General features: G+C 28.8%; 6 protein-coding genes across 8 annotated transcripts; 3 read left to right on the top strand and 3 right to left on the bottom strand.

Moving 5' to 3' along the window:
• Positions 1-1208: 1208 nt before the first annotated feature.
• On the bottom strand, positions 1209-7344 carry LOC105258463 (uncharacterized protein MAL13P1.304). The gene is made up of 6 exons (XM_025413243.1): positions 7257-7344; positions 3755-6637; positions 3569-3682; positions 2970-3120; positions 2588-2788; positions 1209-1360 (listed from the first exon to the last, which is right to left on the bottom strand). Exons 2-6 carry the CDS (start codon positions 6620-6622, stop codon positions 1311-1313), a joined length of 3384 nt encoding a protein of 1127 aa, XP_025269028.1. The 5' UTR covers positions 6623-6637; positions 7257-7344; the 3' UTR covers positions 1209-1310.
• A 5204-nt stretch (positions 7345-12548) lies between these two features.
• On the top strand, positions 12549-13630 carry LOC112639411 (trichohyalin-like). Its single transcript, XM_025413239.1, has one exon. It carries the CDS (start codon positions 12628-12630, stop codon positions 13615-13617), a length of 990 nt encoding a protein of 329 aa, XP_025269024.1. The 5' UTR covers positions 12549-12627; the 3' UTR covers positions 13618-13630.
• A 167-nt stretch (positions 13631-13797) lies between these two features.
• Positions 13798-15258, top strand: LOC112639420. Its single transcript, XM_025413251.1, has 3 exons — positions 13798-14292; positions 14505-14669; positions 14827-15258. The coding sequence occupies exons 1-3, from the start codon at positions 13798-13800 to the stop codon at positions 15256-15258; spliced, it is 1092 nt and encodes a 363-aa protein (XP_025269036.1).
• Positions 15259-25220: 9962 nt separating this feature from the next.
• Positions 25221-27141, top strand: LOC105254383 (dnaJ homolog subfamily C member 17). Its single transcript, XM_011263024.3, has 7 exons — positions 25221-25531; positions 25712-25840; positions 25963-26130; positions 26213-26419; positions 26495-26575; positions 26655-26846; positions 26937-27141. Exons 1-7 carry the CDS (start codon positions 25466-25468, stop codon positions 27051-27053), a joined length of 960 nt encoding a protein of 319 aa, XP_011261326.1. The 5' UTR covers positions 25221-25465; the 3' UTR covers positions 27054-27141.
• A 2488-nt stretch (positions 27142-29629) lies between these two features.
• On the bottom strand, positions 29630-34421 carry LOC105254384. The gene is made up of 4 exons (XM_025413250.1): positions 33837-34421; positions 30321-30767; positions 29969-30235; positions 29630-29839 (listed from the first exon to the last, which is right to left on the bottom strand). Exons 1-4 carry the CDS (start codon positions 34280-34282, stop codon positions 29677-29679), a joined length of 1323 nt encoding a protein of 440 aa, XP_025269035.1. The 5' UTR covers positions 34283-34421; the 3' UTR covers positions 29630-29676.
• A 7174-nt stretch (positions 34422-41595) lies between these two features.
• On the bottom strand, positions 41596-75748 carry LOC105254985 (transcriptional regulator ATRX). Of its 3 annotated transcripts, none has more exons than XM_020028676.2 (16): positions 75597-75748; positions 74392-74580; positions 72922-73209; positions 65865-67358; positions 62891-63808; positions 52713-52985; positions 52361-52576; positions 50564-50928; positions 48233-48632; positions 47178-47234; positions 45999-46321; positions 44645-44885; positions 43911-44110; positions 43198-43373; positions 42955-43119; positions 41596-42639 (listed from the first exon to the last, which is right to left on the bottom strand). In XM_020028676.2, the coding sequence occupies exons 1-16, from the start codon at positions 75645-75647 to the stop codon at positions 42617-42619; spliced, it is 5379 nt and encodes a 1792-aa protein (XP_019884235.2). In that variant the 5' UTR covers positions 75648-75748; the 3' UTR covers positions 41596-42616. The 3 variants fall into 3 exon arrangements, with proteins under 3 accessions (XP_019884235.2, XP_025269026.1, XP_025269027.1); XM_025413241.1 differs by having other exon boundaries at positions 50564-50925; XM_025413242.1 differs by lacking the exon at positions 62891-63808.
• Between the last annotated feature and the right edge of the window lie 33259 nt (positions 75749-109007).

The following is a 109007-nucleotide window of genomic DNA, read 5'->3' as shown; positions in this document are numbered from 1 at the left end:
GAAAATTTTTTATTACAAAACTTAATATACCTATTTGAGGATTGTAGATTATCATTTTTAATGAAATCAAAATAAAATAAATATTAAAAAATGTTCAGATTATAAATTGTCATTTTTAGTGAAATCAAAATAAAATATATTTAAAAATTTCCTTCTTTAATACATGTGATTTTTTATTTACTCTAGCTAAAATATTAAAATTTTGAAAATTATTAAACGCAGTAACAAATTAAAAAATTTTAAAATACCCTGATAAAACTTTCAGTTTTGTGAAAGAGAAGTTTTCAAAGATTCAGATTTTTGGTCCAAAAATTCAATATTTATCATAAAAAATTATTAATTAGACTTGTAAAATTGGCTATTTTACAAAATTCATAAATATGCATAATATTGATAATTATCAATTTAATATAAAAATGAGTGCAAATTTAATATAAAATATTTATTTCTTCTGAAGACTTATATTCTTTAATAGAGAAGATATATGTATATCAGGTAATAAATCATTTAAAAAATATTTAAACAAATATAAAGAAAGCTTATAGCATACATATTGACTTGAAGGTGCATTTGTAAATTCATACAAATTATTAAGTAGCTGTAATCGTAAAAAATTCATCATCCGATGCTTAAATATTCGACAAAAACGATTAAGTGTAAAATCAAATCATTTATTTAAAATTTGGAATTATTAACTGTATATGTGTGTGTGTGTGTGTATGTGAGTGTGTGTGTGTACGCGCGCGTTTGTGTGTATATTACTAACTTTGAATCCCATATATATATATATATATATATATATATATATATATATATATATATATATATATATTTATTCTATCAAACTTATAAGCATTTAAAACTTAAAGAATGTATTGAAATTAAATTAAATTAAAAATTTTATATTTTTGTTCTTTTACGTTATTAAATGTTCGAACTGATGTCCATTAACATATCTAAACACTTATTAATTCTTCCTTTTTTTACAAACTTCTCCTTTTTGAAATATTCGCGTTAAAATGGTTCACCCTGTGTGCGTGTGTGTGTAAAATTAGTAAACAATATACAAGAGATGTACAGTATTATAACTCGGTTATTGCAGTAAATTATGCATTTTAATAATGTACAATAAACAGTAATATTATCAATATTTTATTATATTATCAGTATATTATAAAAATATCAGTATATTATAAAAATCTTTTCTTTCCTGACTTTAATATTCAAATATTCAATATATTTTTTTCTATTATAATAAAAATCATTTTTTAATCCTTTTTGTTAAAAATAAATAATCTTAATTTTTAGTCTTAATCTTTTAATTTTGCTTGTCTCTTTTTAGTCGTACATTGTTCAGTTTCTGTAAAAATAAACAAATACCATTTATATTAACTCAATAAAAAAAAGTTATTAATTTAATTAATATAAGTTTATTATTTATATATATATATATATATATATATATATATATTTATTTATTTATATACAGGGTGTCCCGAATTTAAATGTCATAACTTTGGGAGCGTGTAGGGGATCGATAAACTAAAAAAAAAGTGGTATAGAGATATACTCGTTTTTGCTTCGTTTTGGAGAAAATCGCAAAAAACATAAAACGTAGTTTTTATTTCTGTACTTATTTATTACTTTTTAATTCATATTTATTTAAAAAATAAATAAATAAATAAATAAAAATGAATAAATATGAATTAAAAAGTAATAAATAAGTACAGAAATAAAAACTACGTTTTATGTTTTTTGCGATTTTCTCCAAAACGAAGCAAAAACGAGCATATCTCTATACCACTTTTTCTTTTAGTTTAGCGATCCCCTACACGCTCCCGAAGTTGACATTTAAATTCGGGACACTTTGTATGTGTATATATACCGGGTGTTTCAGACCACCCGTACACCCCATTTTAAAGCAAAGGAAGTGGTTATTTTGAAAAATGTTTCAGACAAAAGTTGTTGAAGATAAAGTAATGCATTACATGGGTAAATTTGATTGACCTTGGGTGGCGTCGTGAAGGTCATGTCAAGGTCGACTTGAATTTTTTAAATGGGAACCCCTATTTTTCATTGCATATTCTTGTAGCTTATCTCGAGAGCTTTCCAAAACACTATAATTAAGTACCTTTTTATTAAGTACTTTTTGAGTTATAAGGCTTGAAATAATTTCTTAATTTTATATAAACCATAAAATATCTAGTAAACCATTCATTTTTCGATTATCTTACCTTCATACTTTTATGTACAAAATAATGAGAGGAATCAATTGGTGTAAAGAAAACACATAGTTGTTTCTAAGAAAAAATATGGAATTGTTAATTGCAAATTACATCAAAATAACCAATTCCTTTGCTTTAAAATGGGGTGTACGGGTGGTCTGAAACACCCGGTATATATATAAAATAGAAAAGATAATTTTAAATATGAGAGCAATCTCTCTCTCTCTCTCTCTCTCTCTATATATATATATATATATATATATATATATATATATATATATATAGTTTATGTACTTCACTATATATATTGATACTTGTGTATCGATTAAAACATTATCTGTGTCTAATAATAACTGATTTACCTGTATTTGCACTTCGTTTGCGCTTGTTGCATTCAACTTTCAGCATTTTTAAATTTGTTTCATTTGTTTGTTGATCATTTATTTTTGAGGTTTCTAATTCGGGAGAAATAATAGTATCGTACAAATTTGACACATTCGATTTCCCCGAATAACATGGCAATCTTTCTTGTACAGTAATAGTGCTGATGTCTTTAATATTCACTAAAAAATAAAATCAATTATAGGAGTTTCTTAAATAATTCAATAAAAATGTTATACCCAAAAATGATTCAATTTTTCAATAGATTTCATTTTTCTATATATTAAAAAAAACTTATAATTTTGTTTGATGAAGTAAATAACATAAATGTTTTTCATCGATAAAATGAGAAGATCGATTTACCTGTCTTATAAGGTCTCCATTGTTTTCCAGTAGCAAAGATGCAAGATACAGTACCCACATGGCTACTCACAATTCTGTATTTATTTCCTCCGAATTTTATTGTTTTTTCTTTTAATGATAGCAGTTGATCCTGCAGATTGCATTGTAAGGCCTGTAGGTAATTTACGAAATTAACTTTGATTAAAGAAATATTTACTTTATAACTTAATGTTTCCATTGGGCCGGGTCTACTATAGATGTAGTAAGCTTTTAAATCGTAAGAAATCGATCCATCACATTCAATTATTCTTTTTATATTTAAAAATTGATTGGCCAATATTTTATGGTTTCAAAGTCACATCTACTGTAGATCCGATCTTATCAGAAAAATTCAGATTTATTGCTCAATTAGAGACTAATTAATAAGGAATTTCTTCTTCTAATTATTCAAGTTTGCTTTTTCTATATTGACAGGAAGTTAATAATAAAATCAAAGTGTGTAGCAAATTGTACAAGTATTCCTATCACTGCAATATATTAATTGCATACATTAATTTGCTACAACACTAATATTTCCTTTATCTCTTAGGACACATTGGTTTCAAAAAATAATTATTTACCTTATTTGGAACATTCAAAATAAAAGCTTCGTCATCTTCAGAAAGATCTGCCAGCGTAAAACCAGCTGGTATCGTTTCGACAAGTAACTTTTCGTCCTTTACTAGTTGTTGTAACTGAAAAGGTAATAATCAAATGATACTTATTCAAAAGAGAGAATTAAGAAAGAAAGAAAGAAAGTTATTTACATTATATGGTCTATAATGGCAGGAGATGTCAAGATGCACATTTGAACATTTTGTCGATTCTTTGTTTTGTTCATGCCTAGGTTTACATCTAATTCCAAGTTCGCTCATTCTGTCCTTGTTTTGATTACTTTTATCGCAAAAGTTCTCTTTATCTAATAAACCAATTTTATTTCTTGAAGAAATTTCATTTCTAGATTCTTCAATGCATGAAGCATTATCTTCAGAAGCTTTCAACTGAAAACTTTCATCATCCTCTATACTTTCACTCTGATTATCGTCATTGTTATGTACATTTTCAGAATATTGTATTTCTTTTAATGAATTTTTGCTTGCAGCAGATTTAGATGAATTATTATTTTCATTTGTACAGCTTGTTAGTGATGCAGTTTCATCAGCTGGCTTTTTCATTTCTTTTTTTACATGTGGTGAATCTTCTTTTTCTTTTGTGGGAATTATCGCGACTTCTTTGCTGCATGAAATATCTGTATTGATCTTTTCACAATTAATTACATCATTCTCAAATGTATCTTTATTACAACAGCTTATATCCAAATCATCATTATGGTTTTTCGATGTTTCAATGACTATATGTTCGTCTTCGCTCTGACTAGAATCACTGCTCATAACTAAGTTTAATCTTTTTTGCTGCTGGAGTCGTTTATTTTCAGGTGACATATCATTCGCATTATCCTCCTCATTGTCAGTATCCGATGTTATCGGTATATTATTCTCAATTTCTTTTGGTTTCGATATTTCTTCTTGGGAATTGATATCATTTTTTTCAATACTGATATTATTATCTTGCTTATTTATTATCGTATACTTTTTGTCGATAATTTCACTACAAGTAATTTTAACTAACGATTGCTGCTTTTGAATATTGCAGGAATCTTGTAGCTTCGCAGAACGTGTTTTATCTTGATTAATTGAATAAATTTCTGTATTCTTATCTATCTGGTTTGATTGAAGGACACCTGCTATTTCTTTTTCAAAAGGCTCGTCTTGTTCTTTTGAATTATTATCGCAAGATTTTAAATGTACATTCTTTGCATGATCCTTCTTAGAAAATAACAATTGTTGCTTTTGAATATTACACGAATCTTTTGATTCTGTAGAATGTTCCTTTTTATCAGAATGAAGAAATTCATTTAATAAATCATTCCTATCTCCATGTTTTGTCAGATTAATTTCTATATCTTTATCAACCTCATTTAATTGAAGGGTATTTATTACTTTTCCTTTAGAAATTTTTTTTTCCCTATTCTGCTTTTCTAAAATTTTATAAGATTTTGAGTGTACATTCTTTGTATTATTTTCTTTTGGAGACGATTGCTGCTTTTCAATATTTTCCACTGCTTTCACTTCATTTTTTTGATCTGTTAATAAAACCTCTTGATTAATGTCCTTAATTGGGTTCAATTGGGAACAATTTTTCTCTTGTTTAGAAAATTTCTCTTTTTGTGTCTCTAAAATGTTATTTATATCTTCCTTTGAATTCTTCGAAGCTATTGTTTCAATATTAGCAATCTTTTCAATATTAGCAATCTTTTCAAATTGTTGAGGGAAAATTATCTCTGTATTATCCGAATTTGTTGAATTTTTTATATCGCTTTGTTCAATTTTGTCAAATTTATCTTGCAAATTTTTATCAAATTCAGAACCGTTTACTGATGTTTTCTTTGGAGTACTGTGCCAAGTAGAACTTGCAATAGGTACAAGTAATTGATCATCATTTAAATTATCCTCTTTATTTTTATCCTTTTTAATATCTTTATCATTGTTCATCAAATCATTTTCTAGCACAGGCATCAAGTTTCTTCTAACATTTTTTAATAATTTAGATTTCTGACTTTCATATGTGTTGCTATAATTTTTTGAGTTTATCAGATTTTTATTATCTGCTTCTGCTAATTTTATTTCGCTATGGTTCCTCGTATTTCCTAATTTAATAACAGTACTTATTTCATTATCAGTGTTTTTGATATTTTCTAAATTAATTGATTTCAATGAAGAAGCCTGATATTTTGATGAAGAATCTGGTGCATTTTGTGAATCTAATTCAGTATTTGATTTACTTGTCACTGCATTTTGCTCTTTATAATTCTCTATCTCACTTTCATCTGATGTTATTTTGAATATTGCACTGTATTGAGAACTTGAAAATTCACTTATCATCATACTGGAATCTATGCAACTTTCATTCATATTTTTACTTATAGATTTTGTTATACTAGATGTACTATTTTGAGAATCAAATTCTTGAGAAAAAGATTGATTATTAGCTTGAACCTTTAAATAATCATTATTATTCTTGAAAGTGTCTTCTTCATTATTTATGCATGATTGATTATTAGACAAGTGTGATATATCTTTATTTTTCTTTGTGACTTTCTGCCAGCTTATATTAATACGTTTTTTAGATACACTAGTGTCACACTTTGCTTGTGATAATTTTTTCTTTGGAATGCTTCCTTTTGTATTTGTATTCTTGGAATTGATCTTTCCCTTAGACTTGGTGTTTGTTTGCTTCTTAAGATCTTCATCAGTGGAAATATATGTTTTAGAATCATCGACTGAGTCTTTGTTCTCTATCAACGATCTACATATAACACTATAGTCAGTGTCGGATAAAATGTCAGAAATATCATTGTCAGTATCCTCAACCAAGCTCCGTATGATATTAGTCTTTAATTGTATATAATGCTTGTAATCTTTCACACCATATTTTTTTATTTTGACATTGAGTGTCTTTGTTCTTTTTAATATTTTTGACGATAATGCAAATTTATGCATCAATGAATTGTCGATCATCCTATCTTTGACAAAATTGTCAGTAGTATACCAACCAATAGATTCCTTAGAAAACATGATTTTATTTGGTATCTATAAAATAAATATGAATATTAAATAAAAGATACAAATAAATTATACAAATATTACAATTTACTTATATCTAATATAAGTAAAAATGATAAATGAGAATATAAAATATAGAATGTTTACTAATGTGGGATAAAATGCTCAAAATGCATGTATTAATGTCTAATGTCATTACATGAGAAATTCAAGCATATGAAATTTCTTGCAACCACAATAATAAACAAACAAAGATCATCCATAAAGAAATGCTAATAAGCTTGTTTTTAGAAAATATAAGTTTTATAAAAATAATGAATTAATTATAATTTTTAAATAAGAGCATTTTCTCCCAAAAAACAAAAAATCAAAAGGAACATGCTTTGTTATTGTTAATCTTAAACCGATATTACATTTGTCGATGACAAATTTTTTATATTGACTGGCCTCAAAATAGAAAATTTTTTAAGACTCAAAATTTCTATCCTGCAGTCAATCAATATACTTAAAAAATTTATCAAATGTAAAATATCACAACTTTACAATAAACTAACTTAACCATTCGTTACTCTTTTGATAATATCAAATTTTAACGACTTTCAATATCATATTCCTATTCTGCATTATATACATTTAACGTACATACCCAGATAAAACTCCATCAAAATATAACGAGAAAGTTTAAATTTTGTACTAAATAATCGGATTTGAAGCTTCAACATATTACACATTTTCCACAGAAAAGGTAAGGGAATAATGTTGGTATTAATAAAAATTTCTAGCCAACGTAATTTTAATTTTTGCAGCACTGAAAATCTATAGTCAATTAGTGCGTTCGAAAATATGTTTGGTTGGTGTTTGGAAAAAAAATAAAGTTGGCAGTATTGAAAACTCCCAGTGCTGCGTTTCGTTTGTCCCACTGGAATCACTAGGATTAAAAAAAATTTGCTACTTGAGATATTAAAAGAGGTAAATAAGTAGTTAAATATATTTATTTAAATATATTTTATAATAATATGTTTAATAACATTACATATATTATTATTAATACGAACGTGTGTTTTATATTAATAATAATGCTATAATTATAATAAAGTGACATAATTTACCTAAAATATGATTTAAATTCAATATTTGTATATCTGGTAACAATATTTTCCAAATAATCTGTTATTTTTGGTACTATTTTTCTTTTACCTCTATTGTTATTACCTCTATTTTCGATTAAAATATTTTGTAATTCTTCATTATTATCATCACTAACTGAAGAAGAATTACTCGAAGATTCAAAAATGATGTTTTCGAGTAAAATATATTGTTCCATAATAATGATTAGTGTAATTGCAACACTTTCATATATTGTACACTGCGCGACAACGATTCGTTCCGTGGCCCCTCTCTCGCGGGACAAGGGGAGCGTAGAAGTGACCAATCAGCTGGCAGCGTGGCAATGGCTGATTGGTTAGAAGCTACGCTCCCCTTGCCTCGCGAGAGGGACCACGGAACGAATCGTTGTCGCGCAGTGTACATACATACGATACAAACAATCCTAATGACCCTAATGATCAGTGGGAAAAACGAAACGCAGCACTGGGAGTTTTCAATACTACCAACTTTATCTTTTTTCCCAATATCGACCAAACATATTTTCGAACGCACTAAATATCCAATAGGCCGAGTCTACAATAGGTAATTTAAGTCCTAAGCCTTAAAAAATTGACCAATCACAGTCGAGTATTCTCTGCATTATTGTCAATGCCCAAATTTAATTATAAAGAACTCTGATTGGTTGAATCCTTTATGCCGCATGCGTAACGCAAAATGCATTATTTTCAATACATAAATTTATTTAAATTACAAAAAAGCAACTTTCCCAAATAAAAGTATCAATGAATATATTGCATAATATTTTTATCAATGAATATTTGCATAATATTTTTATGCAAACTTAATACTTTATACAGGGTGTCCGTCGATTTTCGACCAAAATGAAATAAATAAGTAGATTGGCTCGAATTAAGAAGGAATGACCTGTATTGTTTTGGGATTGTCGCAATAATTAACGAAATATTAAATAAAAAAGATCGGCCAATCTGCGTGAGTAAAAGCGCGCGGCGACAAGAGTCGTCCCACCGTAATCCGATATTACGAACGCGGCGAAGCGGTGGGCGGGTCGCTCTCCGAGACATGATGGTGGTATGCGATATATCGCAATACCGCGCCGAAAAATGACACGTCCCCCCTTTTCATGGCGAGAAAATGATGCGCTATCATTTCCACACCACCTTGCGGTAGATAGCATGGTGCGCTTTTTTTATAGTGGTTTCTCCCATAGGCCTATTCCACTCTCAATTTAAAAATTATTCAAAATGCCATTTACTATACGCTGAATATATCGTAAATGTAAAAAATTTATGGACAGTACCTTTACAAAAATTGATTCGTGGTTGAAAATCCCTCGATAAAATGTATTGCACACGTTGATAATGTGATACGATGATAAAATTCTTCAAGAATCCTTTCTTCATCTCGTACACGAAGACGCATTGCTGGACCGGTTATCCCGATATTATGCACGACACTCAGTTTCATATAATTATTGCACAACACGTAAAATTGTACGGCCACTTGGTTTTCGTGCACGCCCGAGAAATGATTCCATGTAAATTGCGGCCGCACGATAAGTATTTTCTCCCGCTAGTCCGTATGTCACAATCATATCCGTATATTCCTGCAGAGTACACTTCATTTTCTCTGTTAATTTACTACGCAAACACAAGATTTTTATTAAAACGTCTTAGCTCTCGCACGCTGTTACCAGACTGCGTACGCAACTACAGCTGACAGCTGAGCGGACATGTGAGTGTAAGCGTACGTGTGAGTTCGACGCCTGCGCACTATGATTACACTCACATGTCCGCTCAGTTGTCAGCTGTAGTTGCGTGCTGCTGGCATACGCAGTCTGGTAACAGCGTGCGAGAGCTAAGACGTTTTAATAAAAATCTTGTGTTTGCGTAGTAAATTAACAGAGAAAATGAAGTGTATTAGTGGAGTTATTAGTGGACGCAACTGAACGTCATGATGCGAAATCAGTAAGCAATGTCAATGTGCATATAAATTGTTTGTATCACAATTGTTTCGTAACTGGGAGTGTTTTTAAGGGAATGGGGCTCATATGCAGTGTTTTGTAAACGTTTCGACATCAGCTACAAGAATCTGTAACAAAAACTGATGAGTTCCATTTGAAATTTTTTACGTTATTTGTATGCAGCTCGTAAGGGTCATTTCAAGCTCATGCCGTCTATGCCACATAATACATCTTTTCATACCATAAAAATTATATCTAAGACATTTTGTCGAAAAATGAATAGTTTCGGAAATAATTGTTTGCTTCCATATTTTTTCCCCACCCTGTATATATATATATATATATATATATATATATATATATATATAATAAACAATATAGCTATATATATATATATATATATATATATATATATATATATAATAAACAATATAGCTATATATATATATATATATAAATATATTTTTTTTTTTGAAAATAATACATATATAAATAATAATAATAAATAAATAATTTTTATAAATTACTCACTAATAATAATAATAATAAATAATTTTTAGAAATTACTCACCGCATATCTCTCTGACTGCTTCAGACTCTTTCACTACTCTCTAAGTGTCCGGTACTTTTCCAGATGTCCTTCTTTTTTCTTCTTTATCCTTTGCTGTTTTCTCATAGCACTCATATTCACTCGCGAACAAACAATTAATTATATTTAGTCATATACTATAGAAACAATCGCGAGACTTTTGCACGGCACTCCCGATCGCGGAATAATTACGGGAAACGCACATTAATATATGCGTTTTGTATCACTACTTTGCCGTTGAAATGTCGTGTGAATAATACAAGGTCGTCTATGTATTTATAATTTTTGCCTCTTTTGTTTCAATTTTTATTTGGAATAATGAAGGATCGCGTTTCGATGGATGTATCATCGCCATATAGTTTCATGTTATTTATTAAGAGTTAATGAATTGTTAATTTTAATAGTCGTAGCGAATTATATTTCGATATTAATCGCGATCGCACTGTTAGAAAAAGAATTCAATAATACGAAGTGTTCCGTATCACTACTTTACTACTGGAATGTCGCCGTGCGAATGATACAAGGTCTTCGCCTATGAAAACAATACAGCGCTATGTCATCAAGATCGAACGTCGTGTTATTGACTTCGCTGCCGAAATATTTTACGCGTACTATGATGTACATAATGTATACGAAAATTGAATTTATATACAAGTATATTTTTAAAGTCACATACACATGTACACACAGATTAATTATTTATTAAACGATTAATATACATCACAAGGCTTTCCATTACGTTAATTATTCGATTTTGCCATTCGATCGTTTTACTACGCGTTCTCGAATTATATATATTTAAATCATCACATAGTTATATGATAAAGCATCGGACGAAATATTCTTAATTATAAATATTAAAAGAAGAATAATTATTGTTCCTAAGGATTGCAACAAAATGATAATTTATAATTTTGATTCCGGTCACACACATCGATTCTTAATTGCGTTCGATTCTTTTTAATTGCTTAATTAAATGAACGCATCACGCGAAATACGTGTTTCGAAATTATATTCTAATTATATTCCAATCGTATAATCGAGTATTTCGAATAATGAAAAGAGCAATGGTCAAATCAACTATTTATTAATAATAAAATTGTAACTACGATTGTATTCCGTTTATTCCGTTAACATCGCGGCAACAATGAATAAACTTTTAAAATAAATAATCAGTATATCGAAATAGTTTTACCGATTTAATTACTGATATAAAAACCGATCAATTGACCAGTTGGTGAAACTGTTTCAATATATTGGTTATTTCCTTAAAAAAATTGTTATATGACGAATTGTTATATTATGTTTACTCGAGTCACGCGTTCGAACTCAATTCTGACCTTTCGCGGAAATACTCGAATCGTTCGTCGAGAATCGATCCTTCAAAACGCAATTGTTCTGTATAATTTTTGCAATTAGTGATTATTAATTTGTACGATTTTTATTTACATAGCGAGTGGCGCGTTTTGATTTTGATTTTAATTAATGTTGAGTGAGTCATAACTTTTTGAGATATATTGCATTATTATCACAAAAATAGCAAAATGACAAAAGGCATGGTGTAACGTCGCGAGTATTGTACAAAGCGTAAATTGCTGTATGATCGATTGCTATATGCTGATTAGTGCGTAATTACTTTTTTTGAATATCAAGTGAATATTATAAAGCAGAAAAAAATAAACGAAAGAAACGAAAAAAATAACTCATTAAACGCATCGTGCGATGGCGAAACAATCGTGAGTAATTTATAATTTATTTTATTTTATTATATTTATTATTTGTGGAATTAATTATTTGCTTTTATCTTTAATAATAATTTATTTCACGAGAGCCAAATAGGCTGTCGTGGCGTGTGGACGTGTGTCAGGTCGCTCCGCCTTGAGTGCTTATTGGGGAGTGTAAAGTAAATTCTTTATGTCTAAAACTGAGTGCTAACGGTGTGAATAGTTACGGCGAATACTGTGGCATATAAATTGGATGCGTTAAACTCCGTTGAAACGAGAATCATCGAAATATATTATACGTGCTCAAGGACGTAGAAATATGACGCAGCCTTTTACAATCTACTTATAATTGTACAAGTGAGAATCGCTCGATAACAAAATAACGGAATAAACCCAAAATAAGGACCGGGACGTGATATGCAAATTAACACCGGCGAAAGAGGTAACGTTTGACGTTGAACGAAATCGTGAGTAATGAAAACGTCGCCTCAACATTGACTTTCATGGAAAGAGAGAAGGTGTAAATAACGACAATATTGAGTGTCAATAATAGAAGCCGATGTTTCAAAAATAAACGGTTAATTGTCGTTTACGCGATTTTGAGAAATTCAAATTAATGAATAAAACAGGAGAAGGCCCGGAAAGACAAAAGGAGCCAAAACGAAAAGGGAGGCCGACCCACGAGGAGCACCTTGGAAGACAAAGGGCCAATAGTTTCGAGTCAATAGTCGACTCGTTTAAGAGGAAGAGGGAAGAAAAGGAAGATAGGATAAGAACAGAGAAGGAACTACTTGAGAAATTCCAAAAAACAAGAGCAGCGAGCAGGTCACCCCCAACGAAAAGAATAGAAAAAGCAGCAGAAGGGACGCAAGAGGAGAAGAATACAGGAAACAAAGAAGAGCTAGACATGGATAAAATAGATAAATTGACAGAGATTATACTAACAATCAAGAATGATACAGAGGAGATAAAGAAGGAAAACAAGGTAATAAGACAAGAAATACAAGACTTAAAAGAAGAATGGAAAAAGAAACAAGAGGAATGGAAGAAGGAAAAGGAGATAATAGTAAATAGGTTGAAGGAACTGGAGACCAAAGAAGAACAACTGGAGAAGAAAATGGCAAGAATGATACAACTGGAAGAGAAAGAAGAGACAAGAGAGAGAAGAGAAAGAAGGAACAATATCACTTTGAAAGGAGAGGATTTATCGAGAGAAGGCCCACCTAAGAGAATAATAGAACAGATAATGAGACAAGAACTGCAGGTAGAGGCGGACGTGGAGGAGGCATACTGGATAAGAAGAGAGCAACGAGGAGGAATGTTGATAGCGAAACTAAAAAGCTGGCAACAGAAAAGAGAAATTTTGGCAAAGAAAAGTAAATTGAAAGGTAAGAAACTGTACATTGACAACGACTTAACAAAAAAGAAAAGAGATGTACAAAAAGAAATAGCAGAAATCGCGAAATTGGAGAGAGAACGAGGAAATCAAGTGAAGATAGGATACAAGAAAATAATGGTCAATGAAAGGACTTTCAAATGGAAGGAAGGGGAAGGACTGAAAGAAGTTTTTTCAGAACAGGCAAGCCATGCAATCCAAGTAAAATAACAACGGCCCAGTATAATATGAACAAAGGCAGTCAGCAAGGAAGTACAGAAAGAGATAAAGGCAATATTCTGGAACACGGCAGGAATTGCAAGGAAAGACGAGGAGTTTTGGGAGTACATACAGGATTTTGATATAATTAACTTTACGGAGACGTGGATAGAGGAGAAGCAATGGAAAAAAATGGAAGCCCTGATGCCAAAGGAATACAACTGGGTAACACAGTACGCAGCAAGAGATAAGAAAAGGGGCAGAGGAGTGAGAGGCATGATAACAGGAGTGAAGAAAAACATCAGGATGGAGGAAGTACAAAAAGAAACACAAGGAATAATTAGTTATGGTGTAGAAATCAACGGAGGAAAATGGAAAATTATCTCAATTTACAATAGAGAAGGAAAGAAGAAATCACTAGAAGAACTGGAAGAGATAATCGAAGGCGATGGATGGAAAAAAATGATAGTAGGAGGAGATTTCAACGCTAGAACAGCAGAGAAAGGAGAAATAATTTGGGATGGAGAGGAGGAAGGAAGTAGGAGGTACTCGAAGGACAAAATAATGAACAAACAAGGAATTGATCTACTGGAAAAAATAGAGAAGCTAGGACTAGGTTTACTGAATGGAAATAAGGAAGGCGACGAACAGGGAGAATGGACATTCACAGGAGCAAGAGGAAATTCAGTAATAGATTATGCAATTTGTAACGCGGAAACATGGGAAGAAATAAAAAGTTTCAGGATAGGAGAAAGGACTGAATCAGACCATCAACCTTTAGAGATAGAACTGAAAGCGACAACAGAGGAGATAAGAGAGAGAGAGAAGAAGTAAAAGAGAAAGAGATAGAAGATTGGACAGAGGAGGGAATAAAAATATACCAAGAAAATCTCAAGAAGAGGAAAGCAGAAAAGGAAGAAATCCAAGAGGAATGGGAAGAACTAGTAGAAGAAATCAAGAAAGCAATAAGCAAAAAAGAAGTCAAGAACAAAATGCAAAAGGTAGGAAAGAAACCTTGGTGGGACAAAGACTGCAGAAACAGTAAAACGAAACTGAACCCTCAGGCAAATGAGAAAAGGAAACATAGAGAGGACAGAATTTATAGAAGAAAAACAAAGACACAGCAAGCTCTGCGAAACAAAGAAGAAAGAGGGGAGAGAAAGAGAGTAGACCAAAATCGCAGAGATACAAAATGAAACAGAAATATGGAGATATATAAAGAAGGAGAGAGGCCGACGAGAAAAGCCAGAGGACAACATTGAGGAGCAACAATGGAAAAGATACTTCATGGAACTACTGGAGGGAGGTGAGACGAGAGGAAATAACGATGCACGAAACGTGCGAGAAGCAGGAGATAATCAAGAAATGCCACGAGAGGAAGAAACAAAGGAGGAGGAAGAGGGATTCACAGAGGAAGAGATGGAAAACGCAATAAGAAGACTCAAGAAGAAAAAAGCAACAGGTGAAGACAGGCTCAAAAACGAAGTGTGGATAAACGCAGATAGGGAAACAAAAGAAAAATTGAGGAAAATAATGGAAAAAATATGGAACGGAGAGAAATTGCCAAGAGGATGGAAAGTAGGCATGATATACCCAATACATAAAAAAGGAGACAAGAAAGAAGTGAAAAACTACTTTGAACTAGAGGGATAACATTACTAGACACGGCATACAAAATATATGCAATGATTCTGGAAAAAAAACTGAGGAAGGAAGTTGAGAGACTAAAGCTGCTTCCAGAAACGCAAGCAGGTTTCAGAAAAAGGAGAAGTTGCATAGATAATATATTTGCACTGAAAATAATAGCGGAAAAAACGATAACAAAAAAGAAAGGAAAACTCTACGTCTTCTTTGCGGACCTGAAAGCAGCGTTCGATAAGGTGAACAGAAAGAAGCTATGGAAGGTTCTGGAAGAACGCGGCATAAATCGGAAACTGATCAACAGAATAAAAGATATCTATGAAGAAACGATCAACAGGGTAATTGTAGGAGATAAATGTACAGAGGAATTCTGGACAGAAGGAGGTCTGAGGCAAGGATGCCCATTGAGCCCACTCCTATTCATAACATTCATTGCGGATGTGGAGGACTTTATGAAGAAAAGACAGAACGGAGGCGCAAGACTGGGAAGGAGGAGAACTTGGCGTACGCGGACGACCTAGCGATGATGGCGGAGACGGAAAGGGAAATGAAGAAAATGCTAAAAACTCTAGAAAGATATTTAGAAGAAAAAGAACTGACTCTAAACGCAGATAAATCTAAAATGTTGGTCTTTTGTAGGAAAGAAAGAATTAAGCAAGAAAGGAACTGGAAATGGAAGGACAGCAAGATAGAAGAAGTGAAGGAATTCAAATATCTGGGATTCACATTTAAAAAATGCAACACCGATGAAGCACATGTAAAAGACATAGTGAGGAAAGCAACAGCAGCCATGGCACAGGTTTGGGGGATAGGCGAAAGAAAAATTGGAGGAGACTTCGACAGGAGAATGATGATGTTCAATGTCATGGTTAAAAGTATACTCTTATACGGAGTCGAAATATGGGGATGGAAAGAATGGAAGGAGATTGAAGCACTTCAAGAGAAATATATAAGATGGATACTGGGCTTAGACAGATGCACGCCAAGCTACATAATTAGAGAAGAAACAAAGATAGAACAAATCAGCATAGAAGCCGGAGGAAGAGCGATAAAATACCAGGAAAAAATAAAAGGAATGATTGATAACGAAATACTGAGAGAATGCAGAAGGGAAATTAGCGATAGAAAATGGGAAGACACACAATGGGGAAGAAGGATGCAAACGTTTTACAAGGAGGGCGGATCAAACCAGTGGACAAGAGAAGCAAGAGAGGAACAGGGAAAAGACACGATTGAAGAATGGACAACCAACTACAAAAAGAAAAAATTGGAGGAGAGAGAAAGGAAGATGGAGAGATCGAAGTCAACGAAAGAATACAACAGATGGAAAACAAGGGAAAGAGCGAAATATTTAGAGCGGAAAGGAAAGGGCACAAAGCTGAAGACAATCGCAAGATTCAGATGCGGAAATGAATGGAGAGGCAATAGATATTGGGAGAAGGAAGAAAAAAAAATGTGCAGACTGTGCGAGGAAGGAGAGGAATCATGGCACCATATATTTAGAGAATGCCCGGAATCAAGAGCAGACAACCTGAGCGAAGAATTTATTATGGCAGAAGACGGTAAAGGAATAGACTGGATGCGGAAGTTGTGTAAAAGAAAAGAAAGAGAAAAACTGAGCCAAGTAATAAGTGGATAAATAAGTGTATGAATTAATGAATGAATTAATGTATAAATGTATAAAATAAGTGTATAAAGTAATACAGAAAAGGTGTAAATGTAAAACACAGAACATGTATTCCGAGAAGGGAATCATTATCTTTAATAAAAAAAAAAAAAAAAAAAAAATTTATTTCACCAATGTGATATATTGAAATATTCTATATGTATATATATTATAAATATATTCTATATATATATGTATAAACTTCAAATTATATAAAATATTAATATTAATATTAATATTAAATATTAATATAAAATATATATAAATATATATAAAATATTAATATAAAATCTTAATATTAAATGATATTAATATACATAAATATAAATAAATATATACATGTATATATGTATACATGTATATATATATATATATATATATATATATACAGGGTCTACCAAAAGTGTGGAAACCCCTAAATATCTCGGAAAATATACGTTTTACAGAAAAGTGTTTCCAATAAAAGTTGTAGGGTTTAAGAAGATCTATATACTGATTCTATCAGTTTGACCTTGGATGGCGTCGTCAAGGTCAGGTCAAGGTCACATTGACTTTTTTAAATGACACCCCCTACATTTGATTGCATATTCTTATAGCTTAATTCAAGAGCTTTCCAAAACACTATAATAATGTTCATTTTTATTAAGTACTTTGCGAGTTATGAGGGTTGAAATAATTTCTTAATTTTACATAAACCATAAAATATCTAGTAAACCATTCATTTTTCGATTATCTTACCTTCATACTTTTATGTACAAATTAATGAGAGGAATCAATTGGTGTAAAGAAAACACATAGTTGTTTCTAAGAAAAAATATGTAATTTGCAATTAACAATTCCATATTTTTTCTTAAAAACAACTGTATGTTTTCTTTACACCAATTGATTCCTTTCATTATTTTGTACATAAAAGTATGAAGGTAAGATAATCGAAAAATGAATGGTTTACTAGATATTTTATGGTTTATGTAAAATTAAGAAATTATTTCAACCCTCATAACTCGCAAAGTACTTAATAAAAATGAACATTATTATAGTGTTTTGGAAAGCTCTTGAATTAAGCTATAAGAATATGCAATCAAATGTAGGGGGTGTCATTTAAAAAAGTCAATGTGACCTTGACCTGACCTTGACGACGCCATCCAAGGTCAAACTGATAGAATCAGTATATAGATCTTCTTAAACCTTACAACTTTTGTTGGAAACACTTTTCTGTAAAACGTATATTTTCCGAGATATTTAGGGGTTTCCACACTTTTGGTAGACCCTGTATATATATATATATATATACAGGGTGAGTCATTTTAATCAATACACTCGAATATCTCGAAAACAGCACTCTTCAGAAAGAAATGTTTCAAACAAAAATTGTAGGATGTGAAGGGGGACATAAGATGGTAGCATTGGTTTGACCTTGGAAAGTCATTTGAAGGTCACATAAAAGTCACCTTCAATTTCTTAAATTGAACCCACTATTTTTCATTACATATTCTTGTAGCTTATCTCGAGAGCTTTCCAAAACACTACAGACAAATGTTTTTTCATTAAGTACTTTTTGAGTTATAAGGCTTCAAAGTTTGCAGTACTTCGATATAAAATGCAAAATATCTCGTAAAATATTTAGTTTTCGGTAGTCTTATCCTAATACTTTTATGCACAGGATAATGAGACAAAACTATTGGTGCAAAGAAAACGCATGATTCTTTATAACAAAAAGTGCATTGCAAATTACACATTTTTTATTATAAATAATCATACGTTTTCTTTGCACCAATAGTTTTGTCTCATTATCCTGTGCATAAAAGTATTAGGATAAGACTACCGAAAACTAAATATTTTACGAGATATTTTGCATTTTATATCGAAGTACTGCAAACTTTGAAGCCTTATAACTCAAAAAGTACTTAATGAAAAAACATTTGTCTGTAGTGTTTTGGAAAGCTCTCGAGATAAGCTACAAGAATATGTAATGAAAAATAGTGGGTTCAATTTAAGAAATTGAAGGTGACTTTTATGTGACCTTCAAATGACTTTCCAAGGTCAAACCAATGCTACCATCTTATGTCCCCCTTCACACCCTACAATTTTTGTTTGAAATATTTCTTTCTGAAGAGTGCTGTTTTCGAGATATTCGAGTGTATTGATTAAAATGACTCACCCTGTATATATATATTTTTTTTTTTTTTAATATTATGTAAAATTAATAATGATTAAAATAAAAAAATAGATTTTTGTTTATAGTATTCCATGAAAGTACATATATTTAAAAAAGAATTTAATTGCATGCAATAATTTTCCTAAATCTTAATTATTTGCTTTATTACCATTTAATTATTGCTTATTACCATTTGTGTATGACTTGAATTTATTTCTATTTAATTATATTTACTGAATACTATAATTCTGTTGTTCCGTATTGTATTGATGAGAATTAATTTATTTTTATTTCATAAAAAATTTAAGTATCTTATCGTATTTTTATCGTTTATATATACATGTAATCATTTCTGCATAAATCCGTTTAGTATCTCAGAATAGTATCTCATTTAGTATCTCTAAATTAAAAATTTGTTCTCCTGTTTAATAATAAATCTCCATTCTACGTGAATTGTGATTCGCGTCTCCATCAATTTATCTGCTGTATTGATATTGGTTATATCAAATATAACACGAAAAATTCGTTTAGCTCTCATGTTCAACAATTTCATATGTATACGATAAAAAATATAATTACTGACTATCACGAAATATTTCTAAATATCTAATTATAATTATATTTATTTCTAATTATGATTATACTTTTTGTTTTTCTTTTTGTCTTTAATCACTTTAATTTAAAAAAGAATAGATTTTTTAAATATATTTTTTTTATATATTTTATATATATTTTTATATATCTTTATATATATTTAAAACCATATTTTTTTTTTCGCGTAGCTTTTTCATTCACGAAAATTATTGCGTGATTAAACAAAGTTATATTTCTATCTTTTACGTGAGGTAAACAAATTGGGTTCCACAAATATACTAACTTATCTATTTCCCAACCACTCGTTTAACAGTCGAAGAAACTAAGAATTACGAACATTTACGTTTGCTTGTGAAAAAAGAAAATAATTAACATATATAAATTTTTTTCATATATAAATTTTTTCTATAAATAATTTTATAATGTTTATATATGATGTATATAAACTTTTTCCATCATTTTTAAGAGAGTCTATCGCGTTTTTCTAAATTTATTTTTAAATCTAAAATAAAAAATTAATATTCAAATCTATAAATTTAATTCGACTTTTGATGTCTCGGTTATTCTTTATTTATCTAGTTTGGATAATTGCCAATTATATAAATCTACTATCGAGAAAATGAAAAAATGATAAGCAATATATCTATTTTGAAAATAATATAGATAAATAATAAATAATTTTTATAAATTACTCACCACATATCTCTCTGGCTGCTTCAGACTCTGTCACTGCTCTCCAGCTGTCCAATACTTTTCCAGATGTCCTTCTCCTTTCTTTTTCATTCTTTGCTGTTTCCTCATAACACTGATATTCACTCGCGAACAAATAATTAATTATATTTAACCATGTATAGAAACGATTGCGAGACACATTGCATAGCACTCCCGATCGCGGAATAATTACGAGAAACGCACTTTAATATATCGTATAAGGGATAGAGAAGTACGATTCGCTCGACATTTTTATGAGATCAAATTAAATACTAATTCATTATAAATGTTGTTTTCATTATTGAAATATATATGCAGTACATGTATATTAATACGAATTACACAGGCCTGCGAGGTTTTTTTTTTTAAAATGCAATAGTGATTTCCAACGTAATTTTGTGCGCTGAATCTGAATCTGGCCGCCGAATTTGCGTAGTACGTCAAGTTTTTGAGTTATTTGTAGTTGAATAGCCCAAAAATCGCTATTTTGGCCAATTTCATGAATTTATTGTGAGTAAACCAAATTTTTTTAAATATTTCTGTCAATGGCATCGTATAATACTCACTTTCGCCTTTCAAATCCACTTTCGATTACCGCCGTATGATTTTTCTTCGCTGAGATATATAAGTATGAAGTTGTAAGAAAATTTACATTAAAGAAAATTTATATAGACATCAATATGGATCCATAACCTTGAAATTTAGAAAGACTGACATATGGCAGGTTCGGTTGGCCAAAAAAGTATTGTAAAGAAATGTCTAATACAGTTGTTACACATTTTGATAAATTTTTCTAAATTTTATGCCTTTTTATTGTGATTCTATTCGCTATATTGGATGCGCCATTTTTAATTTCAAAAGGTGACAGAAGGTATTTAAAAATATATATTTTTATTCTAATTTTGATTCGTAATGAGATAGAGAGGTGGCACGGTTGATTTAGAATGGCTTATTGGATCCCTATGCATTCCGTCTTATAACTTGTATATCTGAGCGAAAAAAAATCGTGCGGCGGTAATCGATGTAGATTCGATCAACATTTCTCACTGGGTTGTTTACATTGTCAAGGCCGAACACCGTGTTATTGTCCGTTCGTCATATCGAAGTATATTATATTTTATTGTATTATATTATATTATATTTTATATTATAATGTAATATAATAATAAGCATGTTAAAGTACGTAAAATATGTCGATGACGAACAGACAATAATACCGACCTTGGCGTAAACAATACATATTTATATTATATTATATCATATTATATTATATTATATTATATTTTACATATTTTAATACAGCAAATAATTTTTCGATATTGATCGCGATCGCGTCTAGAAAAGGATTTAACGGAGTGTCTTGTACCACTACTTTACTCTTTGAGTGTCGTCGCGCGAATAATAACAGAGCCGAACAAATTGGTCCAAAAGACTGTTATTATTATTTTTTCACCGAAACATTTTTCAAGACTATGGCATATAAACATTAGCGCGCTATTGTTTACGCCGCCAAGGTCGGTGTTACTGTCTGTTCGTCATCGAAATATTTTACGTATTTTAACATATGTATACATATATACATGAAATATATTAAAGTATATAGAAGTATTTTAGATTATATAGATTTTTTAATTATATGATTATTTATTAAAAGATTGATCATGGAGTCATGGATCATGGAGTCTTTTATTATGTTAAAATTGTTTAGATACACGATTCAATTGTTTTATTGCGCGTTCTCACAATTCAAATTATATTTCAATGATTGAAAAATAAAGCGATAAAACGTCGCAGACATTGTATTCAACTCTATAAATATTTATAAATATTAAAGAAATAATTTCTGTTCGTAAAAATCGATTTTATATCGAAATAATAATTTATTTTTTCAGATTTCTATTACTATGATTCTTAATTGATTAAATGAAATTATGAAATATATTCGATTCGAGAATTTTCCTCGCAATATATATAGATATGAATTATGTGTTATTTATAAAAATTAATTAATCATATTGTTATAATAAATAATTTTCCGATGTTGATCGTGATTGTATCTATAGAAAAGAAATTTAACGGCATATCATTATATTACATATTAGAAAATATTAGACAATAGAATATGAAATTATTACGATTGTTTTATCGCGCTCTTCCAAAGTCAAATTTTATAATATTTAGTTTTGCATTTTAAAAGGCTAACTTAGAGCGAACTAAATAAATAAATAAATGATGTGAAAAAGAAAAAGAAGACACATAAATAAATAAATATATAATACCCAATAAGCAAAATGTAAGCAGTATGTCGACAGACTGGCAACAGATTTGATCAAACCATGTCAGCAGAATGACATCTACTGCGTCCTCATTCTGCTTCTAATCTGCTAGCAGAACCTGCTCACAGAATCGGATATCAGATTGTCGACAGAAATCGAGCAGGATCTGCGCATGCAATTTGATGTTAGATTGTCAGCAGAAACCGAGCAGAATCTGCGCATGATAACAAATTGACAGCAGAAACTTCACAAGATTTGCGCTTACTTTTATTAATGTTATATAAATGCAACACAATTGATTATTACAGGTGCTAAATAACAATATTATCGGCAAGTTAATTAGAATTTTCTTAGAAAATGACATATATGTAATATGTTATATCGTAGATATATCTCATATAGCGAAGAACTAATTCAATTTAATTAAATTAATAATAAAGTAAATGATAAAAGTAAATGTAACTTGTAAAACTTGAGATGAATTGACTTGAGACTAATTTATTATATTTAGAATTAAATTCTTGCTTCATGCCTCAAATAGGCAGTACATGAATAATTTTTCATTTATCATATTGATTTCAATCAGTTTAATATTCTGACTCTCATTTGCTTGTATCAGATATCAGAAATTAAAGTGATAGAAATTAAAATAATTACTACATTTTTAATCTTTTATTCGTATTCGCGACTTTATATATATTTCTGACAGAAATTCAATTACGAGAAAGTACAGCTCGCGTAGCGGTAAGTGAAGGAATTATCGAATCATGCAAACCCTGTTCCGTTTCTACCATCAATCTGCTATCAGAGATTGTATGCGCAGATCCTGTTCGATTTTTGCCGACAATCTGTTGTCAAATTGCATCGCACAGATCCTGTTCAATTTCTGCCACCAATCTGCCACTAAGTTATGCCGACAGAATCTGTTCAATTTTTGCTGCCAATCTGGTAACTGATTATGTTAACAAGCTTTGTTATATTTCTGTTGACATTCTGCTGACATCACATGATATATCAGAACCTGCATCGATTCTGTAATCTTTCTGTCGACAACAATTTGTAACAGATTCCCTGACAAGATCTGCTTTAGCAGACTTGGCTATTGGGGATATAAATATATAATATAAATATATAATATAAATATATAACATAAATAATAGCGTCAAAAGAGAGACATACTAATATTTTTATATAATAAATTATTATTAATTAAATTATTTATATTTTTATTTATATTATTTACATATACTATCAGAGAGACATATATGTTACCCTCTGAGAACATTCGTGGACATTTGTTTTGTAGTTCATGTCCACGTTTTTAATGTCCATAGAGGGAGTATCACTTCCAGGGACCATCTAAAAGCGAGTCATGGAAAAAGCGCGCATTTTCGGGCGTCATTGGTAGTCGTCGTAAATCGTCGTGCGCGCACTCATATACAGGGCAAACCAAAAAAGTCTGGATACAGTCGAATATCTCGTATAGAATGCATTTTAGAAATAAAATGCTTTAGACAAAAATTCTAAGGATTAACTTTTTAAACATCTTAAAAAGATGTATTTAACCATTTATTTATGTAATATCCATTTGATATTGAATGGCGTCGCCAAGGTCAGGGCAAGATCAACTTAAATTTTTTAAATAAAACCTCCTATTTTTCATTGCATATTCTTGTAGCTTACCTTGAGAGCTTACCAAAACACTATAATAAAGTATTTTTCTATTGAGTGCTTTTCGAGTTATGAGTCTTGATATCATTTCTTAATTTTACATAAACCGTAAAATATCTTGTAAACAATGTTTGCTGGTATCTAGATAAAATTATCTAGATAATCATCTATCAAAGAAATGAATCATCTTTATCTTTAACTAGATGAAGAAATACAAAGTATCTTTATCTTTATCTTAGAAAAATATATGTCATCTTATCTAAAAATTGTCTAAGATGACGTTTTCATTATGCAAAAAAAGTTTTCAGGCAAGCTTCTAAAAATCTATCTAAAATATCTAAAATATATTTTTTATATTATTATTATTAATATAAATATATTATAAATATATTATAAATATAAATTAATAAATAAATATTTATCATATTATTTATATACCTTTTTGCTATTATTTTTTTATAATATTAAATATTCTTTAGAAAAAGAGAAAGAATATGTGTTTATGATTTTAATATTCCATTTATAATCTGCGTCACATTTTTTACAAATATTTATAGTCTTCTAAAATAAAAAAAATATCTAGATAAAGCAAAATCATCTTTATCTCATCTAAGATAAATTTACAGATTTTTATCTTTATCTTTATCTAGATAATTTTGAAATTATCTACAGCAAACACTGCTTGTAAAATATTCATTTTTCGATTATCTTACCTTAATACTTTTATGTACAAAATAATGAGAGGAATCAATTGGTGTAGAAAACACAGTTATTTTTACAAAAAAATATGTAATTGTTAATTGCAAATTACATATTTTTTTTCTTCGAAACAATTATATGACCCTATATATGACTGCGCGCACGACGATTTACGACGACTACCGATGACGCCCGAAAATGACACGCTTTATCCAATATGGCGCTATTCATATGCACACAAAAAATTTGCGCTAGAAGTAGGGCATTCACTATCCAGTTATAATATTAAGTTAAAATATAAAAGTTCAATTAAAATATAAAAAAGTTATAATATAAAGTTAAAATATAAAAGTCCAGTTAAAATATAAAAAAAAAAATCAGTGATTTATATGTCCATGTCGAGGACAAAAAGCGGGACACCTCCACATATATTCTAATTTATCAATAATGGATACAATTACGATGGATCTTTACGAAATGCTTGGTGTGGAGCATCAAGCTCCACTTGCAGAGGTGATTTATAATTGTTTAGAAATATATTTATACACGTTATATAGCGAAATAAAATACTTTACGTTTGTGAATAATATATTAAATAATTAGAGTAATGTTAGGCATATTTATACTAAGTAGTTTTATCTTGTATTTATCAATAGAGAAGATATATAAAATTTATATGCAATTAATTTTCAGATTAAAAGAGCGTATCGTAAGAAAGCCTTAACTTGTCATCCTGACAAAAATCCTGATAATCCAAGAGCAGTGGAATTATTTCGCGAACTCTCAAAAGCATTAGAAATATTAACGGATACAAAAGCTAGAGTAAGTATCATTTCTTTAAAGTTTATATTACTATTATTATCATTATTAAATGTATCCCTTCTTAGATTTAAAAAAATCTTATAATTAATTTAATTTATTAAAATGCATTATCATGAAACAAGGCTGCATATGATAAAGTTATTACTGCCAGAAAACAAGCGGCAGAACGCGTTAAAGAATTTGATGTGAAGAGAAAAAAATTAAAGGAAGATTTGGAGGCACGCGAAGAGGCTTACAAGAGATCATTGGATCCTACATATAACACCAAATCCGATGAGGAACGATTGAAAGTATGCAATCAATTTAATATTATTAGAGAATATGTTTATATAGATTGTTAGCATTCCAAGTATAAAATATATAATTATTTAGGCTGAAATAGAAAGATTGCAAAAAGAAGGATCCAAACAAGTAGAGGAGGAGATAGCCTTTGTACAAAGGCAAATTTGGAAACAATTTCATTCCTCAGAAGATTCTAACATAGAAGATTTTAGAATAAAAATTAGATGGAAGGCACAAAAAGACGATCCAACAAATGGTGGATACAACCATGATAATCTACATAGAATATTTTCAAAAGTAAGTAATCATTAATCCTTCAGTTTTGAAGTTATACTAGCTTTCAAGTATTCTACACTTTCTATTTTTCTACAGTATGGAGACATAGCAGCTCTTGTTGTGTCATCTACAAAAAAAGGCAGAGCAATGGTTGAATTTGGAAATAAAAGTGCAGCAGTAAGTAAAATGCTTTAGTGGAACAATCGTGTTATATTATTTTATATGACAAAATTCTTTAATAAAATATTTATTCCAGGAAACAGCTCTTTTAATAGAGATTGGATTAGTCGAGAACCCCCTAATACTTCGTGGTTTATGGGATACAACGAAACATTCAACTACTACAAAAAGTACAAATTCTAGTATTGGACAACCGTTTTCTGTAAATACACCTTTGAAAAGTAAAATAAGTTCATCTCTGAGTTTTGCTTCTGCACCTGATATATTCGTATGTATTACTTAAATACATGTAACAAAATTAAAATTACTGTTTAATACTGTTATGATAATAATTTTATGTAATATTTTCATTATATAGACGCAGCAGGCAACAATGTCAGATGCAGAATTTGAAAGTTCTGTATTATCTAATTTAAGAAGAGCAGAGAAACGCAAACAGTTATTAGAAGAATTAAAGGCACAGGAAGGAACTTAATTTCATCTTCAATTATATTCAATTATATCATATTTGGATATCTTCGCTATATTTATTTTTTCTATGAGAGATTATATATTGATAGTAAAAATATTTCTAATATTAATGTTAACTTTACTAACAATAAGTATGGTACGGTATGCTGTATAGTTTTACCTAAAGTTGTTATAAAATTTCAACGACAAAAAGACAAATAAGATATATCTCTATTCTAAGAGATTAGAGAAATATTTATTTATATTCAGCTGCTTATGTCATAAAATCTTTAAAAAATGGAAAAATAGAAAAAAATATGGACATATATGTAATTAAATTACTTAACCAGAATTAGAAAGAAAAGAACACAAATTTTTACTCCATTAAATAATATTTTAAAACAATAAACAAATATAAAATAATTAAAATATTAAAGAATGACTACATGGTTTGAATATTCATTATAAACGAATGTATACTATTGTGATCAAAAAATATCGGAACTGGTCCAATAAAAAGTAAATGTTTATGAATTTATTCATTTAAATTTTCGTCCCTTTCAGTAATTAATTCCCTCCCGATCAATCTGACCGCAGCCTCAGATATAATCTGCGTAGTGTGTATATATTCTTTTTTATCGACTCAAAACGATGTGCAAAAAACGGTAATTTCATCCAAGAGAATAGGAAAAAGTCACATGATACCATATTAGACAAATAGGAAACTTGTATAATGATATTCGTTAAATTTTTGATCAAAGTGACGAATATATAATATTTCATAAATACATATATATTATCTTATTATAGAAAGTAAAATTTTTATACTTTACATTTTATTTGATTGAAAATAATTTTAATGAATTAATGGAAATTTTGCGTTTAAAATGACATTAAACACAATAATCGAATAATATTTTATCAAGTAAAAAAATTCTTATCAATCTAATAAAAAATTATGTCGTGTTTGATATCATTTTATAATCCCAAATTTTCATTAATTCATTAATTTATTAAAATTACTTTTAAACATAAAATAAAAAATAAAAGTTTTAATTTTTATAAAATGTTTACATTTTTTTCGTGAATTGCTATGCTTCAAAATAACTTATTATCTAATATAATCTAATCTAATTATTATCTAATATCAACTATTTTTATACTGGAAAATATTTATACATGATGTCTTATAAATTATCAAACCAATAAAAAGATTAATTGTAAGAGTATTTATCTTTTGAAATTCACGTGTATATTGAAGCGAACGAATACAATGAATTTTAACCAATGAATTTTAACATTACATTGGATAATTAATCTGTGTTTTAATAAATATTATTCACTTATAACTAATATAAGTTATTTATTCTGTATATAATAAGTGATGAGGTTAAATATGACATGTTTAAATTTAAAAATGTATCGATAACGATTAGTAATATCTCTTAATAAGGCATGCAAAAAATTAGTTAACTCGGTGAGATATTTTATCATGTGTTTTATTCTGCTACATCATTAAGTATACTTTGTTAAGTAACCTGTGTTGCTAGTACCTATTGTATATTATCTTAGAGTGTCCCTCTTCACAAGTTTCTTCAATAAAAATTAAATTATAAAAGTAGGATTGCTTTAATGTAAAGCTATTTTTTTAAATGATCTTTATATATAAAAATGCTCTAAAAAAATTTAAATATTTATTGAATAAGAGATATCAATGAACAAATGATCAGTGTCATTGTTAGCAAAGTCATTTTATTAAACGGAATTATTATTGACGCACAAAAATGTAAAAAATCTTCAACGTATGATTGGCTACTTTATTCAATGTCCTTCAATATGTGCTTACTTCATTTAGCTTCATTTCAATTTAGCTTTTGACCTCCTATTATCTAATCTAACCTAACCTACACAATCTTTTTTATTGATCTTGTCATTTTTTATATTATTCCTGCATATTATACATTGGCGATATTATTTGCACAGCAGAAATGAATAAACACATTTCGTAGAAGTCCATATTTTGCATATATATATTTTTATTATTTATCATGAAATGTATTTTTTCTTTTTTTTTACATACGATGTTATTATAAAATTTTATTTTATTACTTTTAAAAATGACGTTTTAGGGAACAAATATTTTAAGGTCATCTTCAATGTATTAAGTGGAAACTCCCATTTTTTTATCATTGCATACTCTTATAACTTATCTCGAAAGCTTTTTAAAATACTATAGTAAAGTATTTTTTCATTAAAAGAAAAAAAATTGTAAGACTTGAAGTAATTTCTTAATTTTATATGTGTGTCGTGAAATATTTACTTTTCAATGATTTTATCTCAATACTTTTATATCTCATTGTCAGTATTTTGTATAAAATAATGAAGGAATCAATTGGTGTAAAAAAACACATAGTTGTTTTTTTTTAATATGTAATTTTTTGCAATTTACAGTTACATTATTTTCGAAAATAAAAAAAATATATATATATATTAATTTTTTTAGTAATATTAGTAATTAATTAATTTTATTAGTAATATTATAAATTAATTAATAGTTAATTTTATTAGTAATATTATTAATAGTTAATTTTATTAGTAATATTATAAATTTATTCCATAAAATTATGTGCGCCTTTAATACTGAACTATTAATATATACCAGAAAAATTCGATAATTGTTTTTTCGATTTTTCTTGGAGTTCTATTTGCTTTTCTGGACCAAAATTCATCGCTATGTCAAGTAATTTGTATGCCACTTTATTAAAAATTGATTTTACAATGGAGAATTGCAAACCATATCGAAATATGAATCTGAAATGATTGAAATGGTAGAAATATATATTTTACAATATATAATTGTTTGTGAGATGAAATTTATATTTAATATTTAGAGAACTAATATACTGTGACAGATTAAGTATTGCTATAAATATCACTCACGTCCAGACTTTGTGAGCAATCCACTCTGAATAACTGAGTGATTTGTATAAATTCGACATATTTAGATTTAGTATGTCTGTAGAGATTAATGTCATTACTTTATAAGGCATATATATCAAAGGAATGTTATTCACAGATTCGACGAGACATCTCGTCATATGCTCCCATTCAGGTGTAATATCTTTAAAATTAGGCAATAGCCAGTATTGATACAAATCTCGCGTACGCTGTTTTATTTCCTCGAGACTTCCACGACAAAAATTGTATCTGACGAATTGTACAAAGTCACGAATTATAGGATATCTAAAATAAAGAAAAATATTTTGCAATACATTTTACAAATATTACATACTCGTCTTCCATTCCGAGACAATATCCATAGCATCTCCACAAGTAACAGAAAGCTTCTATATCTTCATCAGTCGCATTGTGTACTCCGATACTTTGCGGACAGAGTAAAAATAACGCTACGAAGCTGCACTGCATGCCTGCCATGTCCGAGTTGTTTATACCTTTGGGTCTATATGGCGATTTTTCTAATAGAATATAAGGACGTTGTTCGGATTTCTCAAATATACACGCCGCGGCAAAATCTTTTACAAGTATTTCGTGATCTGGACACCACAATTCTGGAATTTTGGATGCATTGTCGATTTGCTCATTATCGAGCTTGTCCAATTTTGCCCTCATCATCGAATGCATTTTACATGCATATTGCATGTTGTTATAAGCCAGTGTTCCTTTAAGCCAAGGTTCTCCACAGTACCAAGTAAAAAAATGCCGTATAGTTTCCAAATATCTTGCAAATTAAAAGAATGATTTAAAAGAACATAATAATCGAAGTATTTCTTATATAGAATGAACATTAATAAACATTATTAAGGTTTTATATAATTATTTGCTTTTTTTAATCAATGATCTAATCTTGATTCATTTAAGCTAATGTTGACTTCGTTTTAGAAATTTTATTTTTTCACTGAAAAGAAATTCTGAGTAAACTTGTGAAGTGCATTTAATAAATAATGCATTTTTTTAAATATTTAGTTTTTATCATCAATTATAATCAAATAATAATAAATAAATAACACGTAATAATTGTAAACATAAATAATAATAAATAAATAAAACGTAATAATTGTAAATATTTTAAAAAAGCAAATACCACGTTTAATTGACTCAACTAAATTATGTAATACTTATTATTAGTTTCGTAATAATTAAAAAATTTGATAATTAATATTAAATTATTTTAAAAGCATTATTTGATGGATTTGCTGATATTACTAAATTATTTACAATAAGATGCACGGAAGTGCCCCCCTCCAGGTTTGATGAGTTTTTAATATGTTATCTGCATGTCTAGAGGGTAAAACATTTTCCTTTGAAAATAATCGGTTTTTTTCTTTCGAGACGAATATCTTCAAAACTATAAGAGATTATTGTTATTGTTATTGTTATAATTGTTGTTGTTATTATTGTTGTTGTTGTTGTTATTTTTATTTTTATTATTTCATCTTATGCCGTCTTAAAGTAAACAAGTTTAGCCACGCTTCATTTCGTTCATACATAATGAACTTATTTATATTTAACGTAGTATTGATATCTTATATAAACTGTCTATCCTATTATATAAACTGTTACATCAATATTATTCTAGCTATGCACGAAAGAAACGTGATTGATGACATAGTCAAATGTATTTGTGTCATTTATCTTCTATATCAAAAAAACAGAACATATTACGTGAAAAATCGTGCGGATGGACAGGCGCGAATAACATATTTAAACAGAGAGGTTTATTCTTTAACTAATTCTTGAAAATAATTTTTCGAAATATAACTTAATTATATATGATTGTATTCGTGAAAATATAACATTTCATTTGGTGATAAAGAAATTTCAGAATTGAAAAAAGTAATATTTAGTGATGAGGATGTTTTGAAAAATTAAAAAAATAAAAATTCCTTTTATCACTGTTGCAAAATATACTTGAAGTCATTTAACTTTTAATTTAAAATTTTTTTTCTATCTCTTATAATTTCGAAGATATTTGTCTCAAAATAAAAAACGTTCAAAGGAGCGTTTTATTTCTTAGACATATATGTATAAAAAAATATGTGTTCTTTATTTTTGTCTCGAAGACAACATATTAAAAACTTATTAAAATTAAGGGAGAGGGGACATTTCCATGCATCCTTGCTAGCAAATATTGTTACGTAAAAAAAATATAATAATTTATTATATTATTTTATATAATACATATATATTACTTTTTATTATATTATTTTGTACCTTATGTATAATATTATAAATAAAGATATATTCTATGTTAATATACATACATATATATATATATATATATATATATATATATATATATTTATATTAACTGTTTGCTACTAGACCGACATAGACGGTACTGCTTTTCGCGTCAGATTATTCTTTATAAATTTTATCAATTTATTCCTCTTGTTCTTTTATCTTATGCATAACTTCCTATTGCGCCGCATTTGTCCGAAGTTACTTACATCTGCTTGATCTCAATCTAAGCTCGCGAGATTGCGTCATAAAACTTGATTTCTTTATCGGCATTTGCGAAGTAATTTATTCGTTCGTCAGTGAATAATTTGATATAATTTTTCATAATAAATGAGTTGGAAAATGTTTTTTCGAAACTTAAAGATCTAATTGATATACTAAAAAATATGTATAGTTTATTATTTTTTTTCTCTTGTCGTTATATATTTGCATATTTACGTTCTGACGCAAGATATTACAATATCTGTTTATATTGTGTCCTTATTGTCATGATGCGATAATACGGCAGAGAATAGATAAGAAAGTTTGTATTCATTTTGAATAAATACGTGGGTATTTTAAACTTTAGCCATATACATATATACAGAGTGTCCCAAAAGTCCCGGACCAGTCGAATATTTCATAAACTATGCACTTTAGAAAGAAATGTTTCAGACAAAAGTTGTATGGCTTGAAGGGGGCCATCAGATAGTAGCAATGATTTGATATGGGAGAGTCATTTGAAAGTCACTTGAACTCACCGTCAATTTCTTAAATGGAACTCCCTATTTTTGATTACATATTCGTGTAGCTTATCTCGAGAGCTTTCCAAAACACTATAATAAAGTATTTCTTCATTGAGTACTTTTCGAGTTATGAGGCTTGAAATCATTTCTTAATTTTGCATAAACCATAAAATATCTTGTGAAATATTCATTTTTCGATTATCTTACCTTAATACTGTTATGTGCAAAATAATGAGAGGAATCAATTGGTGTAAAGAAAATACAGTTGTTTTTAAAAAAAATATGTAATTGTTAATTGCAAATTATATAATTTTTTCGGGACTTTTGGGACTCCCTGTATACATATATATGGCTAAAATTTAAAATATCCTGATATAAATCGAATCCAAGCAATTGATTGAACCTATTAAGAATTTGATCGATTCAACGGTTATTGAGAACCGATAATATGCATTATCGCAACTTAGCCATTCGTGTAAAGATACACGGTGTCTTGCGCCTGATTGATGACTCGACTTAAAGATACTACCGTGTCTCTTGATTTAAGTAGCTCTGAACAAATGCGGCGCAATTGTCGGTCTTGGCAAGCCTCCAAGGCCTCAAATGCAATTTTGTTAGAATTACTTATTAATGTTGACCGAATTATTTCATTATAATTTCCTTTTGAAAAATATATTTGGTTGAAACTATTTTATCACAGAGAGAGCTAGATAATTTTTATCAAGTTTGAATTATTATATACCTAATCCTTTTCAGTGTATACTATTCAAAACTATCTTTTCATCAAAGTTTCATTAAAATTAATAATAATTAAAGAAATATACCTTTTGAATCCCAAATATGGCGTATGAGTTTTTCTAGATATGATAATCGGTTTTAAAGCATCGTTGAAAGAATAAATATGCATAAGGCCTAGTATTGTGGAGATTACAACAGAAAACCAATGGTCGCGCACAAATTTTTGTCCTCGACGATATTTATCCATATTCAACCATTCAGGCTTCTTTCCGTCTGATCGATCGATCATTCCTCGAAACCAAGCTGGCATGAGGTTTAATAACGATTCTGGCGTGTTTGGAAAGAATTTGGCGATATTTTTGGTTATCCAAATAGATTGTTCTTGTACAGGCCAGATATCAAAATCATTCGGAAATAATTTTTTATCAAATATGGTTTTCAACGCTGCTACGTATTCATATTCACTCGAATGTTGCGAAATGCAATTGGAATTTTTATTACTATCCTTAAACGTAACATTATTGATCGTCATATTTTACAAAAAACTTTTTCGTGATATAAACTAACAAAATTTTTATACACGTATACTGTGAAAACTACGTTATTTTATACACTTATACTGTGAAAACTACGTTAAGTTAAATCAAGACAATGTTTATGTCTTGATTGAAATGATATTACTAAAAGTGTGTATTAGAAAATGAGTATATATATGCTCGTTATTTTTCTCTTTTGACCTTTACTAAGTGATCCCCACTATATCCCCACTATATCCCCACTATATCTTAATTTTATCTCCGCTGTATCCTCATTAAATTAACAAATTGGAGTCATTATTCGATAACTTACAATAATAATCTGCAATGTCGAGAACTAAATATTTGGTATTTAATAAACTATAATGAATAATGATTTGTGCTATAATAATACGATATCAGTAAAGATAAGAAAAAAGAGAGATAGCGATCATAGCGGTAAACGAACGAACTAGTGATTATTGGTTTTACAGCGAATTTTACTTTAACGATTGTTAAAGTCTGATCGCGAAAGTCATGTTATATAAAAAATTTTAAAAGATTTTTTATGGGATCGTACTAATTAATGAATATATATTTTACTTTAATACTTTTATGTACAAAATAATGAGAGGAATCAATTGGTGTAAAGAAAATACATAGTTATTTTTAAGAAAAAATATGTAATTGTTAATTGCAAATTACATTTTTTTAAACAACTACATTTCTTCTTTACACCAATTGATTCCTCTCATTATTTTGTACATAAAAGAATTAAGATAAGATAATCGAAAAATGAATATTTTACTAGATATTTTATGGTTTATGTAAAATTAAGAAATTATTTCAAGCCTCGAAAAGTACTCAATGAAGAAATACTTTATTAGAGCGTTTTGGAGCTTTCCAGATAAGCTACAAGAATAAGTAATAAAAAATAGGGGGTTCCATTTAAGAAAGTGAAGGTGACCTTCAAACGACTTTTCAAGGTAAAACCAATGACACCATCTTATGGTCCTCTTAAAACCATACAACTTTTATTTAAAACATTTTCACCGAAACCACCATGGTTTCGAGATATTCAGTTGCATTACCTAAAATGACACACCCTGTATATACACACAAAACATACGTTTACACAAGATATGGAAATGTTTATCTCTAATACGCAAACGATTATTAATGTGTAATATACACAATAATTACTAAAAGTAAGATCAAACTGGTTTATTAATGAAACAAGTTATGTAAGATGATAAAAGGTAGAAGAAATGAATCAGATGAAATAAAAACAAGGAAAGAAGTCAAATAAAATTGCCAATCATGTTGAAGATTAAAGGTCTTCTGCATTATTGCGTTAATCTAACTTTTATCATTGATTCATTAATTTCCTACTAATATTTAACTAATATTCAATTAATATTATTCTAATATTTAAATGTTTTCTTAGTGTACTAAATGCTTCAATATATACATAAGAAGTCGTAAAGATTAGAAGGAAATAGTTTTATGCTTAAACAATCCTATTTTTGTAATTTAATTCTTATTATATTCTTAAGAAAGTTGCAAAAAAGAGTATATCATAGAATAAGATAATACACAGTACTAGCGACAACATACTTGACGATATCACAGAATGAAACACATGATAAAATATTTCGAGTCAATTAATTTTGCAATTCCTTCAAGACTGACAGATTGTCGGCAGAAACCGAGCAGAATCTACGCATGCAGTTTTATAGCAAATTGAGCAGAAACCGAACAAGATTTGCACTTACTTATATTAATGTTGTAGAAATACAATAAAATTGATTATTATAGATGCTAAAACTATTATCGAGTTATCGGTTTTTTAATTATATTTTTCTTCTAATATGACATATAATGTAATATATGTTATGTCGATCATAGTTATATCTCACATAGAAAATGACTAATTCAATTAGAATAATAATAAAGTAAATGATAAAAGTAAATGATAATTAAATTTAATTTATAAAACTTGAGGTGTAATTTATTTAGAATTAAATTCTTGCTTTTTGTTTCAAATAGTATAAATGAATAATTTTCTATTTATTCTATTGAATAATTTTCTATTTATTCCAATCAGTTTAATATTCTGAATCGCATCGGCTTCTGATATCTGATATCAGAAGATTAAAATAATAGAAATAATTACTATATTTTTGAAATAATTATTATATTATATTATCTTTTAGTAATAATCATGACTTTATATATACAGGGTGTAACTGAAAAAGTGCCCACGGAGCAAATAGCGTTATTCCTGATTAAAAATCGAGTAGAAAAGAATCATTTTTTTCTATAATGCTTAATAAAGCGGTAATTATTTAATAAAGTTGCGTTAATAAGCACCGGCCTTTAATCTTTAACATACGATCACATTGTAATATAACTCTCATTGCCCGATTTTGCGCTACTTGCATTTTATCCAGCTATGTTTCTCCCATATCCATTAACAACATTGCACAATATTCGAAGTGAGGTGCTATGATTACCTTATATACAATACATCTATATACCGATATACAATTTCCTATTTTATTTAAAAAACTTGTCTTTTTTCCTATCTTTTTTAACATATAGTCACAATGATCTTCAAATCGAAGTTTATCCTCAATAATTATTCCCAGGTATTTCATTATCTTTACTCGCTCTATCTCGGTTCCATTCAAGCATTTCAATACAATACTTCCTTTCAATTCTTTTCTTACTCCTAACTATCATATATTTCATTTTTCCTGCATTCATTTTCAATTTATTTATATTTATTCGTTTTTCTACTATATTAAATGCCATATTCATTTTTAACTCTAACTGCTCGCTTTTTTCACCAGCTACATATATTAATGTACCATTCATAAACATTTTTATATTACATCCATCAGGGCAAATTTTATATCATTAATATATACAATAAATAACAAGGTACAAATCGCAGTACAAATCCTTGTGGCACTCCATATTTAGTAGCAATTAATTTAGACCATTTATCGATGAAACGAACTTGCTGCGTTCTATTATTTAAGTATGATTTTAATCATTCTAAAAGCATCCCTTTAATTCCATATTAATATAATTTTTCTATTAATCTTTCTCTATCTATTGTTTCGAAAACTTGTTTAAGATCCATAAATATTACTCCAACCATTTTTCCTTTACTAACTATTAATTTCCATTCGTCAACAACAGTTTGAATTCCCAACAACAGTTTGAATTTATTTTATGCGAATACTGTTTTCTAAAACCTGATTGATATATTCTGTTATAATAATCTAATAAGATTCCAGATACATTTCAATTTACTTCTTTACCACTAATTCTAACATTTCCTCATATATTGATAACATATTAATAGGTCTATATTCACTTGCTTTTTTAGTATTTTCTATTTTTGGAATCGGTATTATTGTTGATGTTTTCCAACTCTCTGGACAGCAACCTTCCCTCAAAAAATTATCTATTACTTCAACAAACTCTTCTTTTATTGCATTAAATGTTGACTTCAATACATCGTTAGTTATTCTTTCTTCAGTCCCTTCCTTTTTTGACAATTAATAAACCAGATCGATTTTTTGTTTCAGACAAGAAATGGAGGCTGCATTTTTCCCGCAAATTCGCAACTTCGGTCACGAGGCACATAATCATTAAAAAACTCAATATAAATATCATTATTTTTTTAATAAAAAATATTTTTTGTATTGTTCAAACATATAATAAATTGTTCTTAAAGTTTTGAAAAGATCGATTTTATTGTTAGTTCTTAAAAAATTCTCAAAGTTCACTTTATTTTCAGGTTCTAAACCAGGTTCCCCCTTTAAGGGAACACAAAGAGATTACTACTGTGATTATATAAGACAAAATTACGCAAACACAAAATTTTCATAAATATATGTTTCGTTAAAGTATGCATTCGCTTTATACGAAAAAATAAATAAAGAAATGGAAAATATATGTCTAGATATACGTAAGAAAATTTCAGTCGACAGTACGTAAACCAGTGTATTTTACTTCACGGTATTTCTTTGTAATAGAAGATAGGGATAAAGAGCGATATAGCAGTTCTTTTTCTAAATTGAGCATATCGTTTGTATCATATAACATATGATACTTCGCTGACAAGATAGCTGTAAAAAGAAGAATATACTTTCGAAGATAGAGACAGATCGTTGGAGAATTGAACACATCAGATACAATCTATCTGCATAACTCGATGGAAAAGTAATTTTTTTGATGAATGTTGTTTCGTGATTTCATAATTTACAATTATAAATCTTTTTATCTTATTTTTCTTATCTTATTTACAACTTACAATGTCAAATTTCTAGAATAGAGGAAGATAGAGGAAATTATTTTTCTGGGGATTGAAAATGTGTGTTAATTTATCTATATTTTACCGAGCATCAAAAGAAGAAAAAATGAAAAATTTATTTAAAGTTTGTAAAGCTTTCAATCAGTTGAGAAATAAATAAATAAATAAAATAAATAAATAAATAAAAATAATTTTCAAGAATTGAGTGTTCAAGAATTATGAGTGAATTATGAGTGATTTTCATATCATCTTCAAAAAACTGAATGTAAATTACATATTATTCATGCGAAAGGAAGAAAACAAAACTGTATTGTTCAGATAAAAAAACTTCAAGTAAAAGATGACAAATTATTATTATATTACCTGTTCTAATGAATCTATATTGCATGTCGATGATTGTTTCAAGCGTTACTATACATTAGAAAAATATAAAACATTGATTTTTTGTTCATAAAAAAATAATTTCTATAAGATTAAATAACAAATGTCATTCGAATAAAATAATAGGTTCCAAATAAGCTGTATTATTTTTAATTTGAAACGATACGTTTTCCATTATTTTATAAAAAAATGCGGTCGAGTTGCTGGTAGATGATCCGAGAAATGTCTTAAATTATGTTAAATTTATGATATATTTAATTTCATTATAATATTACTTATGTTAATTTTATTAGTAATAATTTAATTAATTTAATTAATATTATTAATGTTATTTAATATTATAAAATTATTAATATTATAAATTTAATTATAATATCAAATATATATTAGAATATAGGTATATTACATTAAATTTTTTATATCTTTGAATATTATTATAATTAGTATTCTTTTAAATGTTCTACTGGGTGTAGTTCCGAAAACCGGTTACCTCCAATTTTGATGAAACTTTGTGAAAAGCTTCCTTTCAACTTAAAGTAGAAGCCTGTAAAAAGAATTTTGACAAAACTGAATTAATTTGCTTCTAAGAAGTCAAATCAACATTACTTAGGAATTCGTACATATGTATGTATATGTCACTTTCACATATATGTTACTTAGGAATTCATACATATGTACATATGTCAAGGTCAAGATCATTGGTGAGGTCCCAGGTAGAAGATGAAACTCACAATGGCATCATTATGACATCATCATGATTTTATTTATCACTCAAAAGTTATCTAAACAAAAAATGATTAAAAAATTAGTTAAAGATGACAAAAAGAATATAAATTTTTAAATTCACTAATCGCATATTATATAATTTTAAGAAGATTATTCTGCTTAAATATAATTAAAATATACATAATATACATAATAAATATACAAATATAATTAAATAAAGAAGTAATTGCGTAACATATATAAAAAATGATATTATTATGATTGATTCTTAAAATTTCATACGCGAAGTATATATATTCTCCAACAGAATTCGCTAGAATTATTTAATATCAAAAATAAGTCACCAAAACATTGCCAAAAGTATATCAAATGAGATCATTATGATTTTTCTAAAATGACTTTTAGGTGACGTCATAATAATATCATTATGAGTTTCATGTTCTATCTGGAGTTACCGTTTTTCTAGATATTTATCGTTTCGAACAAGTTGTCCAAAGGTATACTCTTACGAAAAAGAGCTTAAAAAGTGCCTTAATTTTCGAGTCGCCAAAAATCCTTCTCGTATACTTCTTTTGTACCTAAAAGGAACCTATTTACAAAATTTGACTCAAATCGGAGGTGACCGGAACTTTATCCGCTTTACTTAAAGTAAAGAAAAGATGAAGAAAATAGAAAAAGAAAGAATTAAATAAATCTTGTTTTGATTTTACTTAATATTTAGAAAGATAAATATCGTAACGCGCGCAATGTTAGTTATTTAAATAATATATTTTTGTAAATATTATTTAATATTCATATTTTTGTATTTTTATATCTTTGTATTATTATTTAATATTTATATATGTTAAGAAAGTACTATATTTTATCATTAATATGTAGTTGAATAATAAATGTTAATTTTTTGATAATAATCTTCCTCACTGCAACCATAATTCTTAGTAATTTTATATATTTTATAATAAGATAAGCCGAGAAAAAGGTATAATTACATATACTTATATACATATGTATATACATATGCACACTTATATGAACATGATAAATATGAAAATTATCATCTATAAAACAGTTAATTCTTATTAATTTTGATATAAGAAAAATGGATATAAAAATTTGAAACTCTTAACTCTCATATTTAATATTTAACTCTCATATTTAATATTTAAGATATAGCTTTTTTAGAGAAATATTTAATTTTATATCAATATTTTTGTTGATTGATATTATTACAGTAACAAAAAAGACCTCAGAAATAGAATGCAAACGAAAAGGAAAAACAAACGCTGAAGAATAGGTCAAAATATTTATATACTGGTTTTGACAAAAAACAATTTCACAAACTTATCCTATTTATAATATTTTCAATATATTAATATAATACAATACGATAAATAAAGACATATTAATACAATAAACAAAGATTTTGTATTATATTAAATTCTCTCGCAAAGCTTACGAAATTAAATATTTTGTTTTATTATAGGAATGAACTATTATTTTTCGAAAAATCTAAAGATAAAAAAATATATCATATTTTTTCTTGTACGATTTGTTCTTTTACAATCGATTTTTTTCGAAAACTGCTGAGCATTGGCCTCTAATATTTTATCAGAGTACTCTTTAGGTAGAGTACTATATTGCATTAAAGTATTATATGATTTAATTCGACGTTCCAAAAGTCGCGCCCTCCCCTTGTTAGTTTTAGTTACAATTAATTAGTTTTCATGCTTTTATGAAGAAAAAAAATTTATTTGTTTTGTATCAGTGTTATCATGAATACCTCTTCAAACGTCGAATGCACTCATTTTAATACATTAGATGTCGCATATAATTGATGATAAAAAAACATTTAAATAAAACAGGTAAGAAACATGTCGCTGACAGAGGGAAATATAATTTTACCTGTGCTTCATTTATTTTTTTCAATAATATAAAATTGCGTTAATACGAGATGCATATGTTACAATATTTCACAATGCAATGTTCGGCATGATTATGATAAACGATTGAGTTTGAGTTGCGTTACTTTCATTTAAAAAATACGCAATTTCGCATCGAAAATTAATCGTTTCGGAAGTATCTGTACGAATCGTGCTTTGGTTTCTAAACAGTAGCGGATTTTACAGAAAACTTTAAAAGAAATTTATTTTATAAATATATAAAAAATATTTATTATGATATTATATATATTAGTGATATTTATGCAAGAAAAAAATATTTGTGTAAAAAACTACGTTATATGAAAAATTTAGTAAAAATGAATTATTATTTTCGATATTCGCAATAGTAAGCTTGAATTGTAATGTATTATAAATGGATCCGCATACGCCACTGTTTGCATTTATCGACTGTTAAATGCGTAGAATCATTTAGATTTTTATTACCTCAGAAACTCATTTTCGTATCATTCGCTTCTGATTGAGATAATAATCGTGTACGTTTTGTTATTCGAATATACGATGTAAATTATCTGATATAAATAGAGAATAGAAGAATTATATATTACAAAAATATACAGCGTTGCTAAATGAACGCCAATTACAGTGAATCGTCTTAATAAACTACGATTTCTTACTTCTACACTAATTACATAAATACATCTTATATACATTCTTCATGTATGATTCATGTTAGTTGAAACGGTTGCATACATGTGTGAAAAGTCATTATCTTGAAATAAAAACACAAAAGATAATATATATATATGTATCGCTCTCGGCAGACATAATGATATATTCTCCTATCTCAATTATCAAAAAATTACATTTATGCACATTTATTTATATATAGGTCGTTTGTATCCAGTGATGTTTTTAAATAGGTTAACTAAATGGTTGAAAAATTATACGGTTTAATCGAAAAGTATCATAATATCATTGAATTAATCAGCATAATTTCGTTAACCACCAGGCTTCTATACACAACTGAACTTGACACCTGAAAATTTAACAGCGATATAAATTGTGAAGTGAAGATATTCCTTCCGAGACGCTTTCACAATCGTGTTATAATAGCTTTTACATTTTTTTTTATCACAATTTATCTTCATTTTTTTTTTATCACAATTTATCTTCATATTGATAAATATATATCTGGAATAATTAAAAATATAAGAATATCTTTGAAACGTACTTGAATTACTTTTAAACCAAGAAAAAAGTATGCATTTTTCGTATCGTTCTCGGAATCAATATGCGCTCAATTGGATGATTACAAGTAATACAATGTGTAAATAGAGTTAAATGTATGTACCGTCGTCACTGGAGTAGCAATTATGGCAGTGGAGTTTGTGATTTCGGACACGCACGTCTGTGCCCATCAATCCATCGCCGAGACGCACATGGCATACGCAACATTTGAAGCACTCCATATGATAAAACAGTCGTAGACTCTCGATTATCATTGCTGCACCACGACCTACGGATCCATAAGGATATTAAGTTAATAAGTGTCTAATAATGACGAAGGAACGTTTAAGAGAATTCATTTGATTACCTAATTCTTCTCCACAATGAGAACACTTTTTCTTCCCGCTCACGCTCAGCATTTTTTCTTGATTTCCATTGTTGCTCGTGATTGAGGGATGTTGTGTCTTTTGAGACTGTAACGTATACTGTGGCGATTGATGCTGTACAGTCGTCAAATGTTCTTGAGTGTGAACTTGCTCTGATCTGAAATCATGAACAAATATTTTTTAAAAATTCTAACAGGTAAATATACAATATAAAAATATAAAAATATAAAATATAAAAATATAAAAATATAAAATATAAAAATATAAAAATATAAAAATATAAAATATAAAAGTGTACAATGTGTATCATTTATAGAAACACAAATCGTCGTTATTTTAATGAACAAAGAAACATATTAATATTACTAAAATTATGTTTTATTGTTATTTTAATAATTTTATGAATATGAGTAAAATTAGAAGAAAAAAGATAATAAATTTTTACATTTACTTGTGTTTTCTGTATTTTTTGGAAGTGTTGCTTAATACTTAAAATACTTTTGATCAGTAATGTAAATCATAAATAAGGGAATGTCGTTATAATTAAAAAAATATTTAAATAATAAAGAATGGCATTTTTATATAAAATTAAGTAAATTTTTATAACTAAACTGAATCCTTTTGTAAATTGTTAAATATTAAATACAATAAATATACCCTTATAATTATTAATACTTAATTATAATAAATATACCTTTTTCTTGTTGAAAGAGGTTTTTCTTGTGTTTTATTCTGCACTCTTTGCGTTAAAGTTTGTATGATAGAATCGGGTAGTGGTTTGCTATCTGTTCGAATTGGAGCATTATACGGTACGGAGGTGCCAGTTACATGCGGTTGAGATTTCCGCGCCGGCGATCGTTGATTTCTCTCATTAATCCTCCTTTGTTCTGCCTCCTGAGAGAAAATATGCACACAGTTAGAATAGCAAATAACTCTAATCACTTATATTTATTTGTATCTCATTATATACTCTACACGCTATTAAATATGTATTTAATTTTCCCGGAAATTTAATGTAGAAAAAAATTTGCTAATCAAATTTAGAAAAAAATTGAAATTAAAAGAAAAAAAAATTAGATCTTCAAAAAAAAAAAAATAAATTATTTCTTAATTTTCTTTGCGTTTGAAAATTAAGAATTATTGGAATAACATTAAAAAATTGAAGCTTATCTGCTTGCCAGTAAATTAATATAATTTTTAATCATTAATTTAATATAATTAATATAATTTTTATTTTAATATAATTAATATAATTTTAATATATTTAATATAATTTATTAATATTATTATTATAATTTTAATATAATTTAATATAATTATTATAATTTATAATTAATTTTTATTTTAATATAATTAATATAATTTTTATTTTATTTTAATTTAATATAATTAATATAATTTTATAATATAATTTTTTTTCATACGCACTTGAATGAGCCAATGTTGATAGTTTACATCGTGAGCGCCTCTCGGCACATCACTTTTCCTCCGTTGAACCCATTGATCACCTTGGACAATTCGTGGTCGTGGTACTGCACTTAATGCCTGTAAGGTTTGCCTGGACATTTGCTGACCAGCATGACTCGCAAGCGTCGTTGCCGATGCATTTTCTCGAATAGAAGCATCTACTTGTTGGGGAATCGAGTCCGCGGATGGTATACGGCTATTCCTGCATTCGCGAATAAAATGAAAAAAATTCAGTAATTTCAATTATATTATTCCACAATGCGCACTGCAACAAATTAGCGATTTGAGGAGAAATAATTCTTATTATATTAGATAAATGTTTAATTAATATGTACTTTTATAGCTAATAATTGTTATTAAATATACAATTATTAGTTTTATAGCTAATATAATTGTTATTAAGTGTATAATTATCTAGAGCTTCTATATTCTAATAAATGTATCTTAATATACAGATTAATTTCTCTATTAATCGTAAATTAATAATCGTAAATAATAATAATATTCTATTCTACATAACATAATCAACACATCTATAGACACAATTTTATTAAATCAATAACACTGTTGAAGTCTTGTTTAACACTTTAATGTAATTATTATAAATAATTTTTTGACTTCTAATATATAATTTTATCCATATATCATAATCATAAATATATATTGAATAATATATTTATTAATATATTTTATTTATTAATAATAAAATAGTAAATATACATATATTGAATAATATATTTATTAATAATATATTGAATAATATATATTGAATAATATATTGAATTTATAAAATGGAAAAGCTATCTGAAAGTACATTATAATTTGTAAAATTGTAAAAAATGTATTACATAACATTACTTAACATTACACATGCATATTTATTTTGCAAATTTTTTTGCATAATACATCAATTTTAATATGAGATAAAAAGAAATGTTATTCCACTGCTATGTATTTTACAATTATTATCCTTTATAATCTATTATTCTTATTTGCAAAGCTAGATTGCTTTTATTTTACACTTCTTAATTCTAATTCACACAATAAAGTCTCGTGCGATTGATTTCTTAAAAAAGATACGTGCGGTATCTCCAAAAAAATTATTTATTATTTATTATAATATAAGAACTTAATTTAATTATTTAATCGAAGTAATCAGTTGTACTATTAAATAATAGTTAAAATTAAAATTAAATTAAATTAAAAATTTATCTAATAAAATAAGAATTATCTTTCTTCGGATCACTTACTTGTCACCATGCGATGTGATAAATCATAGAATAGTATGAAATATCTATACATTATTCATATTTACCTGATGGTAACATCTCTCTGTCTTTGATCTAATATACGTGGTTTAGTAAGCGGAATCGGTGGCGGTGGTGGTGGTCTCCTTCTTGGTAGGTCTTGAAACTGCAAATTCGGCATTGAAGATCTATAATTCACTGTAGGCGTATTATACTTGTATTGTGCATTCTTAATAGAATTCTGCGCAACATCTTGCAAGGATTTCCACTGTTCCTGTAATTGCTCCGCCAATCTAAGTTGCTTTTGCTCACGATAAGCCAGATTATTGCGTTGCCTCTTTAATTCTTCTTGCTCTAATTGCAGAAGTTCTCTTTCCACTCGCAGCACTTCCTAAAGGGTAACAAATATTTTTCTATAAATTATACTTCCGTCTTTACTTATCTATTTAATAGAATATTAGATACAAGAATTTTGAACTTTGTCACAATTTTAATTCTTTTTTATTTTTTTTTTAAATTGAAGCAATTGTTATTAAAAATACTAAAAATTTAAGCAAATATAAATATTTTTAAATTCGTAAATAAATACATATTTTGTTTATTCTCGCTTACTTTCAATTCTGTAGAAGTTTATAGAATACATACGTAACTCAATAAATATAATAGAAATAAAATCTATCTTGACATACAGAGTGTCCCAAAAGTCCCGGACCGAATATTCGAATAGTCGAATATTTCATAAACTATGCACTTTAGAAAGAAATGTTTCAGACAAAAGTTGTATGGCTTGAAGAGGGCCAACAGATAGTGGCAATGATTTGACCTTGGAGAGTCATTTGAAGGTGACGTAAAGGTCCCGTAGATGACGTAAAGGTAATTGACGGTGATCTTCACCTGACTTTCAAATGACTCTCCCATGTCAAATCATTGCCTATTTGATGGCCCCCTTCAAGCCATATAACTTTTGTCTGAAATATTTCTTTCTAAAGTGCATAGTTTATGAAATATTCGACCGGTCCGACTTTTGGGACACTCTGTATATGATTAATCCATTTAATACAATATGTAATGTAAATAAAGAAATCGAATTAAGCTAGATTCAGATTAGTCAAGATGCCCTAGAGATACTTAGAAGAGATAGCGATAAGAGATAAAGAGAATTTTGATACGGATATTTATATAAAAATTCAATGCGAACAAGAACGGGAAAGAAAGAGCGATTAAAAAAATTACAATTATTGCCTTACCCCGGAAGGGAATTCATCTTCGTTGTTGCGCAACCCAGCACCGACCAATGCTTTGTTCTGCGAATAATTAGCAACAATCCCTCCATCAATATTTACACTACGCTATATACTTAATTTGCATTGTCTACTATTCAACAATCGAATCTTTCGAGCAATGTTGAATAAAAAACTCTGTGCTGGATTTATTTCACAAGTAAAAGTGTTGATTAGAATCAAGATAACATTGTTCGAAGGATATGTGATAATAACATTTTTCAAGCTATCGGTTAAAAATGCGTGCCACATACTAAAAGAAATATAGGTGCAAAGTATCAAGTTTCTTGCAAACGAAAAAATTGACAGAAAAATGTCACAGAAAGAACATACAGTACCAGATCAAAAATATTGTATCATTTATAGAAATAGAGAAGTCGTTACTTTAATGAATAAGATATACATATTAATATTATCAAATTATATTTTCTTATATTGTGCTTTGATATCATAAAAATTAAAAATTATAACAAATAATAACAAAAATATTAAAATATTAAATTTCTGAAAGTCTTCAAAATAGTTTCCCTTTACTTCCAATACTGCCACACATACTCTTGGCAATCTTGTTGACAATAGGTTTTTTTTTTTTTTTTAAGTTAACTGATATTTAATTCCAGTATGTTTGCAAATGTATTTTATTTTTGATTAATAAATCTCATGTTCCAAAAACAAATAAAATTATTCCATTGGAGTTCCTCTATTGGATTAAGATTCTGTAATTGAGAAAAGCCAGAGAGGCTATTTTGAAAAGTTAAAAATTTAATACTTGCCATAATTTTAAATTTTCTCATTATAAAGCATAAAATAACAATAATAAAATATAAGTTAATTATATTTCTATATATTTTCGCTCATTAAAGCAACGATTTCCATGTGTCTACAAATGATGCGATGCTTTTGACCAATACTCGGAGGAGTAGGGACCTCATTCGAAATTCACTATCTACTTTTTAACATCGTACTTTTTATCTCTTCGTCAACTCGTCGCTCGAAAAAAATCCCAAAGCGATTAGCCTTACCTCTTGCTCGCGAATTTGACTTTCCATCGTTCGGATACGCAATTCTTCCTTGCGACACGCATCAGCGACCCTTCGTTCTTTCTCTTCAATCTCGTTCTGCATTCTCAGCTGTTCCGACTGCATCTTGAGCTCCCCGTCCTTTCGCTTGTCCCCGACGTACTTCGCTTCCTTCTCCTCCTCTTCTTCCTCCTTCGTTCGCGCTTGGGTCTCCTGCTGTTTCGCTGTCTCATCATGTTGCTGTTGCTGTTGCTCATACGAGGAAGCATCTTCCTGCTTGCGTGCGTTGTCGTCCTTCTTGCGAAATGCGTCCTCGTTGCAACGCAGTATCGCCTCTCTCTCCAACTGCATCTTCTCCTCCTCGAGTTCGCGCAATTTGTGAGCCAGCCTTTCCCCTAAGTCACTGTAAGAATGTGATGATTTGATGATATATTCCTTTTCAATTCGTATTAAGCTAGGGTTGCACAAGACCCAAAATAAGACAATATTCGTAAAAATATTGTATTGGTATTGAAAATTTTCAAAAATTTAAATCTTATCTTGGTCTTGAGTGAATATTGGTAGCAAAAATCTCGTCTTGTATTGTCTTGTCTCGATTTTATTAATAATTTTTTATCTAATATTAAAACATTATTTAAATAATATTTAACATAATTTTTGTAATATAATTTGAAATAATTATTACTATTGTATTATATTTTAATTATAATTATTACTTTGTAATCGATATAAATGCCGTTTATTTACTTAAAAAAACATTTACTGTTTCATGGAAAACAGAAATTAATAACTATTTACAGGCTCCAAGGGAATGTGCAGATATAAATATTTTGGAGTAGTAAAAAAATTAGGTTCATTTATTCCACATTGTCAAAAATGGCTCGAGACATTTTAAGTTCAACTGCCTCATTCGTGCCAGTAGAAAGACTTTTCTCAATAGAAACTCTGACTATGTCAAAAAATAGAACTAGATTACAAAGTAAATCTTTAAAAGCATTAATGTGCATCAATTCCTGGGTGAAATGCTCTTTAATGTCTAAAATTTGCGAATTTGATTTCTAATTTATAAAAATGTTATATTGTATTAATATTAAATGTTTTTAAATTTATCAATATAAATGTTTTTATTGAATAAAATTTTTTTAAATTCGTATATACAGGGTGTCCCATTTTAATGCCCCACCCCAAATAACTTTCTTATTTTTAATTTTAGAAAGAGATGTTTCGGACAAAAGTTGTATGGTTTCAAGGGGGACATAAGATGGTGTCATTAATTTGATCTTGAAGAGTGACATGAAGATTACGTGAAGGTCATTTTGAATTTCTTAAATGGAACACCCTATATATTTTTGCATATTCTTGTAGCTTATCTCGAGAGCTTTCCAAAACACTATAAATAAACATTTTTTCAAGTACTTTATGAGGCTTGAAATCATTTCTTAATTTTACATAAACCGTAAAATATCTTGTAAAATATTCATTTTTCGATTATCTTATCATAATACTTTTATGTATAAAATAATGAGAGGAATCAATTGGTGTAAAGAAAACATACAGTTGTTTTTAAGAAAAAATATGGAATTGTTAATTGCAAATTACATATTTTTTCTTAAAAACAACTGTATGTTTTCTTTACACCAATTGATTCCTCTCATTATTTTATACATAAAAGTATTATGATAAGATAATCGAAAAATGAATATTTTACAAGATATTTTACGGTTTATGTAAAATTAAGAAATGATTTCAAGCCTCATAAAGTACTTGAAAAAATGTTTATTTATAGTGTTTTGGAAAGCTCTCGAGATAAGCTACAAGAATATGCAAAAATATATAGGGTGTTCCATTTAAGAAATTCAAAATGACCTTCACGTAATCTTCATGTCACTCTTCAAGATCAAATTAATGACACCATCTTATGTCCTCCTTGAAACCATACAACTTTTGTCCGAAACATCTCTTTCTAAAATTAAAAATAAGAAAGTTATTTGGGGTGGGGCATTAAAATGGGACACCCTGTATAGTGATTCTTTTACAAATATAAATATTTTAATTTTTTTGAGAACCAATAATCTTGACAAGACTAATAATCTTGACACTCTTAGTCTTGGTATTGTCTTGATAACTAATTAAAAATCTTGTCTTGATCTTGTCTTGAAACTCAAGACAAGACAAGACAATATCAAGACTAATCTTGGTATCTCGTGCAACCCTATATTAAGCGGTTCTTTTTAACGAACGAAAGTCAGAAAACGAATTCGAGAAAGCTCAATGTTCTTCTGATTAACATTTTCCTGACTCTCGAAGAATAAAAAATCAAAAAATTATTTGTACCTATTGTACTCGCGATTATCGCCATATCGCCACTGTTCCTCCTTCTCGAGAACCTCCATGATTTCCCGCTCTTTTTTCGTGATCTCGTCCTCTTCGGAGGAGGTCACACTGGCGCCGAAAGGCTCGCTGCTCTGTCTGCTGTGCTGCGACATATCGGGGCTGACGGGTTGCTTCGCCCAGTCCTCGACGTGGCCCAACTCGACTCCAGAGTCTCTCTCGTGACTCGAATCTTGCTCGTAGTTACTGTCAGTATCGTAAGAGCGACGATGAAGTTGCTCGATGCGCCTCTCCTCAGCGAGGATTGCTGCCATGTCAGGTGGTTTGGTCAACGTCAACTCAGATTCGAGATCATCGTCGTTGACCTGCTATTAACAAAACATACGATATACAGGGTGAGCCATTTTAAGTTACCTATCCCAATAACTTTTTTATTTTTGAATGTACAATAAAATGTTTCAAATAAAAGTTGCTTGACTTCAAGGGGGACAGAAGATGGTGACTAAAATTTGACCTTGGATAGTCATTTGAAGGTCACATAAAGGTCACCTTCAATTTCTTAAATGGAACCTACTATTTTTCATTACACATTCTTATAGCTTGTCTCGAGAGCTTTCCAAAACACTATAATTAAGTACATTTTCGTTAAGTACTTTTCGAGTTATGAGGCTTAAAGTCATTTCTTAATTTTACATAAACCATAAAATATCTTGTAAATTATTCATTTTTCGATTATCTTACCTTAATACTTTTATATACAAAATAATAAGAGGAATCAATTGGTGTAAAAAAAAAACATAGTTGTTTTTAAGAAAAAATATGTAATTTGCAATTAACAATTACATATTTTTTTTTTAAAAGCAATACGTTTTCTTATACTAATTGATTCCTCTCATTATTTTGTACATAAAAGTATTAAGGTAAGATAATTGAAAAATAAATATTTTATTAGATATTTTATGGTTTATGTAAAATTAAGAAATTATTTCAAGCCTTATAACTCAAAAAGTACTTAACGAAAAGGTACTTAATTATAGTGTTTTGGAAAGCTCTCAAGATAAGCTACAAGAATATGCAATGAAAAATAGTAGATTCTATTTAAGAAATTGAAAGTGACCTTTATGTGACCTTCAAATGACTATCCAAGGTCAAATTTTTGCCACCAAAATTGATCTTGAAGGTAACTGTGATGAAATAATGAAGGTCAATTTTAAGGTAGACAGAGGCACTTTTAGAAAAAACGTTTGATACAAAAGTTTCTTATTTTTTCACGTACAATTCGAATCTGTAATAAAAAGTAGCATGGTCCCCTAAAAAAATTCAACTTCCGATCCGGATGGTGTATTTCCGGTCGGAATCAAAAGTTGAAAATATCACCATTTAATAGAGCATACCTGATTTACTTAAAAATTGTTCGCGATTTTTGATAAAAGCCATTTATTTTCATTTTAGAGGGGGTATAAGGATGGTCTGGGATACCCTACATACCTTAAAATAACATATACCTTCTATCAAAAGATATATGTTATTAAGATATATGTTATATAAGATATATGTTATAACATATATCAAAAGATATATGTTATAAAGATATATGTTATTATATGTATATAAAGATATATGTTATACACATAAGATTTATAAAAATTTTAAAACAAACTTTAAAAACACAAAGATAAAAAAAAAGAGAAAAAATATATGATATTTTAGAAAAAAATGGAAGATTTTAAAAATCCTTATTGAAGAAATTAAAAATTTTCAAGATAATAAAAATAGCAAATTTTTTATTATCGCATTTACCCCTTCAATACCGAGGAAATCCGAGCGTCTTGTACGCAACTCTTTCTTTATTCTGCGAGTAGAGTTTAATCTTTTGAGCGGCTCCGGCGAAGGGTTGTCATCCACCGGAGGTGGTGGTGGTTTTTCCTTTGGTGGCTCGACACTCGTCGGTGGATTCAGAAGGAAAGATTGATCGGCAATTATTTCCTCATCATTAGATAGAGTAAGTGGCAGAATCTACAAATGATATCGAAGATCAATTAAGAAGAATTCAAAAATCGATATAATCGACATATAATTTTCCTTTCTCGATTTCTTTCTTCCTTATCAAAAACATTCAATGATTAAGAAATTTGCTCAACAATCTACTAACTTGTTTGGAGATCGGCGAGGCCGGGATCAGACCAACTTCTTGTTTCATCAAACCCAGATTAGCCGGACGATCAGCTGTCGACGTGACAGGTGTAGCAGTAGATGATGTATCGTGCACATCACTTTCGACGATGCGCTTTTTCGTGGTGTTGGCGGTGACTGGCATCTCGACATTCGTCTCCGTCGTTTCGTGCTGCTCGTGTTCGACTGCTAAAGCAACTAGGCGGTTCGCAGTTGCCTCCTCTTGGTCGGTTTTCTCGATAACGATCCGTTCCTGAGGAGAGGAAACGCAATGTACTCTGAGAAGAGCTGTACATAAGACGCGGACCGGGTCTCGCACGCAATTTTGCAACGCTACATTCTATGTAAATCGACGGATCAGTTTAAAACAGTGTTTCTGGAAAAATCCACAAAAATTGTAGGCGAATAAATTTCGATCAAAAAACAGATTTTATCTGTCACAACATATATTCTGATAATAAAAAAAAAACTAATGTCTCTCAGGAATATATTTTTTACATTAAATTTTTTACATTAAATTACATTAAATCATGATACGGAGAAGTGTGATATTCAAGTGACGAGTAAATTATGTCAATGAAAAATATTGCATTTTAGTTTCACACAATTATCCTAATTATCTAAGAAATGTCAAAATTTTTTAAAAATACTTTAAAAAAAATATATAAAAAAAATTCTTTAAAATTCTTGAAGATTATGCATCCATAATCTAAGTAATGAAGAAATCGACATTATATAAATTACATAATATAATGCATCTACAATATTTAAACGTCACATCATTAATGTTTCAGGAATATATGTTATACAAATTAAAATCATGACATGGAATTTGAATGACAATTAAATTATGTCATTGAAAAATATTGCATCTTAGTTTCACACAATTATCCTAATTAATCCAAATATTTAAGAAACGTCAAAATATGTGTAAAAAAATATTTTAAAAAATATTAAAATAAATATGTTAAATAAAAATATTTAAAAAAATTCTTTAAGATTCTTGAAGAATTTTTTTGAAGACACCCATAATCCGCGGATTTAATTAAATAATCGTTAAATGACATAATATAACGCATTTACTTGAATGTCACGACATATGTATTGTCGCAAGCGTCTTTTCTCAGAAGCAGAAGTTGCATGAAAAATGTTGGGAAAAGGTTTCGCGTGCACTAGATGTGCAATTCTTGCCGTGAGAATATGTGCATTTTACCAGGTCGATGCGCGTTGCGTAATATTGCACGTCCGATGGATCTTGCAAATCCCTGCAATTATATGTGCTTTTCTCCGCGATTTGACACGCCTTTACAAAGGAGATATGCATACGAGCACGATGCGATATTAAACATCGATAAATGCGGACTCGAGAAGCACTGATTTTCAATAATGATCCGAGCAATAATAGTTTACGATCCTTACATTTGTTGGAGTCATCATATTACGCAATTTTTCCACGTCACAGATTCTTTGAATTTTGTCGAAAAAAGTTTTAGCTACATAATTTCTTAACTATTAAATGCAATTTAAATGCAATACATCGTTGCAAAATATGCGAACATCAGATAGTGATAATTTTTTTTGCAAAATATGTTAGTATAAATACTACAAATTAATGTACACATGGTAATAGGTGATTAGTGAGATATTATTGGATAAAAGCCTTCTCAAAATTGTATTGCATGCACTCTGTAAGATTTTTTACAATAAAACTTATAAAGCATCAACAAGATTCTAAAATTATAAGCGACTGAAAGAAATGAATTTTTGCTAATAAAGCTTTAGAAATGCAAGTAAATACTAAAGAAATAAATTTAATTTCGTTATAAAAAAATCAAATGTATCTAAAATAAATAATGAAATTATTTAATCAGTTGTTAAAATGCATTAATAAATATAATTAATAAATCAATTTAAAACTGATATATTCTAAAGAAAACTTTTCAATGCTCTATAATTCTTGTCTCATTTCCACTCTATTTTTCAAGGCCTTTTCTTTAAAAAAAAGAAAAAATGCATTTCATGTAGAAATTTTTCTACGTCACAAATTCTTTGAATTTTTGTCGAAAAAAGTCTTAGGCATATAATTTCTTAACTATTAAATGCAATTTAAATGCAATACATCGTTGCAAAATATGTGAACATCAGATATTGATAATTTTTTTTGCAAAATATGTTAATATAAATACTACAAATTAATGTACACATGATAATAGGTGATTAGTGAGATATTATTGGATAAAAGCCTTCTCAAAATTGTCTTGCATGCATTCTGTAATATTTTTTACAATAAAACTTATAAAACATCAACAAGATTCTAAAATTATAAGCGACTGAAAGAAATGAATTTTTGCTACTAAAGCTTCAAAAATGCAAGTAAATACTAAAGAAATAAATTTAATTTCGTTATAAGAAAATCAAATGTATCTAAAATAAATAATAGAATTATTTAATCAGCTATTGAAATGCATTAAATATAATTAATAAATCAATTTAAAACTGATATATTGTATATTCTAAAGAGAACTTTTCAATGCTCTATAATTCTTGTCTCATTTCCACTCTATTTTTCAAGGTCTTTTTTTTCTTTAAAAAAAAAGAAAAAAATGCATTTCACGTAGAAATAATATATCATTAAGCTAATAACTTACTTCGAAAATTTTTTTCTAAAGACGAATACACATAAGTAACGCCTCAAGAAAGGACTACAGGTATATATTAATCAAAGCAACTAGATCACGTGATTCGCGTGACTTCAAATATTACAAATTTAAAAAAATCGCACTTCATTATAACACACCCCGTTTTCAGTTTAGTACCCCTTACCTCATACTCGCGACTCATACTCGCAAATTGCATGCAGGGACGAGGAACACACGCGGAGGAAGAAGAAACTACGTTTACTTTCTCAAGTTGCAAGCGATTTATCGTGCAGACGCCTCGAAAATCGTACAGCCACTAGATCACCGTGATCTCAGGTGTTGTCGGACTGATTAAAAGGTATTGCGAGCACATGACGCGATAAGGTCTTTCGACGATCGAGATAAGAGAGATACTTAGTCTACGCTATCGCGAGGCTCGAATTGTCCAATCAAGTGTGGATGTGACGCGATACGTAATTTGTCAATCAAATATAGTAATTTAATTCTAAATAAGGTTGATAAAGAAGCAATTCGACCAGGGTCTATCTCACGTTTATGGCGACAAATTAAGCGCGCGCTTAGAGCGATAAATGATACGAATATGATGAATATACACAGAAAAAAAGAACATTCTTGTTTTTGAAAATATATTTAGTTTTAACATGAAAATCTTGAAATTAGATTATATTGCGTTAATTAAAGAAAAATATAATTGCTTGAATAATTGCTTACTTGAATGAAGCCATTTTATATAGTTCAATCGAGAAAAATATATTCTTATGATTTAAGATTTAATTTTCTTGAATGGAAAAGAAACGATGTTAGATAAAAAATAACATTTTTAAATCAAAGATTATAATTTTTTTAAAGTAGAATTAAATAATTGTATATTCTTGAGGTGACAATTACAATATTAAAATAAGACTATAATATTGTTGAAATTTAAAATTATTAAATTCTTCTAAGAATATTATAAATTGTTGTGTATATAAATAATGAACGCGTTAGTTTAAGTATATAAGTTTTGATTTGACACTTATTTTTTTTCTGTGTACAAATATGTAAAACAAGCACGTATCACCAGGGTGTCTACTCCGTGAAAAGAAATGGGGATAAACCTAGAATTTTTTATCTGAAAAACTCAGAATTCTCATGAAACTTTGAGAATTTAGAAAAATTCTTTCCTTAATAATTTTATCTTATGGAAAATAATTAGCAAGCCATGTTAGGCTTGTTCGATTTCTAATATAATATACAGGGTGACCCAGACACCCGTACACCCTTTTTAAAATAAAAATAAATGGCTTTTATAAAAAATCGCGAACAATTTTTAAGTAAATCAGGTACGCTCTATCAAATGGTGATATTTTCAACTTTTGATTCCGACCGGAAATACGCCATCCGGATCAGAAGTTGAATTTTTTTAGGGGAACATGCTACTTTTTATTACAGAATTGTACGTGAAAAAGTAAGAAACTTTTGTATCAAACGTTTTTTCTAAAAGTGCCTCTGTCTACCTTAAAATTGACCTTCATTATTTCATCACAGTTACTTTCAAGATCAATTTTAAGATTGACAGAGGCACTTTCAGAAAAAACATTTCATACAAAAGCTTCTTATTTTTTCACGTACAATTCAAATCTGTAATAAAAAGTAGCATGTTCCCCTAAAAAAATTCAACTTCCGATCCGGATGGCGTATTTCCGGTCGGAATCAAAAATTGAAAATATCATCATATGATAGAGCGTACCCGATGATTTTTACTTAAAAATTGTTCGCAATTTTTGATAAAAGCCATTTATTTTCATTTTAAAAGGTGTACGGGTGGTCTGGGATACCCTGTATATCTCTGTCTTTGTGTTTATATATTCAATGTCTCTCTTAAAAAAATATTAAATATGCAATATATATTCTTCATTGTAATTTTTAGTCATAAAAAAAATTAAATTTTTATGCAAGTGAAAAATGCTTATCTTACAAAGGTATTCAATTTTTTTTTATACATTTACAAGTCCAGCATAAAACTTAAGAGGTTCTTCTGTTTTTTCTTCAAATAAATCACATATAATAAAAAAACTTATTTTATATAAAATTATATTAAAAATCTTTTCTTCATCTATAATTTTGAACAAAAAATATTTGTAAGATTAGGAAATTTTTAGAGAATCTTTTTAAGATTAGGATAGACACCCCAAGTGATCCTGACGCGTTATTTTGTATATCTTTATTTTAGATTATCAAATAAAATTATTTTTTATATATAATTTTAATAATGATATTTTTATTTATTAATAAAATAGGAAAAAATATAAAATGCAGTATTTCTCCGAAGATAGACCCTGAACTCGAAGAAGCTATCCGTACAGCCATGCGTGTCTCGTGAAATTTGTGCGATTCGTTTTGGGATCTACTAAAAAATAAAGCCGTTCGCCGAGACGGTAATCTTCGGGGCTAACACACAGCTCAGGCAAATCGCTGCTTGCGCGATGCAATCAAAAATATATGACGTCTTACCTCTTCAATGTATCGAGAAGGACGAGAGATGTGGAAAGAAAGCGATCGCGAGGCTCGCGCGCCGACAAACGAATAATAATCGTTGATGGAAATGTCGTTGACGGTGACATGGATGCTTTTATCATCGGCACGTCAGCACGAACTCTTTATTAATAATGAAATGTCATTGTGATTGACCTCCGACTTGACTTACGCGTCACGAGAATCATGTATCCATCGTACTTTGAACGCAAATGTTATTAAAAGCGTATATTTGTGTGTCCTATTAACTTGAAGATAAACCATCCTAAGCGTTTTTCGCATTGATAAATTCTAATCTCTGGACAAATGTCACGCTAATAATTCAATTCGCAATTCTGTATATTAGAAAATAAAAATTGAAATTAGCAGACATCTTTGGCAAAAAATTAGATTTTCTCTAGTGATTAATATATCGAAAAAAAAATACATTAATGTAAATCTTTTTAAAATAAAAATTATATAAATTGGCAAAAAGCGAAATAAAATCTTTTAGAGTCAATTAAAATCAGGATTGGCAAAAAACTTGTTTTTTTATATTTTAAACAAAAAACATTGTTTTCTTGTTTAGAACAAGTTTTTTGTTTTATTTGTGTTTTTAAGTAAAGTAAAAAAAAACATGTTTTAAACAAAAAAAGCATGTTTTAAACAAGCAAAAAACACTTAGCTTTGATCTGTGTAAATATTTAAATTTTTCGCTAGCGTTAAACTGTAAATAACGTTGCCAAAATTGACAACGCTATTAAAAATATAAATAATAAAATAAAAATGATAAGATGGGTATTATTTTAGCAGAATATTTATTTTTGGAGTTATTTATTTTTGGAGAAAAAAAGTTCTAATTAATAATATTTAATATATATAATACTTTGGTTCCTTTCCTATTCTTATTAAATAACCTCATGCTTAACTCTCAACATAAATTATAAATAAAAGAAAAATAAAAAACCTCAATTTTTCTTTTTAAAAAAAGAACTTTTTTTTTAGAACTACTGACCTGCTATGAGTTATGTACTATTAATTTAAAATGCTAAAATGTAACATCAGTCAACATCTTCTAAGTAATCTTTATTATACTGATTGTTATTTAATATCTAAAAATAAATATTCTGCTAAAATAATACCCATCTTATCATTTTTATTTTATTATTTATATTTTTATATCTATGTGTTACATAAATATAGATAAAAAACTAAAAACACTAAAACAAAAACTTTTTTGCAATATACACATCTGTTAGTTTTTGTTTGTTTTTGATTTTTTTTACAATTTCTTTTCCAAATAATCATATATTTTATTTGCGATATTTTAAATTAACGGTTCTAAATAGTAGTTTAAAACAGTTTGAAACAAAAATATTTAAAACAGTGGGCACCGTTTTAAGCAAGTTTTAATCAAACAGTTTTAAACACATTGTTTAAAACATGCCAACCCTGATTAAAATCCACATGAATGTGTGAGAAGAGAATACAACACGACGAAATTCGTTGGCAAGTACTTTGTATCTCATGTATTTCATCGTTGTTTGTTTTTTTTTCGCGGTACCGACCGCTACAATCCATGACAATTAATTATAATCGCGCATCAAATATTCGGCGAATTGTTTTAAAATCGCTACAAGACCGTTACAAGTAAAGCAAGTCTTACATTCGCGGTGTTTGCACCGCGATATCGCCTGTACAGGTTCTCGCGCGATTGATAATTCTAATCGCATGTACTCGACTAAATACGATTGATCGCATTCGGTAATTAAGATTGGAGGAGCGATTGAATGTTATCACAATGGCTTATTTCCTCGTACGATCGATTTCAGCAATCAATCTTTAATCTTAATTTAAAAGCAGAGTTAGGCATTTATCTCTAAACTATAATAGTCCACGTGTAAACAATGTAAACTATGTTTAACGTATCATCTATGTCAATAATTACACAGGCCTGCGAGGTCAGTTACAAAAAAGGAGGTGAATCTGATGAATCTTTTAACGCTGAAAACGAATCTGACCGCAAGATTTCCCCAACACATCGGGTTTTTGAGTAATCTATAGTTAAATAGTCGAAAAATAATCGGCTATTTCGGTTAATTTCATAAATTTATTATGGGAGAAATTTATGTAAAATTTAAGGAAATTTACGTAGGCATTAATATGGCAGAGCCATTAATATGTCAGATCCGTCATCTTGAAATTTGAAGAGGTACATCAGTTATCGAAAAATATATCCAATACAGTTGTTACACATTTTGATGAATTTTTAAAAATTTTATATCTTTTTATTGTGATTCTGTCCGCTAAATTGGATCCGCCATTTTTAATTTTAAAAAATGATAGGCAACGTTCAAAAATTTATGTGTTTACCAAATTTTGATTCGTGCTGAGACAGAGAAGTAGCACGGGATTGATTTGCTCATTGGATTCCTATGCATGACCAGTTTTATTATATTATAAGACATAATAATATTTATATTTATAATATATATTATTATAAGATTCATTTTTTGTGAAAGAGATATTTTTTGAATCGATTTAAAAATGTGATAAGTTATTTTTTCAATGGATTGCTTCAAAAAAACAAATCGTTCTATCGTCGCGGAATCCAATTTTTGTAAAAAAAGACGGGAAAAAGTCATAGAAAACAATGGATTATATTTTGATTAATATATTAATTCATTTTCTTATTGAATAAATGCATTTTTTAAATAAAAAAATGGCGGGAACTTAGTTATACACCTAATACTATATGATGCGATTGGCAGAAATATTTCAAAAAATTAGGTTCTCTCATAATAAATTCATGAAATTGCTCAAAATAGTTATTTTTAAACTATTTAACTGCAAATTACTCAAAAACCTGATGTGCTGGAGAAATTCTGCCGGAGAGATTCGTTTTGAACATCAAAAAATCTATCAGATTCACCTACTTTGCTCTTTGTAACTAACAAAAACTAAATTTTCGCAGACCTGTATTATTAATCTACGAAATTAAACCATATACATAAACGAAACATCTTTGATAACAATAATGACAAGAACAATCAACAAAGATTCAACGAACTAAATTTTATATTGATAAAAAAAATAGATATAATGCATTATTGTATATTCTATATAAATATTGTATATTACATTAATATTAATATTAGCACTATTTTATAATATAATTACTATTTTTTGTATTCATTTTTCATTTAATTTATAATAATTTACATAGTTTACATGTTTACATACAAAAAGTTTGCGTAAACATTGTGTAGACAATACATAAACAATTCGTGTAAACATAATTTTGACATCTACCGCAACTCTCTGTTCGAGAGTGCTCGTTTTTTCAATTGTATTTGAACTTTCTCAAATTATATGGTTTGCGCGCTGTAATCTGAGAAAGTTACAGTTAAACTACGATCGATCTACGTTGCCGAAATCGGTCGTCGATATTTTCTTTAAACGGCATATGCAATATCTGACAGCACTTACAAACGCCTGCTGTTACGTCGCAGACATACCGCAAACATAAACTTGATTGCAAATTGTTATGCCGTTATAATGTATTATATAGAGTAACCGTTACAATGTACAAGCGCTTCTGTATACTGGGTGGTTTAAAAGTCTGGAAACGGTCAATTATCTCCGAAAATAGTGATCCTGTGGGAAAATGTTTTAGACAAAAGTTGTAGGATTTTAAGTGACACATTACACGGTAATATTACTATGACCTTGAAGAGTGTTGTTAAGGTCACGTCAGGATCACCTTCAATTTCTTAAACAAAACCCCTTATTTTTTATTACATATTCTTATAGCTTATCCCGAGAGCTTTCCAAAACACTATAATTAAATTAGTTTTCATTAAATACTTTCCGAATTATGAGGCTTAAAGTCATTTCTTAATTTTACATAAACCATAAAATATCTTGTAAAATATTCATTTTTTGATTATCTTACCTTAATACTTTTATGTAGAAAATAATGAGAGGAATCAATTGGTGTAAAAAAAACACATAGTTATTTTTAAGAAAAAATATGTAATTGTTAATTGCAAATTACATATTTTTTTCTTCGAAACAACTATGTATTTTCTTTACACCAATTGATTCCCCTCATTATTTTGTACATAAAAGTATTAAGGTAAGATAATCGAAAAATGAATATTTTTCTAGATATTTTATGGTTTATGTAAATTAAGAAATGATTTCAAGTCTCATAACTTGGAAAGTACTCAATGAAAAAATACTTCATTATAGTGTTTTGAAGAGCTCTCGAGGTAAGTTACAAGAATATGTAATTAAAAATAGGGAGTTCCATTTAAGAAATTTAAAATGACCTTCACGTGACCTTAACAACATTGTTCAAGGTCATAGTAAGATTACTGTGTAATGCGTCACTTAAAATCTTACAACTTTCGTCTGAAACATTTTCCCACAGGACCACTATTTTCGGAGATAAATGACCGTTTCCAGACTTTTAAACCACCCTGTATATAACTCAATTTAATTCTATAGATTATCTCGTACTCTCGGCACCTGCCTCGCGCCTATTTACACGACTAACTGATAGTTTAAGTTTAATTTTGCGTAGTAAGACAGACGTGGTAATGACCTGTGCGTTATGCTATACCTTAGCAAGTGATAATAATAATAGCAATAATCCACGAAAGATTCCAAGAACTAGCGGCAGAACTCGCGAGATCGGGTGACCTCTATAAAAATGTAAACGATTTTCATTCATTTCGGTAGACACGATTTAGCGAGTTACACTGTCCTCATTCGCTCAACAAGTCGCATGTTGAAAACTCCAAGTTTCTCGCACCCCAAATCCGCATAGCATCCCCCTCCCTCTCCCCCAAAATATAATCTATGTACAAGATCTAGCACGGCTTGTCTAGAGGCTGATCGAAAGCGGAGGACAGTACTGGTTTGCGAAACGAAAAGAAAGGATCCTCGCACTTTAAGACTTTTTCGAGGCGTTGCTGGTTTGCTGCTGATCGTTTCTAACCTCGGTCACAGAACCACCCTTGTCCGCGTTTGTCAGGCGGTTCACCGTGATGAACGGCGTCACTGGCGGCGTCGTAGGAGTCTTGCCCTGAGGTACCACCACCTTTTCGCACACTTCCACCACGGTTCGACGACGTTCCGCAGGTAGTAGGGTCTCCTCGTCTCGCGCGTTTCCTGAGATGAGTCTCGATGAAGGAGAGGAGGGTGGTACAAATTGTTCCGCTGGGCTGGGAGAAGAGGACTCGATGGTGGCACAAGTAGGAAGAGCCGTTTCGGACGTTCTCCGAATTGGGCTGGAAGTCTGACAAGTCGGGGGCTTGTTAGGAAGGCTGGACGCCTTCGAGGGCGAAGCTTTGAGAGCGGACGAGGTCAAGGCAGAGTCGGGAGGTGAGGTCTTGGCAGTTTTACGAGAAAGGGGAGTGGGAATCTTGGATATCGTTCGGGAAGACGTAGATTTGGGAAGCGAAGGATTGGCTTCCAGGGAGGGACCAGTTGGTGCCGACGTTGTTCTCACGGAGGGAAAAGATAATTGGTAAGTTTCCGCGCTAACAATGACATCCGAGGCTGGCGGAGAGGGAGGAGTGTTAGTAGAGGAGTGTTCCTTGACGAGGTTCTGTCGCTTCGGTTGGCCAATGAATTTTGGTCTCGCTTGCTCGATGGAGAGTTTCAAACTGGCCGATACTATAGACTCGTTGAGACTCGGTTCGGGATCTGTCTTGAGCTCGGCCGCGTCTTTGTCGAATGTTCGCGATTTCGAGAAGTTTTCGGAAGTTATTTCTTGCGGAGGTACCTTGGGACTCGGATGAGTGGCCACGTGAGACACCGAGGTATACGAGCGAGGTGTATTAGAATTAGTAATAGTTTCTACGTGCGGCTGTGATTTGTTAGTCGATAGTTTTCCAGAGCTGTCAGCAGTACCCTACAGAATCAGAGAGTTACAACCCGATTTATAGTCGTTAAACCCGTAACCAGAAAAAAAGAGACGTAAAAAGAAAGACAGATAAAAGGGCTATATGATAAAAGCAATGATTGAATTTAAGATGTGAAAGTACACAGAAGATATAAAAGGACTCAGTTAGTAATAGAATTGTATGCAGTGTTTGCTGATGTCTAGATAAAATTATCTAGATAATTATCTAGATAAAGAAATGGATCATCTTTATCTTTAATTAGATGAAGAAATATAAAGTATCTTTATCTTTATCTTAGATGAAAAATATATGTCATCTTATCTAAAAATTGTCTAAGATGACGTTTTCATTATGTCAAAGAGTTCCAGGCAAGCTTCTAAAAATCTATCTAAAGTATCTAAAATTTTTGAGGAACTTAAAACTTAATAACTTAAAATGAGAAAAGAACGCCGTCGAGTTTTTCCATTCTGTGTTCATTTATTTAAATTTACTTAAATTTACTTGTACTTGTTTTACTTAAATTTGTGCAATGCATTAATGTATATTTTATAAAAATGATATATGTATTGTTACACATTGATTATTATATTCTTAATATATTATAAATATATTATAAATATAAATTAATAAATAAATATTTATCATATCATTTATATATCTTTTTGTTATTATTTAAATATTCTTTAGGAAAAGAGAAAGAATATGTGTTTATGATTTTAATATCTTATTATAATCTGCATCACATTTTTTATAAACATTTATAGTCTTATAAAATAAAAATATCTAGATAATTATCTAGATTATCGCAATAATCATCTCATCTTTCACCGATTAAGTAAAATCGAATCATTTTTATCTCATCTAAGATAAATTTACGGATTTTTATCTTTATCTTTAGCTAGATAATTTTGAAATTATCTACAGTAAACACTGATTGTATGTATGCTCTTTTATTCGAGCCGATATAAAAAAAAGTTATATTTTGCGTTTACTTTAATTTAAAAAATCTAACGATGAAAATGGCTACGAAATAATACATGATCATTTCTACAAAACTTTCAGATAGGATTGCACAAGACTCAAGACAAGACAATATTCGTAAAAATATTGTATTAGTATTGAAAATTTTCAAAAATTTAAATTTTGTCTTGGTCTTGAGTGAATATTGTTAGCAAAAATTTCGTCTTGTATTGTCTTGTCTCGATTTTATTAACAATTTTTTATCTAATATTAAAAAATTATTTAAATAATATTTAACATAATTTTTGTAATATAATTTGAAATAATTATTACTATTGTATTATATTTTAATTATAATTATTATTATGTAATCGATATAAATGCCGTCTATTTACTTAAAAAAACATTTACTGTTTCATGGAAAACAGAAATTAATAACTATTTACAGGCTCCAAGAGAATGTGCAGATATAAATATTTTGGAGTGATAAAAAAATCAGGTTCATATTTATCCCACATTGTCAAAAATGACTCGAGATATTTTAAGTTCAACTGCCTCGTTCGTGTCAGTAGAAAGACTTTTTTCAATAAGAATTCTGACTATGTCAAAAAATAGAACCAGATTACAAAAAAATCTTTAAAAGCACTAATGGGCATCAATTCCTGGGTGAAATGCTCTTTAATGTCTAAAATTTGCGAGTTTGATTTCTAATTTATAAAAATGTTATATTGTATTAATATTAAATGTTTTTAAATTTATCAATATAAATGTTTTTATCGAATAAAATTTTTTGAAATTCGTATATAGTGATTTTCTTTCATTTACAAATATAAACATTTTAGTTTCTTTGAGAATAATCTTGACAAGACTAATAATCTTGACAGTCTTAGTCTTGGTATTGTCTTGATAATTAATTAAAAATCTTGTCTCGAAATCTTGTCTTGAAATCTTGTCTCGAAATCTTGTCTTGAAATCTTGTCTCGAAATCTTGTCTTGAAATTCAAGACAAGACAAGACAATATCAAGACTAAGACTTGGTATCTCGTGCAACCCTACTTTCGGCTTTATTTCCTGTATTTTCGTAAACACTAATATTTCACTCACCTTGTTCACTGCTACTGCCTCCCGAGGACTGGTAAACTGCGAAGGAGAGGCCGTCGTGGTATCGTTCGGTACCGACACCTCCTCCTGAATGATGGAAGTGATAGATGGAAGTAGCTTGACTCTTTCTTCGGCGATAACTTCTCGTCTCGACTCGATGATTGCGCCACCGGTATGATGCACGACCTCTTCATCGATCGGCTCATCCGCCTGGCTGACCGAGCAGCTCACATCCGCGGTATGGATACCTGAATCTTCACGATCTGTATCGTTCAGGAGTTCCGCGGATGACGATGAGGCGGGATATCGTCGTCCATAGTCGAGCTCCTCAAGGCTCTGCACGCGCTCGAAGGTATCAGGTCCGCTGGAAGCGTCGGCGTCTAGGGAATCCAGGCTTCTATGGAAGACGGCACGAGGTACCCGGTATTCCGAATCGGGTGACGAGCTCCTTTCACTGGGCGTTGACGTGTCAACCCTGTTTTCCTGATCTCGAAAGCAGAGCGGATGTTTGCCGACATGTGCGGGTCCCCGCTTATCCATCGCGTCCTTGTTCTTTCCAACGTCATTGAATGTGCTGAAGCGATCCTTGATCCTGGCGGTTAGCTCGCCATTGCGCGAGCGAGACTCGTTCGTCGTGGTCGGTACCGAGGACTCATCGCTGCTGCTGTATTTTTCTAGAGTAGACAGTCTTTCCCTAAGAGGCCTCACCGTCTCTAGATCTTCCGTGCTGAGCTTGCGATGAACGGAACTCTTGTTCTCTCGCTCCGAAGCTTGCTTCTCCAAATGGGTGAGCCTCTCCCGGATCGAGCTCATATCGCCGGATAATCGATTGAGCGTCTTGTTGGTAGCCTTGTCGCCGTTCTCGGCCTCGTGCTTTTGCCTCTCGAGACTCGACAGCCTCTCCTTGATCGATTTCGTGCCGGTAAAGTCACCCGATAGCCTATTGTTTGTCTTGTTATCACTACTCTTCTGCGACGCCTTTTCGAACACCTCGCGTCTTTTAAGTATGTCAACCTTTACCACGGACAGAGGCGACTTATCGTCGTTCAGGCTCGTCTTAGAACCGTTCATCGAAGACTTGGTTGCCTCCAGCTTGGAATCGATCCCGGTTAAAGACCTTCTCGGTATATTTTGCGACACCCTCGAGACGTAACTGCGAATGGCGCCCTCGTAAGTGTATTCTTCCGGTTCGGGTGAGCTCATTGTCGCGGTAGTAGCCGAATCGTACTCCTGATTATGATTGTGAAAACCACTGCCGAATACTTTCCTCGGGGTGGACGTTGTCACTGACGTAATTGTTGACATCGCCGAATTGGTGGCTTCTGCTGCTGTCATCGCTGTTGTTGTCGTCGATGCGATCGTTGCCATTCCTGATGCGGCCGCGACTGTTGTCGCTGTCGTCGGCAGCGTTGTGTTGATCGTCATCGTGGATGAAATCACGTCGGTGACATTGTCCACGTCCGAGTGACTCTTCTCGATCTCACTGTCTCTGTCGCTCTAAAATTTCACAAACGAAAATAATATCATCCAGTGGACTGGTAATAAATTTAAAATTAATAATCTTCCACTAGCTTAATCTCGAACTCGCAATGTTATCTTTTTTATTTCTTTTTTTTTTGTCATTCTATATTTTTTGTATACAGGGTGTCCCATTTTAATGTCCCACCCCAAATAACTTTCTTATTTTTAATTTTAGAAAAAGATGTTTCAGACAAAAGTTGTATGGTTTCTAGGAAGACATAAGATGGTGTCATTAATTTGATCTTGAAGAGTCACATGAAGGTTAACGTGAAGATTATTTTGAATTTCTTAAATGGAACACCCTATTTTTGCATATTCTTGTAACTTATCTCGCGAGCTTTCCAAAACACTATAAATAAAAATTTTTTCATGAAGTACTTTTCGAGTTATGAAGCTTGAAATCATTTCTTAATTTAGAAAAAATATGTAATTTGCAATTCCATATTTTTTCTTAGAAACAACTATGTGTTTTCTTTACACCAATTGATTCCTCTCATTATTTTGTATATAAAAGTATGAAGGTAAGATAATCGAAAAATAAATATTTTACAAGATATATTTTATGGTTTATGTAAAATTAAGAAATAATTTCAAGCCTCATAACTCGAAAAGTACTTCATGGAAAAATAATTTATTATAGTGTTTTGGAAAGCTTTCGAGATAAGCTACAAGAATATGAAATAAAAATAGGGGATTCCATTTAAAAAAATGCACTTCCGGTCCGAATCGTCTATTTCCGGCCGGATCCAGAAGTTGAAAATATCACCATTCGATAGAGTACACCCGATTATAAAGAAAATGTTTTTACTTTTTTTAAATAACCACTTCTCTAGTTTTTAAATGGACGGTATCGGTGGTCTGAAACACCTTGTATATAAAATACAAGAACAAGTGTTCTTTGAGCAAGCGACAATTAAAACTAAATCAGAACAATATAACATGTATGATATAAACAAATAAATAGTGGTCATAGGCATATAACGGATAAAAAACAAAATTTTTAAGAAAATTTTGATGATAATTTTGACAATTTTTTATAAATTTACTATATACTTTTACGCAGACATAAATTTGTTAAAAAAATGAAGCTTTTTTTATATAAATTCATAAATAATTTGCGAAGGAAAAATTGGAAAATCTTATCCATAAATCCATGTGTCGATAGATTAAAAGGTTGCAGAGTTAGCCGAAAATATCCAATCCTATCTTAAAATAAATAGAAAAAATAAATTCTCGTTTTCATCCTGAACTTATTTACTTTATTCAATGCAATAAATTGATAACAATGATAAAAATAACTAATATGTAACACTATAATTATGTACGTAATAATTATGCAATAAAATTATGTATATTTATGTAATATAATTTTATGCAAAATAAAATTAATCTGATAATAAGTCCGTTTTAATTCAAATTAATATAAGAAATTTTTAAAACAAAATTTTTAGAGATGTAAATATTACTAAATTTTATATTAATTTTTAATTTAATAAAAAAAATATAATAAAATAACAAATTTTTAATATACATAGATCTGATTACTTCGACGTCCTCTAATGAAAAATTTATTTGCATCAATTCTGAATTTATTATCATCTTTTTCTTTTAATTTTATTCTTTTTTCGAATTTTTTAGAATCTTAGATAAAGCTTAAATTAGAAAACACTCTCAATTAACGAATATCAATAAATAGGTTTCATATTAATCTCAGTATTTTAGCATTTTACTAGAAAAAAATCAAAGTTTTTATCGATCTTTTTTACCGACTTTTTTTATGGATTTTATCAAAAAAAAAAACAGAGAATTTTACTAACAAGGAAAGGGTCGGAAGTGTCCCCCTCCGATTTTAATGAGCTTTGAATATGTTGTAGTCTAGATCAAAATAGGAGACACGTATTTTTTTATAAGTGCTGAGTCGGCCGTTAAGGGGGTGAAACACCTTCTTGAAAAAAATCGATTTTTTCATTTCTCAGCGGATACCGTCGAAGCGATAAGAGATATAAACAAAAGTTTCAAATAAAAGTTTTATGGTCTTTAATGTACTTCAAAATCATGTAATCAGATTTGTCGAAAATGTCATATTTTTCGAAATCCCCCCCCCTCCCTTTTAATGTTTGAAAATTTTTAAATTTGTCTCATAACAAAACTTATAGCTCATTTAACGACAAATTCAATCATATATAATAAAGTTGTATTCCGAAGTCATTATATATATGTATATGGAAATATTACATAAAATACCGTACATAATTATTGCATACAAGAATAACAAATATTCATGGTTGATATCGGTTACAAAGATGATGATCATGAAAGAAATGATTTATACAAAGGGATTTTTTACACCATGCGCAAGAAATTACAGCAATTTCACCGCAAATATCACATGTTGGTTTTAAATTAGTTTTGAAACAAAAATCTACTGGTGTATCAAATTCTTCTGGTTTCTTTTCTAAATAACCACTTTTATACCATGCATATTTGAATAAATTTTTAAACCTTGGTGATGAAAATTGATTATGTGTTAATGATTGTAATTTTAAAATATTGTTTCTTGAATGAAGCTTGACGTCAAGATCTAAAAGCATGATGGTATCTGAAAAATGTCTAACAAAATTTTTCCATAAACGAAAACCGAATACATCTAAAGGTTGTATTTTTCCCGTTGCTCCAGCTGGTATAGTTAACAAATTAATATTGTCTATAAAATCTGGTTTGTTTCTTTGAATTATATCAGGACAATGACCAGTCCAAGAATCTAATAATAACACTGATTTTGGTCCAACATTTGGAAAAAACACTTCTTTTATCCAGATCTCAAAATGATGCGATGTTAATTTTCCAGATTTTGATGCCATGACAAAGATATTATTATCTTTAAACATTGTTTCTTTTACTATTGGACCAAATGTTCCAGTAGGTTCTTTTAAAACAATAAACAGAGGCGATAATAATCTACCATCAGCTGAAACAATAGGTTGTATAGTATAACTATGTGTAGTTGCTGATATGGATTGTACTATGCGCTCTACTTTTTTAATACCAATAGGTGATAGTGAACGACCGGAATGAAATTCTAATTGAAATCCACTTTGGTCCGAATTATATACATTTTCAATTCCATATTGTATAATAGAAGATTTAACATTTTCGATAAATGACTTGCTTCGTGCTTCTAAATCTTTGTCTGACGCTAAATTTTTTTTGTTATAAATTTTGTAATTTTTCTAGATACGATATTATGTGCAAGCTTAAACCTTTTTACCCATGATAATGATGCTGTAAACCCAAGTAGATTTACTTCCTTCTGTGCGCGAAGAGCCCATCGAGCAATATCAATGTCATGAATAATTATTCCCTTTTCAATACCTTCATGGAATTTATTTAACGTATATGTTGAAATTTCTTTCAGTTTATCAAATCTGTTGCCACCTTGATTTACTTGCTGCTCCCATCTTCTTAATTGACGTAATGACGTGACTTTCCGAAATCTATTTCTTATAGATGCAAGAGTTCTTGACTTTTTTGTTCCACTTCTCCATAACTCTACTGCATTTCTTTTATATTCTATTGGTACAGAATCCGCAACACATTCAATTTCTTTTACAAAATATGTGTCTTCTTCTCTTTCTTCATCAATTACAGGTTCTACTTCAGGTATATCAAATTCGTTTTGAAAATCTAATGATGATTCTTCATAAACTTCAAACGCTTCTTCATACATTGATCGAAGCATATTTTCCATCATGTCTTTTGTTTCATTTTCATCTGTTGTAACAGGACTTTCTGGGAATTCCCCAGTCATATACAGTGCAGTGTATAGCAGTACTGCTACATTTCTTGGATTAAACATTATCTAAAAAAATTATTAACATTATGTATATTTGTTTTATAAATATTAGCAAAAAAATACTTATTAGCAACAAAAATATTTTATTATTTAATGCGTATTAATAATTTGTTACGTTTTCCGAGTTTCATGAAAAATAGAACAGTTTTATCACATAACTTAAATAAAGTAATAAAATATTAATTATAATTTAAATACATTAAAACAAAACAGATAAACCGCAATTTTGAATGAAGTGTAAGTAAAAGCAAAAAACTATAAAAGTTTTAAAAATCGAAAAAGTACATACATACTGTATTGTTGTGTGCGTGGGGCACAATTGTTTTTTCAGGATAACGGCTAGTCTTGTTAATTAACTCGAGCACTTGTTAATTATTTGATAACTGATTTGTGACTGTCCGCCGCTTCTAGGCGGTGGCTTTTAACGCCTCCGGTTCTGAACGATTATCGGAGGAGGATCGCGCGGTGGCATGACCAAATAAAATCATTGGTTATTTCTAAAGTGGCGTGATCAAAATGCAAGCGAAGGAAGTCCGAAGACTTCCTCGCATTTTATTGCAATTCAGCGCTATTTCGAGAGTGATTTCTTCCTCTGTTTGATGACTTGGCCGTGTGATACTGGCTGTATCAGCACTTCGGGCAGCTGACTTTCTTATCGCGACGCATTTTTTCGCTCGCTTTATAAGTTATAATCCTTTTAATTATTTTCTTATATATATAAATATATTTACTCGCTTACTATATCGCGCTCGCGTATATTCGATAGACGCTTTAATAGTAATATGTGTTCCACTGCACGCAGTTGTTAATAAAATAATATATTGCACCAACTCATTTCGCGAATGCGACATCTGTTTATTCATAGAATTGAATCTATTAACATCGGCATCTGATCAATAATTTTCCTTGTCCGACTAGTTTTATTTTTCATGCATTAAAAACATTACTTTTCCATATAAATTATATGTATATTTATTGTCACATAATATAGACATATATTATAATTATAATTATTATATAATTTATAATTATATTTATAAATATAATTTCTATAATTTATAAAAATATATTCTCATAAATTATTTATTGCTAATTTATGGTTGCCTCTGTGAGTTTGCGAAGAAAAATGACTGTCGCTGTGAATAACGAGCGTCATAAGGCGGATAAAGCGGGCGTATAGTAGTGTATAGGGATATTTTTAATTTATTTCTGAAAAATGTGACTTCGGAATACAACTTTATTATATATGATTGAATTTGTCGTTAAATGAGCTATAAGTTTTGTTATGAGACAAATTTAAAAATTTTCAAACATTAAAAGGGAGGGGGGGGGGATTTCGAAAAATATGACATTTTCGACAAATCTGATTACATGATTTTGAAGTACATTAAAGACCATAAAACTTTTATTTGAAACTTTTGTTTATATCTCTTATCGCTTCGACGGTATCCGCTGAGAAATGAAAAAATCGATTTTTTTCAAGAAGGTGTTTCACCCCCTTAACGGCCGACTCAGCACTTATAAAAAAATACGTGTCTCCTATTTTGATCTAGACTACAACATATTCAAAGCTCATTAAAATCGGAGGGGGACACTTCCGACCCTTTCCTTGTAAGCCTAAAAGGTTGCTCTTCGATCAAAATAAATCTAATGCAAAACATACCGTCTATTTGAATGGATACGTACCAAGACACTGTGAGTGTCATCATGCGTATCACCGCTGACCGAGCTCTTGCCGCTGCTGGTACCGATTCCAAGGTCGCTAAGATCGTTCGCATCCTCATCGTTGTACATGGCCAAACTGATACTCAGTTTGCGACCTCTGTTACCGCGTTCCTCCATCATTTCCGAAAAAGTTTTATTTCGTCGACGCTGACGATCGTGTTCCTCCAACTCGAGTTTCTTCACCTCCACCACTCGCTCGATTATATGTTCCTGCCGCTTCCTCCGGCTACTCTTCCAGTTATCCAAATTCTGCGGACAAAATATTGATTTTGCTACTGAAAAAAATGCTCGTTAATTTTTAATCTAATCGTTTAAAAAATTCTTAATATACAGGGTGAGGAAAAAGGAGACCTTTAAATTTTTCGAAAATTATGCATTTTAGAAACAAATGTTTCAGACAAAAGTTGTAGGGTTTCAAGTAACGCATTATGTAGCAATATCAGTATGACCTTGAATAGCACCGTCAAGATCATACTGATATTCACATAAAAATCAGTTTGAATTTTTTAAATAGAACCCCCTATTTTTTATTACACATTCTTATAGCTTGTTTCAAGAGCTTTCCAAAACACTATATTAAAGTGTTTTTTCATTGAATACTTTTCGAGTTATGAGGCTTGAAATCATTTCTTAATTTTTCCTAAATCATGAAATATTTAATAAAATATTCATTTTTTTATTATCTCACCTTCATACTTTTATGCATAAGATAATGTGAAAAATCAATTGATGTAAAGAAAAAATATAGTTTTGAAGAAAAAATATTTTATTGTTTATGGTTTATGTAAAATTAATAAATTATTTCGAGCCTTATAACTTGAAAAGTACTCACTGAAAAAATACTTTATTATAGTATTTTGGAAAGCTCTTGAAACAAGCTACAAGAATATATAATAAAAAGTAGGGGCTTCCATTTAAAAAATTCAAAGTGATTTTTATGTGACGGTGCTATTCAAGGTTATATTGATATTGCTACGTAATGCATTACTTGAAACCTTACAACTTTTGTCTGAAACATTTGTTTCTAAAATGCATAGTTTTCGAAAAATTTAGGGGTTTCCATACTTTTCCCTCACCCTGTATAAGATATAATAATGTATATAATATTTAAAAAGCAAAAGTACTCGGTAAAAGATTTCAAGTCTCTTTGTAAATTTTGTAATTTTGCATGAGTATAATAGTTAATAAGTATTCCGATTTATTTTATGACATTTTTTATATTTCAATAAAAAAAAATTTTTTAATTGAAAAAATAGAGCAAAGTCAGGAAAAAAATTTTCAACAAAATGGATTTTTATCCAGATAAAAAATCAAGAACTTGTAATTAATTAATTATATGAAATTTAAATATATAAATTCAAAGTTATCGGAAAGTATTGGAAAATATCTCTTTTTTTTATTAAAAAAATGCGTATCAAATTCAAATTTTACCGATTGCCAATCTTCAGGATCATCGCGAACTTCCTGTTTGATCTTCTTTACTTCTTGAACTTTTTGCAATTGCTCCTGTGCGGTTCGATATAAGGAGCATGGTCCGACCTTGACGAATTGCAAAGGATTGGTCGCTTGCTTGGGAGGCGTTTTCAAAGTGGTTTTCAATTTCGGTGGTTCGTGCGTCAGCTGTGAGAAAATAGACGAGATCATGTCTCTATTGTTTTTTTTATATATATTTAATATATATTTATTTATATATATTTATTTATATATATATTTATTTATATATATTTTATATATATTTAATACAATCAAATAAAACTTGAAAGAAAGAGTAATTAGATAAAACCTATATGCAAAGTGAATATTTATTTAATTTCTATGAAAATAAATCTTAAGAATATTATGTATTTGAATATTATTATAATATTATTCAATTTAAATATTATTCAATTTAAATTTTTTTTAATTTTCGTATTCCATAGAAAATTTATCTCGTTTCAAACAAATATTCATTTCAATTAATCGTGGATTATATATCGCCTTAATTATTGGTTAAAAATACAACTAGAATTGCACGAAATATCAACAGAAGTCTTGATATTATCTTGTCTGAAATTCGAGACAAGATCAAGAGAAAATTTTTCATTAGTTATGGAAACAATAGCAAGACTAAGATTGTTAAGATTATTGATTTTTTTAAAAGAACTAAAATATATATATTTGTATAAATTAGATGAAAAACATTACATTATATTATACACAATTTTAAAAAATTTTACTTAATAAATGAAAACATTTGTATTAACAAATTTAGAAATAATTAATATAATGATCAAAATAAACAATATAAAATTTGATACAATTATTTAGCTACATAAAACTTTGCATATGTACGCGGTTCATTGATTTTAAATTATATTATATTCATTGATTTTATATTATATTAAATTATATTATAATTATTTAAATTATATTATTTTCAATATTATTTTGAAGAATTGTTCAGTATTATGAAAATAAAAATTCTTATATAAATTGTTAATAAAATCGCGACGAGACAATAAAAAACGAACTTTTTGCTACGAAAATTCATTCAAGACAAGATTTAAATTTTCGAAAATTTTCGATATCAATACGATATTGTTATGAATGTTGTCTTGAGTCCTTTGCAATCTTAAATAAAGGACAAGTATATTAACCATCCTTTCGTTTCGCCGCTCGGCTGCGGCGGCTTGTGACGAAGCAGGCATCCTTCACGCTCTCCTGCTTCTCTCGCTTTTTTGAGGCACTCCTCCCCTTCAATGTTGAACGACACCTCTTTGCACGACTCGGCCCATCCTATGTCTTGTTCCTGTCCAAAACAAGATACTAAAGGTTAATAAAGAACATTTAATATATAATCAGGAAATTTAAATTATTGAATAATAAGGAAGTGACAGTGAAAATTCAGTCGAAAATCGTTTACATATTTATATATTTAATTAGATAATTAAATCACTTGAAATTTCGATTAAAATAAAAATTAATCGCCGATATATAATTTACCATTAATTTACCACAAGATTCTTTTACCATAATACATAATTCGACAACTAATTTACGACTTTTCCTCATGTAATCAATAAAAAATTCAAAGATAAGATCGCTTTGCTGCAGATAGTCTATCTTATCACGTATGTATTTTATTCTAGCTATATCTTTCATCAGTAGCAAATGCTCGCCTTGAATCTACGAATGTTTATCTCGTGGTCGAATATTATTACATTCGCGATATGTGTTATTTCCGAAAAGTTTTATTCCAAAATGTGCGCATCACTTTCCTCTCCGATAGTAGATTGATAAGTTTGCGGTAAAAGAAATTAATTCTTACAAGTGTTTAAGATCTCCGAGATACCTAAGGATGTTTTGTACCTATTTTCAAAGTATTGAGAATTTAATGAAAATTGTATAGAATGTTTAGAATCTTCAGTACAATTTTTAAATCGATTCACTAAAGCGTTCACAAGTTATAAGGATTTTAATTTGCACCGAATTAACATGTGTTCTTATAGGAAACGTATAACCACGTCGATTCAAATGACAAAAACACATGGAAATAATAGATTCAGAATTTGTTTAAAATTTGCTAAAGTTTAGACACAGAGGAAATATTTGCTCAAATAATATTATACAAGTACTAACTGGTTAAAAAGATATTAAATATTAAATATTAAAACTGGTTAAAAAGATATTAAATATAATTCAATGAAGTTAGCCATGTATCTGTCACAAGACGAAATTTTCTTCCAAAAGTTAATCATTTCGATTAAAAAAATTCGAAATATTTCAGCAAAAACGCAATAATTAAAAAATACATCTCTGTGCTGTAACTAAGATCAAATTGTAATATTCCACACAATTTCTCATACTCAAAATACACCAAAAGTGGATATTCGTCAATATTGATTTTCAGCTACTTTTTGCTGGCATTGTACATACAAAATATAAAAATATTAAATATTAAAAAAATATATATAAATAAATAAGTTGCGTATATTTTTTCGAAGAATAAAGCATTTTAAGAAGGAAAATAGGTTACAAAACATCCTTAAGCTTACTTTCATGAGTTTTAAATATCGATATGCGCAGTTGGAGATATTCTTCTAATTAAAGGCTGAATCTATTGTAGATAGAAAAATTAATGATTTTTCAGAATTTTGTTGAATATATTAAATTTTTTAGCGTTTTATATATGTTTTTATTGATGTTTAAATGTTAATATTTTTACATACATTAATATTTTTAAAAATCTTAAAGTTTTCTTTGTTCAATAAAGCCCCTTTGTGTGTTCAAAAAAAACATGATTCAATAATATGACATGCTACTCCTATATAATTATCTGAAAAAAGAAAATTTGATCCAATTTTATTCCGTAGGATGTTTTTGGGATACTGAATCTACTTTTATTAGGAAAAATTGGAGAATAACAAAATAGTGTCATTTTAAAATTAGGTATTTTAAGGATGTTTTGTATGTACAATCCCAATAAAAAATAACTGAAAATCAGTATTGACGAATATATCCACTTTTGGTGTATTTTGAGTATGAGAAATTGTGTGGAATATTACAATTTGATCTTAGCTACAGCGTAGAGATGTATTTTTTAATATTTATTGCGTTTTTGACGTGAAATATTCCGAATTTTGTTAATCGAAATGATTAACTTTTGGCAGAGAATTTCGCCTTGTGATACATGGCTAACTTCATTGAATTATATTTAATATCTTTTTAACCAGTTAATACTTGTATAATATTATTTGACCAAATATTTCCTCTGTATCTAAACTTTTGCAAATTTTAAACAAATTCTGAATATTATTTCCATGTGTTTTTGTAATTTAAATCGACGTGGTTATACGTTTCCCATAAGATACATGTTAATTCGGTGCAAATTAAAATCCTTATAACTTGTGAACACTTTAGTGAATCGATTTAAAAATTGTACCGAAGATTCTAAACATATGTAAGGACATTCTGTACAATTTTCATTAAATTCTCAATATTTTGAAAATAGGTACAACAAACATCCTTAAGAGGATACCTTCTCAATTTTTCAGATATCGCTCCGAAGACTCTTGGAGCGATTGAATCGCATTTTTCTCGACGACCTTGCCTTGCTCATGGTAGAGCAGATCGCGGGACATGTTCGCTGATTATGGTCGTTCATTCTCCACGACGGGACACGTCGCGTAGACTTCGATACGTCCGATCGCATCGCGTCAGTCGGATTCCTACGATATTCCTATGACAAGCGTGGTCGCTTCAATGACATCGCGATATCGAGTGTGCAAACGCACGGAGATGAGCAGCTTGTCAATTCTCCCTCTCTCTCTCTCTCTTTCTATCTCAAAAATCAAGCAAATGAACCTTTCGGAGCAGCAGTTCTGGAGCGAAGAATGAATCTTCGGAGGAGAAAATCGACACGTGGATCGCGATGAAGTCAAGGCTGGATATTTCTGTCGCTGGCTCGCGCACGTAACAGTCTGTTTTCCACCAGCAGTTTTATTTGGCTTATCTGAGAGATATACGAGTATAAGCGCGTGGAATATAAGCTGCACAGAAAGTCCGATCCGATTATCACTGTCTGCTGAACTTGGACGTGGCTTTTTTTCATCGTGATTCTTGTGGAAACTTACTCTTGAGGAGGATTAGGGTTGCACAAGATCCAAGACAAGACAATGTATTGATATTGAATTGTATTGATATTGATATTGAATATTATACATTATATTGATATTGAAAATTTTCAAAAATTTAAATCTTGTCTTGGTCTTGAGTGAATATTGGTAGCAAAATTCTCGTCTTGTATTGTCTTGTCTCGATTTTATTAACAATTTTTTATCTAATATTAAAAAATTATTTAAATAATATTTAACATAATTTTTGTAATATAATTTGAAATAATTATTACTATTGTATTATATTTTAATTATAATTATTACTATGTAATCAATATAAATGCCATCTATTTACATAAAAAAACATTTGCTGTTTCATAGAAAACAGAAATTAATAACTATTTACAGGCTCCAAGGGAATGTGCAGATATAAATATTTTGGAGTGGTAAAAAAATCAAATTCATTTATCCCACATTGTCAAAAATGGCTCGAGACATTTTAAGTTCAACTACCTCGTCCGTGTCAGTAGAAAGACTTTTCTCAATAGGAACTCTGACTATGTCAAAAAATAGAATCAGATTACAAAGTAAATCTTTAAAAGCACCAATGTGTATCAATTCCTGGGTGAAATGCTCTTTAATGTCTAAAATTTGCGAGTTTGATTTCTAATTTATAAAAATATTATATTGTATTAATATTAAATGTTTTTAAATTTATCAATATAAATGTTTTTATTCAATAAAATTTTTTTAAATTCGAATATATTAAAAAAAAAATTTTTTTCATTTACAAATATAAATATTTTAGTTTTTTTGAGAACCAATAATCTTGACAAAATTAATAATCTTGACAGTCTTAGTCTTGGTATTGTCTTGATAATTAATTAAAAATCTTGTCTTGATCTTGTCTTGAAATTCAAGACAAAACAAGACAATTTCAAGACTAATCTTGGTATCTCGTGCAACTCTAAGAAGGATGATCGGTATCATCCTTTTTTGAAGCTTACGACGCAAAAATATATAATTAAAGTGTCGTTAAATGTTTCATGGATACCGTGTGTTCATCGCGTTTTTTATCGTTATAGGAACAAGAAGTTTAGAAGTCTAGATGTACTCGAGAAATCACATTAAAAAAAGTGCAACTATCTCCGATGTACAGTAAATATTGTAAAAAAGAAGGATATTATCCAGTCATTCTAGAAAAACGTTGCACGAGCAAAATGGTTATGATTCAATTTAGATGAATATAAAGAAATATTTAGCACATTCATATTCATTGTTGTGTCAAATGTATCTTGTATAATCACTATCTGCTCCTTGGAAAATCTCTCAGGGATTCTTTTGTACCAAGAAAAATCAGGGAAGTCTCTCATGGAATTTTATTAGGATTCGAGAATTAAAAAAAAATCTTCTTTCTTTTATAATTTTGCTCTTATATTATAAACAGCAATAGAGCAAATTATGTATTTAAAATATTATAAATATTATAAAAGTATAAAATATTATAAATATTATAAATATTATAAATATTATAAATATTATAAATATCTATTTTTCTGTTTCAATGTATTCAATGTTTTTTCAATATCTAATAAAATATTGAATATATAGTACATATATTTATTATTGGAATTTTTACATAAAAAGTGAAAATGTTTATCTCACGAAAGTGCTATAGCTTTTTAATACATTTATAAATCCAATACTTAAAAGGCTCTGTGTTTTATCTTCGTATCTAATTGAAAAAATGTTAAAAATATTTAAAAAACACATACAATAAAAAATTTATTTTAAACAATTCATCAAAAAATCTTTAAAATATTCTCTTTTTTATCTTGAATTTTAAATAAATATACCTAGAAGGTCAGAGAATTTTTTACAAGATTTGAATAATCACCCTGTACATTTAATTTATTTGTGTCTTTTATCATATACAAAAATATAAAAAATGTTTTAAATTATTCCTTTTATCTAAAATTTTAAACAGAAATACTTAAAAGATCAAGCAATTTTCAAGAAGTTTTTTCCAGATTTGAATATATGTATATAGACACTTTGACAAAATATAAATGAAATTAATCGAAACAATCATCAAAAATTTAAATTAATGATTTGAATAAATAATAGTATTAAATAATATAGCTAAAATAAGAATTCTGATACTTCTTTCCTATTATTATCTAAATATATATACATTATTAAAGTATTTTTCCTTATCATTTCGATACATTGATTATTAAAATACTTTTTATCATTTCGATATAATAATTATTAATTATTAAAATATTTTTTGTCATCTCGATATATTAAATATTAAAATATTTTTTCGTATTATTTCGATATATTGATTATTAAAATATTTTTTTTATTACCGCCAATTAATTTTTCTTAATCGATTTCGATAAATTTCCACGAAGTTTAATCCATCGTTTCTACAACAGATGATGGAATTGTTGCATAATCGCAGATACAGTTATATTCGTATCGATATACAAATGTATCATTGCTCTCAAAACATTGCATTGATACGATAAACATTAAAGTGACACGTGCATAAATATTTTCATCTTAAAATCAAGGATGATAAAGTCACTGGCAACGAGCAACTTCAAACTAACTTTTTTTGCGAGACGCCGGTTCGTTCACATAAATACTTTTATTTTTTATTTTCGGATGATAAGACAGAAGAGTCGCCGTAACATTTTATGGGGCATAAAAAGATCACATATTTTATGCCGAGATCAGTGTCGGTCGGTCTTTTATTAAACTATGTCAGGGTATTTTACGGTCATCGAGCACTCTGATCATCATAGACTATAAACGCCAACCCATGCACTGCCGCTTTTATAGAACGTCCAATTCATCTACGGTTGATCTCTACCGGCCGTATTACATAGAGCTATTTTCTACCTTTTATTAATACTTCGCTTATTAAAAATTTTTACATTGACATGTATCATAAATAGAGTTGTCTGACATACCAAGATTAGTCTTGATATTGTCTTATTTTGAAATTTGAGACAAATCAAGGCAAGATTTTTAATTAATTATCAAGATTAAAATTGTTAAGATTATTGATTTTAAAGAAAAAATTAAAATATGTGTATTTATAAATCAGAAAAGAAAAAATGACATATTATATGTGAAATATTATACATGAAATATTATATACGAGCTTGAAAGATTTTATTTAATAAATAAAAAAATATTTATATTATCGGATTTAGAAACATTTTAATACAATAACACAAAATAGTAATAATTATCTTAAATTATATTTAAAAAATTATTCTAAAAATTATGTTAAATATTATTTTAAATAATATTGTTCAGTATTGTCTTATTTTGAAATTTGAGACAAATCAAGGTAAGATTTTTAATTAATTATCAAGATTAAGATTGTTAAGATTATTGATTTTAAAGAAAAAATTAAAATATGTGTATTTATAAATCAGAAGAGAAAAAAATGACATATTATATGTGAAATATTATACATGAAATATTATATACAAGCTTGAAAGATTTTATTTAATAAATAAAAAAATATTTATATTATCGGATTTAAAAACATTTTAATACAATAACACAAAATACTAATAATTATCTTAAATTATATTTAAAAATTGTGTTAAAAATTAAATATTATTTTAAATATTGTTCAGTATTAGAAGAAAATTGTTAATAAGATTAAAACAAAATATATATACGATAAAAAATGTTGTTACTAAAGACCAAGACAAGATATAAATTTTCGAAAATTTTCAATACTAATATAATATTTTTATAAATACTACCTCCAGTTTTGAATCATAAACTACAAACACTACACATCATAAATAACATCATAAATAACATCATAAATAACATCATAAAAAATTATCATAGTCTGAGAAAAAAATATAATTCACCTATTATACATATGATATAGCATATGATTTAAATGTACGATGCTTACGAATATGTGTTGTTACTTGTTGTCAAAATAATTGAAAATGTAGATAAACCCATCGTCTTAGAAAATCAAGAAATTTCACAAAGGTTGCGGGATTTCTGTCGCATTTTATAATCACATTTTCGATTTATCGAACAGCATCTCAATAAAAAAAAATAAAAGAAGATCACTCATGACATGGGCATAAGTTGCAAGAATTATACTCGCTTGTGTTTCCCTGCTTCTGATGTCACACACGTGGCGAGACAGTAAGATGTAGGGATACGTTTAATATGCGCCATTAGGATGAAAAAAGGAATAAGCCGGGGATTTATAACGCGCTTATGTAAGCGACGCTTAAGTCGAGACGTCTCCCGGTAAATCCACGACGAAATATCGCGGAGAGGAGGAATGTAGTTAGCGAAAGTAGTTAGCTCTCCATAACGTAGAAGCTGGGCCGGTTTCGCTGTCGGTCCAGAGTCTAGAACGCATGGACACGTTTTTCTTGGGGGCCCGATCGCGTGATCATAAGTGTCCCTCCTCCCTCCTCCCTGGCAAATGTATGTGTGTGTATGTGGCAAATGTATATTTTAGAAATACGATGTAGCGGGTATCATCAAAACTAGGGTTGCACAAGACCCAAGACAAGACAATATTCGTAAAAATATTGTATTGGTATTGAAAATTTTGAAAAATTTAAATCTTGGTCTTGAGTGAATATTCGTAGCAAAAATCTCTTATTGTCTTGTCTCGATTTTATTAACAATTTTTTATCTAATATTAAAAAATTATTTAAATAATATTTAACACAATTTTTGTAATATAATTTGAAATAATTATTACTATTGTATTATATTTTAATTATAATTATTACTATGTAATCGATATAAATGCCGTCTATTTACTTAAAAAAACATTTACTGTTTCATGGAAAACAGAAATTAATAATTATTTACAGGCTCCAAGGGAATGTGCAGATATAAATATTTTGGAGTGGTAAAAAAATCAGGTTCATATTTATCCCACATTGTCAAAAATGGCTCGAGACATTTTAAGTTCAACTGCCTCGTTCGTGTCAATAGAAAGACTTTTTTCAATAGGAACTCTGATTATGTCAAAAAATAGAACTAGATTACAAAGTAAATCTTTAAAAGCACTAATGTGCATCAATTCCTGGGTGAAATGCTCTTTAATGTCTAAAATTTGCGAGTTTGATTTCTAATTTATAAAAATGTTATATTGTATTAATATTAAATATTTTTAAATTTATCAATATAAATGTTTTTATCAAATAAATTTTTTTAAATTCGTATATATATATAGTGATTCTTTTACAAATATAAATATTTTAATTTTTTTGAGAACCAATAATCTTGACAAGACTAATAATCTTGACAGTCTTAGTCTTGGTATTGTCTTGATAACTAATTAAAAATCTTGTCTTGATCTTGTCTTGAATTTCAAAACAAGAAAATATCAAGACTAACCTTGGTATCTCCTGCAATTCTAATCAAAACTTTGTATCTCTCGATTATTTCGTGGAAATTATTTTCAACATTTCACGTATTGCTTTGACTGATTTGTAATGGGGGAAAAATAGACAAAAATCTAGTAACAAGATGTTATAATTATTTTAATAATAACATTATTATTTGGATCTTAACGAGCTGGGAAAATATCGAATTCAATATTGGACAAATAAAGGCCTAATAATATATATTTATAAAAATAAAATATATAAAAATAATATAAATAATATAAAATAATATAAAAGTAATATAAAAATAAAATATATAATATATATCGACATAGAAGCTATATAATATACATTTATACAAAAGATAAAAAAATATAAAACTAAAATATATAAAAATATATATAAATAATATGAAATAGTATAAAAGTAATATAAAAATAAAATATATAATATATATCTATATATATTATATAAAATAAAATACATAATATATATCTACATAGAAGTTATATAATATACATTTATATAAAAGACAAAAATATGTAATTCACACAACGATACGAACAAAAATTTGCATTTATAGAACATCTGCTTGAGAGAAATCTGAGAACTGTGTGTCACGTTTATGACATTTCTTTTTCGTAAAAATGATAACTAATTAATTAATAAAAAGAAGAATCGAAATTTTTATGAGAAAAATCGTAATCATAATACACTATATAATAATAATCATGATACACATTTCATCAAAAATACTGTATACGAGTTATTTCGTCACCTTTTCAATAATAAACAGAGATGATGGAGCATACGCTAGCTGAGGATCATCTTGTGGGCTGTGTATGTGTCGAGCGTACAAACTGGCCGTTCGGTCAGGATGGATGCTGTGTGCGTATGTACGTGTGCGTTTGTTCGAGGAGCGGTGGCTAGGTCACGGTCAGGGCGATGCCCTCTTCCTTTGGGAGAGAGAGAGAGAGAGAGAGAAAGAGAGAGGAGACCGCTGTGCGATGCTCGAAGAGGCTTTACCTCTCGCTGCCGGGCCACGCGACTGATGACTCTGAGCGAACGAACCTTTCCCGATATCGGATGCGTGCTTTACATCGCGATCGACTCTCGTCTCGGGATTCGGCTCAATTGGAACGCGAGGGATAAATCTTGGTCGGAAATATCTCCTTGCGATCTTCCTTGAGAAATTCGGACAATCGGCGCATCGATCGATCGCAGAGATGATCGAAGAGAGAAAACACGTGCTATCCAATCCCAGGTAGAACATGAAATAATGATATCATTATGACGTCACCTAAAAGTCATTTTAGAAAAATCATCTTATTTCATATACTTTTGGCAATGTTTTTGAATTATTTTGGATTTTATTAAACAATTCTAGCGAACTCTATTGGAGAATATATACAGGGTGGCCCCGAACGTTTCAGCCAGACTTTGAGATCTTATAGGAAATTTAATTCTGAACAAAAAATTTCCTAAACATTCGAAAAATGCTTCCTTAAGAAGTTATCGCTCGAAAATCTCTGATGAAGGAAGAGCAAAAGGTGAAAGGAAAATGAAATAAAAAGAAAATGAAACTAAATAAATTTCTTGAAAAAAACGATATAAATAAAAAATGAAAATCTTTTTCTTTTATGAAAATAAAATAATTTCTTTTTTCTTTAACTAATATTTTAGTAATAGCACGTAATAGTAGAAAATGAATAAAGACGTTTTTCAAGAAATTTATTTAGTTTCATTTTCTTTTTATTTCATTTTCTTTTCACCTTTTGCGTTTCCTTCATCAGAGGTTTTTGAGCGATAACTTCTTGAGGAAGCATTTTTCGACCCATGTTTATGGGAAATTTTTTGTTCAGAATTAAATTTCCTATAAGATCTCAAAGTCTGGAACGTTCGGGGCCACCCTGTATATATGGAAACAACAAGAAAAAAGAAAAGACACATATCCGTATAATATGCATTGTATAATGACTTGTCAGTATGATCGTTTGCATCGTGTATAGAATAATGCAATAAATTCGCCCATTGTAAATAAATTGAGAAAAAAATCTGCTTATTTAGAATTAATTAGAATTCTGGTAGATTTAACCAGTATGTCTGTTGGAAAATGGACGAATCAGAATTCTTGTAGGAATTACTAGATGAATCTGATTAATTTCTTCCTGTTAAATTTACCAAATTTTCTGGTTAATAATACTAAACTCACCAGCAAGTCGTCTAAAATTTTTTCCATCTAATCTCAAAAGTCTGTTTAATATTCTGAATTCCTACACGATTATTGCATAAATTCAATCCAGATTATTGAATAAATTATTTTAAGTTCAGTTTGTTAAGTTAAGAGTGGCAAAGAAATTAATGTAACAAGAAATTTTATAGATCCAACCAAAATACTAACCAAATCCTTATAGTAAAATCTATTTATTAATATCTATTTATTAAAATCTATTTATTAAAATCTATTTATTAAAATCTATTTATTAAAATCCATTTATTAAAATCCATTTATTAAAATCCATTGATTAAAATCTATTGATTAAAATCCATTTATTAAAATCCATTTATTAAAATCTATTTATTAAAATCCATTTATTAAAATCTATTTATTTAAATCCATTTATTAAAATCTATTTATTAAAATCTATTTAGTAAAATCTATTGATTAAAATCTATTTATTAAAATCTGTTAGCAAAGTACGATATCATCCATACATTGATATTGTTGAATGGAATAATTGAGTTATATGAACCTTGACCTCGTGTTAGTTATCTCTTTTATTACAACTTGTGTTATACGTGAAAAGGTACAAAAAGAAGAAGAAGAAGAAGAAAAAATGACGCTCACACATCTATAAGTTATGTCGATAACAGCAATGTCGCCATCTACACATACAATCAACATCTTAACGATCTTTTATCATTCTATCATTGCAGGGTGCATCAAATACCTATCAAATCCCCCACTTTGATCACTCTGCAACTTGTCGCAATCCTAACTTTTCAACATGCTTATTCATTACAATATGAGATAATTGTTTTGTAAATATATCCGCTACATTTTCATTAGATGAAATATATTTTATATCAATTAAACCATTTTCATGCATCTCTCTAGTAATATGATATGCAATATCGATATGCTTAGTGCGCGATCTTTCTATTTTATTTCTTGTAAAATCAATCGCTGATTTGTTATCACATCTAATAATATATGGCTTACAAGGCATGTCTATACCTATTTTCTGTGTTAATTCGTCGAACATCATGTTTAACCATATAATTTCTTTTACAGCTATTTCTAACGCAACATATTCAGCCTCCATAGTTGATGTTGAGATTGATCTTTGTTTATTAGATTTCCATATTATTGGATTTCCGTTTAGAAATAATACCATGCCACTATAAGAATGTCTGTCATCTATATCTGACGCCCAATCTGCGTCACTAAAAACCTGTAACTCATTCGTATCGCAACTATACACTAAATTAACATCTTTCGTTGCAGCTAAGTATCTCAACACTCTCTTGGCTTGTAACCAATGTGTTCTCCCGGGATTAGAACTAAATTGTGACAATTTTGTTATCGCATACAATATATCTGGCCGTGTTGCCAACGCTATATACATTAGTGATCCAATTAACTGTTTGTATGGTACATTATGCATTTCGTTTCTTTCAACCTCGCTTTGTGGACCGTCATATTTTGATAACTTTATCCCTGGTTCGATCGGTGTTTTACACGTTTTACAATCATTCACCGTATTCGTTTAATAATTTATTTAAATATAGTGTTTGTGATAATTTTACTTTGTTTTCTTCATATTCAATAGTTATACCTAATAAATATGATGCTCTACCTAAATCTCTTGTTTCATATTCTGACGCAAGTAATTACTTAGCTTCGTTTATTTTTTCAATTGATGGAGCAAACAATATGATATCATCTACATATAACGTAAGAATTAGATTATTATCATATATATAAACACAATTACTTGCTTGCAATCTACTAAATCCATGTTTTATTAAAAATTTATCAATCGTATTATTCCAGTTATGCCCTGATTGTTTTAAACCGTATATTGGTTTTAAAAGTTTCGCTACTTTTATATCATAGTCTTTATGTCCTGGCGGTAATCTCATGTAAATTTCTTCTTTAAGGTTTCCGTAGAGGTATGCACATTTCACATCTAAATGATGCATCTTCCAATTATTAGATATTGCTATAACTATTAACAATCTAATTAACGAAATATTTGCAACAGGTGCGTATGATTCTGAATAATCTATATCCTTCTTTTGAGAAAAACCTTGTGCAACTACTCTAGCTTTATATCTCTCTATTTTCCCTGTCGAATCTGTTTTAACTTTATACACCCATCTACTTCCGATACAATTAACATTATCCGGTTTATTTAATATTTCCCACGTATTTCTATTATTCAAACTTGTTAATTCTTCATTCATTGCTATTTTCCATTTCTCAGATTGTAGTGAATTTACCGCTTCTTCATACGTTGTTGGTTCAACTATTTCCGTTAAGTTAAATTCTATATTTTTGGGTTTACCTGCACGACCCCACGGATTTTTAATTACTTTTTTCGGTCTATCTACTTTACGTTTTTGTTCTGATATAATTTTATGTGATTCATCCGATTCTACATTATTATCCGCGTGCTCTTCATGCGTTTGACTATTTTCTAATTCCTCATCTTCATCTACAGTATCTATATCTTCTACTTTATCTATATTATCGGCATTAGTAAAAGGAGTTTCAAGTATTTTTTTGCTATAAATGTACTCATATCCATAAACATCTTCAACGAATTCTACGTGTTTTGTTTGTATTATATCGCGTTTAATTGGATCCCATAGTCTATACCCTTTTGTCTGATTGGAATATCCAACAAATATACATTCTTTCCCTCTAGAATCAAGTTTGTGCCTACCCTGTTTAGTAATATGTGCATATGCTAGGCAACCGTAAACCTTTAAGTGTTTTACGCTCGGTTTATTTCCCGTCCAAATGCTTTCTGGAATGTCATTGACGAACGAATGTATGACTCTATTTTTAATGTAACATGCTGTCACAATTGCTTCAGCCCAAAATCTTTCAGGTAACTCGGCATTTTTAAGCATCGCGCGTACTAGATCTAACAATGTTCTATTAATTCGTTCTGCAATTCCGTTCATTTGTGGTGTATCTACGTTTGTTCGTTCATGCTTTATTCCCATTTTATCAAACATTTGATTAAGAACTTTATTACAATACTCTAGTCCATTATCACTTCTAAATCTTTTTACTTTTCTATCTGTCTCTCTTTCTACCCTAGCTATGTATTTTTGGATATATTCAGTTACTTCATTTTTACTGTGTAAACAATATACTGTTACTTTTCTAGAATAATCGTCAGTAAATGTTAAAACATATTTTGCTCCACCAATTGATTTAATTGGCATAGGGCCACACAAATCAGAATGAATTAACTCTAAGACATTTTTCGTTTGTCTACTGCCTAATTCTTTACAAGGTGCTTTGGTTGATTTACTAACGCTACAACTATTACAATGCATGTCATTTATATTTATATTATCTAAACCTCTGACTAAGTTTTCTTTTGATAATTCTTTTATAGTTTTCATATTTACATGGCAGAATCTTTGATGCCATCTTTCGCAATCTGTTAACTTATTAGTATATGTAATGTGTGTCTCGCTTTGATTTATACTATTTATATTCTTTATAACTTTTGCTTTAATAATATATAAACCATTTTTACATAAAGCTTCCCCCACTATCATCTTGTTCTCTTTGTCTTGAATTTTAAGTTTTCCGTTATCTATCAAGAGTCTTTTGCGTTTCTTCTCTATTTGCGAAACTGACAATAAATTACGTCTTACATTGGGAACGTGATATACATTAATTAACGTTAAGTTGAATCTTTCATTACCGACAAAGGTTCGTATTCTTATATTACCTACTCCTACAGCCTTTAAAGTGTCGCTTGATTTACTATCTGCTGAATAAATTGTTTCGCTAGCTATTGGTTTATAATTTTCGAACCATTCCCTATGTTTACAAACGTGGTGAGTCGCACCGCTATCTATAAACCACGAATCATCTAATTGAGTATTATTTAATTCTAATAACAGCACGCTATTATTCTTACGTGTATTAGACGTCCAACGCTTCTTATTTCCCTTCGCATTAAATGATTTTGAATTGCAACTGTTCGCTAAATGTCCTATCTTATTACATCTAAAGCATTTTCTCTTTTCTTCTTTATTGTGTTCCTTACTGTGTATTTGATATGCTTCCTTTGGTTGTTCTTCAGTTTGTCCTCCTTCCTTCAGGGTTCGACGTTCATATTCGTTCATGAGTATCTCTTTGATTTCGGTTGATTTAAATTTTTCATCATCCAGATTTGCAAGCGCCATTACAATTCCATCATATCCATCCGGAAGACCTGATAACATAGCATATGCTAAATCATCATCTCTAAATTCATATCCTACCTCTTTAAGACTGTCGCTGCATGTCTTCAGTCTTGCCAAATATGAATTCATCGTTTCGTTAGGTTCTAATTTTATGGATAACATCTGCTTCTTTAATTGCAAAATTCTTGCTCGCGATTTGGGTTCAAAAATTCTCTGTAATGCCTCCCATGCATCAGATGCCTTTTCGCAATCCAGGATATGTATTTGATGTTCAGGTTCGACACCGAGAGCAATTGTTGCCAGAGCTTTATTCTCCTTGATCTTAAAACGTTCTTCTTCCTCTCGTGTGTGATTTTCCGACAAGACAGCTTCGCCGGTTATGTGCTGCCATAATTCTCTTTGAACCAGTGTCATTTTCATGTTAAATTTCCATGATCGATAATTCGCACCGTTTAATTTGTCAATGCGGTCAACAATTTGTGCGGACGACGAGGCCATTTTTATATGTATACGTGTGTATTTATTCCTTTTACCTCAGATCAAAAATTTAATGCTTCGAGAACCTTCCAAAATGTTAGGTTATCCGCTCTCAATTTAACTATCTGCGTATTTACTCGACCTGGGCCCATAACCTTGTTAGCAAAGTACGATATCATCCATACATTGATATTGTTGAATGGAATAATTGAGTTATATGAACCTTGACCTCGTGTTAGTTATCTCTTTTATTACAACTTGTGTTATACGTGAAAAGGTACAAAAAGAAGAAGAAGAAGAAGAAAAAATGACGCTCACACGTCTATAAGTTATGTCGATAACAGCAATGTCGCCATCTACACATACAATCAACATCTTAACGATCTTTTATCATTCTATCATTGCAGGGTGCATCAAATACCTATCAAAATCCATTTATTAAAATCCATTTATTAAAATCTATTTATTATATAAATCTATTTAACGTTCTAGTTATAAAAAATCGAGTTTTATCATGATAACTGGAAATTCTTGTTTGATTTAACCAAAATGCCTTCAATCATATAATACATCTTATTAATACAATCAAACGATTTTTCTCAGTGTATGCATTATAAATATGCGATTCATCGCATACGGGTCGTTTCCAAGTGTCGTCGAAATTCCTTCGTCGCATCTTCAGGGTGCACTTGAACCAGGAAATTGTGTCCGCATCCTTGGCGCGCGACGGCAATAAATAGACGTTCCCCGGCTGCTGGCACGCGCAAAGATTAATCGGACGTAGCATCGCGTTCGCGGGATCGCGAGATTCGCGAGCTATTCTGCAAATACGAGTCTCCCTCGTAAAAAAATACGCACAGTCTCTCTTTCCGCAAGAAAATGTAGACGCTCGCGATTCGAAGATAAACAAACTGTTTGCGGAATTTCATTTGCTCGCGACATAAAATTAGAGAAATTAGGGAGAAATAAGAGATTAGCCAATTAGATTTTCAGCGCAATATTAAAAAATATTCTAAACATATTTTGCTCAAAAGTATAATGTATAAATTATATTATAATTAATATAATATTATATTTTATTTTCGAGATTCAATTAAATTTATTTTTATTTTATTGATAATAAATTCAATTAAATGTCATTTTTATTTTATTTGTAATAAATAGTTTCCTTTTCTTAAAGAATATTTATTATAAATAAAATAAAAATAATATTTATATATGAATTTAGAATCAATTATTTCTTATCCAAAAATTATGTTATTTAGTATTATAATCACATAAACGTAAAAATTCCACCTTTCAATTATTTTTAAACTCTTAATTATTAAAAATTCCACCTTTCAATTTTTAAACACTTAATTATTAATAATCACAATATTGATTTTTTTAAATATATTTAATATTTTTAATGGCACTTTTCGGATACATGGAATTCTTTAAGCTTTATAATATTTTTATCTTTCTAGGATGCATCTAATATGGCATAAGAACGACAAAGGGAAGGACATGTTACGGTAAATCTCATACGGTCGGTTCCGCTCTAGTTTCTCCGATGAAAACTCATTTCCACCTCTACTTACCATAAGTTTTGCGATGTGTTATTATGCGACAATGTATCACTGAGGAAAAAATTATCTTGAAATAAAAAAATTTTAGTTAACTCAAGAAAGCTATTTATTCGGTGGGTACTAATCACGTATTTACTTGTATTCAAAACGTCTATTTGCTTAAGTTAAGTATTTATTTACATATGTTTAAGTATTTATTTACATATGTTTAAAAAAATATATATGCTTAAAAAATATAATTTTTAATTAAATATGTTTATTTTAATTTTACAAAATATTTATTAAAATGCATTTTTTATTCCCAAAAATTTTAAACTTTTTAATTTTAAAAAATAATATATTTAATTTAATAAATTATAGTATATATTTTACGAAAATAGTATTTAAATATAAAAAAATATATAAATGAAAATAATATACTTAATATAACATGCATATTTAATTAAAATTAAATGTTTTTTGCTTAAATGAAATAAACAATTCCTTGCAATTAAAGCAAAAGTTTCAAGAAAACAAATTTATTTGATTTAAAAAAATTTTTCCCTCAGTCTAGTCAAACGCGAAAATATTCGTATTCGCGGAAAATATTAAATAACACTATGCTACAATTATATCACCATCCGATACCTGTTTTATTGCGAAATAGTACATAAAGTGCTCGTAGAGCGGAATCTCAATTTACACAAATTCAATATTCATAGCTCGATTATTTATTCCATCCGTCTATTTCTATCTAAAAAAATAAGGACTTGACATATAAAATACTGTGTACATATTCTGGAAAATTTCTCGTTTATAAAATGATATTTGTTTAAGAAACAAGATTGGCCGGAAAAGTCAAGTGAGTGGAAAAAACATGGCAATTCCGGTTCTTACTTTATCCAATGTATAGAATAAATTGGCAAGAACTGTAAAAACAACTAATATATAACACTAAAGTGCATTTATGTAACTTTACGCAAAAAGATTTCTGCTTTAACTATAAATCATAATAATTACAGTTCAAAGAATGAAATCAATTCAATAATGAAATCATTTTATTAATTCAAATTAATATGTGAAATTCTTAAAACATAAGAAATATGAATATTATTAAATTTTATATATTATTTTTTAATTTAATAAAAGAGAGAAATGATTAAATATATAATTAATTTAATATGTAATTAATATATAATTAATCAAATTCAAAATTTTATCAATATAGATCTAGTTCTCTTTTACCTTTCGACATCTTTTAACAAAAAAAATTGTTTTACTTGTTTATCCAATAAAGTTACTTTTTTATTTATTTTATCCGATAAAACCAGGCAAAAACAGAAAAATAACGAATGTACAACACTAAAATACATTTATATAACTTGATGCAAAAAGAATTTTGCATTGTAATTAATAAATCATACTAATCACTATAATTTAAAGCAATAAAATCAATTTAATAATCTTATGTTAATTTTTAATAAAATTTATTATGGATTTTATTTTGGATTTATAAAGCTTAAATTAAAAAACCCTTTTCGAATATCGATAAAAAGGCTAATTTTTTTCAAAAAGTACTGATTTCATTAATGATATAAAAAATATGGGATTTTGCTAATCCTGGTAAAAAGTCTAAATAGTATACATTTTCATATTTTTTCCTGATAATTGCAATTCTGATAAATGCACATTTTTTTGGATTTTATATTTATATTTATTTTTTTTTAAATCTTTAATTTTTTTCACACTTCTGGGAAATCTCCAAAGATATTTATAATCAAAATAATGATAAATATAAAATTAAAAAAAAAAAATATCTGAGCCGTTGGTTTTTCGCGCTCGAAGACGATATCTCACAATGAGCGTAATTGTATTATACTGCAACCTTACAACGTTTCTGACACGTGATCTGCGTGGATCGGATTGTAAAAAAAGAAAAAAAAAAGAAGAAAAAAGATTTCGACGGCCTACATTCGACGTTACGCCATGCATCCGTTCCTCCTGCACAATAGTTGATGCTGAAATTGCATTGGTTAATTATAATTTACCCAGCATACGAAGACGATTATATCGTCTCCGATCGGCTGGTACAACATAATTAGCATCCAGTGGCACGCTATAGAAATCGCTCGCCCACCCAATTGAACATTTTGTAACGAAAGTTCTTTCTCTCTCCCTCTGTACAAATAAAATTCAACCACAACGCGGTTTAAAATAGAGATAAATATAGAATATATATATATATATATATATATATATATATATATATATATATACTTCAAAAAATGGAGCTACAAAATTAATCAATAATCAAGAATCGTAAAATGCATTACATCATAATTTTAATACAAAAAATACATGTATTATTTGATAACGATTTTATTTAATATTATATATATATATATATTTAGTTTCATTTTCTTTTTATTTCATTTTCTTTTCACCTTTTGCTCTTCCTTCATCAGAGGTTTTTGAGCGATAACTTCTTAAGGAAGCATTTTTCGACTCAAGTTTATAGGACTCAGTTTATAGGAAATTTTTTGTTCAGAATTAAATTCGTATAAGATCTCAAAGTCTGGCTGGAACGTTCGGGGCCACCCTGTATATATATATAGTATATATATATATATATATATATATATATATGTATATACAGGGTGTCCCATTTTAATGCCCCACCCCAAATAACTTTCTTATTTTTAATTTTAGAAAAAGATGTTTCAGACAAAAGTTGTATGGTTTCGAGGGGGACATAAGATGGTACCATTAATTTGATCTTGAAGAGTCACATGAAGGTTACGTGAAGATCATTTTCAATTTCTTAAATGGAACACCCTATATATTTTTGCATATTCTTGTAGCTTATCTCGAGAGCTTTCCAAAACACTATAAATAAACATTTTTTCATCAAGTACTTTTCGAATTATGAGGCTTGAAGTAATTTCCTAATTTTACATAAACCATAAAATATCTTGTAAAATATTCATTTTTCGATTATCTTACCTTAATATTTTTATGTACAAAATAATGAGAGGAATCAATTGGTGTAAAGAAAACATACAGTTGTTTTTAAGAAAAAATATGGAATTGTTAATTGCAAATTACATATTTTTTTCTTAAAAACAACTGTATGTTTTCTTTGCACCAATGGATTTCTCTCATTATTTTGTACATAAAAGTATTAAGGTAAGATAATCAAAAAATAAATATTTTACAAGATATTTTATGGTTTATGTAAAATTAAGAAATGATTTCAAGCCTCATTACTCGAAACGTACTTGATGAAAAAATGTTTATTTATAGTGTTTTGGAAAGCTCTCGAGATAAGCTACAAGAATATGCAAAAATATATAGGGTGTTCTATTTAAGAAATTGAAAATAATCTTCACGTAACCTTCATGTGACTCTTCAAGATCAAATTAATGGTACCATCTTATGTCCCCCTCGAAACCATACAACTTTTGTCTGAAACATCTTTTTCTAAAATTAAAAATAAGAAAGTTATTTGGGGTGGGGCATTAAAATGGGACACCTTGTATATGATATGTAGTTATCATATAATATTTAATTATATATTATATATAATTATTACATAATTTTTGTATTTGTTACCATGTAATCTTTTATTTTCAAAATTCAATTGACTTGTGTTACTTTTATAATACATAAAGTTTTTTCTTAAAAAAATATTTTAAAGATATTTAAATACTTTATTTTGAGAATGTAAAGAGACGTATATACAATATTTTAAGATATAATACTTGTAGCAACTGACACTTGGCTGTTAAAGGTTAAATTACTTACGAAATATGTAATCGTCGCTGTAAGAGAAAGTACATTGCGTGAAAACCGAGAGAATGCAGGTCTTATGAATTACGAAAGAGCGATTTTCTAAAACAAACGTACATACGTACATCCAACATAAAAATTGTCTCGTGCGTTCGCATATTTCAGTTGTTATCCTTGACGAAAATTACTCGGAAAGGTTGCTTTCGAATCAAATGAAACGAAAAAACGACAAAATTGAGAGATTAGAAGCACAATAACGATTAATCGAATATATTAATTTATTTATGATTAATTTATTATAATTTATTAATTTTTTAATTATAATTTATTAATCTTTTTTATTATAATTTATTAATTTTCTATGATATAATTTATCAATTCATTAATTTATTATATTATAATTTATTAATACATTTATTTACTAATTTTATATTTAATCTTTCATTCAAATGTAATTTAACTATTGTTAATAATTGATTGCGAAAAATCGATTTAAAAGTGACATTGGAATCATTAATTCTATTTGTTTTATATTATAACAAATTTTTCATAATCTGTAACTTTTAAATTAATTTTTTACTTAAATATTCTTTTATTCCTATTTAAATGTCCTTTGAAATTTTCTATTCGAATCATATATCTTTTTATTTTAACTTTCGCGTAACTCAAAGCTCTAATTTTTTTCTTCTTACACTGAGGAAAAAATTATCTTGAAATAAAAAAATTTTATTTAACTTAAGAAAGCTTTATTCGGTGAGTATTAATCACGTATTTACTTGTATTCGTCACATCAAACGTCTGTTTGCTTAAGTTAAGTATTTATTTACATATGTTTAAAAAAATATATATGCTTAAAAAAATATAATTTTTAATTAAATATATTTTTATTTTAATTTTACAAAATATTTATTAAAATGCATTTTTTATTCCCACAAATTTTAAATTTTTTAATTTTAAAAAATAATATATTTAATTTAATAAATTATAGTATATATTTTACGAAAATAGTATTTAAATATAAAAATATATAAATGAAAATAATGTACTTAATATAACATGCATATTTAATTAAAATTAAATGCTTTTGCTTAAATGAAATAAACAATTCCTTGCATTTAAAGCAAAAGTTTCAAGAAAACAAATTTATTTGATTTAAAAAAATTTTTCCCTCAGTGTACATATGTCGGAATCCCAGTGTTCCTTGTTGAACAAAATCGTCATATTCTAGGTTTATATTTACCCTTACTAGCACAGGGCAACAGGAATATGAATGAAAGGAAGCGATAGGCAAGCTGCCAAAGCGTGATCTATTATTAATACACGCGATACGAGGGCGGAGAAGCTGGAGCTGGCTTTGATCGCGAGACGCTCGAATTCTCGTTTAGAATTCCCGATCGATCGCGGGCATCAATCGTGCGTAATCTATACATCGTCGTAGAGACTACGCATTCGACAGTTCAAGGTTCGACACGTAGGAAAAAAGTTTCTTAAAGCACGCTTAGATGACATATGGCATGCACGTGTACCCTTTTCTTCTCTCTCTTTCTCCCTTTACGATGTGTTTCTTCAGTCTACATTTATCCTAAGCCGAAATATGAGCAAGATCATGCCCTCCCAGCTAGTAATATATATTTTTGGAGTTAATATTGCACCAGCTTCTCCTCATCAGGTAGCCAGGAGATCGTAAAGATCTCCGATATTCAACTCGCAACGTCGGATTCCAGACGAGAAAGCACGGGATTAACTCGGGGATGAATAGTGCATATCAGATAATCCGAAATTCATGTCTGTCATGTACTTTATTCCAGGATATTTTTATATCTGGTAGGCTAAGGACTGAACGAATCGATAGCTGGCAGAATCTTTCGATGTCGCTGTTATACATATATCGTTAAGGATGTTTTATAGCTAGTTTCAAAATATTGAAAATTTAATGAAAATTGTACAGAATGTCCTTACATATGTTTAGAATCTTCGGTACAATTTTTATATCGATTCACTAAAGCGTTCTCACAAGTTATAAAGATTTTCATTTGCACCGAATTAACATGTGTTCTTATGGGAAACGTATAACACGTCGATTCAAATGACAAGATTTTCATTTGCACCGAATTAACATGTGTTCTTATAGGAAACGTATAACACGTCGATTCAAATGACAAAAACACATGGAAATAATATTCAGAATTTGTTTAAAATTTGCAAAAGTTTAGATACAGAGGAAATATTTGGTCAAATAACATTATACAAGTATTAACTGGTTAAAAAGATATTAAATATAATTCAATGAAGTTAGCCATGTATCACAAGGCGAAATTCTCTGCCAAAAGTTAATCATTTCGATTAACAAAATTCGGAATATTTCACGTCAAAAACGCAATAAATATTAAAAAATACATCTCTACGCTGTAGCTAAGATCAAATTGTAATATTCCACACAATTTCTCATACTCAAAATACACCAAATGTGGATATTCGTCAATATTGATTTGCAGCTACTTTTTGCTGGGATTGTACATACAAAACATCCTTAAAATTTTTAATTTTAAAATGACATTATTTTGTTATTCTCCAATTTTTCCTAATAAAAGTAGATTCAGTATCTCAAAAACATCCTACGGAATAAAATTGGATCGAATTTTCTTTTTTTAGATAATTATATGAGGAGCAGCATGTCATATTTTCGAACCATGTTTTTTTTTAACACAAAGGGGCTCTTATTGAACAAAAAAAAACGAAATCATCAATATTTTTAAAAATATTAATGTACGTAAAAATATTAACGTTTAAGCATCAATAAAAAAATATATAAAACGCTAAAAAATTCAATATATTCAAAAAAATATATTCTGAAAAATCATCACTTTTTCCATCTACAATAGGTTCAGCCTTTAATTAGAAGAATATCTCCGACTGCGCAAAATAAACAATTATACAAAATTAATGGCGGATTGCGAGAAAAAGTTTCATTAAATTAATTGTTAAAAATTTTTCTCTTTAAAATTTCCTAATTTTCAAAATTTTTAACATTATGTTAAGGAAAGGGAAATTTTAAAAATAATTTGTTTTTTGACAAAAACACATGGAAATAATAGATTCAGAATTTGTTTAAAATTTGTTTAAAGTTTATACACAGAGGAAATATTTGGTCAAATAATATTATACAAGTACTAACTAGTTAAAAAGATATTAAATATAATTCAATGAAGTTAGCCATGTATCTGTCACAAGGCGAAATTCTTCGCCAAAAGTTAATTATTTCGATTAACAAAATTCGAAATATTTCAGTAAAAACGCAATAATTAAAAAATACATCTCTGCGCTGTAGCTAAGATCAAATTGTAATATTCCACACAATTTCTCGCACATAAAATACATCAAAAGTGGATATTCGTCAATATTGATTTTCAGCTACTTTTTGTTGGGAGTGTACATACAAAAAAACATCCTTAATCAAACTTTTATTAATATATTTTTTATATTTATTTATATATTTTAAAAGTTATTAATATATTTATTAATGTATTAATATTTTAATTTATTAATATAATAATATATTAATACATTTTTTAACTGACCTAAATTATTTTTTAATCTATTTTTCATGTGTTTTTAGACAATTATGACAATTATATATAACACGTGTTGCATAAATCTGTCAGTAACATTATCAACTTATTATTTCAGAATATTATATTATTTCCCTGATAATTTATTCGAAAAGACGAACGGGAATGCATATGATCGCTCGTATACTATATTTAATAACTTCGCAAGTCGATTGTAAATTTACCTCGTTTACTTTGATAACGTAATACGGATAAGATACGAGTTTCGACGGATAAAAGCAAACACGGGGCGCGGGTGGAGGTACAATGTCAAAAAGATGTTTGTATCGCAAGGATATCGTTTTATTATGCATGCTTGGAAGAAGCTCGCGTGCAAGATACGACTGTTGAATCTGAACGGTTGGAACGAAATGAATCTTATCTTTATTAGTACTTAGATATTTTTTTTACCACACACATACACACACACAGAGAAGTAAGTTATGTAATTTATGTTAGTTGCAGTTTATACTGGTTATATTGGTGAAAACATTTTTTATTCATGAAACAAATATTTTGTAAAAATAAACGATTATTTATAAAAAAATATAAAAGGATGATTATATTCTAACGACATAAAAAATTGATTTTTAAGAATTTTTTTTGCAGGATATTAGAAATTAATCTTTTTGGCACTTTATATACATATATTTTTCTGGATGTTTAAATAATACGTTAGTATTTTTAAATCTTGGGTAATTATTAGATAATTAATAGAATTATTTATCTTTATTATATATAACTTCTATGTATAATGTGTTCAAAAATACATGGTTTGATGCTATTCCTCGTGTAAATGAAAAAATTTGTCTAATTTTATATTTTATTTGGAATATTTTTGAACTTGATTAGGGAAAGAGAGAGAAAGGAAAAATTGAAAAAATTCATATTCAATATTTTTCTAATTTTCAAGAAATAAAAAAATTTCAGCAAAATTGAAATATTTAATTTTAAAATAATATTATACTACTTTTCAATTTTATTTTTCAATCTATTTTTATTTTTCAAGAGACTTATATTGGCAGAGAAAAACCTGAATATTCAATATTTAAAAATACAAGTTCAATAAAAACATATCTCAACAAATCGATTTTTAATATCCTTCAGAGAAATATTTCTAAAAATCGTCAATTTTTCATACTATCAGAGTAGACTGGGATCTTCTTTTATGATTCATTGTTTTTAAAAGCTACACTAAGGGAAAAATTTTTTTAAATCAAATAAATTTGTTTTCTTGAAACTTTTGTTTTAAATGCAAGGAATTGTTTATTTCATTTAAGAAAAAGTATTTAATTTTAATTAAATATGCATGTTATATTAAGTACATTATTTTCATTTATATATTTTTTATATTTAAATACTATTTTCGTAAAATATATGCTATAATTTATTAAATTAAATATATTATTTTTTAAAATTTAAAAATTTTAAATTTTTGGGAATAAAAAATGCATTTTAATAAATATTTTGTAAAATTAAAATAAAAATATTTAATTAAAAATTATATTTTTTTAAGCATATATATTTTTTTAAACATATGTAAATAATTACTTAACTTAAGCAAACAGACGTTTCGAATACAAGTAAATACATGATTAGTACCCACCGAATAAATAGCTTTCTTGAGTTAACTAAAATTTTTTTATTTCAACATAATTTTTTCCTCAGTGTACGAAAAAGAAAGGAAAAAAAGGATCGTGCTGCATCGTACATTCACCCAGCTTACCTATCAATGCGTTGCACCAAATAACCGAAGTCAGTTCCGCGCGAGTTCTCGACTTCCTCCTTCCTGATATCAAGTCAGATTATCCACGCACGAGTGAAAGGAAAGATCCGAAAGCGTTCGCGAACGATCTCGCAGACGATTCCCGGACGATTTTATTTACCCTCCTCGACGATCGCTGAGGCTCGAAGAATCACGAAGACGGAGAAAAAAACAAGTCAACGACATCCATGAACGGCCCCCGTGGCTGCAGTCGTAAAAGAGTTTAGTGCCGGTTGTGGGACGAGGTCGTTCCTCGGAGATGACGTACTCAAATTTACGGTGAACGTGCGCAGCAGCCTTCTTTCGATGTATTTGTACGAGCTCCACCGGGACGCGTGTTTTCTGCTCTGTTTGGCACTGTTCGGATTGTGTTCTGAATAAATCTCGCCTTCGTGGAAAAAAAAACAGAGACGAGAACTCTTTATTGTATTCTATATTTGAATCATTAAATTTAGACATCGTAGCGATATAAAGTAAAACGTGTATAAAAAAGGAAAATTTTTATGCAAATGTGTTAGTTTTGGCCACAATTAATTTAGCAAGTATTATTCGCGTATTATGATTTTTATTATTTTTCTTTGTACATTTTATTATTATTTTGTTATTTTTGTAGTTATATATTTATTATGTATTTTATTGTATTTTAATATTTTATTGCTTTTGTGTATTAATTTTTTTATTATATATTATTTTATTATTTTTGTATTTATATATTTATTATGTATTTTATTTTAATATTTTATTGCTTTTGTGTATTAATTTTTTTATTATATATATATTTTTTTTTAATCTTTTTTAAAAATAAAATCACTAAGATAGTTATATATAGTTATATATAATAAAGTTATATATAATAAAGATAAATAATTCTATTAATTATCTAATAATTACCCAAGATTTAAAAATACTAATAAAATCACAATAATATCAAAAAGAAAATCTGGACTTACATTAAAAAAAAATAGATTAATTGACAATTAAATATAAAATTAAATTTTTTTAAATTAATTGACGATTAAACATACAAGATAGAATAACTGATATATTTTGATGACAATTAAGTAATGAATTCTACGCTGAGGAAAAAATTATCTTGAAATAAAAAAATTTTAGTTAACTCAAGGAAGCTATTTATTTGGTGGGTACTAATCACGCATTTACTTGTATTCAAAACGTCTGTTTGTTAAGTATTTATTTACATATGTTTAAAAAAATATATATGCTTAAAAAAATATAATTTTTAATTAAATATTTTTATTTTAATTTTACAAAATATTTATTAAAATGCATTTTTTATTCCCAAAAATTTTAAATTTTTTAATTTCAAAAAATAATATATTTAACTTAATAAATTATAGTATATATTTTACGAAAATAGTATTTAAATATAAAAGATATATAAATGAAAATAATGTACTCAATATAACATGCATATTTAATTAAAATTGAATGCTTTTGCTTAAATGAAATAAACAATTCCTTGCATTTAAAGCAAAAGTTTCAAGAAAACAAATTTATTTGATTTAAAAAAATTTTTCCTTCAGTGTAATATCGCAACCTCTCTGTATATCCGTATAAATTGAGCGATTGGAAATGAAAATAATGCAGTCTAGGAACATTCCAAGCGGAGACGTCGGCGCCACGAGTGAAGTGAATTAATGCAATTCGCACGATTAGCAATTTCGCAATTTGTCGTCGAGGCCGGTAACGGGTTTCTACCGCTCGTAGAATGTCACCGAACATTGTAATTTGTTGAAAGTGGCGCACACACAAATCCACGACGGCGCCGACAGTACAACATTACGAACAGACGTGGATTCTAATTAAACGAAGCACTCGTTAACTACTTATTTCATCGGGCTATCATAAATTCTCTTTCTCTTCCCTCTTGCTTGACCAACGGTTAAGTGACAAGGATATCAAAATTAGTTTTTGTACACGATACATACACAGTCAGTTATAAATTCGATTAAAAATAAATGATATTTATTTTTAAATATTATTATTTTTATAAATATTATTATTTATTTTTAAATATTATATAATTAAATAAATGATATTAATATATCGAGAATTTTAATCTATGATCTTTTCATTCTTTTTTTTTTTTAGCAATAAAATATTAAATTAATGCTAAATGTTGTGTATGTTGCGTATATGTATTCTTAAATTGCAACAAAAAAAAAGCCTGCGTATGACTGGAGAATTTTATTCCTTTCATTCTGTTTAATCAGATTTTTTGTACTTCTTTGTCAGCGATTTTAAAAGATAGATATTGATTAAAAATGATACATGCATGTGTAAGGATAACTGTTTTTGTGACATAGATATTAAACAGGTGATCAAGTTACCCATTTCTTTGGGTAAGCAAAAATAATAATCTTTTTACTATAGGGTTTTTACCAAAATCAAAATAAACTTCTGAAACAGTTTTTACAGCGACATAAAACCCGGCAGTCTTTCAAAGATACAGTTTTTCGTAGAAACTCGAAAGTCAGCACAAAAAACAACAAATCTTGCTACCTTTAACTGAAGTTAACGATCTCAAAGCAGGAATATATCACCATGAAATAAAGGGACCCAAAATAGCCTCTGTTTTCGTTCGATGACCCAGAGCTTTTATAAGAATGAGCGCCGTACATATTCAAGCAAGCGCCTTTTGCAGAAATAAATCACGTGACACTAAGAGAAGTGCAACTCGTTTGTCTAGAGATTTCTTAAAATTTCCAAAATTTTTTTAGTTCGTGATACCGATATTTTAAAGTATCAACCAGTAGAAGCTAACGAAATTTGTATTTTACATTTTATATCATTCACATTTTTCTTAGACTTTCCTCGATTACTTTGTCTGTTCTATAAAAAGAGAAGATTATACGCAAAATATATTATTTTATCATACTTTTTCTCCTAATAACATTTTAGCACATGTAATTTTTGTGTAATAAAAAGACACAATTATTTAAGGATGTTAAAAGACACAATTATTAAAAAGACACAATTATTTAAGAATGTTTTGTATGTACAATTTCAGCAAAAAGTAATAAAAATCAATATTGACGAATACTTTTGGTGTATTTTAAATACGAGAAATTATGTGGAATATTACAATTTGATCTTAGTTACAGCGTAGAGATGTATTTTTTAATATTTATTGCGTTTTTACTGAAATATTCCGAATTTTGTTAATCGAAATGATTAACTTTTGACAGAGAATTTCGCCTTGTGACAGATACATGGCTAACTTCATTGAATTATATTTAATATCTTTTTAACGACTTAATAATTGTATATTATTTGAGCAAATATTTCCTCTGCATCTAAACTTTTGCAAATTTTAAACAAATTCTGAATATCATATCCATGTGTTTTTGTCATTTAAATCGACGTGGTTATACGTTTCCCATAAGAACACATGTTAATTCGATGTAAATTAAAGTCCTTATAACTTGTGAACGCTCTAAGTGAATTGATTTAAAAATTGTACTGAAGATTCTAAACATATGTGAGGACATTCTCTACAATTTTCATTAAATTCTCAATATTTTAAAAATAGGTACAAAATATCCTTAAAAGAAAATTATACTTTAGCAAGAAATTCTCTCTCTTTCTTTCTCTCTCCTTTTTGTCAGAAGAGGAAAAGAATTTCATATAATTATATCATCGAATTTATCGCTTTTATCGATCGCAATAAAAACTCTACATTCTTTATCTTTGTATAGAGTCATACTAAAGACGTTCACTTCTATCTCCATTCGCTGGAGGGAATAATCTCGCGACCTTTCGTCTCGTTGTATTCCTTTTTCCCTCGCTCTCTTCTTAAAAATTATGTCTTTCTCTTTTGCGAAATAATAGCACGTCATCTCCTTTCACAGTTATTTGTACATATTTTCTCGTCATGAAGTGAACGAGACATTATTGAAGATTAATGTTTTCGCTTGCTTCAACATTTATATTAATGTTACATAGAATAAAAAATCGATAACGCATTAATTTTTCGAAAATAAAAAAAAATATAAAGTGGTAACTACAGGTGTCCCAGACTTAACGAATCAGCCGTTAATGGTAGATTCCTGAGATCATTTGGAAACGAAAATCTTAATACCAAAATGTTGAGGAAGATGTAGATTCGGCGCTACAAAAGGTTAAAGATGACCAATCGGCGTTACGTTCTCCTGTGCTCAGACATATCACATCAAGGGGTTCGCATACAGTGCGATAATATCGATATCGATAAAGGGATCAATATAAAATAAAAAATAGGATTCTGCAGTGAGCGCAATTGTGTCTTCAATGCGACAGTAATCAGTAGTTTGAACATTTTTATGAAGTCTTTCTCAACATTTTGGTATTAGAATTTTCGTCTCCAAATGATCTCAGAAATCTGCTATTAACGACTAATTCGTTAAGTCTGGAATACCCTGCATATAAATTTCGTTCCTCAAGAAAAGGAAAGACAATAAAATATCGACCGTAAGAGACGCGTCGTTTACGAGGCCAACATTCTCTCAAGACCGAGTTACATAATCTCTAAGGTTGCCCAAGACAAGACAATATTCGTATAAATATTGTATTGGTATTGAAAATTTTCAAAAATGTAAATCTTGTCTTGGTCTTGAGTGAATATCGATAGCAAAAATCTCGTCTTGTATTGTCTTGTCTCAATTTTATTAACAATTTTTTATCTTAATATTAAAATTAATATTTAATATTAAAAAATTTAATATTAAAAAATTATTTAAATAATATTTAACATAATTTTTATAATATAATTTGAAATAATTATTACTATTGTATTATATTTTTATTATAATTATTGCTATGTAATCGATATAAATGCCGTCTATTTATTTAAAAAAATATTTACTGTTTCATGGAAAACAGAAATTAATAACTATTTACAGGCTCCAAGGGAATGTGCAGATATAAATATTTTGGAGTGGTAAAAAAATCAGGTTCATATTTACCACATTGTCAAAAATGGCTCGAGACATTTTAAGTTCAATTGCCTCATTCGTGCCAGTAAAAAGATTTTTCTTAATAAGAACTCTGACTATGTCAAAAAATAGAAAACCAGATTACAAAGTAAATCTTTAAAAGCACGAATGTGCATCAATTTCTGGGTGAAATGCTCTTTAATGTCTAAAATTTGCGAATTTGATTTCTAATTTATAAAAATGTTATATTGTATTAATATTAAATGTTTTTAAATTTATTAATATAAATGTTTTTATTGAATAAAATTTTTTTAAATTCGTATATAGTGATTTTTTTCATTTACAAATATAAATATTTTAGTTTTTTTGAGAACCAATAATCTTGACAAGACTAATAATCTTGACAGTCTTAGTGGTATTGTCTTGATAACTAATTAAAAATCTTGTCTTGATCTTGTCTTGAAATTCAAGACAAGACAAGACAATATCAAGATTAATCTTGGTATCTCGTACAACCCTAATAATCTCTCTTGTCATAATCCTACGCTACGTTAAACTGAATGAATCGACGCTTCTCCTTTTTCATCTCCATTCGTAAACAGGAAGTGCGGAACATCCTGCGTCCTCTCGTGTGCAAAGTTTCGCTTCGCGCATCAATGTACCATCGTAATATGCACTTTACATCACGCATTTACATATTAAGCGTATCAATCGAATCGAGTCACGTTCGAGATCGAGGATTATCGTCAATCGCCCGGACATTTCGCGCTGGAATACTCGACTTCCGCCAATTTTAAATCGTCTTTCCTGATAAATTTTCATTTTTAGATCGTTCGAGAGACTCCTTATTGCGACAAAATTGCCTCGTAAAGGGTCACCGAGATCGAGATCGGCGTCGTTTATCAGACGCGTTGGAGAACCCATTAAGGAGATCGCGCACGCGCGAGATGCGATCTCATGTTTGCTGGGAGCAACGCGTTATCCGTGTCAAAGATCTCAACATCGAGGTTGCTACTGTCCTTTCTATGGTTCTTTGTATCTCTTTCTCTTTATCTTTTTGCCTCACGAGGATCTCCGCGGTATTGGACTACGAGATAGTCTCGTTTAGAGATAATTGATTATCCTATATTGACACTATTGTAAGTCAAGATACTTTTTAAATGCAAAAAAAAATTATTTTTAAAATTTCCCTTTCCTTAACATAACGTTAAAAATTTTGAAAATTAGGAAATTTTAAGGAGAAAAATTTTTAACAATTAATTTAATGAAACTTTTTCTCGCAATCCGCCATTAATTTTGTATAATTGTTTGTTTTGCGTAGTCGGAGATATTCTTCTAATTAAAGGCTGAACCTATTGTAGATGGAAAAATTGATGATTTTTCAGAATATATTTTTTTGAATATATTAAATTTTTTAGCGTTTTATATATTTTTTTATTGATGCTTAAACGTTAATATTTTTACATACATTAATATTTTTAAAAATATTGATGATTTAGTTTTTTTTGTTCAATAAGAGCCCCTTTGTGTTAAAAAAAAACATGGTTCGAAAATATGACATGCTGCTCCTCATATAATTATCTAAAAAAAGAAAATTCGATCCAATTTTATTCGGTAAGATGTTTTTGGGATACTGGATCTACTTTCATTAGAAAAAATTGAAGAAGAATAAAATAGTGTCATTTTAAAATTAGATATTTTAAGGATGTTTTGTATGTAAAATCCCAGCAAAAAATAGCTGAAAATCAATATTGACGAATATCCACTTTTGGTGTATTTTGAGTAAGAAATTACGGTGCAGAGATGCATTTATTGCGTTTCTACTAAAATATTCCGAATTTTGTTAATCGAATTCATTAACTTTTGGCAGAGAATTTCGCCTTGTGACAGATACATGGCTAAATTCATTGAATTATATTTAATATATTTTTAACCAGTTAGTACTTGTATAATATTATTTGAAAAAATATTTCCTTTGTATCTAAACTTTTGCAAATTTTAAACAAATTCTGAATATTATTTCCATGTGTTCTTATCATTTGAATCGACGTGGTTATACGTTTCCCATAAGAACACATGTTAATTCGGTGCAAATTAAAACCCTTATAACTTATGAACGCTTTAAAATCGAATCGATTTAAATCGATTTAAATCGATTTGAATCGATTTAAAAATTGTACTGAAAATTCTAAACATATGTAAGGATATTCTGTACAATTTTTATTAAATTCTCAATATTTTGAAAATAGATACAAAACATCCTTAAAAATCATTTAGTTTCATTTTAAAATCAGATATTTTACTAAATTATTTTTTATTTCTCGAAAATCAGAAAAATATTCCATGTTAATTTTCTAAATTCTCTAATAAAATTCAGTTTCACAAATATAAATATCCTTCAAAAATATATAAATATCTTTCGGAATATATAAAATTAAACCGAGCTTTTTTTATTTCACATATTAAGAGCAGCATGCTATACTG

This window comes from Camponotus floridanus, unplaced genomic scaffold (assembly GCF_003227725.1).
Source record: "Camponotus floridanus strain SB8 unplaced genomic scaffold, Cflo_v7.5 scaffold63, whole genome shotgun sequence".
NCBI classification, from domain to species: Eukaryota; Metazoa; Arthropoda; class Insecta; order Hymenoptera; family Formicidae; genus Camponotus; species Camponotus floridanus.
This window is presented reverse-complemented; position numbering and strand designations above follow the sequence as displayed.

Bases quoted from the DNA above. Each gene is read 5' to 3' on its own strand.
- LOC105258463 (XM_025413243.1), bottom strand. From the start codon at position 6,622: ATGTTTTCTAAGGAATCTATTGGTTGGTATACTACTGACAATTTTGTC. The intron at 3,121-3,568 runs GTAAATAATTAT...AATTACCTACAG, and splicing joins TTTTGAATGTTCCAAATAAG to GCCTTACAATGCAATCTGCA. The intron at 2,789-2,969 runs GTAAATCGATCT...TTTATTTTTTAG, and splicing joins ATGGAGACCTTATAAGACAG to TGAATATTAAAGACATCAGC.
- LOC105254384 (XM_025413250.1), bottom strand. From the start codon at position 34,282: ATGACGATCAATAATGTTACGTTTAAGGATAGTAATAAAAATTCCAAT. The intron at 30,768-33,836 runs GTATATTTCTTT...TTAATTTGCAAG, and splicing joins CCATATTTGGGATTCAAAAG to ATATTTGGAAACTATACGGC. The intron at 29,840-29,968 runs GTGAGTGATATT...CAATCATTTCAG, and splicing joins ATTGCTCACAAAGTCTGGAC to ATTCATATTTCGATATGGTT.
- LOC105254383 (XM_011263024.3), top strand. From the start codon at position 25,466: ATGGATACAATTACGATGGATCTTTACGAAATGCTTGGTGTGGAGCAT. The intron at 25,841-25,962 runs GTAAGTATCATT...TCATGAAACAAG, and splicing joins TAACGGATACAAAAGCTAGA to GCTGCATATGATAAAGTTAT. The intron at 26,576-26,654 runs GTAAGTAAAATG...TATTTATTCCAG, and splicing joins TTGGAAATAAAAGTGCAGCA to GAAACAGCTCTTTTAATAGA.
- LOC112639411 (XM_025413239.1), top strand. From the start codon at position 12,628: ATGAATAAAACAGGAGAAGGCCCGGAAAGACAAAAGGAGCCAAAACGA.
- LOC105254985 (XM_020028676.2), bottom strand. From the start codon at position 75,647: ATGCCTGCTTCGTCACAAGCCGCCGCAGCCGAGCGGCGAAACGAAAGG. The intron at 63,809-65,864 runs GTGAGTGAAATA...CTGATTCTGTAG, and splicing joins AGGCAGTAGCAGTGAACAAG to GGTACTGCTGACAGCTCTGG. The intron at 43,374-43,910 runs GTATATTTATTA...TCATGATTTCAG, and splicing joins CCTCTTTCAACAAGAAAAAG to ATCAGAGCAAGTTCACACTC.
- LOC112639420 (XM_025413251.1), top strand. From the start codon at position 13,798: ATGGAAGCCCTGATGCCAAAGGAATACAACTGGGTAACACAGTACGCA. The intron at 14,293-14,504 runs GTAATAGATTAT...AATCTCAAGAAG, and splicing joins CAGGAGCAAGAGGAAATTCA to AGGAAAGCAGAAAAGGAAGA. The intron at 14,670-14,826 runs GCAAATGAGAAA...AGATATATAAAG, and splicing joins AAACGAAACTGAACCCTCAG to AAGGAGAGAGGCCGACGAGA.